A 120640-nucleotide genomic window follows, 5' to 3' on the forward strand; every position below is an offset into this window, starting at 1 on the left:
CAACAACAACAAACCTAGTACAATATAATTAATGATCGATCATATATGGATGGTACATCATTAAAGTAAACAAAGACAATGTCTTCTAGTACTGTACTATATGGCTAAAAGAGCACTTGTTTAATACGGAATAACTTTTATCTCAATTCTAACATTTTTCTTTAAGTTTTATTACATCGTGAACTCAAGGACCCTCAAGTGCCCTTATATGTCCTACAATTTAGTGGAAGAGTAAATCGTAAAATCTACCTCAACAACACTAGATTATATTATATTCTTCAAAGTTTTTGTGTAAATATGCTCACAATGGTACGAATTCATATCGCTGCCCTAAATAGGATTCAAGCAAGCAACACCGCATTCTCTAAATGTTTGCCCTTTTCAAATTCGAGGGACTACATACCTAGTTTTTTTTTTTAGAATTTTGACAGAAGAGTAAATCGCAAAATGTGTTTCAATGGTATCAAGTTTTCTAAAACTATGTGTACACTAGTGGTTGCAAAAAGACAAATTCATACGGAGTCTCTTGGTATTAGGAGTTGAGCCAAATGAAATTGTAAACGCTACTTTAGATCGGTCAACCAATTTAATTGTGCTCAAGAGCAACATTTTTTTTATAATAATTTGGTGTTGAAGAATATTCTTTTTTTAGTAATAAAGGTCAAATAGATCATCAAACTACACACAAAAGTATAATTGGATCATCCAACTTTAATTTTTTTTAAAAAAAAATTGCAATCAAGTCCTTGAACAAGGCAAAATCATGCAATTGAACCTAAAATGACATATTGGTCTGGTATCTACTGACGTGGCAGTTACCAAATTAAAAATAATAATTTTTTAAAATGTATTTTAATATTATAATAATAATAATAATAATAATAATAATAATAATAATAATAATAATAATAATAATAATAATAATAATAATAATAATAATAATAATAATACTGAAGACACCTTATTCGTCCCCAGGCTCGAAACAAAGAGGTCTCCTCGTCTCCAGCTAGACTAGCCTTCTTCGTCTCCGGACTCCGGCAAAGATGAAGAGGTGTCTATCACCGGCCTAGAGATGAAGAAAGGTTCTTCATCTCCGGTTAGAGATGAATAGTTCTTCATCTCTAGGCCTGAGACAAAAGGGAGATTTGAGGGTGTTTTTTATTTAATTTTATTTAAAATTATTAAATTAAATTTTAAAATTTATTTATTTTAATTTGGTAATCACCACGTCAGTGGATCGTTTTTTTTTTGTTCAGTGACCTAGTTATAATTTTTTTTTTTTAAAATTGGACGACCTAATAACAGTTTCGTGTATAATTGAATGACTTATTTGAGTATTATTGACTTTATTACAATGCAGAATTTATTCGTAACTACTTTCGTAACTTATCGAAATACCAAGAGTCAATACCGCCTCCAACCCACAACCTCCCTTACCCCAAGGTCATTGGCACCGGAATGACTTATTTAATTAACCCTTATTCCTTTTTATTATTATTAATTTTTTATTATTAATTTAATTAAATGGACAAAGGTGACCCATGGGGTATTAATACCCCATATAGACAAACACGCCCTTCTCCCCTTTCTAATACGTCTTTCCATATACATCCATTATTATTATTGCTACAATTTTATTCTCCATTGCTCACAACTTTCGCGTTACTACTTCACAATTTATACACTGTAAAAGCTGAGAAACCAAGCTCCACAGAAAACGAGGAGGAGGAGATCAGAAATGGCGTTGGTCGGAGAAGAAAGTAAGTTGGAGCTGAGCTTAGGGTTGCCGGGTGGCGGCGGCGGCGGAGCACCGCCGCCCGGAGCCGCAGATCATGCTACGGCGGCGGCGACGGGAAAGGGGAAAAGAGGGTTTGAAGAAACCCATCAGCATGTGGATTTGAAGCTGAAGCTTTCGTCTAAGGACTCACAGATCCATGCTTCTGATCATAATAAGGCCAACAATAAGGATGCTGACGTCACCAAGCCTCCAGCCAAGTAAGATTCCTACATTTCTTTGGTAATCAAGTTTTATCTCAAATTAAGTTTCTGGTCGGGTCGCATATGGAACGTTGTAGGTTTGAGTCTTAGTAGATCGAAACGAAAGTAGTTATAAACAGATACTGCAGTGGTTGAGTGTGTAAAGCAACTGAAAGTAGCTATAAACAAATACTGCAGTGGTTGAGTGTGTAAAGTAACTGAAAGTAGTTATAAATAGATACTGCAGTCATAAGTTTGATTCTTATCAATACTTTCTCGATTCAACTTATTACACAGAGTTTAGTAACTGAAAGTAGTTATAAATAGATACTGCAGTCATAAGTTTGATTCTTATCAATACTTTCACGATTCAACTTATTACACAGAGTAGTAGTTATAAATAGATACTGCAGTCATAAGTTTGATTCTTATCAATACTTTCACGATTCAACTTATTACACAGAGTTTTTCTATTGCAGTTTACCTTATCTTATCTTATCTTATCTGTATGATTTACGGGAAGAGATTAATGAGTTGTTGTTATTGGATGGAAATCCATCTATCAGGGCACAGGTTGTAGGTTGGCCACCAGTCCGGTCTTACCGGAGGAACATCCTGGCCGCGAACAACCACCAAAAGAGTGGCGGCGAAGACGGCAGCGACAAGGCTGCAGTGTTAGTTAAGGTTAGCATGGATGGTGCACCCTACCTTAGGAAAGTGGACCTAAGCATGTACAAGAGTTATCAAGACCTGTCTGATGCCTTGGCCAAGATGTTTGGCTCCTTCACTATTGGTACTCAATCATCTTTTACAAATAATACATACATCATCACTCATATACATACATGATATATGGATGCATGCAACATGCCAACATGCATAGATTTATTATTATTTCTTGGTATCATGCATGTACCTTATAATGGGTTCCGATACTACTAAAAATCAATGATTTCAATTTACTTTATCGACCACTCAAAAAAGTGACTAAAATTAAAGTTACTCCCTCTATCCCATTTTGTTTGTCCAGTTTATTATTAATTTATCAGAGTGTCAAACTAACTCTTTCTTCCTTGTTTATTTTCTTTAGTAATTTTTAATTATTTTAAATTTATTTTGTTTTGGGTTTAATTAATAGTACTTTTAATGTAGTTTCTAAATATATGAATTTTATATACTAACTAATACTAAACTTAATATTATGAAAAATTAGATTAAAAATAATTTTAGTCAAACTTTGTTAAATAGAACAAATGGAATAACTTTTTAACTTTTTTCACCACTTTTACTTGGTGGTCGAAAAAATGGTCAAAATGTTTGACCACCTTTACTTGGTGGTTAGAAATTCGACTAGGGGGTTTCAGTCCAAGCATAGTTACTAGCTAGCTAGTATAGCATGCAATGATGCATGGTTTTCAGGACGTTTAAGTCCATCCTATCACGCCAAAGACCTTGTGGTCAAGCGACATAGTTGTGACTCTCCAAATGAAAACTCAGAACTTTACTGGGGTCATTGACTCTTTGTGCTAGGTTAAAAAAGTAATACAAAAAAAAAGTTCCAATTTCAACGTATCTTTTATCCTTAGAGGTTAAAATTATGAAATGATGAAGTAAAGTAGAGTGGTTATGTGGATGAATGAAGGTAATTGTGAAGCGCAAGGGATGAAGGATTTCATGAACGAGAGCAAGCTGATGAACGTGTTGAACACTTCTGATTACGTTCCCACCTATGAAGACAAGGATGGTGATTGGATGCTTGTCGGCGATGTCCCATGGGAGTAAGCCTACTTCATATATTTAATTAATATATTTACCCTATTATTAATCTAATCTTATTATGCATGCATGCATGTAACATGTGTTGCTGGAAATTATAAAATTTCCGACCAGAAAGTGATCTTATATCAAGTCGAAAACAAAAAGTGGTTGGAAATAGCAACAAAAGTTTTTTCCTATACCAAAAGTGGTCGGAACAATGTTTTTGACTTAATTTAAGATATTTTCAGATGGTTGGAAATTCCATAATTTTTAATAGTTTGTATGTATATATAGCTAATCTAATATATATTGATTGTTTGTTCCATCCCAGGATGTTTGTGGAATCCTGCAAGCGCTTGCGTATTATGAAAGGAACAGAAGCTATTGGGCTTGGTAAGTGATATATAGGATCAAGTTTTTTTTTTTTTTTTTAAATGACCAGGGAAACTTGCAATCACTACCTTGAGGTATGCAAGTTCAAGTCGGTTTTGTGACTTTAACTAACAAAGGACTACAAGGAAGTAAATTAATTTAAATTGTTCATAGTTGACTGATGACTCAAACCTTCTGAGCCAAGAAGGTCAATAGGTCACTCCCACTTGGTTGGGGACTTGGGGTTGCCTTCTAATAGATGAGTTTGACAACCAGCTTGATTAGGGTGGGTGGCCGTGTACTAGTACTCTCCTCTCCTAAGAAAGGTCCGGAATTCGAATCCCTTCTCGTATGGTAACAAATCAATCTGACCAGCACTTTGTCCCTTAATTGGGTCAGGTCAGTACGAATGGAGATTAGTCTTGAGTATGATATGGGCTTAAAGGTGTCTCCTACAGTTATTAGGTCCTACTGAGGACACCTGACAACAAAAATAGATCGAGTTTGACTTGATGAAGTACATGTATACTATTATTACTCTCTTCTGATATGAATATGGTATGAAAAACAGCGCCTAGAGCCATGGAAAAATGCAAGAACAGAAGCTGAAGCGGAAGCCAACGCGCCACCACGTGCGGCGGTAGTGATGGCGGAGGTGCGGGGTGGTGGGTGGGTTGTGTTTGTAAGTTGATTATCTAGTGGCCTGGGTAATGGTATTGTACGTTATGATGATAGTGGTTTGAAGAATTGATTGATGTATGGATTAAAGGTTGTTTAATTGTGTATTTAATCAGGGAGAGAGAGAGGACAGTAAATTTAAGGTTGTGATGATGATGATGATCTAAGACTTTAGTGTTTTCCTTGTATGTTTCAGTCTCTGTTTATGGTTTGCCTAATAATAGGGTACCCACTACTGTGCCCAAAAGTATGGATAATGTGAGATAATCTAGTGGATGGGTAATTGTGTATGCAAAAACCTAACATTTTTATCATTTCTTTTTGGTTTAATTTGCTTTTCAAGAAGTGATATATATATATATATATATATATATATATATATATATATATATATATATATATATATATATAAAGGCTTGTACCAAACAATGTGCTTTTGTCTGTCTCTCATCTACAGCATTTATGTATGCAAAAAGAACTTATCACTTGACTACTATTATTGCTCCAACAGTAACATACTTTTATTAGTTTATAAGCAACTAAAATATACTGTAATATTTAAGAGCATGGAATTAATGAGTTTATTTATCCATCTAATAGTCAATCTTTGCAAATGAAAGGTAGATTCTACTTTACTGAATTGGATCAAGAATATTGCAATAAAATATTTGGGCAACATTATATTATAATCTAAAGTATAATATCCATGACAATTATTTGTATAATTATTATTTTAAATCAGTAGCAAGAATTGACCATCCTTACTGAGAAATGTAAAGTCTCATATAACAAGAATTACTATTTTTCTACTCACGTGATCTCTAATAGGGCGTTTGGTTGGAAGGAATGAATTTAGGGAGAAAGAAATTGTAATTCGGTGGGAATAAAATATGAATTCAAATTACATTGTTTGGTGGGGAGAAATAGAATTATTGAAATTGAGAAGGAAAGAAGTGGTATAAAGACTAAAATACCCTTGTATAATAATAATAGTAATAGCAACCAAGAGTAGTAATGTCATTTCATATATTTTTCTTTTCTCAAATTCATTGAACTGCAATTCATGAAGGTACCCCATGAATTGCAGTTCAACAAAAGGAGGGAATTGCAATTCCCTCCAACCAAACAACATAATTGAGGCATTTATTGAATTCCAATTCAATTACAGTTAAATTAGAGTGAACCAAACGCCGTGTAAAAGTTTTTTAAACACGTTAGCAGTAAGTTGGGATCAAATGTCCATGGAGCTGAATTAGAAAAGGTGGAAAAATGTGCACATGGGCAACTCAACTGATCATCAGAGGCGGACCCACAATGGGGACAGTGGGGGCAACTGCCCCCACCCCCCACCCCATACTATATATATTGTATGTAGGTCCTTATATAGATAATAAACATTTATATATTAAATATACCAAATTTTAAATAGAAGTTAATCTAGCTTAGATGGTAAGGCTAATTATTCCTATATGAATAGGCCAGGGTTCAAAACTTGTAAAGTTATGTTTTTTTTTTGGTAACATTGTGACTTCTTCTCTATTTTACTTTTTAATATTAATAGTGTGATGAGTAATTTATAATGTGTTTTACTTTTTAATATTAATAGTGTGATGAATAATTTATAATGTGTTTTCCATTCGAATTATTTTATCTAATTAATTATGTTTTATATTTTGTTTTAAATATTTTTTTATTGTGATGTATTTTATGTTTTCATTTTTAATTAAGGCTATGTCTCTAAGTGTTTTATTTTTTTATGTTTCAAAATATCTCGTTAATAAAATTTTCGCTCCCACTGGAAAAGATTTCTGGGTCCGTCACTGCTGATCATAGAGGTGAAAGTTGGAAAAAATGACCAGGGATCGAGTCTCATCAGTGACAGTGCGGGAGCAACCTCTCAAAGTAAGGGGCTCCTTATGCGCAATGAGCAACGATCTGTCGGTATCGGGCTCTTTTTGAAAGAAAAGGTGGAAAAACATTTAGATATGCACATAAACCTTAGGGGGCGTTTGGTTCAGGTTATATAACATAACCAAGGGAATGTGACATTCCAAAGCTCACATTCCGGTGTTTGGTTCATATTATCTTAGGGAATCTAACATTCCTAACGAATGTCATATTCCCTCCACATAGGATTTTGAAGGGAATGTGATTCTCTTCAAAATCTTAGGTAATGTAAGATAACCTTAGTTATGTTAGTTTATTATATAATATAATTATAATTATTTTTGTAATTATATTTTTTTTTTATTTATTATGTTATGTTAGCATATAAAATAATTTTGTTTCTCAAGTTCAAGATTTTAGTTAATATTTTAAAATCATGTAATTATATATGATATCGTTATCTTATTTAGTTATTTTTAATTTTTAAATTTGTTAAAATATATAAAAATATATTAAGGATATTATAGTGTGTATAAAAGATAACCCTAAACCAAACATGATTATATTACATACCCCAATTTTAACCAAACACAGGAATCTAACATTCTCAGTAATCTAACATTCCCAGCAATCACTACTGGAAATTCTGAAATTTCCGACCACCTGAAAGTGATCTTAAATCAAGTTGAAAGTCTTGTTCCGACCACTTTTGGTATCCAGAAAAACCCTTGTTGCTATTTCCGACCACTTTTTTGCTTTCAATTTGATTTAAGATCACTTTCAGGTGGTCGGAAATTCAATAATTTCCAGTAGTGAATCTAACATTCTCAGTAATCTAACATTCCCAGCAATCTAACATTTCCTAAGGTAATCTGACATTCCGTGAACCAAACGACCCTTAAAGTACTATTCCATTTAAACCATTTTTATCTGTATTATTTTACTTTTTAGTCAGTCCCAAAAAGGTGACCACTTTCTTAAAATGGAAACTCTCGAACAAAACAAGAACAATGGAACTCATTTTTGTACTAATAAAATTACATATTTTGGAATAAGCTTTCTACTTCACTTTTCACCATTCTTACATTCGAGCAAATATAATCAGTTTTTACTAATAAAATAAGTATTTCATTTATTTTTCAACTCGAACAAATTATTATTTATATGTAAGGATGAGTATGGTTGGATTCAAACCTAACAGATACTGTAACAATCGAATCAAAATAACAAGAACGATTTTAGTTACTATTCAAAATCGAAATAAAATAAAATAAGTGTTGAATTTATATTATTTAAAAATAAGAATAGAATTTACAAAAACAAATAAATAAATAAATTTTGAATCAGCGGTTCAAAATCGAACTGAACCGAACTGAACTGATTTATCATTTACCAATAGTGTTTGATCATTTTCACATTTATTCTAATTCCACATATAGGTAGATATGATTGTTTTTTGATTATGGTTCACAATTCTGGAAAATGATAAATCGGAACAAGAACCTTTTAGGAAGGTTCCAGTTTCGGTTTGAATTGTCATTTCAAAATTTATTTATTTATTTATTTTTGTAAATTATTTTTTGAGAAAATGACACTTTTTCGCCTGAATTATGTACTTATAGCATTTTCTCTCTGAGTTATTCATGTATTTTTGTAAATGTGAATACATGAATAACTCAGAGAGAAAATGTTATAAACACATAATTCAGGCAAAAAAGTGTCATTTTCTCAAGAAAATATTTTTTTTACAAAATAGTTGAATGGTGTATGACTATTGGATCGATCCATGCATCTTCTTGTTAGCAATGTGAAAGATACAATATTGGCCCTATTTGGTAAATGGCATTATCTTATAGCTATTTGCGTTAATTAGAAGGTATAACTAGTTGATAATATTAGTTTATTGTAGAAAGGTGTTCGGTAAATTAACTGTTAGCTAATAGTTGTTTGGTATAATTTTTTTTCTCGTAAAGCTAATTAAAAAAGTAATTTTGAGTAACTTTTTTAATTTTTATATTTTAAAATTACAAAAAATTAATTAATCAAACACTTATATTAATTTTTTTAACAAAATTAAACAATTAATAATAATCAAATAAATTAAAATTAACTTTAATAATTCTTAATTATTTTACCAAACAGAGTCATTCTCTTCTAAGAAAAAGAGTGTAGTAGAACGTAGAAATTTTTATTATTTTATAATTTTGTTGTAGTCATTATCTCAAAGAGAGAAAGCTATCCGCCATGTCTGATGAGGAGCACCATTTTGAGTCGAAGGCAGATGCAGGGGCATCCAAGACCTTCCCGCAGCAAGCTGGTACCATTCGAAAGAATGGCTACCTAGTCATCAAATCCCGCCCTTGCAAGGTATCCTTCTTCCTTTTATCTTTCTGTAGATATGCTTATTGACTCTGATGATCTTTCCCTCCTAATTGGTGGGGTTTTATGAATTTCTGCTCTCGATTTTCAATAGGTCTGTATCTAAATTCCAGATCTCAATGTATATGATTTGTATGTGCGCATGTGTTAATGTGTATAATCTATCTGTGAGAATTCGACCGTTAATGGAGATTGGATCATCTCATCATCGGGACTGGAATAGTCTCGATTCCATGGTAGTTTAGCACTTCAATTTGAGTCTTAGTGAATGCTTTTGGTACATATATAGTGCTGTTTTTCTCTGCGATTAGCTGTTAGGCAATAGGGGGTTATGAATTAGCTACAGGGAAATGATGGGTGACCTACTTGATTGCTAAACCTAAACTTTGGATGATAAAACTCGGTTCCGGAGTGGCAGATGGTGGGCCAGGGTGATCGAGCCACAATGTGGAAGTTTCACCTTCTTGTGGGTAGCACTGGTGTTTCCACCTAACGGGCTGCTGAGTCACCATGATTTGCTCATTTCACACTTTTGTCCGGTTGGGGTGTGGGGCCCGGTGCGAGGGATTTTGCCTTTTGTGGGCAAAATTTTATATTAATGGAATTGTTTTAGTTACTTTGGTTCTTAGCCCCTCGCATAACACTCTTGTTGAACCTACTTTCAAGAATGATCTGCCATGTTGGATGCATTGTATTTTAGATTTAACCACTAGAGCAAAGACTTATATTTAGTGAAAAGCGGTGTTTCACATTTGGTAAAAAAAAAATTGTGCAAGTATGTTTTTTGATGAAGGCTATAATTGACTGTGAATGTTGTTAGCCTAGATGTGTCAAATCAATGTATTTCAATATTAAACTTTACTTTTTTAGTTAAAAATTGTGTGTTATTGTAATGAATTTCTCAGGCTTCTGGAGCTGACAACTAGCAATATTGGTCCTTAATTTTGATCGACATTACTTCTTTTAGTTGACATTCTTAAATGAAGCGGTCATTAACCATTTTTCTTCTGCTTAACTATCATTTTCTTCCGCTTAACTATCATTTTCAAATCAAAGATGTGAATGCAGGAGAAATTTTGATATTCAAAGCTGGAAGACACTTTAATATGGCTCTAGCCCATGCTGTTATTTTTCTTAATAAAAAATATATTATAGGTTTCACTGTTTTGTTTTTGGGTAACTTGGAAAACTGTAGCTCCTTAATTTATTGGTCTACTTTTCTGCTGTGGGTTGTCTGGTTCTGTAAAAGAGGATTTTGACATTTTTGTGAATAGGTTGTTGAGGTCTCCACTTCAAAAACTGGCAAGCATGGGCATGCTAAGTGTCACTTTGTGGCAATTGATATTTTCAATGGGAAAAAGCTTGAAGATATTGTTCCTTCCTCTCACAACTGTGATGTAATTCAATCTTGGCCTTTTTCTATTTTTCATTCCTTTTTGCTTTTGTATATTGTATATTTTATGCTTAAGTTTGATTTGTCTTGTATGACTGTTTTTTTCATCAGGTTCCTCATGTTAATCGCACTGACTACCAGCTGATTGACATCTCGGAAGATGGTTTTGTAAGTTGCCTACTCAAATTCATATCTAAAAATTTTAAATAAGACAATGGGTCCTAATGTAGGGCATATCATAATTTGGAAGTCGATAAGGGTTGATGACCTTTTTTCTAACTCACTACCATTCCTCTCAACATAAATACTACATTGAATCTAAATCTCGTAATGAATGCCAAGGCAATTTTTCATTCTTTCCCCTTTTAAGTCTGGAACGGGATAGCTTTTTCTATTATTTTCTTCTTGTACTTTGAGCTCAGACTTAGAAATGTGGGAACTCTGCATTGTTTTAGGTATCTCTTCTCACTGAAAACGGGAACACCAAAGATGACCTGAGGCTTCCCACGGATGATACTCTGCTTGGCCAGGTAACTAAAACTTATTTTCTCATATGTATCAATGTTTGCTTGTAACTGCAATTGATGATAGGCATCTGCTTGTGCACAGATTAAAGGTGGATTTGATGAAGGAAAGGATCTTATTTTGACTGTTATGTCTGCAATGGGAGAAGAGCAGATCTGTACAGTGAAGGACATTGGTAAAACTAATTAAGTCGCATGGTTTCCAACTCTATCGTGCTATAGCGAAAGCTTCATCTGTTTTAAGGGATCCTTGTTCGCAGAACCTGAACCTTGTTGGTTGGACTTTAGACAAAAGTGCGGGCAACTCATGTAGTGAAGGATCTGCAGCAGCAGTGGATTGAGATTTTTACCCTTTTTGGTTATGTTTTATTTCTGTGCTTAACTGTTGCAGTTAAATTCAATCTTATGGGCATGATTCCTTTCCTTTTGAAGAAACTGGCATTATGAAAGAATCTCCTTTTATGGTTTTTGTCTCTCAGGATTCCTTTCTTTTTTAGGAAAATGGCATTATAAAAGAATCTCCTTTATGGGTTTTGTCTCTCATGTGATGGTTGTACAAGTCCTATTTAGAATAGGTCTTGTGCCTTTTATGATCATCAGATTATAATGGTTATTATATAATTTATTTAGAAGAAAGTTTTAAGATGCTTATTGACATGCACTACAATGTTTGTTTTTTGCGCTATACCGAGTGTTGTGGGGGCAAAATTGAAAAAAATATTTAATAAAAATTCAGAAGTACATAATTATATTTGGTGCAAAAAATATGGTGCCATTGATATGATTGGCTTTATTTTTAATATATAAATATACTTGAACTACTATAATAGTATAAGATATATACGATACATCAAAATAAAACTAATACAAAATATCAAATTTATCAAATTTGATTCTTGTTATAAGGTTGTTAGGAATAAGCTCTCAACTACTCATTTTGAAATTCAAATGAATGGTTGAGTTCTATTGTTAGAACCTATATATAGGTTTTTTAAGTAAAATTTTAGATATATATTTTATACAGTATTTATATTTTGACACAAATATTATTTATTTATAAGGATTACTTGAAAAAAGAACTCAAATTGAAATATTGCATAAGACTCCTATTTTTATTGGAACCGTCATGTATAATTGTATATAGTTTAAAATATATTAAATGAGTATGAAATGGGTAAGATATTATTCATTCAATATGCTTGTTGGTTCCTACAATAAATAAGAAATAAACTCCTAACATCAAGTCCGTTGTAGTTTAGTTGGTCAGGATATTCGCCTCTCACTCGTAAGACCCGGGTTCGATTCCTGTCAATGGAATTTTTTTACTAGTACAGCTTTTCTTGTTTCTGTGCAATCTGGCTTCAGCTTCTTCAACATTGATAACTTCACTGCTTAAACTATAACAGATGAGATCCACTGCTCCACAATATTGTATTGTATATACGAACAAAGAATGCTCATTGATTCCCCAGATGATAACTTGGTAGTATGAACTTTGATAGTCATTTTCACCGCTTTATTTCTCTAAGAATTAATGGAGCATAGAAACATACTCTAGTTAGGAGGCAGATTCTTAAAATCTACTATACTAATAAGAGCCCAAGAGAGTTAGGCCTATAATGGGTAGAAAAAATGGCGGTCAAATTTTTTAATCAAATGAATGGCTCAGATCGATCAGATTTTAATTTTTCCTTGAGATTTCCTAATTTATCCTTAATGAATATGATTATCCCTTAACTTTTCCGTTAAATATTATCTTTTTCGTTAGTTCTTGTTAGTTCACCGTTAACTTACTCATTGATTTTAATAAGAAAGGTCTCAGGTTCGAACCACATCCCAATCAAATTAAAGTTGGCATAATTAGTACTCTATTTTACTTTTATTAAATTATATAATTAATAATTTAGTAGTTACAACAAAAAAATAATACATATACATTTCTTTAATTTAGAATTATGTGTGTACAATGTCTTTATTCAAAAACAATTATTCATTATCAATAAATTAAATAAGATAAATAATTTCATTAGTTATATTGTCTTTATTTTTCTCCAATGTAAAAATTCTTTACATTCAAATTAATCAATTAATTATATTCACTACATTGTCTATTATCTTTTTTTTTGTGCACTATTTTTTTAATTAAATATCAATGTTATAATACAAAATAATGCTATATATTTATTTACCAAGTATTTTATTAATACCATGAAAAAATTAAAAATTAAAAAAAAATAATTAATAAAGTCAGTCATATTAACTACTTGAGGGATTTGTTGACAAAGAGAGTATTCAAATCACACAACAAATTGAAATAAGAACTATATTGCAATGTCCTTGTTTGATAATCAGCAGTTAGCTAGCGGTTAGTGTTAGCAGATATGACCAGCGAATTATATCAACGGTTGGTAAAAAGATATTTGAAAAAATTAGCCGTTTAGATTAACACGTAAAATGACCTAAGGGTATACATATATTTCATAATAATAATAATAATAATAATAATAATAATAATAATAATAATAATAATAATAATAATAATAATAATAATAATAATAATAATAATAATAAATTATTATTATTATTATTATAATAATTGTTATAAAAAATAAAAATAAAAAGTATAATTAAGTCAATCATATTAACTACTTGGGGGATTTATTAACAAAAAGATTATTCAAATCAAACAACAAATTGAAGTGGAAAATTATCTCGCAATGTCCTTGTTTGGCAATCAGCAGTTAGCTCTTCAATATTAGTATATATATTTAATATTTTATGCACTAATTTTTATTTGCTCTCCCTTATTTCCCGTATTTGGTTTCAACCATACCCATACAATTATTTTATTGACAATTATAATTAATCTTGATTATATCATCTTGCATTTGTAAACTTAGAATTACCTATTTAAATACAAAAATTCAACATTCAACTATCTATGCATGAACAATTCCAATATAATTTTAAGTTGATATATTTTATAGTACTTATTTAAAAAAAAAAAAAAAAACATTGGGCATTATCTCAATCGCGCAATGCGCTTAAAAAAACTAGTTCCAATAATAAGTGCGTAGTTCATGGTTACTTATATATTAAAAAAAATAAAATTAATACAGAGTAAATAAACTGTATAGTTCAAAAGCTTATTGATATTGATATAGATTTCAGAAGGCGTATTCAAGGAGTGGGCAGAAACAATACGGCGTCGAACGAGGTGTTACAAGCTAAGACTATCAATGCGTTGCGAATTTTGGACCGTGCGGTGACGGCTTCTGTGATGTGGATTGTTGTAGCAGGAATTGAAGCATGTGCTCCATCTCAACTAAAAAGAAATCGTAGCTTATTTAAAGATGAATGAATTTCATGTTTCAATAGTCTCATACCGTGCGATGAATCAATAAAATATCACTCTATATTTTAGTTAGTATTGACATGAAGGTAAAACCTTTGCGTTTGGTAAGACCAAATTCATATGGATAGGCGGTGGTAGCCTGGTAGGGATCGAAACTTAAAATCATTTGGGCAACTCGAGATTTATCTCGTTCATAGGATTTGGGGCAAGTTCATGAGGTTTAAGATATAGTCTAGCAAAATCAGAAAAATTGTATTATTAAAAGAGAAAAGAACAAACTTGTGAGTTTCAATTACAAAAATCATGTTCCATCTACTATAGTGTTTTCCTTGTACGTTTCAGTCTCTGTTTATGGTTTGCCTAATAATAGGGTACCCACTGTGCCCAAAAGTATGGATGTGAGATAAACTACTGGGCAATTGTGTATGTATAAACCTAACATTTTGATCAGTACTGCATTTCTTTTTTGGTTTGCTTTTTGAGAAGTGATATTAAGGCTTGTACCAAACAATGTGCTTTTGTCTGTCTCTACAGCATTTATGTATGCCACTTTAGTTGGTTCTCGTCTTCTCCAAGAACCAACATTGGTTAAGTGCCAATTATTGCATCAGAATTCAGTTTGTATTGTGAGACTATGATATAAGAACTGGGATAAAGATTTAAGTATAATATGTTTAAGTCAATTCATACAACAATGAAGATTATTGCTGGTGACAGATCATGCACTGGTTTTCAACCATAGCAGTTATTTTATCCAGATGTTTCCTCATACGAAACAAAAAAGGTAAGCGATGAAAGCTAGAGTTTTCGGGCTTTAGGGATTCAATCACCTTGAAGAGTCGATTGACTTGATCACCAAATCTGCGTTTTTCTTGGATTTCATGATTAGCTCGGCGTTGGGTCTGTCGTTGTAGTCAATCTGCAAGATGTGGTAAGCAACAAAAGACCATACGTTTTAAAAGGCACTGAATGGTTTGCGGGTTGGTTCAGATAAGGTTAGATACAAAATTACCCGCCATTTAGCAACATCAGGAGGTTTCCCTACACCATAGACAAAAAATTAAAGCAGACCTAATCAGTCCTTTTTCTTCAAGATGGAAATGAGAGTTAACAGACCTGTAGTTTTTGAGCATATACCTGTTGCTATGTGCCTCTTTAAGACTCGTTGCATTGATTTTTCAATGTCAACATCAACAAACCTTCAAAATAAATGCATTGTAACATATGATGTCAAAACAATAATCAAGCAGAAATGTTTTACTCTGATCCACTGATGCCATAAAACCTGTAAACTAGGTAACAAGGCAGTCCTTGTATACTGTGAACAGAATCAGTTTTACGTGAGGAATAGAAATTTGGGCAGGCTAAGTTTAATTTAGAGTTAATACCCAAAATAGTCCCTCGACTATGTCGTAATTACCAATTTGGTCCTCGACTATCATTCTTACCCAATTAAGTCCTCAACTATACAATTTTTACCCAATTTAGTCCTTTGTCAATTTGACTGTTTGTTGACTGTCAAAAGTGGAAATAAAGTGGTAATTTTACAAGTTTCTCCTTCCTCCTCATTTAGTAGCGCCAAACCATGTAGCAATAAGCTCCGGTTGGGTTCTAAACCTGTCAGTATTGAAGTAGTGGTTATGCATCGGATAGCCCATAAATTTGATTTCCAACGATTTTTTGACGATCGAAATCTGATCGGAGTGTATTGCTGCATGGTTTGGCGCTGCTAAATGGAGAGGAAGGAGAAATCTTGTAAAATTATAATTTTATCCCGACTTTTGGCAGTCAACAAACAGTCAAATTAATACAGAGGACTAAACTGGGTAAGAATTGTATAGTTGAGGACTAAATTGGGTAAGAATTGTATAGTTGAGGACTTAATTGAGTAAAAGTTACATAGTTGAGGACTTAATTGGGTAAGAATGGTAGTTGAGGACCAAATTGGTAATTATGACATAGTCGAGGGACCATTTTGGGTATTAACTCTTTAATTTAAATATACAAGTTCTAATGCATTTTGACTACTCCATAAAGTTTGTTTGCTGCTTTTCAACATGCATTCAAAGAGAGAGAGAGAGAGAGAGAGAGAGAGAGAGAGAGAGAGAGAGAGAGAGAGAGGGAAGGGAAGGAGAGAAACATAGCTAAGAAGAATGTCTTACCACTTTTCATCAAATATTGATGAAATATCTTTCCAGACACCCTCTTCCAACAACAAATAATTACCTTCAACTATCACCACTTTGTGACTGCAAGGCCCAAAACAATGGGTAATGCATTAATGCTGGTAATGCGAAAAAGAACTTATCACTTGACTACTATTATTGCTCCAACAGTAACATACTTTTTAAGAACCAATTAAGGCATAAGCAACTAAAATATAATAAGAGCTTGGAATGAGTTTACTTATCCATCTAATAGTCAATCTTTGCAAATGAAAGGTAGATTCTACTTTACTGAATTGAGTCAAGAATATTGCAATAAAATCTTAGGGCAACATTATAATCTAAAGTATAATTTACTTACTGAACACTGACAAAGATATCATCTTCCACTGGATCTCCGACACCATGGTCGAATGATGGAGCATATACTGATCCCTGGTGCAGAGAACATGATACCAGATACTTAATTTCCATGACAGTTTGTATGCTTATTTTAAATCAGTGACAAGAACCATCCTTACTGAGAAATGACTTACTTTATATGTAAATATGTAATGTCTCAGATAACAAGAATTGCCAAACGGCTATAGATATAAAGTCAAATATTAATGATTTAGAACTTGGTCAAATGTGATTTTCTACTCACCTGATCTCTCAGAGTTTTTAAACACGTTAGCAGTAAGTTGGGATCAAATGTCCATGGAGCTGAATTAGAAAAGGTGGAAAAATATTTAGATATGCCATAAATCTTAAAGTACTATTCCATTTATCCCATCTTATCTGTATTATTTTACTTTTTAGTGAGTCCCAAAAAGGTATCCACTTTCTTAAAATGGAAACTCCCTAACAAACAAGAACAATGGAACTCATTTTTGTACTAATAAAATTTCATATTTTGGAATAAACTTTCTACTTCACTTTTCACCATTCTTACATTCAAGCAAATATAATCAACTACTCTACTCGTAATTTGGTTGCAAAAAGCAAATGAGACATAATTCAGGACAGAGATTTTACTAGGTAATTTACTTGAAGAATAGTGTGATAAAGAGCCTAACCTCCCCTTCTGGCATGCGCTTCATCCGGATCCTATCAACCAAAGAACAGCACATATAATATAAAAAGTCCACATAGTTCTAAAGTGAAGCCTAATAAAATCTTCAGATGCATGCTTACACCTACTTGAACAAAATCTGCATGAAGTTCTGCTGTTTAAGTGTTTTGTTTGAAGGTTCTTTCTAAAGAATTATAGGAAACATATAACTCCCATCTTTTTAATGGAGCTAATGCAATAAAACGAGACTAAATCAATGGAGTGGTAGTAGAAATTCAAATTACACGAGCATAACTATTATTGCACCTTGCAAGTATTTAGCCTATCTACTATTGGTCTACAATGATTTTTGTAAACACTAGGGTCAGAACTAGGGGTTTTTTAAGATCATGTGTACCATAGATATAGCATAGTTATTACACACCAGAAAAATCAGCTATTATCAAAACCAACCTCCATTTCATCAAGCTGGCGGCGATAAAGATGGAATCCATCCATTGGAAGAACAATAGCAGTTGCAGGTGTTTCCACTTGGGAATCAAAGGAACAAGACTTCTGTGGCCACAACATATTAACTCTCCGGACAACCTCAGAAGCAAGAGTTGACTTTCCAGCACCGGGAGGACCAGCCAAACCAACAATATGCCTGCACATTTATGCAGATTATTTGCTACAGAGAAACTTTGTGTTTACAAGCTTGCCAATGCTAAAATAAAACGAGAAGTCTAAATTACCGACACTTACAGAGCCTAAGTCTTTATAATGAAAGAGAAGTCTATTTCATGGTGAACAATAAAATCCTATCACCTCGAGGTGAGAAGCAGCATTTACAAGATTGAAGAAGGTATAACTTACTTTAAATTGGGATTTGATGCGGCTGCAGCTGTAGGAACAAGGTGCTCTGCCAAGGCATCATATATGTCATCCATGCACCTAAAAAAACATGAAAGAATCATATATAACAGATTTGAAGTATATTAAGAAAAAAATTAATAATAGTTAATAACACACAGAAATAAATTTATTGTCATTTTTTTACAATTAAAAAAAAAAAAAAAAGAATATCTGTAATATTGCATTGACAAACTGTAAAGAAAATTTTATATGCTAAAATAGGAAAAGGTAAACATTATTTACAAAGCTCAAGGAAATGTTCAAACTAGAAGAGAAATGAAGCCAACATACTCAGCATCCATGACTGGAATTTGTTTCCTTTGGCAACATACCTGAAAAGATGAATGTCAACATAGAATATAAATATATATATAATTTATTTATTTATATATTGGCAGTTATAAAATGGTAAAGAATCAGAGATCAAATAATAATAATTACAACAACAGTAAATAAATAAATAAAATTCACAAAATGAAAGAGAAACACTGTTAGATTGTATCTTAGGTTACCAACTTGTCATAGTAAGATAATTATACTAGCCTGCATTGATAAGCTAGCATATGGACGGTATGGTATCTATTAGAAGCATATTACACATAATTAAGGAAAGCTCTCAGGTGATCATTAATACAACAATTGTATTACTAATAATATTGTCTCATTCCTAATTTTGTTGGTTTAGTCAATTCCACCTCGCCAGCACAGGTGATATTCGTATAAACATAATCTGCAGCTAATTCCAATTACAAACAGGCACAGATCGCAAGAGAAAACGCAAACTGAACCTGCGAATGATTTCCCTTCGGAATTGAAAGTACCGAAGGTCTGATAGCTCTTTTGATCCGCAAAAACGAAGCATAACATTGGTTCGACGCAGGAAACTTCACTCTTCTGAGCAGCAGCAACGTCTCTGCAAAATCGAATGCGAGGTAACATGATTACACATTCCTACGAGTCAATGCACGTATAGTAAAGCATAAAGAGATAGAAACGACGGAGGTGTTAAGTGCGGAACGGCTATAAGATCAGAAATCTATGATTCCATATCGATTTGGCGATGATAAAATTAATGATGCAGTAGCTGAAACACAATTAGAAAGCCGTGATGCAAGCTCGGAATCACACCTGAGGGCGCACGGTGGAGTGTTGCGGACCTCGTTGATAAGGACGTTGAGAACTCCATTTCCACTCCCTGGAATTGAGCAGAGCAATTGCAATTAATTGAATATGCGTAAGCTTTTCAACAGAATGATAAACATTGTAACAATTGTTATGCCATGGACCTGGGTCCGTCTTGCAAGGTGGACTCGCGTCAAAAACTTTTTTTTTTTTTTAAATGCTTCCTTGCCCGTTTGTCTTTAGAATTGATCAAAAGTGCTGTTTTTTTATTTTTTTTCTAAAAATCATAAAGAGTTAGGAAGAAGACAAATAGGAAAATATAACTTGGATAGAGGGAAGAAGAGGAAATAAAAAATAAAAAAAAAAAAAAAAAAAAGGGTGAACTCACTATCCATGTAAGCAGGCAACTATCCGGAAAAAATGGATGGTAACATGTTATCATATGAAATTGCATATATTTTGGGTGTTTAATGACCTAATTGTACTTTTCGTTCAGTGTGACCTAATTACACTTTCAGGTTACGTGTAGTGACCAATTTAGACCTTATTCTGAGAAATTTATTAAAAAATGGGCTTGTCCTAAGAATAATACAACTTAGATTCCTTTTTTTAATAACCCAAGTTTAACTTCACCATGACCCCGCACGGTAAGACTCATGAGAAGTGCATCGAGTCAATCTAATTTCAGAACTCAACAATCAATTGTATACTTTTGTGCATTCAAATTCTCAATGTTCATAACAAGAATGGAGAAAGGAAAACCTACCATTAAACTACATACTTCTGTGCATCCAAGTCACTAAAGTTCACGGCAAAAATGGAGAAAGGAAAACTCACAATAATTACCTAAGATTGAGAGGATATGCATTGTGTAAATCTCGCTCTTGACCAAAAATGTATTGGTAAAATTCAAATCTGCAACATTTTTACACAAATTATATTATATCCACTCGATCACCCCTTTCGAAGCACAATTTTTTATTCTTCAACTAGAACACTGAACATTCACGTGCATAGTTCTTAATCTGAAATCTTTTAGTCCTATTTCTTTAAATCAACCAAATCTTATCCAAAATATCTTAACCTCAGACATGAACTTTGATGCAACAGGAAAAATTATTAAAAGAAATGAAAATGAGAAAAAAGTGGCATTATTCATTATGAAAAGGAATATGAAATACAAGAAAACAGATTTTAATAAGTTATTTATTAACGGGAGAGGAGACAACAGTACAAGGCAAGGCAATGGCCTTTGAATCTTTAATCAGTTCCCTATCTGAATATTGCAGTTTGGTTTATTTAATTAAAAAAAAAATTACAATGATCAGGCAAACATACGTTAGCCTCAGATCGCTCAGATATTTTAGGCCAAGTTTGGGAAAGGGATACAACTACGGCTATTACAGCCTATAAATAATAATAACAACAATGCATGGGGACTGGGGCATATTAGGCTAAGTATCTACAAGCACAGCACACCTGCTTCTTGAAATCTTCCTCTTTTTCTTCTCACCGTCCGATGGCTGCAGATATATAACAAGAGATGTATAAATGTATCATAAATCACAGGGCTTCATGGAGGAAAAACTATTTGATTATAGGGTAAATGACTGAAATGGAAAGGAAAGAAAATGCAATGACAAAAATAGAAAACTTTTTTAAAATGGATAATATTGAGAAAAACTCATTTGAGACGGTGTTTCTTGTATTTTAGCAGGAAAAAAAAAACACATTTTCATTTTTTAAGAAACGCATTTGCAACTTGCGTTTAGCAGGGAAAAAAAAACACATTTTCAATTTTTAAGAAACACATTTGCAACTTGCGTTTTTTGACAAGAAACACGTCCCAAATAAGTTTTTCCCAATATTGTCCATTTTTAAATCCTATTTTTGTCATTGCATTTTCTTTCCTTCCCATTTCAGTCATTTACCTTTGATTATACAGCTTATCTAGTTATCTCTATTACCTGTGGGGTGAACAAGTGAGGTACTTGTATCCTTTTGGAGCCATCAGGTAGGCGTTTGCAAGGAATATTGTTTTCCACTGCCATGAAATCACTGCTGCATACCTGAATGAAATGACAAAACAGTTACTAGAGCTTTTTTATTTGGATGACAAGAGAAACCCGCAACCACTGCCTAAAAGTGTGCACCAAGTAAACCTTGCCTTGTGACTCTAAGAAAGCCAATAAACTACTCTAACTGGAAGTCAAATTTAGAACCTTTTTGTTACCAAGCCAGTAGCCTAACCAACTTATGTGAAGTTGAACCCTACCAGAGCTTTTTAAAAAAAAACAGTGTTGAGCTCTCTATGTAAACTGTTCTTAGTTTGTTGTAGTTTTTGCACTGTAATTTGGGTTTCAAAAGACGTGTCTACTAATCTTAACAGTGTTACAGGCATGATATGGAAGGATAATGTCGAGCTGCTGCAAGGTAAAGGAAAATTTAAAATTTTAAGATCTTATATAGGGTACCTGATTTTGAATGGTCTCAACCAGCATCTCATGGCAACCCGATGCGTGAACATTTTCCAAATTGGCACATTGAAGTAACAATCTCTCTAAAAGATGCCACAGAAACATATGGAGCTTTAGATACTAGACATAATATCACATTTCAACTGGCTTATAGAGAAAGAACTTAAGAAAGGCATCAAAGAGTACCTGGTTGCAAATTACTGCAAGAATTTAGGTTTAGGTCATTAAGTTCTGGGCAATTCAAGTATAATGCCTGCATAAAAATTTGAAATAATCAGGTGAAAATCACATTTGAAATTGAGAAGATTTGCTTCAAAATGTTGATTGTAATGCTCACATCTAAACCAGAGCAACCCCATAAGCTTAGTTTCTTCAACCTGTTGTGTTTAATAATCAACTTTTGATATACAAGGTGCTGTCTGCTGTTGGGCATTTTCTGTACATCATGATCACCATTTGCCTCAGGGTTTTCGCTGTCTGGATTTGGATCACATATGGTCATTCCACAGTCCATGATCTCTAGATTAGGTAATTGAGCTGCGGCAAATTGGATTCCACCTAACGAATCAAAGATGTCAGACTCCATTTCAAATGAATGTGCAATAGATTGCAAAAGGAGAATTATAGGCATTTTGAATATTACTTGAAGTGATATTTGGACAAAGTGCAAGGAGAAGTTTGGACAAATTCTCTGGAAAAACATTGCATATCATTCCAATGCCACTGTCACTTATGCTAGACCTGAAACAAGAGAGAAAGTTACAATCAAAACGAGTCATTCTTAGAAACAAAATATCACAGAATATTACTAGTAGCATTTAAACTAAATTAGACTTTATACAAATGAACCAAATGTATCATCCAGGCTCCTGTCAGTCTTTATTTTTTTACTAATCAAGGTTTCATCAGGACAATTACCATAAAATGTCAGGACTAGGTAAGTAGGTAGCACACAACTCACCCACTAAGATCAAGTAGCTCAAGGCTTGAGTAGCTTGAAGCAATAGCTGCAACAGATGCATCAGTTATTTCAGACCCCATTACAAGAGAAAGCATCCGCAACCCCCTACAGATCAAAGTAACCATGCTCATTTATTAAACTCCTTGTCAAATTAGAAAAGGACAAATATCTGTTGCAGACGAGGAACTTTGTAGTTATATCCAAAACCAAGTGGCATTCAGACCTCAAATTTGCTGCTGTTAGTGCAAGTACAACAGCATGTGAAAGACGAGCAGAAGCAATGTGAATGGTTTGTAGTCTGGGGCAGCCTCTTCCAAGGCCCTCCACCACGGCAGAAAGGTCAGTGCTATCATTCTCCTCAGGAGAAAAATCTAGTGAAATTTCCTTCAGACTAGGGCAGTTGAACACCTGTGCAAATAAGGGAAAAATCATTATAAGGTTGTGATTAGGCTGTTAGTGAACATGCAACTTTGAAACACATACCGTCTTAGAGAGACAACGGAGTCCTGAAAGCCAAAGGGTAGAAAGCTTAGTTGAACAAAGACTGAAACCACCAAGATTAGAGCACCCTTCCATCTTGAGATTGGTAAGGCATTTTCTATCAGAAACAAAATGTCCTAGTTCTTCCCTGCATGAGGAATTATAAATCAAGCCTCATTCATTTTTGCAACCCTAACACAAGACCCACCGAAACTTTGAATCCAAACATATCATGTTACTTAATGTGATCAGACCACCAAAGCAATCCATTAGACAATACTGTAAGAGAAATGCATTGTGTACTACAGGGAAGAAAAAAATAGACATGAACCAGATGGCAAAAAATTTATTGCAATGAGGTAGTATCAGTACAAATTCACAATGAAGCTTATATCTCACAAACAGAACAACACAATATCAAACAGTTTGTGATCATTGAAAGCCATGTATATGAACTTAACAATATGATTAGAGCCTAATTCATAATGAAGTTTAGATCTTTCACATAACAACACAAAATCAAACAGTTATTGATTAAAGCTAAAAGATATGTTTCAACAGTTCCAGATCTGCACAAAACAGAATATATCTAAATAAAAATGACAATAAAAGTCAAGATCAAAAGCATACCCAGTAATCCGATTTACTGAGGTATTGGATGAAAAGATCTCCAAGGATTCCAGATTAGGGCAAGAAAAAGCAATGCAGGCCAGCATCGTAGCATCAACATCACTGCAAGACCAAAAGAGAAAAATATAACAAACAGATCAGCTTCCAGTTCCAGTATGTCGTATACTTCCGTTCTTCTAAATAATGATCACGTTAAGATGTTTATTATGGGTTTCAGTATGGATAATTTCATCGTCGCGTTGATCTAGTGTGATTTTGTTACGGATTTCCTTGTAATTAAGTTTATATCTTCAATCAAACAAATTAATCCATTTTTAATCGACTTCGATCGGTTGATTGGATAAAGTTTTAGATCCGACCCGTCTGCCATTGATGAACCTAACCTTTCCATTCTAAGAGAAAGTCTTACGAGCCCAGGGCACTTCTGCAGCAACGATCTGACGTGTCCAATCTGAGCCTTAGCTGGAACTCTAAGTCTGAGCTCCTCCGCCGCTCTCCACAGCCGCCTAGCCGTATCCCTCCATCCCCTACACACACTCGCCGCGGATAACAACGCCGGCGGAGGCAACCTCCTGAGCACCTCCCAGGCGCAAGCGAAAGGCAAATTCCCGGACCCACCTAGATCCAAAAACTCAAAGTCCTCCTCCTCCTCGTCAGATCCAGGCGATTCACTGACATCAACGTCGTCAAACGACAGAGCTCGCCGGAGCCGGGAGCCAGGCTGGCTGGACGGAGGGGGAGGCAGCAGCTGCGGGAGGGCGGAAGAGAGAGGGGACGGCGAGGCGGAGGAGGTGGCGTCGCTGAGAGCCGTAACATCGGAGGTGGGAGTAGTATAATCCTTAGGGAGATGGCAAACGTGGCCTTTCTTCGGAAGACCGCATCGGCCGCAGTTATAGTTCCCCCGCTTCTTGCCGCCGCGCTTGGGCAAGGCGACGTCGGAGGTGGGCGTGGCGGGGTGCGGGAGGTGGCCGTGCATTTGGGGGTTTTGGGCGGAGGAAGTTGAAACGTGTTGGGGGAGGTGGAAGAGTGATTAGATTTGGGACGAAAATAAAGAGCGCGGAAGTGGTGGGTAAGGCGCGGGAGTTTTGATGGTTTGGCGCCTTGGCGCCTATGCTTTTTAAAATAAAAAATATTCTAATGTGGATAAATGGAGCGTGGTTGACTAATCGGCTAGGGTTTTTCCTGTGTGCCGGCTAATTGCTCATTCGATGGATACTTTATGATTTGTTTTCGGTGATAAGGTGGAAGAGTTCATGTAGTCTAAGATATAGTCATACAAAGTTGAAAGGATTTGAATATTGAATTTATGTGGTTAAAGATATAGTCTAGCAAAATCAAAAAATTCGGATTATCAAAGTTATTTATGTTTCTACAATACTTAATTTATGTAACTAAATTAAATACTTTATATATGTGTATATTTATTTTAAGAAATTTGAAAAAATAAATAAATATGGTGTGATTTAAAATATTGCAATTAGAGTTTTTAATTATATATTAATTTTATTTGTAAGAAATAATTAAAGAAGTAAAACTTTTTTGAAATGTGAACATCAGTTCACGATATAACTAGTAAATAGTAAAAGGAAAATCATCAAATAAATTATACGAGGCTATAAGTTAAGGGAGTTGTACAATTGATTCGTTGAGTTCCATCTTTTAAATTGGTAAAGATATTAATGATTTTGTCAAGATCGAGTTCACCGCCCCCGAGCGGTCGTGGGAAGTTCCGCCCCGAGCGGTGACTTGCGTTCCTCCTTCCTTTATGGGTTACCATATTTACTTATTCACACATTCCTTTTCTTCCAACCATGATCTTTGTCTTCATATCCCAACAAGGCTTGCGTTAACCTTCTTTCTTTACCACTCTCTTTGACCAAGACTTATCGATAAAGATGGGTATCGGGGTCCCATCACGAGTTCCTCACTTTATTTTGTCGTCTTTGACAAATAGATAATATATAAACACCCCTACCTTCCAAACATATTGACACTTTTGATTTGATTATCCTCTCTCCTTGATAGCATGGTTCCTACCGCATTCCATGCACGTGGTTCGTCATGCCAACTTAGCTCCCACACATATCCTGCAAGAAAAACAAACATATTTTTTGTCGGCTTCCCTTCATGCAGGTCCATCCAATTGCTCAAAGCCAACCTTCAACATTTCAACCTAACTAGATGGAAGCATATACACACTCTCTCACACACTCAATTTTTCTTAGCAAACAATAGAAAGTGATTTTAATCGTGACTACAAAAAATAACACGAATAGTCATAATTTTTTCATAGTAAGAAACCTTGTGATGATAAATTGTACATATACAATTTTCTTTTTGGTGGTATCTATTAGCATTGATTTAAACTTTAATTTATTACTCATTATAATAAATCCTCTTCAATTACTTGTAAGAAACATCCACATTATAATTAAAAACAAAAAACAAAAAAAATCCACATTCTCAAAACCTTCTTCAAAACTTCTCAACACAAATCTATGACATTTAAAGACTCAATTTCTTAATTTCTTGCTATATATGTAGGGATAATCATAGAGCGGACAAATCAACATCTAATATGTAAAATGTGATTTTGAAATTTTCCACTCGCATCCACTAAAAGCAAGGATCCAATGCAATCTTATGGTCATTCCACTATGTCGCATTGAATGTGAATTATTAAGGGATTTTTCCCTCTCGTTCTCTTCGCGAGCTTTGTCTTCTCCGAGTGTGAATGTTTCTTTTTTGCTTTCTCTGGCCGTCTCTCCAAAGTGATCATGGAGGGCTCCAGGGCGTCAACATCTGCTGCTCATATCTCCATGGCAGATCTTGATGAGGATGGTGTTGTGCATCAAATTGCAAATTTGTCGCTAGGTTCATCCAACGATGATCATGTTTTTTTGGCTGTAGGTCGGCTGGTATCTAATAAATCCACCAAGTTTACCTATTTTAGGGACACAATGGCGTCAGTCTGGATGTCGGCGATGGGCATGAATGTACAGGAACTCGAGGGTCATCATTATCTCTTCCGATTTTATCATGAAGGTGATCTTGAACATATCATCGAGAATGGCCCTTGGGCCTTTGAGCATAGTCTCTTAGTTCTCAAATGCATATCTCCCCGCGGAGGATCCCACTACGGTTATGCTAGACGACGCATCCTTTTGGATCCAGATCCATGGACTACCAACGGGCCGAGGATTCGTTCTGAGGCTATTCTAGAAGCCATTAGTGGGTTCATTGGTAAAATGGAAAAGGCTGATGAAAGGAACTTTGATGGTGGTCCCCGTACTTTCTTCCGGGTCCGTGTAAGTATTGATGTGAATAAGCCACTTAGAAAGGGAATGAAATTGAGAAAGGATGATGGGATCTGGGTACCGATGGAATTTAAATATGAACACTTTCCGATGTTTTGTTTTGTGTGTGGTGTTATGGGGCATGGCAATCGGTTTTGCCCCAAAGTCAAACTACGCATCTGGGATCCAAAGAAATATAAGTCATTTGGTCCAAATCTCCGTGCAAGGGGTAGAAGGGGTTCATCATCGGTTGGCACAAAATAGATAGCAGGGGCTTCGTTTTGAGGCTATTCTAGAAGCCATTAGTGGGTTCATTGGTAAAATAGAAAAGGCTGATGAAAGGAATTTTGATGGTGGTCTCCGTACTTTCTTCCGGGTCCGTGTAAGTATTGATGTGAATAAGCCACTTAGAAAGGGAATGAAATTGAGAAAGGATGATGGGATCTGGGTACCGATGGAATTTAAATATGAACGCTTTCCGATGTTATGTTTTGTGTGTGGTGTTATGGGGCATGGCAATCGGTTTTGCCCCAAAGTCAAACTACGCATCTGGGATCCAAAGCAATATAAGCCGTTTGGTCCAAATCTCCGTGCAAGGGGTAGAAGGGGTTCATCATTGGTTGGCACAAAATAGATAGCGTCGGAGACAACGGTGGAACGAAAGGCTTGAGCTACGCCGGGGTTGCGTCCGGCGGAAGTGGCTATAGATGGAAAAGATTCTTCCACAAGTAACGTCAATTCTCTTTCCTTACCTGGAAGGCTACTTGACGTAATGCATGGTCATTCTGAGAAATTTAAGGAAACAGTCAATCCCCTCTTTAATATTTCAACTGACACAGACGTTAATGAGGCTGAACGCGGTTTAGTCGTTTATGATAAAAAAAAAAAAAAACAAAAAAAAAAAACGATGACGAACGGGGGCTAATGATAGTGCCATTGATGAAGAGTCCATGGATACGAGCAAGGCCATTCAAAAAACTTGCAACTGGCGGGTATTGGTGGATCCCAATCTCGCCCTTCGCAATGAGTATCATTAGCTGGAATTGTCGGGGGTTGGGGAGTCCTCGAACAGTTCATGAACTGTTGGGCCTAGTGTCTTAGCAACATCCCTTATTTGTTTTCTTAATGGAGACAAAGTCGAAGAAGGAGAAGGTGGAGTTTGTTCGTGCAAGAATGGGATTCGATTGCTAACAAATCCATTCAAGCTCAACTTAAGTAAAAATTTGACCCAGTTTGAATCAAACTTTTACGGGATAGTTCACCTTGTTTGTATCTTTAGTTTTGATCGAATTGGTATTATCTAACAAAATAATACTGTAATACGATAAATTGTATTTTTAGTCTTTGCAAAGTGTTAATTTTAATTATTAAATGATTAAATCAATCACTTTATTAAGTGATAATTTTACTCTTTTAGTCATTAAATCAATTACTTTATTAAGTAAGATATCAAGGCTAAATTTATAGCACATATCATTGAATGGCCAAAAATAAAAATTTCCCTAATAATAATAATAATAATTTTATTTTCGAAAAAAAAATAAAAAAATTCCGATTTGCAAAATACCCCTCGAACTCCAACCGCAACCATCGCCCACTTCCTCCCGCCTGCAAAACTGTCGACTCTCACTTCACCGCCATTTTAGTACACGATCGTTTCCTGAGTTTTGGTGTGGAGTGAGGGCTGCTTTGCTATTCAACTACACAGACAGAGATTCCTAAAGGTTTGTATGCATCTTCACCCATTGTTCTATGTTCTCTTGCTTACCTGTGTTCATTCATGCATGTTCACCCATTAGCTAGGCATCTATTTCTAGAGCTCAAAAGGTTAGGGTTTGTATGTCTGTCAACAAGTATTGACGTCTATTTTTACCAAAATATATGTTACTGTAACAATTACTGTTTGATATTAGAATCGGGCAGCACCAGAGACCCGAAATTTATTTGTGCTGGTGAGATATAGGTTGTGGTTTTTGTTTTACAAGCAACGTAATGTGGGGTGTTCATCTTTATGTTTGGCAGTGAACTTGTGTGGTTGATGTTATGATGTGTTGTTGGTAATTTCTTTTCAAATTTCCACACTCGAATGGTTATTAATTAAAACAGTGATTTGTGGTGCTTTGACATGTAATGAGTCTCTTCTGATTGCAATGGGAAGGCGGTGAAAGGTGAATTCACATTTTTCTTTTGAGTGATGAGGAAATTGTAGCCATTACGAGGGTGTATACGAGACCATAGTCAGCTAAACCAGCCTAGTTTGGCCATAGCTGACCGGCTCAAACCAAGAAGACTAATAGGTCGTTCTCGTTGAGAATCAAACTTGTAACGTTGTAGCTACCAAGTCAACAATCTGACTAACTTGGCTGGGGTTACCCCAATGTGAATTCGCATTTTTGGGGTTATATTTGCAATGGGTAATGGTAGTAGCAATGTTTGCAGCAGGAAATGCAATAGGAAGATCATTAACTAGAATGCTTTATGTAATGGATGCGAGGATGATATGATATATTTCATAAGAACGAGGTTATATTTGATAAGCAAACATTTGATGTAATATGCAAAGTGTTTATACATGTGCTACCTGGCTCCGGGAATTATTTCCAGATCCAATGGTCTTTTGAGTCCTGTCAAGGTGCCATGCTGTGTATTCCAGCGTCAAAGTTGATTGATTTTATTGTTTGTTATTAAAGAACTATGCACATTTTAAGAATGTTTATTCGTTCTTTAAATATGGCTCATAACACTCATGACTGTGTTTACAACTTTTTTGTTGCTATATATACAACTGTCATGACTCAGGATGGAGATTGATAAGTCCACACGTCCTTCACGATTGCGTGGAAGAGGAAGAAACAAATGCCGTTGGAGTGACGAAGAATCTAGAGCATTGGTTGAGGCATTGCACGAATTGGCATTTGACCCTTTGTGGAGAACTAAGTGTGGGTTCAAATATGGTTATACGGCTGAGTTGCACAAGCGAATTCTCATTAAGCTGCCTACTTTCTCAAAGCAAGCTGATCCTCATATCGATTCAAAGTTAAAGTGGTTGAGGACCAAATTCCATGCCATAAATGAAATGTGTAACCAAAGTGGATGCAGTTGGAATCATGCAAAGACGGAAATAAAATGTGGGAGACAATGGTACGAGAATTGGGTCAAGGTATGGTGCTCGATCGAGTTCTTTAATTGTGCAAGCGCATTTCTTGTGTTTATTAATGAATGTTTTTCGTCAGACACACAAGCATGCTATGGGCCTTTGGGGGATGAAATTCCCTTACTTGGAAGCTTTAGAAGCAGTTTATGGAAAAGGCAGGGTTACTAGCCAAAAAACGAAAGGACTTGAAGATGCTATTCAGCATTTGAAAACCGAGGAAACAACTGCAGCTATTAATTTGGAAGATGGTGGAGAAAACTCTGAGACACAATCCTCTAAAACGAATTCAAAAAGCAGTCTTTCAAGAAAGCAAAAGAAGTTAACTCCACTAGGAAGGAACGATGTTGCGAAGAGAATGAGGGAATCCGCTACGTCCCTAACAATCGATTCTCAATTCGAAGGTGTAAGTAAAAAGTTTGGCCTTCTTATTGACAGTCTTGATTCTATTGCCTCAGCTTTGGCAAACGAGGATGAAAGGGAAGAATTGCGGGAGAAGAAAGCTAATAATGTGGTTGAAGAGCTCATGAAACTTGGCCTTCCCGATGGAGATATGTTTCGCGCCGCTGACCTATTGTCTGCAGATTACCCCAAATTGAATGTGTTCTCTCAACTCTCACTTGACCAAAAGAGGCACTATGTGGTTGATATGTTGTATCCCTCTTCCTTCCTTGCCCCTGGTTCTGCCCATTAGTACAGTGTAGTGTTGCTATTTGTTGAACTTATTAATGTTCAATGATTATTTAGTTTTCTTGACAGACTTTTCTTAGTTTATAGTATTCTGAACATGTATTTATGAATTAATGACCGTTTTGATCCCTCGTCTATGCTGTAATTATTAAATTGATTCTCGACTATTAATTTTGACCAAATAAATCCTTAACTATTGATTTTGTAATCGATTTGTTCTTTTGTAATTACCAAATTGGTCATCAGTCAATTTGACGGAAGACCAAATCAGTTATAAAATCATAGTGGTCTATGCTCCGATCGTGTGATGAACTTAGACTTGTGCTAAGTTTGGAGTTGTACATATGTATCTGTTTTTCAAGACTTTTAACTTTAGTATTTCCCTTAGACTTTTGCTAAGTTTGGAATTGTACTTTATAGCTGTTTTTAAAGACTTGTCTTTTTAGTATTTCCCTTGTGCTTACCTATAGGAGTGCACAATGCTTGTTCAAAATTCGACGTCGAATTAGTCAGAATCTAATGTGAATTATTAAATATTTCAGACTATTATGGTATCAACAAATAGAATGTAAAATCACATTTGTCTAAAATTTTATATTAAATCCGATTATTTGAGCATCCCACTAGTAGTTTTTGGTGGGGTTTTGAGAAAACATAGTTTAGGTGGATGAGAGAAAGTGCAGAGAGAGAAAAAAAAAACTTTATGCCTGGGTATAAATTTTACAAACCGAAATCTGAACGGGTGGGCGGTTCACAAAACCGAACCGCTCGAACCCGTCCTATGCATAGGGCTATACAAAATGAGTGTTACAACAATGGCTCATAATCTATATATCAACCAATTATTCAAGTTTAGCAGAAGTACTAAAGCTGCTATCTTCTAGGCTTAGTGCAACAGGATGCATCAGCCGCAGTCCTTTCCCTACAAAATGTATTTCTTAGAAAACCTTCTAGCCGTTGGAATGCCAATGAAAACGCACCTGTGCGAGAACAAGGAACAGTTAAGCCCGCAAGGGCTTAGCTCAATGGTTTAGTAGACAATATTTGGGAGTAGAAGAAAAGGAACAGTTAAAAAGTATACAACTTGAGTAAAAGACTAATATTAGATCTTTCATGAACTCAAATTCTGAATTAGGAAGTACAGTAAAAAACCTGAGCTTGTTGAACTGTCTTTCTTCTGCAACGATCCTCTCACTAAAAGTGTCCCTGGTATCTGCTGAAAGACCTACAAGTACACGATCCATAAGAAAACTAAACAGAAAGAGCAGCGTTTGCTCAAAGAATTCACGGGGACTATTACCGAAACACGAAAGTGCAGGTCGTTTATTTGACTACTGGAACAATCCAACTCGTTTGGATAGTCAGGATCGTTTACATTGTGTGTCTCCTCAAGTGACTTCAAAATGACATCACAATGCTCCTTGGGGAACATTATCTGTTAAACAAGCATTGTGATTCAGCTAGGACAATACGATTATTCAGCATAAAGAAAATTAATGGAACATACATCAACATCGAATGAGGCTGCATTTAATTTACAAGATGCGCCATTGGTACTGAAAAAGGACTCTACTGATTGCAGCAAATCGAAGGCACTGTGCAGGCGTTGAAGTCCCTGAAACAAGAGTTCAAACTGCAATATGAGATCTCATATCGATAGCAGTTACACAAACATACAGAAACATGAAAAACTACTAAAGTATACTGATGTATGTAGGCTAGTTTACATTGAATGGATTGCTGATGCAGAATCTGAAGAAAAGATACAATACCTCAAGCATGAAAGACAAATTACTCTTCTCAGCAATCTGGTGGGGTTTTGTCTTCTTGGCGGGAGGCACAAAAGACCAAGCAAGTCCCCATCGACATGTCTGGCCTTGAACAAACTCAGTTGTCTTCACAACTGTTGCTCCAACCTCCCAAAGTTTTGATACCAGCACTTTCATGTTTGCTTTTCTTCCAATCATAGACGTGTACCACCTACAAAGATGCGGAGTGAGTAATAAACAAATTTATTAAGTTTGCAGATAAATTAGAAATGAATTTAACCAACATATACCGAAAAGACTGCCTGAGCTGAACACTATCATCAATCATGCGGGTTATAAAAGCCTGCTCCCCTCCAGGGCAAACCATCTCTTCTGGAGTTCCAGCACAAGAAGTCTTTGGATTCTGTCCTGCTTCCTCTATCGTCTCAAAGAATGGAGGGTTGCACATGCAAAAGTCGAAATTCTCCCCTTCTTTGACAACACCCACAAGAATAGGTGGACCATGATAATTCTTACTCATATTCATTTGCACTTCATGTGGACCTGAAAGTGGTTCAATACCTACAGGTTTGGCATTACTATCATCTACATCTTGTTTACAATTGATCATTGGTCCATTAAGAACTTCATCATTTGATGAATCCTGAGTAGCAACATTTCTAATTTCGATCAATTCGGAAATATGAGGATTACTTTTGACATTTCTCTCTGCCCACTCTAATGCTACATCAGTAAAATCTGTCAAAAGTGAAGCAAAAATACACTCAAATTGCAACTTTATAAGACATAAGGCTTTGTTGAAAGTAAAGCAGAGGCAATCCAAGAACTTACCGGAACCAACAAACCTCCAACCAAGTAGAGATGCACCAAGTAGCGGGTAAATGCAATTTGCTCCAGTTCCAATATCAAAACCCTTCACAGTATTGTCATATGATTGAACTTTAGGTATAATTTCCGACGACAAAAGATCTTCTATCCAATGGATGTAATTAGATCTATTGGGAACAGTGGGGCAAAGCTGCCCATCAGGGATCCACCTACAATTTTGCATTTAAATAACATCAAACCACTCGAAATGCACAATAATAATGCAATAATTTGTGCTATATACTAGTAGTGACAACTTAAAATTCATAAAATTCAACCCAAGTCATCAAAGTGGGTATTAAAAGAGAGAACTTTCTATCCTGGCAGCTTAAACATCCATCTAAATAATACTCATAAAATTGTATTTGTCTTCATACAGGACCAAAATGTGGGAAAATTCCATTTATTTGATTGGCTGAGCATATGCATTTTGCAAAGCTATTGGCTTTAATTCCTCCAAACATCATTCAAGCAAATTATTCAGGGAAAAAAAACAGCAGAAAGTTTAATTACCAGTCCAAACCATGATCGTGGTGGAGCAAAACCCGAGTGAGCTCTCGGGTGGCATTGAAGTCAGTCCAATCTATAGAGGGGCGGCCACTGCGAGTGTAGAAAACGTAGGGTGCAAAGGATGAGTAATGAGAAGCAAGTAATCCGAAGTCCGGCGGGTTTTCAGAGTACTTGTTTCGGGGGTGAATTGTGGGTCTCTCTCCTCTCTTCCTCTTCTTGCTCGGCATTACACTGCTTACCCCTTCGATTCTCTCTGGATTTGTCTGTTAAAATTCAATTCAGCACCCACCAAGCTTCTTCTTTTGTGCCTCCGATTGGATCATATCAAAATGCTGCAATCTAAGCTATACGTAGATGAAGCTTTTGCAATGGCGTCGTATCTGGCGCCAAAATAGGGTGCGCTTGATCCGGATTTAACCGGGTCGCAACGGCGTCGTCTATGGACGTTTTACACAATGTGACCTAAGCAATATGATTTCAGTTATTCGTTTGTTCGTTAATATACTTGGGCCAGTCTACTACGGAATTCAATAGGCTTAAGGCCCAATTACTAAGGATTAAATACATCATACTGAAGGCCCACTTAATACTTGTTGGCCCAATTAAAATTTGTTTAGATAAATGAAGTTTAGTATGCGTTTGCAGGAGCGTTATGTTGTACAATTGTGTGCACGGGTGTACACGAAATTGAATTCATAATTTTTAAATTGTAGATTCATAATTTTTATATTGTATAGTTATCAAATTATGAACATATAGTTCAGTGATTTGTGAATACAGAGTTCAACAATTGTAAATATGAACATTGAAAATTATGAACATAAAATTTTGTAATTGTGAACATAGAGTTCAATAATTATAAATCTATAGTATAGAAATTATGAACTCAATTCTGTATGCATCATGCATGCTGCACACGGTTGCACAGTATAATTTGCCGCGTTTGCATTAACTTTATATTTTTCTTTTTTCCTTTTCAAGTTAATAATGCCACAAAAAAGAAATAATCTATATCTATCTATCTATCTATCTATCTATATATATATATATATATATATATATATATATATATATATATATATATATATATATATATATATATATATATATATATATATATAGAAATTAAATAAATAATAATAATAATAATAATAATAATAATGTTATTACCTTAAATAAATAAATTATTATACTTTCCCTTAAATAAATAAATTATTATACTTTCCTTTTGAATTAGTATTTTCTACCTATAAATACAAGAGCTTCTTCAATCAAAGAATCTCAGACTCATCTTTCTACTTTCTTTTTGTATGAATTTTCTACATTTTTCTAACTATATTCTCACGTACTTCAATATGTTTTGCAGTTTGGACATCATGAATAGCTTTATCAACGATATCTTCTTGAAGCTCGCCCAAGAGGTGACTCGCTTGGCCCACTACAACAAGAAGCCGATAATCACTTCCCGCGAGATCCAGGCTGGCATGAGATTGGTTCTTCCTGGCTAATTGGTAAAGCACGTTGTCTCTCTAAAAACACTAAAGCAGTCACCATATTTACAAGCTCTTAGATGAAATCATTTAAATCTATGTTTCGTTTTTATATAATCTCAATTAGGGATTAATAGATGTAAAGTAACTTGGATTTGAGTTTAATTTCATATTATTCTTCCAAAAGGTTTAATTTCATATTATAAGTATTGTTATCTACCTTCAACTATCAGTGAATCGATTAGCATTCTAAAAAAAATAAAAATAAAAATAAAAAAAATTGAATGTCTATATCTATGTGCATTTAAGATGCAACATGTGTATGATTCATTAGGCTTTGAGGCAGGAGAACACATCTGGGTACATTGGTGGATCTGTATCTCATTGCAAAAAAATATCCATACAATTAATTAATTAATATAATTACAATTATCATTATTCTAATTCAAAAAAAAAAACTAAAGAATTAATTGTAATAATGAAATTTGTTATTAATATTCTATTACTAATTGACACAGAAATCAGACTAAAAGAAAAACGAAATTAATATTAAAAATGAACTCGAATTAAAAAAATACATTTAATAAGTAAATAACTAATTTGCTAGATAGAAAATTAGGGTAAAGGAAAAAGAAAATGATTATTAAACATTGTACCAGATTGTTTTTATGATTGAAAATATTTCACTTAAAATATAATCAGTAATTATATTATTATAATTATATTAATTAGTTATGAAGGAAAAAGGAAATGAATATGAACAGAAAAAAATGAATTTTACACACGAGAATCTATTATTAATATTTTGTTACTAATAGACACAAGAATCAGGCCAAAAGAAAAAAAGATTTAATATTAAAAATTTATTGAAAATATAACACCGTTTTCCCTACGAAAAAATTAGTAACCACCACATGAAATATTAGGAAAAAATTATGAAGGAAAAAGAAATGGAAATGAATATTAACTCTTTCTATGAGTGAAAAAAGAAATGAATATTACTCATAATGAATAAATATATGAATTATTATACATAGTAGCATGGAATTAATTAGTAGGACAATTATATTAGGTAATCTAATTAATAATTTACTTTTTAAATTATATTCTCTTTTTAATAATGAATATTTTCTTAAAGTATATACACAGATTATGCTTATCAATATAGAATTAAAAGTGTATAGATGTATAATATTATTAGTATAAAATCAATTATACTTGCCTTAATAATTAATTATTAATATTATTGCCTAATAATTATGTGTTGTCACCTTTTTCGGAGTAATTATTATGGTAATTTATATACATATATATTTTTATACTTAATGTATAATATTATTGGGCACAAAATAAATATACTTACCTTAATATATATATATAGATTATTTTTAATATAATTTCCTAATTTATTAAAGGTAATTATTCTCATAATTTTTCTTTCCTTCTTTTGTGTAATTATTATAGTAATGTATTTAAATATTGGAAGAGAAAAAAAATGTTATACTTAATATGATTAATGAAATTAATATTGTAATTGCCACAATATTTGGTAATTATAAATAATATAATTAAGAAATTTGAGAAATATAAGATTTCTTCCGTAGAAATATTTGTGACAATTTCATTAAATTATAATTAATAAAATATGAAATATAATTAAAGAAATGAAATTATAAAATTAACAAAACATGAATATTTATAATTTTTTTAAAATATACATACATACACTTTTTAAATTTCTAAATATAATTTTTTAAGTATAAATCTATCAATATAAATTAAAATTAATGAAATTATATTATAATTTTCCTATATACATATTAATAAATATTATGTGTATATACAATGTGTTATACAATCATATAAGGATATGCGTCCGATTGAAGTTTATATTTGTTCATACAAAATTTAGAATTTACATTTTTATTGATTTCTAAGTACAATTCTCTTAGTTATTATTATTCATATTTTTAGAATTAATAATATATATATAATACAATTTGAAATAAATCAAAAAATTATATGAATTTTTTCTATAAATTTATCTAAATATGTACATGATTAGAGATTATATTAACCATACAAAATTTAAATTTAAATTTTGTATGTTATGAAAATAGATACTTGACCAAATATATAAAAGTCCAACTATATTAATGAAATGTCTTTTCTTTTATCAGTTTTTTATGAGAGGCTAATGGAGTGTTTGGATTGCTATAAAATATTTTAAAATAAAAATTCATACTAATAAAAAATCATTTTAAAATTTTTTTTAACCCCTCATAATATGTGTAAATCTTATATTTTAAAAAAACACAATTTGATAAATATCATAAATTAATTAGTACAATATCGTTTCTGTTTATAATAATTAAAGAAAAAATAAATAATTGAAATATGTGAACCAATTATATCACAATAAATCTTTCAAAATTAAAAAAAAAAAGAACGGAAATTAAAAATAGAACGAGAATATTTCAATAATAATATTCTACATCATCAAGTAAAAGTAAATTAAAAATGAAAAGATAATATTTCAATAATAATATTCTACATCATCAATAGTAAAGGCATATTTTAAACAATAGTAAAGGTAAATTAAAAATGGAACGGAAATATTTCAAAATAATATTCTACATCACCAATTAAAAATAAAATTGAAATTAGGTAAAAATACCATTGCATATGATATTCTAATTGATTAATTGACGGAAAATAAAAAGAATAATTGGTTGAAAATGAATATGATATTACTAATTGACTAATATTTTTACGATGATATATTTTCACCCGAGTCACCCATTCTAATGGACTGAAGATGTTAGCTATAGACAATGACGGACAAGATTATGTTGCTACTACCAATGTCGTCTACAATATGAGGTTTTAATAATGTGTAAATACAATTGGTGATATTATGTTTTTTTTTTAAATGACAAAATTGCTATATATCTACACACAAAAAAATAAAAATTTTTAAAGCAATTTGACAAAAAAAAATAATATTTTTCATACAAATGAATTAAGATAGCAATTCATTCCTATAACTGAGTTGCTAAAGAATGAGCACGTTTGCCTAATTTATAAAATACTAAACAATGATAAATAAAAGCTTCAAAGTTACAACACTGCATGCGTATATCTACACATTAGCTATTAATTTGAGCAATTATTTGTTTAAATTCAAGCAACGATAACATCAAAACATATAAATGATCCAAATTATATCTTCAATTGCACTATATAATATTTAATGTTCTAATTTAAATAATTATATATCAATCCAGATATTCTTAATATATTACAACAAATTCACGGGCGAAACCATATCTTTAATTGCACTATATAATATTTGAGTTATTACTGAAAAAAATCAGTCTTTAATCACGGTTAATTGTATGTTACTTTTTTTCGAATCACCCATCCTGATAGTCTGATAGTGTTAACTTTAGACGATGATGGATAAAATTCCGTTACTACTACCAATGTCGTCTAGCTATAAAGAGATTTTCAATAATGTATAATTTAAGCCATTGATATTATGTTTTTTTTACATACAAAAATGACAAAATTGCTATATAGCTGATCTACATAGAAAATATATCTTCTGTATAAATAACTTATATAACTGAGTTGCTAGACAACGAGCTAATTAGCCCAATTAATACAAATTATAAATACTGATATATAAAATCTCTAAAGTTGCAACACCGAATGCATATATCTACACGTTAGTTATTAATTGGGCAATTATTTATTCGAATTCAAGCATTAATAACATCAGAAAACATAATCGGTGCAACTCAATTCTTCAATTATATTATATAATATTCGATTTTATAATTTATACAATTGTATATCGATATAAATATTTTTAAAATTTTATAACAAATTCATTCCGTGCAACGCATGGGCGCAAATACTAGTATAATAATAATAGTAAAGAAGAGATGCCGCAAACAACGACCTTTAAGTGGCAAAAGGGGAAACAAATTTCCTGAAAAAGTTGAATTTTGTCTCAAAAGTAGTAGAAGAAATAACTAGGTATTATTATGGACATTATTGGTATTCAATACATAAGGGTCATAACATTATTATCACAATTACATTTGTATAATATGTGTGTGTGTTATATCAATTGTATTCAAATGTTAGAATAAAATATTAAGATTACATCGTTATCTATTTTTTTCTATTTTTCTTTTTATATTATACTATTCATCCAATTAGTTGTACGAGGAGAACGCTATGGGTTAAGGGAGTTAATCACAACAATCATAACACGTTATTAACACGATATACATCTTCGATGAAAAGTATATATATATATATATATATATATATATATATATATATATATATATATATATATATATATATATATATATATATTTTATGTTATCATTTCTAATTGTTCAAGTTACCTATATGGCTATATGGCTATATTTGCATACTTGTATTTTGTGGACTAAGTAAGTATTAGTATATCACCACAAATACATTATTATGAATCACATGACAATCAATCAAATAACTACAAAACCAAGTTCATAATACAAAATTCAACAACACAAGTTCAATAACTGCAAACTACAAGTCTATAATACAAAAATCTAACACAAGTTTTAAACACATGTCAGACGCTTGACATGTGTCTCCTTCAAACTTCTATATAAAGTGCATTAAACGCCTGGAGAAGGGACTTTTGGGACTTCACATGAGATTAGACTTAATCTCGGGAACGTCTGATCACATACTCAGTTATCCGAATCTATGTATCGTGACCGAGTACAACATACTTGTGTATTTGTCACATCAGTAGGTAACTTAATCTTGGTAAAATTAAGTGCACACAAGCCCAAAATTAATTTTATTTTTTGAGTTTAACTTTAAATTTTTATTATTTGATATAACAATTTAAACAAAATTATAATGAAATAGTTCTTTTAAAAATTAATTGTTGAATTTTGACTATTTTAAAAATAGAAAACATTTTTTTTTTAAGTATTGTTTGAATCAACAGTTCACCATTTTTGAACCAGAACTGAACCATGATCACACCTACTTACTTCCTTTTCCCCTTTTATATTTATTGTTTGCGTATGAATAGATCAAATTGAGCCTTTCGTATGGGCAAAAAAAAAAATCAATTTGGCTAGTATTTTGCCCCTTAATTGGGTTGACCCGATGCGAATAGAGATTAGTCTGAGTATGGTACGGATTTAAAGGTGTCTCTCACCGTTAGAGCCTTCTCAGGACACCTTGTGGTCTGACACAAAATATATATATATATATATATATATATATATATATATATATATATATATATATATATATAAAGTTTGCAATGTGTTATAATTTCAGTGTATCCTTGTATCAATCTTACATTCAGAATCATACAAAGGAGAAGACAAGAGAAGAAAAATTGCAGGAACTTCTCAGGGCCATCTTTCATTGATAATTGCCCTGTATCCAACCAAGGAAGTTAAGAGTAGTCATGTCTGTTAAACCATTGAATCACCGTGATTTACATCCTCCCAAATGTTCGGTCGGACGGGGTGTGGGCGGGCCTTAGTGTTGAGAATTCAACCTTTTTGGAGAGGAGAAGGAAGTTAAGGGTAGGATATATTTACAACACAATGAACATTAAGAGAGAAAATTTAGTAATTTTCAAATTCTTTTTTTAAAAAATCCTCATTATATAAGTGGTTTTTTTTTTTTTTTTTTTTTTTGTGAGGATGGAGAGAAACCTGTAATTATTATCTAAAGTTGTATACTGAATAAACTCCACTCAAGTGTTATAGCTGTCAAACCATACAAAGAAGTAAATTACACTAAAAAAATAATACTATGACCATATTTGGTAAATGACTGTTAGCTGTTAGCTGTTAGCTGATTGAGTTAATTAGAGGGTATAACTAGTTGATTGTAGAAAAATGTTTGATAAATTAGTTGTTAGCTGATAGTTATTTGATATAATTTCTTTCCTTAAAAAGTTAATTAAAAAGTTGCATTGGTTTGAGCAATTTTTTGAATTTTAGCATTTTGAAATTACAAAAAGCTAATTAATCAAACACATATTTGGAGTGAATGTGAGAGTTGAAATCCATTATTCCAAAAGGCTGAACCCCAACCAGACAGAGCATTTGGGAGGATGTAAATCATGGTGACTCAACCGAACATGAACCATAAAGGCTAGACCGGTGCGCACAAGGAGTCCCCCTCACTTTCAGAGGTTACTCTCGCACTGCCGCTGGTGAGACTCAATCCCTGGTCATTATTCCAAAATTTCACCTCTATGACCAGTTGAGCTACCCATGCGGGCTGAGAGTTGAAATCCATTGTGGTACATAAGGTGGTTAAGCCATTCCCATTTCCCACTGGATTTGACTAAGAATACGAGAGTTGAAGTGTTGAACGAACAGTTAGTTACGTCAACTCCTTCATCATAAGAATCAATTGCTTCATTTATTTTTCTTGAAAATGATTGCTGCATCCGCACAGTTCATTACACGTTCATTCCGCACTCTCTCAAATTCATATTCTCAACCCACTATTCTGCGCTCCATCGGATCATATATGCTAATACTATCCAATTGGCTCTACTTCAATCATCACATAACGAGCCTCCATTTTGATCTTAATCGGGACCACAAAAAAAAATCGACTATGATTCATTTCTTTTTTAAATTAAAGTTAGTGATATTAAGTTGAATCTGATTCTACTGGAACAAAAAAATTCTTTAAAAATCTCTTATAGGTTGCAGGACCAAAGGTTATAGGACAACAAATTTGAAACTTCGTTGAGGTTATAAGACAGTTGTACTGCCCTGATAATTTAGGTACAATGGGCTTGCACACGATTCCCAATCCCTAGGATCAAATACGGTCGTTAAATAGGTCGGTTTTGCCACCACTTCACCAACCAGGCAGCCATCATATTAACACACCAACACATATCGTGATTGATCTGAGTGACCATTTGAAGAATTTGGACCATATTATGCTATCAATGATACATGGGCCTATTTGACACTTCTTCCTAAATATTAATTTAAATTTCTCCTAAAGATGTTTGTTTACGGTTCTATTTAATCTAAAACCATAATTATTCAGATTTGGTATTGCATTGTTCATTTAATATTATTAATTTTTTTTCAATACTTTCAATTTAAATAATTCAATATCACAATGTATAGCACTTACACAATCTGTATCTTTTCACGTTCAAATTGGTACTGAGTTGGATCTTAGAGCATCACCATGAGCAGTTTTTATTTGATTTTTAGGAGTTTTGTCATGTGAAAGAGAGAAGGCATGAGAGAGAAGGTCCAGGTCTCCTTACAAGTACACGATTTTTTTGTGACCCACCGAAGAAAGAAACACCAAAACTAAGTGCAAAGGGGCACGTCTGCGGCATAGGCAACGTCCAGTTGGTGCACGCGCCAAAGGGCGCGTTAACTGCCTAGCCTTTTTTTTTTTTTTTTTTTAATGTTTGTGTGTCAGATTCCTTTTTCTTTCTTACCTTTTTCTTTTTCTTCCCTTTTTTTTCCCTCCCTCTCATCTCTAATCTCTTAATTGAATTATCAAAAAGTCGTGAAAAAACTAAAGCTGATGAGGTTGCTCTTATTGATTTGAGCAGGTCAATTATGAATAATTTAGACTGATTTATTTTTATTTGCTGGTTAGAATCGCAAAGTCAGCTTTTTCTAGTAAATCAAAAAGTTGGATTAAATATATATCAGAAAAATATGGATTACAAGTTTACAACAAAAGTGAAAAAAAAACATAGGAGGACACCAAATTAAAACTCGACAAGAATAATGAAACCAACAACAGTGTAATGCTCAAAACTCCCAAAGATAATTTCATTAAAGATTTTGGAGTAGTGAAATGATGAGACAATCATATGTCATCTCATCGAATGTAAGAGAAGCTATTCCTCAGGCATTAGCTTGCACTCCTTTACTTAGTGCTTTTCTTACCCCATCCCACCACCATCATTCTCTCTCCCCATTGGTCTTCCCATGGAATATGTGCCTTCCACAAGGAGGGAACATCATCACAACAATAAAACAATCATTCTCCACACGAAACTTTTACGGTGTTGATTACCTATGACTGATATTTTTTGTGCCGAATATAATTCCGTATGTTTTTTTTAGTTGTACTGAGTGCTATTAACTCTTATTTTCACAATACCCCGTAGCCAGTATAATAAGACATATTATGACTGATTGTACTCAGTACAAAAAGACACACATATATATGGGATTTCAATGGTGCGGATCTGGATTTGTACTTTTGCTACCAAGTACAATTAGATATTATGTTTTTTTTTTTAGTTGTATTAAGTACTGTCAACTCTTATCTCCATATAAGACATATCATGTTTAGTTGTACTCAACACAAAAGGTATTGGTGTTGATCGGTAGTATAGAAATATTTGCAAGAGAAGGGCTAAGTTGGGCCCTAACATCTTTCAATACATTTTTGACTTGATTATGCAATTTATATTTTATAATCGTATTAGAAAGCATTGTATTAGGTACTGTCAACTCTTATTTCCATATAAGACATATCACGTTTAGTTGTACTCAACACAAAAGATATTAGTGTTGATCGGCACTATAGAAATATTTGCAAGAGAGGGACTAAGTTGGGCCCTAACATCTTTCAATGCATTTTTGACTTGATTATGCGATTTAGGACCATATTTGCCAGCATTGAAAGGATCATTAGATATTGGGAATATTATGAACTCTGCATTTAAGGTATTTTTGGAGATTTTAAGGGTAAATACAAGGGAGGAGGTATATGACAGCTTGAAAATTTAAGCTTTTAAGTATATCTTTATGATGGATAAAGTGTTGAAATACTATAGTTGATTGGACATATAGATCCTCTATAGAGGAAACGTTCGCACACGCATATATACAATGTTGAAAAAGACGCTAGGCGTTCGATATTTTATTTTTTAAGAGATTATTCGCCAAAAAAAAAAAAAAAAAAAAAAAAAAAAAAAAACGGGGTTCAACCGCCTAAACGTCCGACTGCGGAAGAGGCCGATTTCGGCGTTTCTAGGCGTGATTTTTGCAACCATGCATATATATATATATATATATATATATATATATATATATATATATATATATATATAAAAGCAGGCAAGTCCCAAAAGGAATAGTTGACTGGCTAGAAGCTTGGAACATACATATATATAGATAATATAGAGTCAGGCGAGACTGGTTGAAACATGACTCTCATACTTAAAAAACTAATTCAATTCTTGACAACATCCTATTAATCGTGTCCGTCACATAAGTGCAATTTACCTTTGGTGTGTGGTAGGCTACTTTACTTTTGGCCAATCATGCAATGAAAACTATAAGGACAATTTGGTAAATGAAGCAAAAACACAAGTTGTAACAAGGAAATAGGAATGCAAGTTCTATAAAACCAAAGTCATATTTTCATCATCATGAGAACAAACATTCTTACAACCAAAAACCCAAATTTTTAACACTGAGCTCTCTAACCCTAAACCATAGAATTCACATTTTACCTTTCAAACATCTCGAAGAAAGGCGTAGGCCTATCCCTTTGAACCATATATCTTCGGCTCCCTCCCTCCCTACCTCAAAGCCTAAACTAGCAAAATATGTACAAGACAATTGAAGCCGTTAAGAAACAAAGACCATAAACCTCTTGTCATATCTTGCCCGAGACTCCCCCCCACTAGCGCATTTATGTGTTTGCCGACTGCGATGGCACCCTAGGATGGTTATGGTCTCCCTCATAAGTGACAATTAACATTGACGGGTCTTCCAAGCATCTCTCCACGTGCTTCCTCGCAGGGCAGCCTCTCATGCTACTACATTTATAGTATCCCCTGCACGAACACAATAAATATTAGCCCCCGTGGATTTAATATGCTGCAAGTACAAAGCCCATTAATGCTTTTCTCGAGTGACAAGTTATAAAATCAATCCAAGGCAGAGCATGAACATCGATGCTCTTCACTCTTCAACTTGCAACTAAGGATGCAATCAAGTAATCGAACAATCAAACTTGCATCCCGAATTCATTTTTTAATAAGTAAAAAGTCACTACTTTCTAATTATATATCGTTTTTTGGGTATACCCAGGGTTTTCACTATCGGATACAGTGACTAATCCCCTGGATTGTAGGCACCTCTTTTGGGTGAGACAGCTGGCCTGTTTCTAATTATATATCATGGTTAAGAACTTCAGATGCATATATATATATATATATACACACACATATATAGCAATACCTTGGGTGAGGAGAACCCTTGATTGGCTTCTGCCCGTACTTTCTCCAAGAATATTCGTCTTGAGGGATATCAGCTAGCTTGTTACTGATAGCGGGAACTTTAATTGACCTTTTCACCCGATGTTTCCTGTCCCAAAAGTAATTCAAGTTTTGAGTAATCTGAAATAGGAAAACAAAGAACGGAAGAAACACCGTATATACAGGCTAAAAACGAGCCCAGACCTCTTCTTGGAGCAGTGGCATCTACTGCTGCTTCCACATTTCGTGCTTCCATCCTCTCCCCGTCCAGAACACCTTTTCTTGTGCTGATACGAGCTCAGATCAGCGGAACGAGAGGCACCGATTAAATGGAAGGCATTCCCGTCCATATTTGCAACGCTCCCATCAATACTCAGAGAGGAGATGAACGAGCGAGTGGAGGACATGGTAGGGGTGCAAGTGGAGCTATCGAAATTGAGACTAATGCCACTATTGCTACGACGATAAATCATCTCCGCCTGCTGCTGTTTCAACTGCTGCTGATACCTCTGCTGATGCTGTTGTTGTTGAAGGAAGTGATAGCTTGGGATCGGAGTTTGATGGGATAGCGAAACCGGGGTTTTGCCATGTAAGTTTAACTCGAACGAAGGGGGGTTCCCCAATGCAAGACCACTCTTAACACCAGAACCCTTTTCCTGGTTTGAGGGCTCAAGAGAAATGGCAGGGAGAAGCTGCAAGGCTTTGGGGTGATCATCATCCCCTCTGAACATTGGGTTCTCCAAAAGAATGCTTGGAGGGAGAGAGGGGGTATGGATTTTCTTGACCTTTCTCACCCTTGCATGGCCCAAAGTGGAATTGAGCTTAGAAACAACCTTCTTGAACTTATGAACAGCCTCCCCAGTTTCTATGGCTAATTTGGCATACTGGTTTTGATCATGAGGCTGAGACAACAGACTAATAACCCTATGGCAACTCTCCACAGCTGCCCTGTTAGCTTCTTCAATCTCCTCCATCTCCACCCCAAATTACAAACAACTCACAAAAAGCCCTAATTCCTAAAATCTAAGACAGTCAGCACAAAAAACATTGTCAGCTCCACAAATCCATCCATGAAAACATCAACAAAACAGTAACAGGCAAGAGAAACCAAAACCCATTCTCAACAAAACAATCCCCTCTTCTTTTCTCCACACAAATTCAAGATTCAACTCAGCCAAACAAACAAAAAAGAAAAAAGAAAAAAGAGCACCTTTGAAACAGCACAGCAGGTTAAAGTTCAGATTCAGAAGGGTATGCAGAAAACAAGGAAAAAAGCTTTTTAAAAAACGAAGAACCCAGAGAAGAATCAATGGCTAAAGAGAAGATAACGGGCGAAGAGAAGACCTTTGGTTGGAACTCTGGGTGTGCCGTGAAACCCTAGATTCTTCAACCTCCATAAAAACTTGTGATGGGAGAGAAGGAAGGTGTGAAAGAGAAGACTTTGCTTCACTGGAGCAGCATTCACACACCCGAAAGAATACAAAGCTGCAATCTTTTTAATATGTTTATTATTTTCTATCGTTATATATTATTCTTCCACCATTGTTGTCTTTTTTTCTAGAGAGAGATAGGATACCAAGTAGAGAGAGAGACCACACTGGTGAACTACTAGTACTCCAATTCTCACAGAGAGAAAAACAAACAAACAAAAAATATTTGTTTATTTATTTATCAATTATTTATAATTTATTTATTTATATATTAACTATTACAGCTTATGCCAGACTAATCATAAATTGTCAGAATCATTGTTCAATAGCCACTTGAAAAAGTAAATCGTGAGTCGGTCAAGGCTTCTCGTGACTCTCAAACTTTTAGGGTAACGGTGGAATTAATTGAATTAGCCAGCAATGTTATTATTTATTTAAGGGGTAGTCAAATACACTTTGAACTTTTAAAATTTATAATTAACTACATCAACATATCAATTTAGTGCATCGAAGCTCAAAAATCAGTTAGTAACATGTGATAACATGTCACTAGAGTTCAGGTGATGCTCATACGATGTTCCGACTACTTTCGGTGAGAAATCGACGACTAACGAAGTCACTGAAACTGGAGACCAGTTGATTGTCTCCTATAATCAACTTCTCCCCGGGCCAGCTGGTTGCAAAGAAGACGATCGACTACTAATTTTTTTTTTTTGAAATAGTCAAAACATCATCAGAATCTTAGTCATTCATCAATTTTAGACTTCAATATATATTAATTTAAAATAAATGTTGATGTGTTTAATTATAACATTAAAAATGTGAGGATATAACTAACTTGTTGTATAAAATTTATGAGTATTTTTCACCCTTTTTGTTTTATTTAATTATTGCTTGGTTGGAAAATAAGACTTTGGGTAACGGAGAGAGAAGAAAAGAAAAGAAACTGAGAAGGGAAACTGCCGTCTCTGTCGCAGATTTCAAAAGGTGGGACCCATTTTGGACTTTGGTATTCCTTTCTTCTTTTTATGTATGTATTTTTATTTATTTTTTGTTGTTTGATGTAATTAATGTTTTTTCTTTTAATTGGTTCTTGATTAGTGGGATTAATCAAAGATTAATGAAATTTTTACCCAAATAAAGACCCTGCTTTTTGCGAAATCCAATGTAGGTTGTCTTGTCCTGTCCCTTATCAGAGCATCTTTGGCTCCATGATTTGTGAACTTCACTTCTTTACTGTTTTGACTCTCATCTTTAATTATATGAAACCATGTTGCACAATCCATTTCATTGTGGTTTTCCTTTTATAATAATGTATTGGGCAAACAAAAATATATTATTTTTATAGTACTTTACAACAATATATGGATCATCATAAGTTTGATTCTTGTTAAAATCATCTCAGTCCTACTCGTGGCACAATTTTTTTTAGTGTAATTTATTTCTTCTGTCTAGTTTATATAGTGACTGTAGATTTTCATCGTCACTCCAAAACAAAAATAAAAAATAAAAAATTATAGTATATATTTTAGAGAAAATTATATTTTTAATCTGTTGATTGTGATTATGGTGTAAATTCAATCATTCATTATTCACACACACAAATTTTTTAATTTTTAATGATGTAGTATATATATGCTATTTGATTAAAAGCCCTAATGATGCTATCACAATTGAATGATTAGAAGTACTCTCTTTCATATATTTTATCATAAAAGTTATTAGTTGCAAAACACCTTGTAGTCAAGTGACATAACTGTGATTGGTTCAAACCCCATAGAGGCATTGACTCTTTGTGCGTCAGTAGCTGAGTCAGTCGTATTTTTATTGTTTCTATATGCAAAATGCATGTGCTCATTAAACGCGATAAAGTGACTGACAGTGTCCACAGTCCACCTACTGTTCGTTATTTTTATTGTTTCTACATGCAATATGCATGTGCTCGCTAAACACGGTAAAGTGACTGACAGTATCCACCTACTATCCGTTATTTTATTATTTCTTTTATTTGTTTCTACATGTGCCCAGTAAACAGTTAAACACGGTAAAGTGATAGATAACACATGTTCTCGCTAAACACAGTAAAGTGACTGACAGTGTCCACCTACTGTCGGTTATTTTTATTGTTTCTTTTATTTGTTTCTGCATGTGCCCAGTAAACACGGTAAAGTGATAGATAACGTCAACCTACTATCTGTTACTTTACCGTTACTTTTATTTGTTTTAATAATATATAATAAAGATAATTTTATTTAAATTATAAATTAATGTAAAATAATTATAATTTATTTAATTTAAAATATGATTAATAAATAAAAAATAGAGTTAATACCCAAAATGGTCCATCGACTATGCCATAATTACCAATTTGGTCCTCAACTACCATTCTTACCTAATTAAGTCCTCAACTATGTAACTTTTACTCAATTAAGTCCTCAACTATACAATTCTTACCCAATTTAGTCCTCAACTATACAATTCTTACCCAATCTAGTCCTCTGTATTAATTTGACTGTTTGTTGACTATCAAAAGTCGGGATAAAATTATAATTTTACAAGATTTCTCCTTCCTCTCCATTTAGCAGCGCCAAACCATGCAGCAATACACTCCGATCATATTTCAATCGTCAAAAAATCATTGGAAATCAAATTCATGGGCTATCCGATGCATAACCACTACTTCGATACTGACAGGTTTAGAACCCAACCGGAGCTTATTGCTACATGGTTTGGCGCTGCTAAATGAGGAGGAAGGAGAAAACTTGTAAAATTACAACTTTATTTCCACTTTTGACAGTCAACAAACAGTCAAATTGACAAAGGACTAAATTGGGTAAAAATTGTATAGTTGAGGACTTAATTGGGTAAGAATGATAGTCGATGACCAAATTGATAATTACGACATAGTTGAGGGACTATTTTGGATATTAACTCTAAAAAATATTAAAAATGGTTAATAATAGCGAGTTTACAAATATTCTTGTGCAATAGCAAAACAACATATTAAAAATAGATTGATATTAAGTGATGATGCGGAATGAAAATATTTGTACCACATTATAGATGCCCTAATATCTTGAAAGAGTAAATCAAATATTTTCCATACATAGTACAATCATGATATGGTGATATATGGTATGATAACATTTTTCATAGTTTGACAAGACATTTCTTGCTAAATTCTTGCCTTTTTTATTTGGTAAAAAGTTACCTTTTATGTTTTAGCCATGCTTGGTAATTTGGGTTATGAGGATTTGCATTCTTCAAGTGTAAAGTTAAAAATATTGTTGAGTGGAGGTGAAAAATTGAAACATGATAAAAAAAAATATTCATGACAAATTTAAAACATTATTAATTGAATAACGGTTCAAACAGAAAATATACTATAAGCATGGTTGCAATAAGCGCTAATCGGGCGGTAGAGTAGCGCCTAGCGCCTAGACGACCTAGGCGGAGCCTAAGCGGCCTAGGCGGCTAACTAAAAAAAAAAAAAAGAAAAACAGTGCACATCTGTAGGTGCATATATGTCATATTTTATATATATATATATATATATATATATATATATATATATATATATATATATATATATATATATATATATATATATATATATATATATATATATATAAATGAAAAAAATTAGCAAGGTCGAGTTGGCCGGGTTAACTCGACTAACTAGACAGAAATGGACGAGTTAACTCGGCGTAATCGGCCGAGTTAGGCGCTAGGCGAGCGCCTAGAGTGGAAATCGCCACGGCCTAGGGGCGCCTAGCACCTAGGGGCCGATTAATCGGTGCCTTGGCGGGATTTTTGCAACACTGACTATAAGTCAAAATATATACAATTATACATTATAAATCACACAACATTTACATCGTTGATATAATATTCTTAAATACTTTTTATTTTTTAATTTGATCAGCTTCAAGTTCTGCTTAGATTAATTTGAATACGATGATACACATTTAATTTTGTTGGGTAGACTGTTTTGAATGAAGAATTAGTCTTTTCCGGTAAGATGTGAATAACTGAATACCGGTACAATATGAGAAAAAAAAATCATGATTTACAATATAAACTAGCCCGCTTTTATGTACTGTCTATGTAATAGGCTCAATTAAAAAAAGTATTGATAAAAATCAAACTCATAACACTCTGATATAATAATATGTTCTAACCACGGTCATTTTTGGGGTTACAACATAAACTTTAGACTTTATGTTGACTAATCCAAAAAGAAAATTGGATGTATAAAAAGCATGAGGGGTTGTTTGGACTAATCCCTTGTTTGGTAGTGAGGGATATGCTTGTGATTACATTGGGTGGACATTTAATATTAATATTTGGGTTATTGGGGATTGCAATTTTATTAATTTAATTGAATACGGAGTAATTAATTTGACCATTTTATCGTTAATCTATGGTGCTTACACCATTTTATCATTCATTAAACGTAAGAGCATCCTCAATATATAAGTTTTTAGCATAAAGTTTTTAGGTACCAAATAAGGGAGAGGAGAGAGAAAAATGTGTGAAAAAAGAATAAAGAAAAAAATAAAAAATAAAATTGAAAAAACTCTAGTCACAAATTTCATTATCTCTCTTGGTGGAACCACATTTATGACAAAATTCTCATTCTTGCAGGAGGCACTCACCCATCTCTCTCCTCTCTCCTCTACATACCCATTTTTTTCTTAATTCTTGTGTAAAATCCCCTTGTTGGGGATGCTCTAATGAAAAGAAAAAAGTTACGAGGTCGTTTACTAACTTGGAAAAATGGAGAATTTTTCAAAAAATGGAGAAATTGAGAAGTGGAAAAAATAAAAATTGGAGAAGTTGTTTACCATATATCTTCTTCCAAATGCTTACTCCATCTCCATTTTCCAATTTCATGTATATTTTTGGAGAAAGAAAATTTGGACTTCTCCAAATGGAGAGATGGAGAAAATGCGCGTGAACAGTAACCTGTCCAAGAGGTCGCGGGTTTGAATTTAAATTGTTGCTTTGCACGTCAGTTATGCTCTGCCTTTGCTTCATTATTATTATTATTATTATTATTATTATTTAATTTTCCCCTTTCTTCATCCTTATGCACACATAATAATAATAATAATAATAATAATAATAATAATAATAATAATAATAATAATAATAATAATAATAATAATAATAATAATAATATTATTATTATTATTATTATTATTATTATTATTATTATTATTATTATTATTATCATCTTTGTTGTAGAAATGTAAAAATGCTATACGGAATGATTGTATTTAATAATAATCATAAAATTAGAGAAATGAAGAATTAGAGGAATGGGGAATGAAAATTGAAAAATTGGAGAAATGGAAAACCGGAAGAATGGAGAAAGAAAACTGGAAAAATGGAAAAATGGAAAATTGGAAATGGAAAAACAGATAAACGAAGTAAACGACCCCTACATCTTTTAACAATTACGGAGTAATTATTTATTGTCATGTCAAAGAGGGAATAATATGCTTGTAGCTAAATGTATTTGGTGTGATTAGGAAAGAGAAGATGAGAGGGATGAAAAGAAAAAAAAAAATTAAACTCTGAAAAAATAATAAATAAATAAAAATTTACGCGTCCAGTTGAGCGCGAGAGTTTCGCCTCCTCATGCGAGGCAGAATGGTAGGTGTGGTTGAACTTTGATTTTTTTTTAAGGCGAATAACCCCTAAAAAAAATTAAAAAACAAACGGACGCTTATCATCTTTTTCAACACTAGTATTAAGAGGTTTGAATTCGCCTCAACTCATTACTCGAATTATTCGACCTCGAGTTCATATTAATAGTAACCGAATCAAGTTCAAACATTTATCGAATCGAATCCGAATAGTTTAACTCATTGACACCTGTAAATACCAGTGTCTCTTGTCCGGAGTAGAAACTCATATAGTCATATGTGCACCAAAAGGCTATACAATGTCTCATTATCATGTTGCATGGGATGATGAGTCCAAACTCTTCTATCTTGAAGAGGTCAAAGTAAAACTGGAGTTTTTGGTGGGTTTCAAAATATGTTGGCTTTCACCACCTTGTAACATACGTTTAGATTGAAGAAGGCAATGTCTGCATGTCATAGTCTTTGACTCAAATAGTATCATTTTGAAGTTTTAATTTAAGTAATCTTATTCAGGATGGATGGCCTGGATTCAATGATATGTCATAAGATCATTGACCACTAGTCATATAACCAATTTGCTAAATAATGCCCACTGCGGGCATTGTGTTATATAGTCAAAAATGTTTTACTTTTGTTTGAAATGTTGGGGTTATTGTTAGACTTTAGTTTATATATTATTGAGTGAGCAAAGGGTCTAATAATGATGAAAGTTAGGTTATTCGCATTTTTATAAAGGGTTGCGGTTTTGTCACGCAAGATTTTGTTTTTTTTGTTTTTTTTTTTTATAAACTAGTTGTATTGCACTCTTGCAATACATACGGATGTCATCAAGCCTCACTCTTCAAATGACAGGGCGGTGCCTCTTTTTAAAAAAAAAAAAAATTTATTATTTTGAATTGTAATGACAGGGAAAACTTATGAATAAACTAAACTAACAAAAAATTATATGTCTCTAGCAGCAATCCTTCAAAGTTTAGGAGTGCCGAATCGATCTTCAAACTAAAGCTTCTTTAGATCAGAACATGAAAATGAATTTGAATTGTACAAATATAGAAAAAAATGTGGTGAATTGATTATATGATAGTATAATCTATTTTTAAAATGAGAAAATATTTTAGAAATGTAAATAGTTTTAGTTTCTATTTCGGTAGGATTATCGATGTTACATAAGAATGAAAAGTGTGTCTTTAATTTGTCTAAGTAAAACTAGTCGGAATACTTTGCAACATCAGTACAACTTCTTAAATTTAAAAAAATTTACATTTAACATATAATAATATGCCACATTCAAGTTCCTTTGCTGTGGGCACATTCCTACTAGACTTGGTCCAAACCCCTTTTTTTGTTCCTTTTGTTTTTTAAGAGAACATATTCTTCATATATTATAGCATAGTTGAATCTAGTGGACATGTGTTAACAATGAACAAATTAAATGGACATCCCTTTTTCTTTGTGGTGCTTTCAAGATTGTGAAAAAAAAAAAAAAATCTTCTATAATATTTTACACATTTAATAAAATTATATATAAATATAATTAATTAATTTAGTGTACCAATAATATCTAATACAATTATATATAATATTTTTTTTATTATATTTGATACTATTAACACTAATATCAATAGTACTGATACAATTAAGTATATCATATGTAAGTGTACCCAGTAATATTAGCATTATTGTCAATTGACACAAAATAAACAATATAATCATAAGTTACCAAAATATCATATATAATGTACCAGATATTATTAACTAATTGACACAAAATAAAAGATATATATATATATATATATATATATAAAAGTTAACAAAATATCATACATGTTATTGTCAATACCCTCTTGGTTGAGCTCATTGCATAGGGTCTTCATAGTGCTATTTACCTTTCATTTGTGATTTTCATATCAGACTATTACGTAGAAGTAAAATTTATTTCATTCACACTCGATTGCGTATTTTCCTTTATTGTTGTTGATACACACAAATCAAAAGATATATCTATAAGTTAGCAAATTAAAAAGTTGTGAATTATGAAATCATTAAAGGCAGCTTTAATTTGGGGTAGCTAAGATAGATAATGCAGTGTGAATTAAGTAGTGTAGAAATATGATATGAAGAGTCATTTGTTTAATGATTGGGAGCAAGAAAAGAGGGAATTTCACATACTTTAATGAGGCTGGAGGCATATTGATTCAAACACTTTACCTTTGTATTGTTTTTTGGCTAAAAAGCATAAAAAAGCAACCTAGTGCCTTGGGATCCCAAGAGACAGAATATTGCTGCTCAAATGAATACAGTGCCCATAAAAGGGGAGATTATTGCTCCTTATGATATTTTTTTTTGGAGGATAAGAGAAATCTTATTACAATTTGAGAGTATATATTGGATAAATTTAATTTTAGTGTTCGAACTAGTGGTTACATTACATGATCCTTATTTTTTTGGTCTGCTCATTTTGGACAATCCACTAAAGGGTCTTAGAGTAACCTCAATAGCTCTTGATTTTTCGCGATTTTTGAAATCCCAATTAGAAAAGAGAGAGGAGAGCAACAAAAAAGGGAGAAAAAGAGAGAAAAAGAAACTGAAAAAGAGCATAAATATACGCCCAATAGGCTGGGTGCGCTTCTTGCGCTCCACGCGCAGATTCCATCCGTTGTTTTTCCTGTTCTCTCATCTGGCAGACCCCACAAAAAATCAAAAATAGCCGGAGAAAAAATCAACAAAAGAAAAAAAAAAACACTCCAAATTTATTAAAAATCAAACCTCTAGTTTTTTATTGTTTCAAAAACTATGAAAAAATCTTATTGGGGATGCTCTTAGGAGTCTACTAGTTGCATATGCAGGAGTTGTCTGACCCAGATTTTTGTAAATTTTTTATTTTATTTTGATTCTTTTCAAATCAAAATGACTAAACACTCACAAATATGTGAATTATGCACTCACGACATAACTTTTTACTTTTAGTGAGATTTAAAAATCATGTTGCCTCCGATCTATGACTAGCTTAGTTAAAGTTATTTAGCATACTCCAATGAAATCTTGATTCCTCCCATCTTTTTGAGAAAGCAAAAACACAAAAGAGAAGAAACAAGGAAAAGGAGAAGACTATGATGATGCTGGGAATTTTGTTTTGCCATTTTAAATGTCAAGCTACCATTAAAAAGGGCACCAGTTGATGAGTTAAGTTTGATTCTAGGTTGAAACTTTGCTTTTTGTTCTTTAAGGTTTGGATTTCCATATGATAAGATGCTGTTTTGTGACTTTGTGTGAAGTAGTTTGATCTCTCTCTCAAATTATTTCTTAACTAACCTACACTTTTTTCCATGTTTGGTTGGAGATAAAACTTGCATACACTGTTACACCAATCAATACACTAATTCAAAATTTCAACAAATCCCCAATAATTATCTACCTTCTTAAACCCCACATTAACAACCCTCTTTCCCAAAAGATTATAACATTAGGTAGCATGAAAACACTTATGAAACGCAAAAAAAGTTCTCTGAAGAGTTTTATACAATTTCTACTAGTTTTTCGGAAAAAATGTTTTTTAAAACATGAAAACGTTCCCCCTTGGGAGGTTTTGCCCACCGTAGTTGTAATCTTCACTAACTTAAATTCTACTTCAATGCCAAAGTTCAATCACAAAACCAAACATAGGGAGTGCAGTCTTGGCCTGAAAATCTTTCCCAAATTCATAATAGGAATACCATATGATTCTCAAACTCAGTATATAGAGATCACATCACAAGGGAAAACCAATTGGGTCTTAGGATCTTTACCCAAGACAGACAAGGCAGGCAATTGTTATATCATGGACCAGGATTCACAATGGTGAATCCTAATACAAAAATTATGTACTTTTAGTTAACACATTATGTACCTACAGGCTACAGTTAACCATTTCTGTACATGTAAATAAATAACTTGATAATTGCTGACACATAATATGATAGCTACAGGTACAGAAACTATCAACTACATCTATAAAATGTGTCAACTATAGATACAGAATCTAACTTGATAATTGCTGACACATAATATGATAGCTACAAGTACAGAAACTATCAATTGCAGTCTGCAGGTACAAAATGTGTCAACTATAAATACAGAATATGAAGGTTATTTTTGGATCAAGGTCTACAATGCAAGATAGACCCTGATTTGCCCAAGGCAGGCACAATAAGGGTGACTGCTAGTACTAGCAGGCATGAGGAATCCCACTTTTCAGCTTTCATAAGAAGCAGTACCCTCACAATGCTCATTTGAGAGGGGGATATGACTTTTCAAATTTCAAAAGAAAAAAAAGAAAAAAAAAAAAAGACTGCTCCATTATTGTGGTCACTCATGGAATTGCACTATGCAGAAATGAACAGAAGTGTGCAAATCCAAGATAAAATTTTTGAAACACAACCTACCAGCTTTAACTTGCATGTTGCTTTGGTGCTTTGACAGTACAGAATTGAAATTCATCCTTTTAGCAACAGTAATTCCAATCATGCAGGCATGCCCTTTGATTGATTAGTACGCAAAGAAGGTAAACGAGATGTACATCGAAGTTAGCAAAGCAAAAAGACAAACGCTGCATGCAACCATAACCAAACTACAAACGTCTTTTCAGGCGTTTTGTCCTTGTTGGAGAGAGACTTTATTGTTTCCGCCCCCTCCCTTTCTTGGCTGGCAGTGACCCAATCTGCTCTTTTCCACCAACTTCTGAAATATCCGCTGCAAAGAGGAAACAGGTAAATCACTAAATCATCATCATCATGGTAGAGAGAACTAATGCACGTTCATTAGCATAGAACTCGTAAAAAGAGTAAAAAGTTATACCATCAGCTCCACGAGACATCAGGGTGAAGAATATATTGTTAAACTTCTCCATTTTCTTGGCATCTTGAGCTTGGTCTGTCTTGAACTTTATACACTATAATGACAAAATTCAAAAATAAAAAAGAAGAAATCATGAAAGACTGAATGACTTAGCATCTAAAAATAGCAATTGAAAGGCACATATTATGATATCAAAATGGCGCAGAAAAAGAACCACACATGGCTTCAATTCCTTTAGGAAAAAAAAAAAAAGAAATTGGAAAAACAGGAAGCAAATGGTGTAAGTAGTATCTGGAAAGAGATTATTGGGCAAACTGTTTGTGTACCTTCATCAGAAAAAGAAATACCAATTTCAAGGTTCATCCAGTACTGTTGCCATTGCTTTATCCAACATTAGATTGTTACAATCTTTTCACATAGCTTTAGTCTTGCAATCAGATTGTTAAGGTTTGACTACTTTTATCATGCATTTGAGGATATGTAAACCAAATATCTATATCCCACTCTGTTTGTTTCATACACATGGAGTTGGTAGTAAGCTGTTAATATTAAATGAAGAAAAAAAAAAAAGACAAATATGGTTCTAAGGCAAGCAAATTTAGAAAACCACCAAGATCGCTCTGTGTTAGACCTCACTCCTAATCAACACTTCCAGTGAAGGTCATGGTGACTCTTAATCTGATGTCTTGGCAAACATATGCTTTTACTAAATTCCCTCACGGGAATTCTTGCTTGCCTCTACAAGGACCTACTTTGTGCCAGGTTCAACTAAACACATTGAATTCAGCTTACAGATTCATATTAACTGTTCCCAAGTACCTTGTGGTCTGATGGCATAACTATTACCATTCCAAACGGAAGGTCTCAGGTTCGAGTCTTATTCCAATCAAGGGTGTTGACATTATCATGTTGAGCAAATACTATGAATAGGTTAGATTGTAGTACTCAAAACAAAACCAAAAAAATAAAAAATAAAAATCATATTAACTGTTCATAGAGCATAATGTTGGCAAGTGGTAACACTTCATTTCTGTCCAAACCATGTCCCTTGTTTGTAGGGAGTAGCACATTCGGCTTCAAGTAGATGACATGATATATCTAGTAATGCTTTTAATGAGTGCAGTCAGTGCACTGAAGTTTTGGTCAACTTGGCAATGCCTAAACTGTACAGCCAACTTGGTGATTTTTTTCCACACCAACAAATATGCAGTGCAGACACAGTGCAAGGCCAACATAATCCTCAATGATAGACTGTCAAAAAGTACGAATAATTCTTCAAAAAGAACAATTTTTATTTTTTAATCAAGAAAATCAGCTCCCCCAACCCAATCACAAGCTATCAACAAGCATTGCACCTTGCCACAAGCACTCGAAGAACTCATATATGTTGCCACAAAATTACAGCATGCCAATGAATACATTATTAAAAACATCATTATAGATAGTACCAATAAAGAAAACAAATGGCCTCATTCTTAAGATCTCTGGTATGCATCAAAACAACTGAGTGAGCACACTATGAAAAACTGAAACTGTGTTGCCAACATCATAATTTGCTGTCCCAAAAACCAATCAGGCATTCAAATACCAAATTTGATGCAATAATAACCAGGAGAACAGACAAAATCCTACTTAGATACAAGGGACAGGCCATGTCTAAATACGAGTCTGCAATTTCATGTTTATGCAGTTTATAAACAAAAATAAATAATTAAAATGTTGCAAATTATGAATTGAAATATACCTACCTCTTTATTATCAGTAACTTTGAGAACCAGTTTACCATCGGAATGCCTGTATTTCATAACATACCGCGTCTGCACCAAATTTTAAATTCAGAACGAATTTTCCAGTAAAGAAAACAATGGAGATTTTAAAATACATAGCATATGCATATACATTATCAGGATTGGCGCGAAAGAGCTGTGTGGATTTTTCAACGAAATCGTCCCAAGAAATGATGTAAACCATTGCTGTAAACTCCAATCCGATACCCACTGCTTTCCCCCGCTGCGTAATTACAAGAAACAGAGAATCCTCGGACGCCGGCGACTATCTTTCGCGGTCCCGATCGACAAGTATTCGATTTTTTTGGCTTTCCTTTGTCTAGGGTTTTATTACGATTTTAAACATGTCTGACAATTGTGGTTGGTCCAGTGGTTCCCCTTGCATGCTGACTAGACATGGTTAACGTCAGTGTCATTAATCTTTATTTTTTTTTGAAAGGTGTCATTAATTTTATTTTTTTTTTAACGAAAAACGTCCTCAATCATATAATAGCCCGTAAACTCTTGTAAGGACATCTTCGATAGTGGGGTTCTTATTATAATTGTTGAAGACTTTTGTAAGTATAATTAAGAAAAAGACAAAAAATATAACAAATGCTGAACGATCAGCAACGCGCCCAGACGCGTGCACTAGGCACAATTGTAGGCTTCACGCGAGAAGCACGAGAACGAGACTAGCTTTAAAGTGTTATGAGTGTTGTGGATCCCACTATTCTGAAAAATCTCCAAATTAACAAGAAAGAACTGAGTTATTCTCTCTCTTCATTATCTCTCTACCTCCAAATTAACAAGAAAGAACTTAGTTATTCTCTCTCTTCCAAGTTAGCGTCTTTTTATTAAAAACGGTGAATAACCCCTTTAGAGCATCCTTATGAGTTGGGGATATTATGGGGAGAATGTAAGAGTAGGAAAGAGAATAATGTGGGAGGGGAGGGAAAAAAATCAAAACTAATTTTATAAAAACACTAAAAATAATAAGCATGTCATTTCTCTATTGGTTCTCTCTCTTCCATCATTAATTCTTTTTTTGGGGCAGAGTAATATCTCAACCTTTGCAGATGCTCCCACCCCATCTCTCTCTTGATTCTCTCTTTGTCACCATGGCATTTTGACCTCAAAAGTAGTGAATTCTCCCCCATTTCTTCTATGATGTAGATGCTTTTAATGGGGATGCTCTAAGATTTTATGTCATGAATTTGACTAGTGACCGATGTATAATTTGCCATTACTTTGATCGTTACTTAATTCTCTTAATTTGGGCTAAGAGTCATTGCGTTCTTTCATGTTTCAACTTTCAACCATGTTCTAACTTAGAAGTGAACTTTATTTGCTCCTTTCAATCTCCTATATTTATGGACAAAGTGCAATCTATTCTGGTTTTTTTATTTAAAAAAAAAAAAGTACCTAAAAAAGAGAGATTCAAGGAGTAGCAGAAAAACTTTCAAATTAATAGAAGCAAGAAACTAGCTTTAAAGTATTGTGAGTGTTGTGGGTCCCACTATTCTGAAAAACTTTCAAATTAATAGAAGGAACTGAGTTATTCTCTCTCTTTCAAGTTGACATCTTTTTATTAAAAATCGTGAACAACTCCTTAATGGGGATGCTCTAGGATTTTATATTTTTATGTCACGAATATGTCACGAATTTGACTAGTGACCGAGGTATAATTTGCCATTACTTCGATGGTTGCGTTTACTTTTAACTCGCTAATTTGCTAAGTAAATAACGCTTAATTCTCTTAATTTGGGCTGAGAATCATTGCATTCTTACATGTTTCGACCATGTTAGAAGTGAACTTTATTTGCTCCTTTCAATCTCCTATATTTATGGACAAAGTGCAGTATTCTGATTATTAAAAAAAAAAAAAAAAGTATGTAAAAAAGACAGATTCAAGAAGTAGCAGAAAAAATGTTTATTGATAACCCTCGTACATCATAGGCAATAACACTCAAAATTCAGGGAAAAATAAATAAATAAACCAGAATCTCTGTTTATTACTCTAGCATCTGAAAAATCATAATACAACACAGTATAAAAACAAACGCGGGGACTGACTTGTATAACCAATCTGAATTACATGAGAACTTCAGATATCAGAGTTCCCTGCCATGTGGCTGGTTGATGGTAACCAATCTGTCCCGACGCCTATTGTAGGGCAATGAGAAACACTCTATAGGGTACCTTGTTTTGAACTTGAAGAAAAGACGAGGCTAAGCAGCTGGAGCCTTACGACCATAATACAACACCATCACGAAATCCTTGGCGGATGAACCAATTGCAACTGGTACCCTTTCTGAGGAGGTCATTTGAAGCCAAGAATCGACCAAGTTATTCAGCTGCAATGTAGGTGCTATCGGCTGCCCCATACATCTGATTTCAACCTGTACAACAATCAAATAAAAGCATAGAACTTAAAACGGTAATCCTTGTACCTGTTTATCTGAATAAAGACAGGTGATCTTCTTGAGAATTGTTGCTATAACAAGTGTAGCCATTACCTCATCTTCACTTGTAAGATCCAATTTCCTCATCAGGTACTTTTGAATGAATGAAACTGGAATGTTCCCATCCCTGCCACCAAACAAGTTACGTTATGTTCCATTTCGAGGATTCCCCAAATTCCACCTCCACAAACTCCCCTCCCTTCCCACCCACACCACCCAGAATAAAAATAGCAACAACAAAAAATTTAAAAGGTCAGCTCCCGTCTGGCTGTCACCACCAGTTTTGCAATTTCCATATATTTCTTAATTCCTATTAAAATTACTTAATTTCAGACACAGTCCAAGGACCATCTTCTCTGTATTGTAGTATCTCTATTTCAGAGTGTGCAATCTAGAAGATGCTGCACCAGAAATATCACTCCATACTCTTACTGACTTAAAACTTGAACCTAGTTAATCAAGCCCCAAATGTACTATCTGCCTTAAAGTCATCCAATACTTAGTTTAAGCAGCCATATAAGACTTCGCAAAAGGATAGGGTAGGCATGATCACGTTGAGGGGCTAAGCTAGCTTTTTTCTTCTTTAATTACCCAAATACAAAAATAAAAAATAAAAAATGCAAACATCAGTCATCAATGCCTTAACTGAGTATGTCTTCCCTCAGGATTTAGACAAATCAGAGTGTAATCGATGAGAAACGAGGAATATTAAGTTTTTCCTAATTCTCATTATCAGACAACAAATATGTGAAATCTCACTCATATGAGGGAATACAGGTTTCTTGAACAATTCAAACTTAAAAGAATAATATTATTCAAAAAAGGAATTGTAAAGCCAGAACTCAAAAACAAACAAATAATCCAGATCAGAATAGCATAGAATGACTTATAAGAGCATGAAAATAGTTATTACAATTAAGTGCACAAACATTTACTTTATGAGATGCTTAAACTTTGAGAAGTCCAAATTATGCCTACTGCCTTTTTCATAAGACAATTATTTAAGTCAAATTTAGAACAAAAGCCACTCCGTATAGGTGAGTGGCAATTTTGTGAAAGCAATGCCAAAAATTTGCACATGCAAAGATCTCTTCTTTAGTGTTTTGGAAAATCTTTTGCCCTTTAGAATGTGTTACTAAAAAAAAAATCAGTGTTGCAAAAATTGGCACCGCCCGGCCGCGGACGATTAGGCCGGAATCGGCCTCCTCCGCGGCCGGGCGGCTAGGCGGAACTAGCCGAACAATTTTCAATTTTTTTTTTGTGTTAAAAAGTGGTAGAAACTTTGGCAAGGCATAACTTTTGACTCGGTTGTCCGTTTTGAACAAATTTTTTTTTCAAATCGCGTATTTTTTTGAGATCTATACACCGCAAACAGCCAAAGTCAGTTTGGCCCTCTAATTTCTCCAAAAAAAAAAATGCTTCTTTTGCTCTTAATTTTAATTTTTTATGTATTTGGATGGTTTCAACAATATTCAAAATGATTTTACAACCACTTACGTAAATAATTTGTAAGAAAAAACTAGAGGAACCTTATGTTTTACCAATGTTGAAAAAAATCGCTAGGCGCCTGGGGACCGCCTAGGAGGCTGACCGTCTACGCCTAGGCGCGATTTTTGCAACACTGTGTTTTACTATTAAATTTTAAAATTTTTAGTTTAAATTTTTTTTTTAAATAAAATTAAAAAATCGGCGCCTAGGCGCCCCCTCGGCACCTAGGGGGCGCCTAATGTGTTTTGCAACCTTGCTAAAAATAAAATAAATGGAACTGAAAAAGCACTTTTAAAAATTTACATTTAAACCTCAAAATCAAGTGTATACAAAGGGATGAATGAAGTATTTATTTTTCCTGTTCAAGCAAAACTTAGGGTGTGTTTGGTTCATGGGTTTACACACTAGGAATGGGAATCAAAATCATGGTTAGTGTTTGGTTGACAACTTTTTAAAACACAACTATGGAATTTGATTACCCCTTCAATTAAAAACCCACATTCCCTAATTTAAAAAGGTATCATTCCATCTTATTGGTAATATGATTTTTAAGTTTGGATTTGTGCTTTTAGATTTTTGTTTTGATTTTTTTTGTTCATATTGAATTATTGGTGCTTTGGATGTCATTATATTATGATCAATTGGCTTGATTTTTTTGTTTTTGCATTTTTAAAACCTTTGTTCCCATTATAGGGTCATACATAACCAAACATCAATATTGGTAATCATTCCAATTTCACCCTACTACCAAACATGCAAAATACTTTCACCAAAACCTATACCATTACCAAGTATTTGATTCCCATTCCCACGTGCAAACCAAACACGCCCTTAATATAGACAGTAACAATAGTATGAAATGACAGAGTTGAAAGGAACTCACTTGATTCTCAAGTAACTAGCAGAAATCTGGGGCAACGGTTCATCTCCATTCCTAAACCAATATGAAGAGTTATGCATTATAAGAGTGGGAAAAAATAGTTAATTGAATATACTTTGTTCCATCCAATTAAATAAATAATTCCAAGATATAAAGAGCTAAGCAGATTCTCACTGATCTTCAGAGGCCACTAATGAGAACCAAATCGGACCGATCCTTCTTTCACATTTAGTGCTAACAGCATCAAGCACAGCTTGTGGTGAAATACTCAAATTCCCAAAAGTTGGTTCCTTCTTTCGAACCCTTCGTAACTTTTTAGGCTTTTCTGATTCAGGAGGGTTAGGATCATCGTTACTCTTTTCATATTGAACTTTAAATTTCTGTCCCTGCTCTTTGACCTTAGATTTTCGGACATGTCCATCATTGTCAGAGGCATGTGGAGGTTCAGGTTTTGCAGCAGAACCTTGTGACGTAAACCTTGAAGACTTGCTCCGGTTTGCAGCTTCCACCAAACAATTTAAAGGTTTCCATAAATCAACTTTCCCATCCCACTGTTCAATGCCATTATCTGTTTCTTTAAGAGATGCAAGGCTTGATGGCTCAGCATTGGAAGTGTTCTGCATGAGGAATTATTCAGACATAAAGATGATGTTGGCAATGATAAGAGAAAACCATAAGAAAGCTCAATACAAAGGCACATGCAGTAGCATCTAGTTTGCATTCCTCTACCTGTCTTACATTCTGGGTAAATTTGTTCAGGGTCTCAGGTGAGTTAGAGCTTTCAGGTTGATCTTCAATATCAGCTTCCTCTTTCTTCATAGGTTTCTCAATAGAAAAACTGGAACCACGTAATGATTTTCTAGCGACAGATTTTGATCTTCTTCCAGTCATTCCAGATTGTGTTGACACTCTGGGGGTATTTACCACTAATGAAGAAAGTGATCGCTCCTTTCTCTTCACTGGTAACATAACTGAAGGCACAACTTCAGGTGCCATCACTTTTCGCCTCTTATATGGGAAAATCTTTGCCCTTACATCTTGCACATTATGATCTGCCCTGGAACCAATACATTCAGCTATACACTTCAGCACAATGTGATATTCCATCAATGTGAGTTTGTTGCCAATAAAAAAGAGTATGCAAGCCATAATTCATGCTAGCAAATCCATTCCAAAGAACACAAAGTCAGATAAATGGTAGTGTTATGCATAACCATAGCTTGGGATGTTCAGGTTTCAGTTTCTTTAGTCTACAAAGTATCAATGTTGATCAAGTACATAATATATATATATATATATATATATATATATATATATATATATATATATGTATGTATGTATATAAAGCTCCTAAAAATATGTGCATGCCCTTGCACAATGGAATAGTTACTTTTGCCATCACAGGTTGGGGTGGAAAACCTGTGGGTCTTTGTGACTAAAATCAGAGATCAGTTTTCATACACACATTATAATATCAACACATGAAACCTCAGACCATCAGTATGACTACAGTCTACATATCCATCATTTTCGTGAGCAAGTAGCACAATGCCTAGATAGATGTTTTATGTTTAGCACTGGGAGGGGTTAAAGTCTTGACAAGAAAGGCCATATATGATTGTTGTATATATTTATGTAAATAATGAGCAAGTGTAACAATCACTGCTCTTTCCATCCAGGCTTAGATTGTACATATAAGCAATTTCTTATTAAAGAAGAATTTGTAAATTATTTATTCACAGTAACCAAATAGGAGGGCATGAGCTGACACTATCTAAGGATTCCCAAGTATTAGAAAATGGAGGAATTTCTTCTAAGACTTCTCTTTCATTGGGGTGAAAGCAAGCAAGTACATGAAGCCCCCAGATGAAGTGAGCAAGTGAGAACTATATCAGCATTTTCTTTGAAACAATTTGCAAAGATTAGGTAACTTTTGTTAAATTAATTTTAATATGGCTCTGTCAATGAGAAATTGAAAAATCTCAGAACTTCCATCGAGTACATGAACAAGAATTTTTATGTCAAACTGAAAACTGGAAAAGGGAGAGGTGGGCAGGAGTTATAGAGCATATCTGACCTCAGTTTCTCAAGTGGGACACAGCCTAAATCAATGTTACATATTGGGCAACACTCCATCTCCTCGTCTGAGAGCTTCTTATAAATGCATCTCCTGCAAACTGGGTGAAGTTCCAAACAACAGATGATTTGAACCCAAGTATTTAATGTTAACAAAGATAAAAATTACAAATTTACTTCAACAAAATGACAAGCTAAAGCAATTAACTTGAACTAGTATTTTAAATCATATGGAAAACCAACACTGAAGTGAGAGTGAGAGTAAATGTGATTTCCACTGGGGTAGAAATGTAGAACTAATTAACGTATTCAAACAAAAAGCCTTATGAGTTTGGCACTTTGGCATGTATCGTCATCAAAACAAGTTGCAGAGTAAAAACATGCGTGTTAATAAGCTTTAATTGTAAATTTCACAGCTAAGCATCTTTCAAATATAATTATTTAAGAGTATAGCATTAATTAGATTGATGAAACAGGAAACTCTAGGCATATAGCTAGCGAAGTCAAACTATAAGTTTGTGACCTGATGCTAGAGTTCCACATCTAAAAGCATATACGCAAACAAAGAGTAGCAAAGACCAGCTACCAGATACCGAGTATCTAGATTTCTAGAAAGCAAATCCAAGCATAAACCGGGCAAGACAATGCAAAATAGAGCAAACTCGGATCGTAATCAGTCAATTCGAAATTCGAGCACACCATAACAAATCACGGAATCAATGAAATTCGAAGTACAAACGAACAGAGAGATAGGAAGAGACTTACATGTATGAAGGCATTCCGAAATGGTAGTAGCATCTCTGAAGAGCTTATTGCAAAGAGGACATGTCATGCATGCCGCAATCGTTTCTCTCCTCACTTTCACAACTTGATTCGACATCTCTCTCTGTCTGACTGACTACCTGTTCTCCGTTCTCGTTCGTCGTCTTCCAAAAACAAAGCCCCGATTCAGAACCTCCGAAACCTCAACGTGATTAGGCGGTGCATGTTAGCAACGACACATGAAACGTGAAATTTACGTCCATTCCCCGTCTCGAATCTGCATTAAAACCAAAACACAGAACTCGCGATTGTGAATTAATGCAATGGAACGCCCGGGAGGGAGAGATTCGAGTTTGAACAGACGAGAAACCTGGGAATCGGCGAGCTAAAGCGGCTCCGGCGGATTTGATTTGGGAAAAACGGAAGCTGAGCCGGCGACGGATTTGGGTCCGGCGGTGGGTGGCCGATGATCTGTGAGTATGCGTTGGATTAGGACTTGGGAGACGAAATCCACAGCGGCTTCACTCACAATGCCATGAACCCAAATAGAATTATTCGCCTTTTATATGTATTTTCGCATCTTTAGACTTTAGTAGGAGTATTTATTTTTCTTTTCCTTTTTCTTTTTTTAGTAACTAGAAGAAAATTTGAAAACCCCAAAATAAAACAGAGCCGATAACAAAATTTTAGGTGAAATTACTCTTATATACTCTCAAGTCTCAATAGTATATAATTCATGAAAATATTCTATTATTCAATAGAGAATTTTGTCAAAATACAATTAAAATAGTTAAGTTTCATGATGTATAATTTGTTCGTGATTGTACTATTAGTGTACTTATAATTTACTCGTGACAGTTCAAACTATGCTTGACAAATAATTGGTCCGTCTTTAATGTGCATTCACCACTATCCAACAAATGCCAACTGGTAAACTAAGAGCATCTCCAACTGTTGTAGTTTTTGAAAAGTTTTTGTAAGTGTGATTTAAGATAGAAAAGATGGGAGGGGAGAGAAAAAGGAAGGAAAACAAAAAGTGAAGCGTCAAAAACGCACACTGCACGCGCCCGGCTGAGCGCTGGGTCACCCTTCACACGACCAAAAGTCCAAGACTGTCAAAAAGATTTGTTGCAGTAGGTCCTCGCAGTAGGTCCCACAAGTCTGCCAAAAACCAAGGCATTACGTAAATACCCAAAATGGTCCCTCGACTATAGCTAAATTCACAAATTGGTCCTTAACTTTCAATTTCAACTAATTAAGTCCTTAACTTTACAATTTTGACACGATTTGGTCCTCCATATATTTGACCATTTGTTGATCGTGATCGACGATCTCCAGAAGAACCTTCAGCTCTCGTCGGAGCACGTGGAGGCCTCCAGGATGACGTTGCACCGGTTCGGAAACACGTCATCTTCTTCGCTCTGGTACGAACTCAACTACATTGAATCTAAAGGGAGGATGAAGAAAGGCGACCGGATTTGGTAGATTGCTTTCGGCAGTGGATTCGAATGTAACAGTGCGGTCTGGAAATGCAATCGGAACCTTAAAAAATCGATGATGGACCATGAAATGACATATATATCCTCAAAAATCACAGTCAACAAACGGTCAAATAGACAGAGGACCTAATTGTGTTAAAATTACAAAGTTAATAACTTAATTGGTTGAAATTGAAAGTTGAGGACCAATTTGTGAATTTAGCTATAGTCGAGGGACTATTTTGGGTATTTACTCAAATAAAAATTAACAACTTCAAACTAAACTAGTTAAACCTTACAGACTAACAATTTAGTGATCAAAATATTACAAGTTATAGAATACAAATTACATGTTACAACTTAAAACTTTATACAAAAGCTAAAATATAAATTTAGAAACATACAAAATTACATTTTTCAAAATTATATTGTCCATTGTTCAACTCCAACACTTTTACAAATTACAAGATTACAACTTCAAGTCTTCAAAATCAATAGTCACTCCAGTTAGCAACTCAGGGGGGGTATGGGGTTTAGGCGAGTGAGAGATATGAATCTAGCCATGTTAGGGAAACAAGGGTGGACATTTTTAAGTGACCCAGAAGCTCTAGTGACACAAGTGTTTAAGGCTCGTTACTTCTCAAAGTGTTCTTTTCTTGATGCGGGAAAGGATCAAATCCATCCTTCGTATGGTCCAGTACACGTTGGAGGATAGGAGACGGTAGTACGGTGAAAGTAAGGGGTGATCCTTGGCTCCCAGATTCCCAAAACCCTTTTGTCATGACAACTGAAATGGCTTATTTGTATGCCCCTCCTGTTCGCTCTCTTTTATGTGTTGATGAAAAGCGTTGGGATACTGATTTGATAAGGGACATTTTTGACCAACGTGATGCTCAATTAATCTTGAATTTGCCACTGTCTTATGATTATACACCAGATGTGATGTATTGGGAAGGGGAGAGCAATGGGATTTACTCTGTAAGAAGTGCCTATAGGCTAGCATTTGGTAATCTGGAACAAGACTGTCAGTGGCCATGGACTGCTGTTTGGAACTTTGACATACCACAAAAAATTAAATGCTTTTTTTTGGACCATGTGTAAGCTAAAGTTACCAACTAAAGATGCATTGCTTGTTAAACAGGTAGCTTGCAACCCATTATGCCCTCTGTGTGGAGATATGGCCGAGACAGCAATTCATCTTTTCGCAGAATGTAGCTTTGCCCATCTGTGCTGGCAAGAACTGGAAACTGGATGGCCTATGGAATCGGCTAGCTCGATTCCGCTATGGATTGAGAAGATTTAGAAAGCCTTACTGACTAGTATGGTTGAAAAGGTGGTGATTATTTGCTGGTCTATATGGGAGAATCGCAACTCAATGGTTTGGAAAACACAAGGCATGGATCCTAGAGCTATGGTGCGTATTGCTCTAGCTTTTGTGTGTGACTGGAAATTTGCCCAGCAGCGCTCTTCTACTGCTCTGGTGAATCCTCCCCCCCATTCAAACGCCATATACTACTTGGTCCCCTCCCTTGTCAGATTACTATAAATTGAAATTGATGTTGCAATGGACTTTGGACAAAGACGGATGGGATTTGGTTGGATTTTACGTGATTCGGAGGGCATTGTAAAGGGGGAAGCGATGTCTATGATGAAAGGCATATATTCGGTCAAGGAGGCTGAAGCCATTGGGGCTCGTGAAGCTTTGAGTTGGATCAAGAAGAAAGGGTGGCCTCAGGTTATTTTAGAGACTGACGCCGAAGTAATGACAAAAGCAGTGCATGAAAGACATAATCATACCCCTTTTGGAGCTATTATGAACGACATTCGCACACAGCTGCTGCATCTTCCATACGTTCGATTTGTTTTTGCAAAGAGAGATGCGAACCTTCCGGCCCATTTTCTAGCAAAGTTTGCATTATGTAATTCTGTAGAGGGGGTGCTTGAATTCTTAGACTCTATTCCTCTTTGTATTCCCCCCATGTCTCTGCTGACTATTCTGGTTTAAGAAATTAAAATCTCGTTCTTTGGTTTTAAAAAAAAAACATTCATCATCTTCTTGCTCAAAGTTAAAATACAAAGTTAAATAAATGTATTATAAGAACTTGGAAGTTAGAACCACACTATCACAGTTGGAAGTTTAAACACGACTTAGATTGCTATGTGTTCATATCAAGGTAGGATTAAGGGAAAATTGCTACTTGAGTTTTGCAATATGACCCAAAACTCATGACCAACATACCAAGCCAAAGCCCTTTGTTTCAAACAAATGGGTTGGAAGCATCATCATAGTCATTGGCAACCAAGGTTGCAGTAGGCGCTAGGCGCTAGTCGGGCGGCCGGGCAGCGCCTAGCGCCTAGGCGGTCTAGGCGGCGCCTAGGCGGATTCTAGGCGGGGCTAGGCGGGCACCAAAAAAATTAAAAAAAATAGTGACAGACTTGTAGTTCGACAATTATAATGAGGTTGTTTTCAACGTTCACTCAAATAACACATCTAAATAAATGAAATAATGATAATTTATAAGTCATAATGTCATAATAATATTAAAATCAATAATTAATGAAAGACGACATCGGTCAAAATCAGTCAAAATCAGACAAAATCGGTCAAAATTGGTCAAAAACGGTCAAAATCGGACGAAATCGGTCGACTCGGCCGAGTTGGCCGAGTTGACCGACTCGGCCGAGTTTGACCGCCTAGGCCGCCTAGCGGCCGCCCAGGCCGCCTAGCGGCCGCCCAGGCCGCCTAGGCGGCCAACCGAGTTTTGGCCGCCTATAGGCCAAAACTCCAAGGTAAGTGGCCGCCTAGCGCCTAGGCGGGCGCCTAGGCGGCTAGGCGGCCGAGTTTTACATCACTGTTGGCAACTGATGTAATATATACGAACTGTATCAACTACGAAGTACGATCTAGGGTCGGTTCCGGGTTCGGACCCTTTGCCTAGTATGCTTGTTGGTTTAAGTGCTAGAGCTCGGAATACTTGACAATGGGTCAGAGGTTCCCGAGCTGATAGCTAGCGTATAGAAGTAGCTAAAAGTCCCCTCTGACGGCAATTAATGTGGTATTTATATAGGGGAGAAGAGGGAACACGTCCCGACCCAGTGGTATATGCGGCACGTGGAGTTCATGCACGGGTTCAGGCTGGGGCCCAGGCCACGTGCTCTAATACTCCTAATCGCACTACACTCTGCCGCAGAAGCTAAGCTGGTTGGTCGGGGCACAAGTATCATACCGATGCCTACCCACGCAGCCTTCGGCAAAGCTCGGTAGGCAACATGCTCGGGAAAGTGTGAGTTTTAGGTCGGTGGGAGTCGGATCGAGCTTCGCCTGCATAGAGAGTCCGTTACCAACCATCATATAAGCACAATGATCGAGGAATAATCCCCATCAACAACAATTGCAGTTAGTAAAACTAGTAATGAGTAAAAACAAAATGAGAGTAAGTGAGATTGATATACCATATCAGATGACCATAAGATTCATGCACTCATGATTGAATGAATCAAGACAAAAGCCTTAAAAGCTCACTGAACTAATACTGATATAGTTATACTTAATGGAAACGAATCAAAGGCAATAACAATTCAATTGTTGCCAAGTTATTATCCAGTTTTCACTTTCCAGGTTGCCTTAGTGCCTCACAAACCACAATTCAGTAATGCACATTTCACACAAAATCACATATTCAAAAAACTGGAATGAAATTTAAAATAATCAAATAAATAAATATTACATGAATGGTAGGAAGGGAAGAACCAGCACTTCCTGTGGTCAACTCTGCAAATAAAAAGAAGTTAATTAAAAATAGAAACTAAGTAAACACTAACAAAGTAATAATAGAAAGTGAGAAATTGAACTATGAATAGAAATTACCTTTTTTAAGCTTTTCAACATCATCAATATTTTCCTCAATTTGTATTGGTTGATTTGGTAACCTTAATAAGTCTTGTGCACATACTAGGACTTCCACAATTTTATGAGTTAAGGAACTCTTAAATACATATAACACCCTACTACTAGTACTAAATGCACTTTCTGAGGCAAGTATGGATATAGAAAACGCTAGCACATCTCTTGCCATTTTAAAGAGATTAGGAAATCTCTCACTATTTAGCTTCCACCATCTAAGAATATCAAATTTAGCATTGTCCTCCACAATTTTCACTTAAATACACTTGAAGTTTAGTTTCTTTACTGCTTCCACCAGCCTCCATTCTTTGTCTTTTAAATTGACTTTTCAACCTAGATTGAGACTTACCAATTGTAGTATGAGATTGGACATGTTGCACAATAGGTTAGCCACCTGAAGATGATTCAGATTACACATGCACAGAGTAGGTGCTTGCATAGTCATTATACAATTCTAGCATTGCAGCTTGGACATTTTCTAAACACTGTTTCCCCTTCACTTCACCATACAAATGGACAAACTGGAAAGACATATATTCCAATCTATCTCTTGGGTCCAAAATATTGACAAAGAAGATCAAGAAGTTCATTTTTTTTAAGATCCCCCAATATTTTCAAACTTAATTTTCATTTGGGACCACATTTCCTAACAAAACAGTGAAACACAAATCAGAAATCACATAATTTAGATTTTAGAAAGCTAAAAATAGTAACAAGGTTTTTAATAATAATAATAATAAAGAATGTAAATTTATAAATTACCTTTTCACAACCAGTTTCAGCTCCAATTGTAACACCTCAAAAATTAATTCCTTAAAACTGAATTTAATTACTTAATTAAATTCTAATGGCTTTGCAATTACTTCTTAAATTTCCTTTGAGCATAGTCGAGGGACCAAAATTGACTAAATCCCTAACCTTTTAATTAAGTCAATGGGATGACTTGGTGCTTTATTGCTTGTACTCTAGCCTTTAATTCTTTCCTAACTTGCTTGTAGAAGGAAGAGGTCCTTTTGGTCTTTTCATAATCCTAACTTGAAACCCAAGATATTTCCCTAGCCTCCCATCCTAGCATTCCTCACTTAGACAAGCAGAAACACCCTTCTCTCTACACTCTAGCTTTCTCTCAAAGCTACTCTAAACCCTCCCAACCTAACCAAAGAAATCCATCATCTTCTCTATCTTGAAGGCCACCAAGTTTCCACCTTTCCTCACCTACAACCTTAGGAAGGGTAAGTTCTAGGCTTTATTGGTTTTATTACTTAGTTTTCCACCTCCTTTATCTAAGAATTCTTGTATTTGTTGGGTTTTTGGTTTGTGTTTGAAAGATCTTTTGGAGGAGGACCTTCAAGGAGGATCTTAGGAGTTGAGGGAGTGGTGATTAGGCTACAAAGGTAGCCCATGTCTTACAAAATCTATTTACACTTGCTATTTATGATTTCTTGATGTCATTGAGTGATTCTATGCATTTTCTTGTGTAAATGATGAACCCTAGGCTATCACTATATATATATATATATATATATATATATATATATATATATATATATATATATATATATATATATATATATATATATATATATATATATATATATATATATATATAAACGCTCATATGTGGTCATGTCATTAGGTGTGGTCGTGTGGTCGTATCTGTGTCGTTGAATCAGTTTAATCTAAATGCAGTGGTAATTCTGAGAATTTTCGCGCGTTTTAGTAAGTGGGGGTGTTATGGTAATTACAGTGACCATTTATAACAGGCGGGTTCTAGAATACACCAATAGTGTTGACAACATACACCAATAGTGCAATAAAACACACCACAGTGAAACACACCAATGGTGTATTCCCGTGTTATGGTAATTACAGTGGCCATTTATAGCGGTCGGGTTCCAGAATACACCAACAGTGTTGACAACATGCACCAATAGTGTAATAAAACACACAACAATGTGATTTTCCCTATTCCGGTGTTTTATGACAAGTTTACCCTTACAGTTCGCTGGGTAGTAGAATGTGCGCGAAAATACTGGAAAAAATCTTGATTAATATGATTTATTAGATCTATCTAATCTAATGGTCTATAATTGACCATATGACCACACCTAACAACATGGCCACATGTGATCACTCCTCTATATATATATATATATATATATATATATATATATATATATATATATATATATATATATATATATATATATATATATATATAGATTTTGGTTCCTGTGAGGTCAGGTCTTCCCGTGCGGTCAGTGCGACATACACCATTAGGTATGCATAAATGCACCATACAGTGTTCGATAATACACCAGAATGAAATGCCAAAAAATACACCACACAAAAAAATATACACCACACATAATGGTGTATTTTCGAGCACTGTGTGGTGCATTTATACATACCTAATGGTGTATGCCGCACTGACCGCACGGGAAGACCTGACCTCACAGGAACCTGACCCTATATATATATATATATATATATATATATATATTCGCAACGTCAACGCGTGTATGACTGAAAGGAAGTCTATGCCGTGTTATAATAACACTACCTTAAAAGCGTTATTTGCCCGATGACGATGCAGTCAAAGTAAACCGGTACATTTTCGACAGGCAACACAAGATAAACTACGTTGAGCCTACACCAGCTTAGACGTAGAAGAACCTCACTATTGCTCAGACTTTAATAGGTAAACACGAAATTATATAAATATATATAAAATATATTAGTGCTCACACGTACAAGAGTTATGAAGGAAGGAAGAAGGCTTTCTTGAGTGCATCTTGGCTGTAGAATTTGGCTGCTATTTATAGTAAATGCAAAGCCATTTCGTCCACATGTGACAAACTTAAAGCATGTAGCATGATCAAGGAAATCGAGTTATTTCCAACAAACAACCAAAAGGAATCCTAAAGATTAGGACAAAATGGAAAGCTTATTCTGACAGCCTTTGGAGAAATAATAAAACCATGGACCAACAGCCTACTTCATGAATGGATTAATACTACATTTCCAACAATCCCCCGCCCATTCAGAAAGAAGGCTATAATAAACTAATAAAAATTGTCTGAACAATACAAATGAGTTGATCTTAATGTCAGTGTTTGAGAACTTGAACTGACATGTAGTGACACTGAGTAATTTTCTTTCCAAGAGTAATGTGAATCTTGAATTCATCGGTTAAATAAATTTTGAACTCTAATGCACACACCAACTCAAAAGGCAAGTTCTACGAAAGTCAAACTCTTTGACTTCTTATGAATACCCTTAGTATTCAAGTCTGTTGTGTCTATCTCAATATAGATTTCTACCCTGTTAGAGTCTATCTCAGTATATACCACCTTTAAAGGCTTATAGAGTAGTTAAAGACATAAATCAGTTGTAAGTCTTTTCTTTCTATCATAGGCACTGTTCTTTGCAATGCAAATGACAGTTTGTGAGTAACAATGTATATGTAGTGAAGGTGTTGGACACCCCCACAACTGCACGTTTATCACACAGTTATTAACCACTCGGTTTTTTGGGATACCCCCATTATCTTTCATAAAGGGCGGTTAACCATTTTTCACTCATGTCAAGGATCTCATTAGGTTTACCTTAAAAGCGTTATTTGCCCAGTGACGGTGCAGTCAAAGTAAACCGGTACGCTTTCGACAGGCAACACGGGATAAACTACTTTGAGCCTACACCAGCTTAGACGTAGACGAACCTCACTATTGCTCAGACTTTAGGCAGATACGAAATTTTATATATATATATATATATATATATATATATATATATATATATATATATATATATATATATATATATATATATATATATATATATATATAGGGATGCAATCAGGTGCGAATAAGTGCTCAGGAGGGAAATGCGAACGAATCAGCGCGCGACACGTGTCCAGATCTAATAACTTAAAAAAAACGCGGTGGCATTTTCGTAAATAATTGAACATCGAAGTGCAAGTAAAATCAATTACAAGTGCACCTACTTTCACATATAAGTGCATGTAATTTTGCCTGGTTAGCATTCACTTTCCGCAAACATTCATGCATCTGGGTGTGCTTATAATTATATGTGCAACTATTTATAACTATAGGTGCAACTACTTATAACTATAGGTGCACCTACTTTCACCTATAAGTGCATGTAATTTTGCCTTGTTAACATTCATTGATTTGAGTTCAGCGGGTAGTAATACCCCTGAAAACCACTCGCAAACATTCATACACCTAGGTGCAACTACTTATAACTATGTGTGCAACTACTTAGAACTATAGGTGCAACTACTTAGAACTATAGGTGCAACTAAGTATTGATGCTCAGTGTAAATTTTTACTTGCACCTATAATACATTTTACATGCACTTGTAATACATTTTACTTGCACTTCGATGTTCAATTATTTACGAAAATGCCACCGCGTTTTTAAAAAAAATCAGTGTTTCTCATCCATTAGATCTAGACACGTGGACGAACAGAATTCATTCCTATTTCGCGCCTGGGCGAAGCATTCGCACCTGAGTGCGATTCTCTATATATATATATATATATATATATATATATATATATATATATATATATATATATATATACTAGTATGATACCCATGCGATGCACAAAATGAATATTGTTCATCTTATTGTATAATTGTGTGAAAAATTTAAGAGATGATGTAATATATAAAAAGTTGGAACAGAAATATAAAATGGAAAATAGAAACAATAAAGAAATTACTTTAACATACAATATAGAAAAATAAGAGTGACAGAATTACAAATTATTGAAAACTTCATGGTATACCACGTTGGTTGTTGATGTAATACAGGAACTTGAGTTCTTGGTAATCAATATTTTAAGACCATCTGGGATGTTAACTCGAGAAGCAGCCACGTACAACTGACCATGCACAAAAACTGATTTTTTTAAGTAACAATCCTACGTGTGGCAATGTTTGACCTTGAGTTTTGTTAATAGTCATTGCATATGATAACATCAATGGGAATTGTCTTCGTTGAAGCTTGAATGGCAACCTGGTATCAGATGGTGACATTGACATTCTGTGGATCAACATTTTTGTTCCTTTGTTAGCACCATCCATTAACTCGACTTCAATTACACGGTCTGTTAACTTGGTGATTACCAACCGCGTACCATTACACAATTCAACTGAATGATCAACAATTCTTAACAACATGACTAGTGAGCCAATTTTTAAAGTTAATGAATGGTTTGGTACACCTGAAGCTCTAATGCCGTTCAAAAATTCCGGTGTGTGTACATCACCCAGTATTCCAACGTCTTCATCGGCTTTGCACATTGTGTCACAACTAAAATATGTTCTACTTTCAGCCGTATGCAACTCACTCATATGTTGTACATTTTTGCACGATAAAACTGAATGAGTAAAACAACTGGATTAGGGTTGTCATAGTTGACATGCTGTAATAGTTGATCAACATATTGCTCCCAAAGTGTGAAAGGTAAACGTCTCTCTCTAAAAAGAGAAAAAAAACAAAAAGATTGTTATAAGGCGTACACACATTAAGAAACACATATAATCCATGATTAAGTGTAAAGTTGATTAATATAACATGACTTACTCATGATCCTGAACAACAAAGTGGATGAACTTGGTCTCCCGTCCATTAATTATGGTTGTACGTGGAGATTCAATCGAGACAACATAACCAACCAAATCTATAGAGATTTATCATCATAACAATAACAACTATATTATATATATATATATATATATATATATATATATATATATATATATATATATATATATATATATGTGTGTGTTGGAAAAAATAGCTTAAAATGGCATGTTAAGTGACTATTTTGTGGTACAATTATCAGTGGGGTCCCCTTCCGATTTGGGTCGGGTTAAAGTGGATTCGGATTCTTCGTAGTGAGACGAAGAGATCGATATATTGTACGCTCAAAACGGATAATGGGTGAATGAGATATTGATTCTCAAAGTAGACCCATTTGAGTTGGAAAATGAAGGGAAAAAGTGAGTTTTTGTCCCACATTGCTTTGGAATGAAGATTTTCCCCCCTTATATACAAGAGCTCTTTTGAAGCTTGTAGAATTGTATAGCATAGAGGCTTTCTTGCGCGGGGGGGGGGGGGGGGGGGTGCAAATCAAATTCCAACTAGCAGAGATTGAAGAACGCTTGATTCAAGCCCGAGCTCGTGTGAATCGGCACCTGCGGGTACGAATGTCGTTCGGAAATTGGCTAAAGTTATGCCAAACTTCGGAATAAATTTTCCAAGAAGGTGGAATGGGTGCCCTTAAGTGCCTAATTAAAAGCTATTAAATCCTTCACCCCTATATAAAGAGGAGTTGGGCAGTAGAGTTTTACACACAGAATTACACAACACGAAAGTATATTTTTCCAGCTTCAAAAATCTCTACTTCTACTCCTTCTTAGCCATACTGTGTTCATAGCCTGTCTTGCTCGCCGGATTCCTTGTTTGAATGCTCAAACATTGAATCACTAGCAAGTTTTATCCTGGGAAACCTAGGCCACAACGCTCCTACCATCTTTGGGAGGTGACAAATAAGGTTTTAAGGAAAGAGTGCTCACTTGACTCTTGCAAAAACCCAACACCAAACACTAGCCTTTTTTGTCTCCATCTTTCCTTCCCTATTCTTTCCAGAAAAATAATAATCTTATTTTTGATTATTATTTGTGTTTTCTACCAACGGCACCAACAATATATATATATATATATATATATATATATATATATATATATATATATATATATATATATATATATATATATATATATATATATATATATATATATATATATATGTATTATACTTGAAATGATAAATGAAATGAGGACCGTAAATTAGTATTACCAAATAGTTCGGAAGCATTAATTTGGGTAGGACCAAGTTGATCAAAAGCTTTCAACATGTATGTCATGTTTGGAAAGTCGTTGTTGTTATACTGAAAGACTTTTGTAGAATGCATGAACAGGATCTTGTATTTGTGGTGCGTAGTTTTGTATCTCATGTCATTTGTTGCAACGATAAAGTTTTTAATAGAGTATAAATGACCCTCAAAAAAAGATTTTTTTAAATTCATCAGCTTGAGCCTTTTTATTGTTACATGTATACGCGTACCCTAAATTATCAAAACGTAAAAATTTAATGAAAATCTATATTATAATAGAATATGAAATACATGAATTGAATATGTGTCATATACCAAACATATTAGCATGTGAATTATAAAACTAAAATTAAGAAAAATATATATTTGTATTGAATATATTATGAAATAATATATATATATATATACACACACACACACACACACACACACACACACACACACACACACGAAAAGATAATCTATATGTATCTATACTAAAAGTGACGAATATACCTCAGAATCATGAAACACACATATCGCCCAATTCGTGGAGGTAGCGGTGATTTGGTTAAGTAGATTGAAGGTGGGAGCCATATTGAAAAGTTTAGCGTATGAAAAGTACAGGAAGAAGATTGAAAATGAATGAGAAGCAAAGTCAATTAAATACTAAATACTAATACTAATAGCTATTGCATAATTCCCGTGCATAGTAACAGATGAATAATAATTCCCATGCATATTAAATACCATGAATTACACGTGCATAGTAATTATATAATAATAATTTGTTAAGGCAAATATGATGCATGATTCCGCGTTTCTGTATGTGAATAATTCGTTTTGTAAGGCTAATTCATTAGTATAGTATTAGTATTAGTATAGTATTATTATTATTATTATTATTATTATTATTATTATTATTATTATAATAAATAGTAATAGTAATTATAGTAATAATAATTGGCTAATAGGATGATTCTGCGTTTCTGTGTTGTTATTAAGGTTGATTATACGTTTTGTATTAAGGATTGATTAAATTAAGGTTGATTTAATTTAAATAATTTAATTAAAGATGATTGAATTTAATTTCGGATGATTTAATTTAATTAAGGATGGTTAATTGTAATACGAAATATATAGGCTGATTTAATTTAAATGATTTAATTAAGGATGATTTAATTTAATTAACGATGATCTAATTTAATTAAAAAAATTATTTTTAATACTAAATATATAGGCTGATTTAATTTAATTAAGGATCGGATGATCATTTGTAAAACTAAATATATATAGGGTGATTTAATTTAATTAAAATACTATACTATAATAACGAATTATTATTACTATAATAATAATAATAATAATAATAATAATAATAATAATAACCAATATTATATTCTTCTTTTACTCAACATGTTAAATTACATGAATTACATGAATTTATTTATAAATTGGCTAATTCATTATTATTATTATTATTATTATTATTATTATTATTATTATTATTATAGTAAAAAGTAATTATAGTAATAATATTTCGTTAAGGCTAATAGGATGCATGATTCCGCGTTTCTGTATGTGAAAAATTCGTTCTGTATGTGAATTATTATTACTATAATAATTACTATAATATATATATATATATATATATATATATATATATAATAATAATAATAATAATAATAATAATAGTAACTAATATTATATTTTTCTTTTATTCAACATGTTAAATTACATGAATCTATTAATAAATTAATATGAATACGATAAATGTTTTCACATTTGGAGGAAAAAATTTTGGGAATTACATGAATCTATTTATAAATTAATATGAATACAATAAATGTTTTCACATTTGGAGGGAAAAATTTTGGTACAATTAGGTGCGACGGTGCGACGGTGCGACCATATCAGCATCGTCCATTCTGCTTAATCTAACGGCAACGACTAATTTCTTAAGATTTAAAGATTTAAGCGCGTCCTAGTAAGTGGGGGGTGTTATGGTAATTGTAGTAGTCATTTATATCGGTCGCTTGTTAGTATACACTAACAGTGTTAACAAAAGACACCAATAGTGTTAGAAAAAAGCACCACAATGAAATGCATAAATACACCAAAAAACACACAACACACCTAAAAAATACACCATATAACTCACCACCCCAATGATATATTTCTGAACACTGTGTGATGCTTTTATTCATACCTAGTGGTGCGTTCTGGTGATTCGTATCTAATTTGTGCATGTTTTTTTGGTGTGCATTTTCTAACATGGATGGTGTATATTTGTATAACTATTAGTGCAGTCGCACTGACCGCTCGGGAAGACACCACAGTAAGGTTAATAATGCACCAATAACGAATATAAAACACACAACACTATGATTTGATCTATTATGGTACCCAATGACGACTTTAACCTTACAGTTCGCATAGTGTGAGAACGCACGCGAAAATATCGAAAAAGCCTTAATGAATGTGATTCGTTGGATTTATCTAATCTAATGGCCTACAATTAACCGCACCACCGCACCTAAGTGCACTGCCGCACTTAAACCTTCCTCTATATATATATATATATATATATATATATATATATATATTAGTGCTCACACGTATCGGAGTTATGAAGGAAGGAAGAAGGCTTTCTTGAGTGCAGGTAGAATTTGGTTGCTATTTATAGTAAATGCAAAGCCATTTCGTCTACATGTGACGAACACAAAGCCAGGAGCATGATGAAGGAAATCCACTTATTTCCAACAAACAACCAAAAGGAATCCTAAAGATTAGGACAAAATGGAAAACTTATTCGGAAAGCCTTTCGAGAAATAATAAAACCATGGACCAATAGCGTACTTCATGAATGGATTAATACTACATTTCCAACAAAATATATATATAATTTTGGGTATTCGGAGAGGTCGGGTGACCTTTACCCTAACTTATCCGTAATTCATTCAAGCGTGTAAAACATACTTCCGGGTCAATTTTCAAGCTTCGGTTTTGGATACCCAACTTGTGACCTTGTTCGGTTCTCGATTCGGGCGAGTAAATCGGATAGGGCGGGTTTTGCACACTCCTAATTTTGTATATGTTTGTTTTAATGTTGGTGTATGCAATATGAGTTGATAACGATAACATGCAAAGATAGCTGCTTTTTACTCATACATTAACAAATGTATTTTCAACAAACCAAAAAAATCATGGGTGACCATTGATCCTTTCATTCGTGAGCCCGGCACAAGCGTCGTCAAAATCCTAGTCAATAAAATCGGTAGAAATAATTAAAATACCTGCAGCTTATCAAGAATATCCTGAGAGATATATATATACACTGGTTTATGAACAGCCTAGCGTACGGACGAATTCTTTTGTTGCATTCTAGTTGATTCCTCATCTGTTATGAATACAGTGTACTTGGTATTGAACATGTATGGTTTAATTTCACGAATTGATGCTAACCAAATGATATAATAAGACTCGAGTGTGTCCCGAAATGGGTGACCATAGCATGACGTTTACACATGAAAGTCACGAGTTCGTTTAATTATTGCAAATTAAACTCTCTGATCTTTTGATTGAGTTTGTAGTACGGGATCTTCTGAATTCAGTTGACCTTTCTTGTGTGATTTGCACGCCCAATATACACCATTGAGTAGTAACTGCATATTTCTCACCCCACCAAAAAAGAAGAAGAAGAGATTCATGCATGAATGGAGGGAGTCAATTGGCCACATGAATTGGCACATATGATGTGTGATCACAAAGTGTATTGAGAAACTAATCCATCATCAACTAAATCAAATTTTACGATTTCAGTTATATTATGTGACAATAACTAGACCATTTATTATTGTTTAGAGCTATTTGCAAGATACTAACACATGTAAGTATAGTTAGAGTCATGTTTTTGCATGTGTTTTTATCATGCATGTACTATATTAGATTTTGACAAGTGTATGTTATGAATTTGTGTTTTATATCAATTATGATTTTGATTGATAAGTGTTATAAATTTAATGGACGAGTGTAATTAAAATCGGGTGATCTTTGAGAAAACAATATTTGTGACTAAAATGTTTTAATATGCTCTATATACTACTACTATGCATATTTTCTTGAAGGTGTTCATCTTCAATCACATTCAAATCAATAGTTTGGTGCTCAAACGATGTCGGATTTTCGTGATTCTTGATTCTATAGACTCCTCAGTTAAGGTAGAATCATATTCAACAAAGACAATGGATTTTGGTTGAAAGGAATTTCGTAAAAAGCCTTAAAACCCCAAATTGCTCTAAAAAATTGGTTTAAATGACCATTTACACTTCTAAACACAATATCTCCCCAACGGATCATCGTTACGACCCGAATGAATACTCTCCAGAAAGCTTATGAAATTTCCTACAAGATGAAAAAAATTTCATCAAAATCCATTAAGTCTACAGCAAGTTATGGCCGGAGAAATTGAGCACAAAAACACAACTCTAAGCTACCAAAAACAGCACATCTAAAATGACCTCCAACTAAAGGCTTGGTCACTCCGCATCCATAGCCGTCGATAAGATCTAATCCAACGGCGGAAATTCAAAATTTGTAAATGACATGGATCCGCTCCACGACCCGTAAGCCAATCAGAGACGAGCTTCTGGATATGAGCTCTTCATTCTCTTACTATTTAAATCCGATAATTTTTCACATCGAACCTGCAAAATCAATCACTGATCTCTATCTTTCTGTGCCATTTGGGATTCCATCGATCTCATCTCCCCCTATCCCTAACCCTAATCTGCGATTTCAGCTTTTCAGCTCCGAAAATGGCCACCGAGGAACCGGTTGTCGTGATCGAGACTACAATTGAGGCGGCGGAGCAGCAGATCGAGGCTGAGCCAGTCAAGGAGGAGCCGGAGAATCTTCCGGCGAAGTCAACCAAGTCGAAGAAAGCGAAGGAGCCTAAGGCGAAGAAGCCGGCTGCTCCCAGGAAGAGGAACCCTCCTGCTCACCCGCCTTACTTTGAGGTACGGATTTTTCTGGTTGTTTATTCCTAATTTCATAGCTATTTTTATCGCATTTTAGTTTGTTGATCGAATTTAAGTCTGATTCGGTTTCGATTTTGTGGTTTTGAAGATGGTCCAGGAGGCGATCGTCACTCTGAAGGAGAGGACTGGATCGAGTCAGTACGCTATTCAGAAGTTCATCGAGGAGAAGCAGAAGACGCTCCCGTCGAATTTCAGGAAGCTGTTGCTGTTCCATTTGAAGAAGTTTGTGGCCGCCGATAAGCTCGTGAAGGTGAAGAACTCGTACAAGCTGCCGTCGGCTCGCTCTTCTGCTCCCAAGCCCGCTGTAACAGCTCCGGCCAAGAAGTCGTCTACGGTCAGCAAGGCCAAGGCGACCAAGGAGAAGAAAGCGGCTGCGAAGCCCAAACCTAAGCCCAAGCCCGCTGCCAAGCCCAAAGCTGCAGCCAAGACCAAGCCCAAGCCCAAACCCAAGCCCGCTGCTAAGGCTAAGCCCGCTTCCAAGCCTGCTGCCAAGACCAAAGCCGTGGCCAAGCCCAAGCCCAAGTCACCTGCTAAGACCAAGGCTGCCGCACCAAAGCCCAAGCTGAAGGAGAAGCCGGCTAAGGTGGCCAGGACCGCCACTCGGTCCAACCCGGGAAGGAAGGCCGCCGCTCCTAAGGCGGCGCCGAAGAAGGCAACCCCGGTGAAGAAGGCTCCGGCGAAGAGTGTGAAGACTAAGACCGTCAAGTCTCCGGCGAAGAAAGCAGCCGCAAAGAGGGGAAGGAAGTGAAGAAACAGGGAAGCCTTAGTGAACTGAGATAGCTTTTTGTACGTAGGTGTAAGCTTGTAAATTCACTGCCTGCAGTTGGTTTACCCTTATTTTACTATATCATCTGAATATATATATAGAGAGGGAAGGGACTGTGATGAATGCCTTCTCATTTCTCCATTTTCCTCCTTGGAAACAAATTTCTTTCGTTTCTATGCTATATGTCAAGAAGAATTCTTCTTTTCTTAGTGATTCATATTTGGTCTTATTCATTTGCAGCATGGTTCATTTTACTGCACAAATCATTCGCTTGAATGTTTCTTAATTAATGGCTTCCATAGTTCCCTTCAGATGCCCTCTGATCATTCTGACAATAACCATGTTCTCATAAGTTTAACCTAACCATTATTGCAAAGTCATTGCAGCACAGCTTTTATCAGTTAGAGAGAGCTTCAAGGGGAGATGGGGCAGATATATCTCCAGTAAAGATGATCCCTTGGAGGAAAATGCTTGTGCTTCATGTACTTATAATTCTAGATTTCAACAATTAGTTGCTTAGAAAAATCGAAATTAGCTTCACCCTGGGGATAGAAGTGAAGTGCTGCAGTTGTTTCCACTACTTTGTTGAGCAGCCTTCTCCTTGCAGCAGGTAATTTGAAGTACTAATTGATAGAAGAAAAAAGATCAAAGTTTGTTGATAGTGAAAGATAATCTATTTATTTTTAGTTGTAAGCTTTTCTGGTGGATTTCCCTGATTACTTTGAGATTGTAATTGTTTTAATGAGCATTCTATATCCTTACTGTTGCCCCGTTCTAGCATTGATTTAATGATAATACATTAGCTTGTCTAATTGTTAGCTGAGTTTATATAGTTGCAAGAACACATTGAAGAGACTCCAGTATTCAAGAGCTTGTTGATCAAATCAAGTTTCAAGTGAAGAATGATGAGCACAACTATATGTTTAATTGTTAAAGTTTGGGAATTTGATATTCCTTTTCTAAGCTAAACTGTCCTCCATTTTCATCCATTTTTTACAATTGAGTGATCAACCCTTCTCAGCCAACTTGTTAATGAATTCCAGAGAGTCTATCTTAAGGAGGACTAGCCTTACATGGTTGAAGAATGTTTTATGTATTTCAGTATTTGTATCATTGCTCTTTCGATTTTCTTTTCAGTGTCGCTTTAAATTAATAACTTTCTGTATTCCTTGAATTTCCTTATCAGATGCAGAAATGATCTTTCTTAACCAATTGGTAATCATGTAGAGAACTCATATTTATACAGTGAGAGATTCTGTGAATGATGGTTATGCTAAGATCAGCTGTTCTTCATTTTGGAGTTTGTATGCTATACTTGCTAAGAGTTTCTTAGCTTGCCGATAATTGCAATCTTTAAAATGTGTGTATATATTGCCTTCCTTTTTATGCCTAGTCACATAAATTTTTCTTAGTGGCATCCATTTAGGTACACAATCTGATTATTTATGTCATCAACTAACCATTATCGGAAAGTCATTGCACCACTACTTTAAGTGGCCTTTTAGATATAGAGAGCTATTAGCTTATACAGAGTAGTTTTGACTATGCAGGGGATTATGAAAATATATAACTCAGTGAAGCCATCTTTAAACCTGTGCCACAGTTCCATTCATGCTTGTAGAGCAGGTTAGTTGATGACTTGATATGATTTGGATGATGGCCCGAATTGTTTAGACGTATTTCACTGGACAGTTGTGTAGCAGCATTCCTTTCTAGTATTTTGGCATACTTAATTCATTGAAACTACAACATTTTTGAGTCATTGCCCCAACTTCTGGGACATTAAGTCATTAAGGGAGTTGGAAACCTGATGGAATTTCTTGAATTGAAATATGCTGTAATAGAACACCAGAAAATGTATTTGGATTTGCAAAAGATTTTTTTGAACTGGTGATCATACTTGTCCAACATGCATCTTTTTTTGGTATATTCTTACCAGTAAATGGTAGAAGTATATATGTAGTGCTTCACATGTTGTCTGTATTAAGTTTCTTAAATCAAGCTTAAGAAGCCGTTATGTTACACTCTGTCATTTGACATTATCTAAAATTAACAGTTTTACCAATATACACAGTGACTAGGATATGCTTGGTGGGTGTTTTGCCTATGTTACAAGGGAAAGAGTTCTCATATGCTTTCCTAGTTTCATGAGCAATTGTTCTTGGTTAGGACTTGACCATGATTGAACTAAAGGTGAAAATACTTCTGCAATACATCCAATAATGCGATACTACTGAATTTAAATTGACAATTATAAAATGAAAAATGACTTCATCTTGGGGGTGGATAGAATTTCTGCAGATGGTCCCTCTAATTTGTATTTTTGCTGCCTTCTCTTCACAGGTGATTTATATGCAGATTCATGGCTGACAAGGAAAGCATGCTTTTGGGAGCGAAAACTGCTCTGATTAGATTCGGTAAACTTTTCTGTTAGATTCCCCGATTTAGTAAATACTTTCTATTTATTGTTGTTTTTTAATGCAACTATTCATCAAACCATGAAATGATTCTTATTATCAAATTCTGATGGCATCATCAGCTATAGAGTGAGATATTTAGTAATATAGTAATGATCATTTATTTACTAAATCAAGAAGGCTTAGATCCATTAAGTGGATTCAAGGATGGAAATTAACATTTCTTAACCATAGCCTTTGAAGTCCAGTCTCATTTATTTTCTTTTCCCTTTTGTGTCTTCTTACATCTTTGTTGTTGTTCCCATTTCCAGTGTCTATAGGAGCAAATATGTTTGTGAATATCCATAACAGCTGTGTTAAATATTCATCAACTAAAGTGTCCATTGCCTTTGTAACAAATGTTCATCATTGTTTTGTTCATTACCCTTGAAGCAAATGCCATTCATTGTCTTTGAAGTAAATGTTTCTCAAAACTTGTGAATTCATCAATGTAACATGCAGCTATATTATCCACAGAGAAATTACCGAAATGGTCATTTGACTATAGTGATTTCACCACTTCGGTTATCAACTTCTAACTTTGTCCAATAATGTTATGAATTATCGAATTTGTACCTATTCTAGTCCTCTAGAGGTGTATTGTTTCGTCTGCAGAGCTGAAACAGGTACAAATTTGATGGTCAAGAACATTATTAGATAAATTGGATACTAAAGTCGTGAAATCATTATACCGGTGGACCATTTCAATAATTTACTCAGGATTCTTAGCATACCAATTGGCTAGTAGGCAAACATCCAGAGAATTATAGTTGAAGGACCATTTCAATAATTTACTGAGCATTCTTAGTATGCCAATTGGCTAGTAGGGAAAACATACAGAGAATTATAGGCCGAGGGACCATTTCAATAATTTCTCGGGATCCATCGTAGTAGGCAAAATATGCAGAGAATTATTTCTGTTTTATGGTCTGTCTTAGTTACTTCAAGACAGCCTTAATAACTGAATTTAGAGCAGTTTGCATCTACAAATGGTACAACTATCTTCATTGCAGGCTGATGTGTATGAAATCTGGGGATTGAGGGATGAGGACAGACAGAAGCACAGAAAAGCATGCATGAAAATCCTAAAATGTACGAGAAAACATCATCATAACTGAGGGGATGTGTGTTTTTTGTCATCTTTTCAAAGTGTGGGTTTTCAGTTTTTGTGAAACTGTGCAGGTCTGTTGAGGCTATATTGCCATATTTTCCATCATGGTGACTAAAGTGGGGTGTCCTTGTGATCCATTGCACAGATTCTCAGGACACCAAAGCCTTGTAGTTGGGTTGGCAAAAATTTTATCACTGTTTTGGTAAGCAATAATCATGTTCATCAAATGCCATATTATTGTTCAATTAAAGGCTATGTAATGTGCAGTGTGTGTCATTAAAGTTGTGAGGTCTAGCTTTTTTGTGACAATCCCTCGTGACTTTGATGCCCAGGCTAACACCTGTCTTGTCTTCTCCCCTTTGGTCTTATCATTTGTGGGATGGCAAAGTCAAAAACATTGTGGAATTATTACATACTAAAGAGCCATTTCACACTATGAAGTGAAAAAGGCTTATGCTCATGACTACATGATTTTGAGTCATAATATTTTGCTCTCGGGACATAGCTTAATTAGTTGACTGATTCAACGAAAAATAACGTTTTGTTTGTTATTAGTCATAGCTCGTAGTTCATAGGGTGTAATACTTTGAGAAACTTGTGAACGGTTTAAAATATATTCTGTGATTTAATCTCTTTCAACAAGATTTCAGGGTAAAGACAAATGACTAAATGAGGGCTTTCAGAGTTGGAGTTTAATCCTGAGTAAAGGCAGCATTCATAAATTGTAACCATTACTATGAGATGTAGGTTAAGCGAAGTGGAGGTTCACTATATGGTGAATTATCGAGAAAAATCACCTGATGCGTTAGTCAACATAAGTATTTAATTATTTTCTTTTTAATTTTAAATTTAGAACGATCACCATAGAACATCAAACAAGAAAATTTTCGGATCACTCCTTTTGTCCCTCCAAAGAACAACACTCTAATAAGAAATTCATATTTAACTTTCAATTAATTTAACATCAAATTACTATTGTAGTTTCATACATGGACAACTATTGCTTCATTTGCAAATACATGAATGTAATGTATCCCTACCTCTTTGACAGTACTCCAATATAATTCTCTCTGAAACTCAATTGTTGGGTATCTTTTTCTATTCTCTTATGAACAAAAAGACAACAAGAAGCAACTGGAAATCAAGAAAATACAACAATTATAATGCATTTCTATTTATATTTCTTATACCAAAATTTCTTTTTTGTCTAAAACCCAATCAATTCAAAATTTTTGGATGACAAGGAAACCTGCAACCATTACCATACATTGAGATAATTTAGTGCCTGTAAATCAAATTTGTGACCTTTTAATACGAGAATAATGCTTCATTCACTCTGTCTCAGTGTTTGTGTAAACCACACCGTGGAGGTAAACCAGACCCGTGGATGACGAACTCGATCAAGAGAGTGGATGTTGACATATTGACAAGATTGGAAGTTGTAACCAATCATGCTTTACCAACTCAGGTCACCATTTTTAGAGCAAATTAGAGAAAAAAAATTTGAAGCTTAGAGATCGAAGAACATAATTGACCATTAAAACGATGCCAATAGGTAAATATACGAATAAACAAAACAAAGAACTCACCGGCGGAGGAGGGTTCTCTATCTATTGTAGTTCAAAGAGTCAATATCTCACTTGGAGTTCGTTTCTGTGACCTTCCCTCACTGAGAGCCACAAAATGCTTGGCGTGTGTGAGTGTATATATTTGCTGCAAGAATACATAAAAATGGATAAACTAACATAACAGGCGGCATAGTCTCCGATATGATCCGGTGAAGTTGAGGGGAATGAAGCCTGGTCCGAAATCGTTCAATTCACACCATGAAGTGATGCAATAATGCATGCAAGTTCAGATCCATTCCCATGAAAGATTTCGAACCAGACAACATTCCCCTCAACTCATATTTATATATATACACACACACCTAGCTAGCTTGAGAAGAGAGGGAAGAGAGTTTAGCTCTTGGACAAGGCTTATATATATACACATACTATACAGAAAGAGAGAGAGAGAAAGAGGAATCTATAATATGTTAAAAGATTGGAGTTGGCATAATTTTTAATTTTTTGGTACATCGAAAAAGAAAGAATAACTTGTTGGGCATAAGACCTTACATCCTGATTCACAGATAGTAGATGAGTAAATTACGATGACTTATCAATCTATTAAGTGCGAGGATCCGTAAGTTAATAAGTAGATAAATACTTAAAGCAACATCGTTCAGAATATAATTAATTTGACGGGGGATGGGGGTGGGGGTGGTAAGATTAGCCCTTTTGCTTTACGTAAGGATGAGGTTTGATATTCTCTATTCTTTATTCTTATATTATATTCCACATGAAATGGAGTCCATGTTTTACACCATTCCTCCTTGCATGCTTTTCACACCTCGTCATACCGTTAATACCCAACTTCTATTTAATTTCCTTTTTTTTTTTTTTACAAAATTAATGACAATGGGAAAATTTGCGGCCATTATATGGGGAGGGGTGTGTAAGGATTTGTGTAATAGTCTATAAATAACACAAGAAAAATATATCATTTTAAAAAAATTTTGTGTGACGGGCTTGACCTACTGATAAAGTATTAAAAATAAGTGATCGAACTCATAACTTTTTAATACGAGAATCATGTTCTAATCCCTTAGTCACCTCTTTTGGAGTTTATTTGCACTTTTTTTTTTTTAATTAATGATGATGGGAATTGAAAACCTTCTCCCAAAAGGTTGAATCCCCAACCCCAATGACCACTTTTTAATGCGGGAATCATGCTTTAATCACTTAGTCGTCTCTTTTGTGGGTTATTTCGACTTTTTTTTTTTTAAATTAGGGTGACTCAATGGCTCAGTCGACAAAGACAAATGTGTCGGCGCGCACAAGGAATTTGCCTACTTTGGACATAATCTTCACACTGCTGTTGCCGAGGTTCGAACCTTGGGATTGGTCTCTTCTCCAAATACCACATACTGAACCAGTGAGCTAAGCCCGTGCAAGCATGATGATGATGATGGGAAACCCCTGCAGCCTCTATATATACAGGCCGGGTGTGTAAGGATCTGCGTAATAGTTTACAAATAACACGAGAAATATATCACATTAAGAAATTTCTGTACCACGAGCTTGATCTACTGATAAAGTATATTAACAATAAGTAAACTCATAAAATTTTAATACGAGAATCATGCTTTAACCACTTACTCACATCTTTTTTTGGGGGTTTATTTCCACTTTTTTTCCTAGCTTCAATGTGATCTTCGAGGATTATGTCTTTCTTTATTTTACTATAACTATGTAAACATTGCTACGTACTCCATTGTTTTCACGTTGTAAACTTGAACCTTCATCATGCTTTAATACAATAATCATATTTTTTTTAATGTTATTATAAGTATCTATGCGTGTAATGCATGGAAGCAAAGCTTATATATGCCTTGATATATAGCCATATAGGTCTAGATATATTGTATCAACATTAATGTTACGTTTATCATGGCAAAAATTATAACTGACTTTGGTTATATATTCTTTTTATTTTTTTTGAAAAAATTACACATTTCGTCCCTAAATTATAAGGTAATCCTTATGATTCGTTCCTACTTAGCTTGTTGGTCGTACTCACTTCTTGTTCCTAAGTTATAACTTATAACTGACATTGTAAATTTCGTCCTTTTCTAACAAACATTAAGGACGAAATTTGCAACATCAGTTATACCTTAGGGATGAGAAGTAAGCACAACCTATTAGAAACAAAGGAAGAAATTTACAACGTCAGTTATAACTTATGGACGAGAAGTGAACACGATTAAGTATGAACGAATTCTACAATTACTCTATAACTTAGGAACAAATTTTGCATTTTTTTTGGGTAAATCTTAAAGATTGATGATTGAGCTTAGAACTTTTACCTAAAATGACTACAAAATTTTTAGTGAGGTAATCCTCTTATATGCATGTGACTAGATTTGTATAATAAATTGATATGTCAACCTAATGAGAATAGATGTAAAATAATACTCCGTAAATACACATCTTTACTATTCATTCCATAACAATTTTAAAAAAAATAATAATAATAACCCCAACCCCGAGAGCTCTTCATTGTCCTGTCCTTAAGACCTTGCACGAGTAACCACAATAGATCCAACTTCAAATTGTATTATCGATAGAGCTAGATTCTTTACTTTGGTCTTTCTAGTGCGGTTTACCTTTCTTGTATGGTTTGTAAGTTATTACATAAAAATAAGGTTTATTCTGTGTATATACACTTTATTTCAAGTAATAATGCAGAATTTCTTTCGTCATTCCAAAAAAAAAAAAAAAAAAAAAAAAAGATTTGGACATGAGAAGAAGTCATGGATGACATAAATAAAGCTAATGAATTGAAATTAAATTAAAGTAGGCTTTTTGAAGGTTGACCTCATAATATAGAAAAGATAGATTAGATAGACGTTATGGAAATTGCAATTATTCCCACAAGCTAAGCTACGTAAAGGATATGTCTTTTGCTTCCCACTGCGGTAAAGGACGGTCCAACTTCATAAAAACCTCATCTATTAATATTATATTGGATGCCAAATTAAAGGGGCTATCATATCTATTCTTGATTTTAAGGTCGTGTCAATGACATATGTGTTTAAGTGTAAAGAAAGAATCTATTCTAAAATAATTTTAATAGGAAGAATTATTTAAATTTGAATGTTGTTAAAATCAAGTGTTTATTATTGAACTAAAAGTTATACTTGTTGCATAGTAAATAGTGTCACATTTTGAATGTACACTGATTACTGGATACTTGACTTAGCTTGGCCTTTTCGGCTAACCTTCGCCAATAATCCCTAATGCCAAACTTGATGCCGATATGGCTTCTTTGACTTGCTATGATACTAATTGTCAAGATCTATCTCTTACTACTACAACAAAAATAATAACTAGTGTGTGCTAAATGTATAACTATACTTCTTTATAGTTGCTTAGCAACCAACATAATATTTTGAATACACACTAATGGGGAATATACTCCGAGTATACCATTCCCTCGTATTGTACACTTGCTTGATATTCGGTTGAGTCACCGAGAGAAGTCATTCTCGACCTAAACCGACCACAATCTCGGCCTACCCGACCTACAACTATGAGCCGAGCTGACTAAGAACTACAGTGAGCTGCACACCTTGGAGACCAACCCCGACCAGTTCATGTTGGGGCGATCACCCTAGTCCGGACCACTTGAGGGTTTGGACCTGGTTTGCAGGCTTCAATTCATTCCCATTCTAATGGACGCTCAGAATCTCAATACACGTGGCTGATAAGACGCTATTCCCGAACTCGTCTACTGCATGCACGACACGTGTTGGACATGCTGGGAGCCCAGCATGTGCCTCCTTTTCCTTACCTAAATATTGGCGATGAGGGGAGACTTTTGGGCACTGCTATACTTAGCCCTATTTAGCTTGGAACCCTCTGACCTTACGTCATCATATCGCCCGAGCTTAAGACTTAAACCAACAAGCAGACTAGTGAAGGATCCACTTACAATCCGACCACAGTACGTGTACATGTTTGTGGGAACCACCGTATTTATCATATCACACACCAACGACAGAATGACAATCTTTGTGCTCCAAACTTTCTTCCTGCAAGTACCACTCCATAACTTCGTGTAAAGTTGATATGGACAAAATATCACATGCATTATTCAATATTATTTATCTATGTCAATATTCTTCTCTTTTGTTTATATATATATATATATATATATATATATATATATATATATATATATATATATATATATATATATATATATATATATATGTATGTATGTATGTATGTATGTATGTATGTATGTATGTATTATAATAACCTAAGATATTGCCACTTTACAACATTGTATATATAAAATTTTCCATATATATATATGGCACTAAATTGATACGATGCCAAGCTTATATGTGAAGCTTAATTAGAGCAGACTGCAAGCAGGACTACACAAAAGAATAATTGCACATTTGCACAAGTCTCTTTAATACTTGATTCACATTTTAGTAAATATAAATAATTGGCTTCCCGTTTAGTATACCAATTATAAATAAATAAAAAATAAAAAATAAAAAATAAAAAATTAATACTATTGACTTTGATACAATATCCGTTCATAACTACACATACATATAAAGTTAATTTGTTATAAAATTAATTCGTTAAATATAAAGTATACTCACAAGACTACTGTTACACACGTACATATATATATATATATATATATATATATATATATATAAACACTAAAAAGTAAAATAATTAGTAAAGGAAAAAAGAATTTTCAGTTTCGAGTCTTGCTTATATGTATAGAATTATATATTTATATTATACATATTTTCCTCCTACTCTCCGACGCAAGAACTACACACCCATTAGTGTTAGGGAGCATTTCATTCTCTTAATTTTCGTTTCTTTTCCTTTTCTCAGAAGCATTGAATATGTGACGAGAGTATTACTCTTTTTAAAGTACACAAATTATATTGTGGACTAGATTTTGGTAGACCCTAATTCAAAATAACACCGTTTCATATTAAATTTTTAACAGCATAACTAGTGGATAATGTTTAATAACATTCATCATGTATCGTGTTTATAATATTTGTTCTCTATGTTCATAAACTTAATCCTTGATATACATAAACACTCATCATATCTTTTCCATTCACTCTGTAATAGGTTTACAATGTTCTTACGAGAAAAAATAGGTTTACAATGAACATTATATATAGAACTAGAGTGTGAATGACAGTTACCATTCTACCTTGCAATCGTTATGCGTTGGACCCGTGTCCAGCATGCATGCTGGACACGGGTAACAGTGTCGTTAGGCACTGTTATCTCCTTTTTTTTCTTTTTTTTTTTTAATTTCAGACCGCTTTGTTATAAGAGTATATGTTCATAATTTTATTACTATATGTTAATAACTGTACATTCATAACTCCATAACTGTATGTTCATAACTCTATAACTGTACATTCATAACTCCATAACTGTACATACATAACTCCATAAGTGTATATTCATAACTCCATAATTGTACGTTCATAATTTTCGAAACTCTATGTTCACAATTTTAGAGCTCTATGTTCATAATTTTATCACTATATGTTCATAATTGTAAGTTCATAATGTCAGAGCTCTTTGTTCATAATTCGATCAATAACTGTACATTCATAATTCCATAATTGTAGATTCATAATCTCATAACTGTAGATTCATAATCTCATAACTGTAGATTCATAACTCCATAACTGTAGATTCATAACTCTATAACTGTACATTCATAACTCTATAACTGTACATTCATAATCTTCGAAGCTGTATATTCACAATTTTAAAGCTCCATGGTCATAATTTTATCACTATGTGTTCATAATTGTAAGTTCATAATGTTAGAGTTCTGTGTTCATAATTTCATAACGGCATAACTGTACATTCATAATCCAAAAAAAAAAAATAACGCCGTTAACGGTAATACACGCGCGATTTTTTTTTTTTTAAACTAAATGACGCGTTTTTTTTTTTTTTTTTTTGAAAAACGACGTCGTTTTGGGCCTGTGTCCACAATTACGAGTCTAGGGCATAATTTGCCTTCTACCTTGAAACAACATCATTTTAGACTAATGTCCACCTTGAAATATGGACACTGATCCACGATAGAGTTAATTCTATTTTTGGTCCTAAATTTATAGAGATAAAATGGTGAGCTGAGGCTAGGGTGTTGGGGGTGGATGGGGGTGGTGGTGTAGCGGCGGTGACTGTTCTTTCGCTAGAGTTTGTCGACATAGTTTCGGGAAGGAGAGAGAGATAGAGATCACCTAGCTAACTGATACCAAATGAGTGAAACTGATTGTCGTTAATTCAAACTGAGATAAGTTACAGAGATACAAAAGGATTAGAGTCCTATCTAACTGCCCTATACAGTAGCTATCAGTTACATGACTAATTCAATTATAATAATAATACAAGCTAAGTATAATAAATGAATAGGAAATATAACATTACTAACATGGTCCTCTATCAACAAAATCGTTAAAATTTTGTTAAATTGAATGACATTTTGATCTTTTTAATACAAAGTGCGTTGACCCGTTATATTTGTTATGTTTATTTTTTTGAAAAAAAAAATCATAATTGAAGAGCGAAATATCTTTGTATTTAACAAAATGTCAACAATTTTTTTGATAAAGGACCAAAAGAGATCATGTCATAATAATACTAAGATCAAAAATAAATGTTCTGATAAAAAGGACTAAAAATGAATTGCCACCCATTGGATAAAAAATGGAATTAACTCATATAACGATTGCTTAAAAGTATTTTGAACCTTTCCATGTGAAAATTAGTTGCGTGATTGGCTGTGTAATTAAAGCTGGATGTTAGGAGTTGAAAATGTTGAAACTTTAAAACCAGCAGAGCTCATTGATTTGTCAAACAAACCAAACTTTCAGACTTGCCTCTTGTAGTCGAAGAGGAAAAACCCACGAAAAATTAGACTAAATCAAGAAATGTCATCATAGTCGAAGACTAAATTGGAAATTAACTCTTTCGTGAACAGATATATGACGAACGAACGAAAGCTGCCCAGCAAATTTCAACATTCTAAGGAGAAATATGCATGCACTGCAACAACACATGGATGCATAATCAATCAATTAAAGCAGAGGGAATCAAAGTGTAGACAGAAATAAAGGTTCATCCAATTACAAGACCCTAAAGTCACATAATGTCTTTTGTAATACTTTCAGGCCTATGTTTCTTATAAATCTGAAAAGTAAAACAGAATAAAACACTTTTCACAAGTTGTCATGTTTCTTCTTCTCCCATTATCTTCTCTTTGACTTCACAGCTTAGTTGGTTCAGTTGGTTATTTAGTTCAGACCGTAAATAGTAAAACATGACCTAATAGCATGATAGCAGTAAGAACTAAAAGCATTGAAGGAGAGAATCTGACTAAACAAGTATAATGCATCTAAAACGCTATTCTCACTGCTGTGCCAAGTAAATTACAAGAATTGATTGTGTAAATCGTGCGCTATAAGTTTATTTAATCATCAAGATGGTAAAAATACAACCCACAATATTGAGCACCCTTCCCTGAAACTAAAATATTGTCTCAACTTACCATTCATCTCCAATCTTGAGCTGTGTTTTTGTGGTGAGGAGTAAGGCGATAGTAATCATATGTTGATGACTATAGCAAATATAACCAATCTACCATCATAACGTCTGTTCATGACAGTGAAGAAACGATGGCCATCTTTGACTGAGTAGGTAAGAGCTTGGGTAGAATTTCAGAGACCGCCCTTTGCAGGGGAACTACGTTAAGCTGTTGGCTGTTCTGGTCTATGAGTGATCTTGAGAGTAAATTTACTTCTAAGGTTCCTACACTATCACTAAGTAACTCCTCCCATAACTTTTCATCCTCGTTAATATCTGATCTTCTCATGAGTTCCTTCACTTGCTCTAGGGTCGCGACATTTCTACCAGCACCACAACCCATAGCAGTTGCACCGCCCACTGCATTTGCCAGGGTTAGAGTATATACCAATGGCACATTGTGTATAAAACCAAATGCAACGGCAGCCACAAAGCTGTCTCCACACCCAACAGTGTCAATAACATTCACCTGTTCAAAGTATTAGTTCACGGAATAAGGTGAGTCACTTTGTTGGATAGAAATGCATAATGGATGGATGGGATTAATAAGCAATTCTTCTATGAAATATATGTATGTATTGTTCACTTCACTGTCAAAGCAAATAATCAAAAAATGTATTCCAAATAAAAATTCAATTTCCCTCTCCAACAAAAGTGATACCTTGAATCCAGGGGCACAAGTTATACTTGATTTGGTGATCAAAATTGAACCCTTTGCACCCATCTTAACAATCACCCACTTAAGACGGGCTCCTTTCTTTAGCAACTCTTGCCCTGCCATAATTGGATTTTCAATGCCAGTCAACGATCCTGCCTGGTAATACAAATTGTCAATGAGACTAAGAATATAGGAATACAAAGAAAAGAATTTTAGTTAAATCCATTTTGGAGCTACTTTTCTTTAGTGATTTTGGTTTCTCTACCCTTAGATGGAGAGCGTTTTGCAACACTGTGGAAGAAGACTACAAGATACTGCTACTACTAGCAATACTACATGCTAAGCAACTCCCTAGAATGAGAGAGTTCTAAATGAAGTATAAAGATAAAAGGACACAACAGAATTAAAGCAGTTGAAATGTATCTTATGGGGTGTATTATCAGATAGCTGTTCAGAAGATGCAAGTGAACCAAAATTCATACATGTGAATGTAAACTATTAGAAGTGGTGAGTTAACCTCTTCAGAAGTCAAAAGAAGCACATCACTCATCTTGAAGAATTTGTCAGCTGCTCTCTGTTCTTCAGGTCTTCCTGAAACAAGGGTCAGCCTTGGACCAGGGTCAAAAAAGATAGATGTTTCAGCTTCAACCGCAAAATCCAAAGCAGATTCAAGCAGGCTAGGAGAGAGCTCATCAAAGTCATAACCATTGCAGAATAGGATTTTTGATCGTTTTATAGACATCTTTACTTCAGCAGACAACTTAGTCATCCAACTGTATTCAGGATCCTCACTAAAATCTGCTCGACTGAAAAGAAGTAACTGTCACCCTTGTAACATAAAACAAGCAAAAGAATGAAGAAAGCTAAGCATTGCATCTTTTCTGGTACTGCATAGGTTGGCACACATAGAGAGAAATATTGGGGATGGAGAAAGCAATCACCTGCAAAAACCATGTCTTTGTAAAGGATCCACCAGGACCCAGCAAAGCAGAGTTTCGTAGGCAGCACTGGAGCTATCAACGTCATCACTCGGTTCATTCATCCCAACCATACTGATTCCTTCACTATGAAGCACATCTGAGAGGAAACGTCCATAGACATCATTGCCAACATGACCAATTGTAGTACAGCAAAGCCCAAGTCTCGCTGCTGCTATTGCTACATTGCTGTTGCCACCAGCTTCCCAGTATTCCTGCAGCACAGTGCAGACCAAAAAGTCAAGATGCTGAAATACTGTCGGTGTAAGGGCTGTTGGTGGACAGAAGCAAGAGAAGCACAAATGTATCCCTTCAATTGCTGCCCAAAGGGAAAATGAAAACGGCAAGACTATAAAGATATTCGAGACAATCTTATGGCTCACATCAGGATTTTGCAAGTTTGCAGTTAAAGATTAGAACGGAGGAACAGAAAGTGGATTGAGACCACTACTTCAGGGCATCTATCTCAGTTGATAAATTGTTCAAGAATCATATTTATTCGCCGTTAATGCCCAAGAATTAGTCAAATATTGCTACACCGGATGATTAACTTCCATTACAACTTTCTGAAAACAGATGATTTAGTAGCCATTTGATACCTAATGTTTAGAATTCAATATAGGGGTTCCAGTTTGCAATAAAATGGCACCCTTTCAGATTTCTCAACAAGATTTAATGGAAAACACAAACACACACACACACACACACACACACACAATGGTCTATTAATGAACTCTGTTTCAAGGCGCATTTGCAGAAATGTCAGCCTGAATTTCAAGCAGCCTAAAAATTCTAAAGGACAAGATAGCTACAATGGTTTCAGACGAGAACCAGACAAGAGAAAGAAATTTATAGCAAAATCGAGCAGAAATGCAAAGAGGGCTCAAACCTTATCCGGTGGAGTTTTGGACAGCTCATCCATGTAAGCCTTGCGCTGGTCACGGGGCTTGGGGGGCAGTTTAGGGACATTGAGCACAATATCAACGCAGAGGTTCCCGAGCGTCGCGACATCTATGTCCTTAACCCCGACCGCCCTGAGGCGGCGGTCTTCGCCGGAGCCGTTGGAACGCCGGAGCTTTGTTGCCGGAATTTCTATCCCCCGGCTATTGAGAACCGAACAACGAGCCCTACTTCTATTGAGCGAGACGGAACGAATTACAGGCAGTCTAGGGTTTTGAGCAGAGGTCGGGTGTGAGAAAAGGCCATTTGGTGGAACTAGCGTCGATTTCCCGGTTATAGCTTGATGATGCATTCAGGTAACAAAAACCACAAATCACAATCTCAAATTCAACAGAGTAACAGTGGAGAAGAGAATGGCGGTGTTATCACGATTGTGAAATGCGCAATCTCTTACGAATCTGAGAATCTTGGAATGGAATTGATTCAATTGAATGGAAGGTTCATAACTTCTTAGGAATAACCGTAGTCATTCCACTATCCACTCCAATGAATAACGGGAATCATACCAATCCAATACTATTTATAAGAGTTCGTAATAAAAAATTGTCCGATTCTAGACTATTGAATCAAGTCATCAATTTCCAACATTTACTATCGAATATATGCCATGTAATACTATTAAAATTTTAAACAGTTACAAACTTACAATCAAATCAAGTCATAATTATTACAATTTTTAACATTTATTCATTCAACTCGATTGCAATTCGTTGAACACAAAATATACATTCAATACTTAATTTTATGTGTTGGGTATCGTACAAAAAAATTCATTTTCTCATTTCTCATTTCTCATTTGATACTCAATCAATGTGAATCATATTTTTCAATATGAATGGGACCCATAAGTACAAGAATGAGAGTTGCCCTTTCAGCGTTTCTTCAAAAACTCTTATAGAACCAAAAAACGATGACACACGATCAAAACGAACACAATCATAAAAACAAAGCATAATTAAAAAGTTCATGAGTAAAATATGTCATCGTCTACACAAATAACAATCGATTCAAAGACATTCCGTCACATAACTATAGGGACAAGACAACATAACCACCAATGATTACATTTCTTCCTCCTAAGACACTTCCCATATTTTTTCACTATAAATACCTCTCCTCTTTCCCACCATTCCATCCACTTCAATTCACAACTTAAACTCTACTATGGAAATCAGTCTGATATTTTTTATAGATCTATTTGTTGTTTAAGAGTAGAAGCAAAAGTCGTTGTAGTATAGTGGTGAGTATTCCCGCCTGTCACGCGGGTGACCCGGGTTCGATCCCCGGCAACGGCGAATTTTTGTTTCTCATTTTTTATTTTGTGTTTAAGGATGAACGAAAATATAAAAAAATGGTAATCCGACCTGCCGGATTCGAACCAGCGACCTAAGGATTACGGCACTCACTACAGTCCTCCGCTCTACCAACTGAGCTAAGGTCGGTTTTGTTGAAAACTCTCGAACTGGTTAGTATTTAATTGTTTTGATCATAACATTTTCGACCTTAAAGTTGCATTAAGAGTTCGCTGAACATTGTCCATCAAAGGCATAAACCAAAGGAGACAAGCAAATGGGATGTTGTTTCTGTGTGTAATGCACCAACACCAACATTATATAATCAAGCTGAAAGTGCACTATATAATGATGGGTTATACTGACCCGGGTAGCCCAATTCGAATAATCTAATAATTAAGAGATAACGTATAAAGGTAGACGCAATAAACGCAAAGACAAGAATGTTGGTCACAAAGACAAAATTGTATTAAGACTTGTGTAATGTTATTACAAGAGAGTGAATGATGATGTCATAATAAGACAAAATTATTTGGACCCCAAGGTGCGGAGCATAGGGCCCGGCCCTTGGAGCTCCTAGGTTGGTCGAGTCCGCTCCACCTGGTTGATTTGCTCCGGGTCCATTTATGATACATCCATCACTAGTCAGTAGTCCCTCACTCTCTGAGCTATGAGAAATCGTAAGTGAAAGAGAGTATTTTTGCTCTACGGCCTTGATCAACGGTGCTATCCCCTTCTACATGCCTCATGTTTGCTCCTTAGCTATTTTATTATGCAAAAAAAGTATACATTGCTCGACATCGACATGAACGTGCCATTGACTTTGGTCGCCTTTGGGGTGCTCCATACGAGTGTTCCATACTTTACCGCGGCCAGGCTCTAAGAGGCTAAGAGCTTGAGCTTCTCACTTTTCTTGCCCCGACCTCAAAGGTCTTGGTTCCTATCCTTTGCCGGGTCGGGGTTGTAAACAACTGAGTGTGTAAGTATAACATATTCAGTTATAAGTATTACAATATTTATCGAGTTAATACCTAAAATTAATTTCAATTCACAGTTCTTATCATCATCATACCTTAATTTGAAGAGGAGAACTGCGAATTAGGATTGATCTTAGGTCTTAAATTCCTTTTTTAATGCTTAAATTGGATTTCGACATGGTTTAAACGGATGGATGACCGTCGTGATAAATTTTGGTACTAAAATAATAATCATAAATGAAAATTGGTACTAAAATAATAGTCATAGATAAAAATTGATAGAAATTAAACATGTGAATCAAAACTGTCATTTTGCTAATACTCATGTAATCAAAATTGGTATTTGCTTTATGGAAGTGTTATCCTAAAGAATGTTAAGGTAGTGGTAGAATTGGAAGGTGGGAGGTTTCACTAAACACTAGATTCCTGTCGAAACAAACAAGGACTCTGAAATTCAGTTGTTTTCAACGGTCAGTCATTTTCTGGAACGAAGGACGTCTTTGTAAATTTTCACTCATTTCTTCATTTTATCCGCTTTCTCTCCTTCGAGCAATCACGTCGACGATGAATCGCTGATCATTCCTCCGTCTCCATTGATCCTCCCTCTGCTCCTCCACCGGCTGCGCGGCGGACCAAGGTTTCAACTTCCTTCGTCTTTTCTCACATTTCTCACTTTTTTTTTTGGGAAGAATAAATCGGAATTGTATGACATTGCCACGAAGAACCCATTTTTGTTGTTTTGATGCATTGATATTCATGTCTTGCATTCGTTTCCTTTAGGGGAAGCCATTTAAACCCATAATCTTATTGTAGATTGTAGATTGTGTTGCATTTTGTTGATGTGTATGATTGCTTATTGACCTTTTTGAGATGAACGAAATTAGGGCTTGTGCGTGTCTTTTGTGTGTGTAATTTGTGGGTTCATGATTGTGAGGCATTTTAAGAACTGGGATGATTTTCGTTTAGGTTAAAGCTTGTTTGTTTGATTATGAAGTCGTTGACTTTGAAATTCAAGTTTGTCTGTGGGTTTTTCTTCTAATAGTTTGGTGATTTGCAGTGATTGAGCCATTTGGGGGATTTGCAAAGAGTGGATTCTTTGAGGCCATTAAGTCATTGAGATTCCCGGAAATGCTAATGTGATTTGTGAAATGGCAGCCGCAGGGATTTCATCTGCTAGACAGAGGAACCCGCGGGGTTATATGGCACTGTTGTCTTCTGCTGCTTGTGAATGGTTTTTGATGTTTTTGCTGTTTGTGGATGCAGCATTGTCATATTTGCTCACTAAATTTGCACGTTACTGTGAATTGCAAACGCCTTGTCTACTATGCTCGAGGCTCGATCATGTATTTGGGAACAAGAAACCCGGATATTATCAGAGTCTACTTTGCAGCAACCATAGAGAGGAGATATCATCCCTAGTTCACTGTTATATTCATGGCAATCTTGCTGATGTTCGTGGAATGTGTGAAGAGTGCTTTGTGTCACTTGCTGCGGAGAATAGGTTAACAATGAATAAATCATGGATGGATATGTATATGAAAAAGAATCCTCTAGCCAGTTCTTCGGGGCCATGGAGATGTTCTTGTTGTAACAAGTCATGGAAAGCTCGCTCCAGTGCTCAGAAATTGGTCCAGTTAACTCCTGTTGGGTGTGGAGCTTCTACAGCTAGTGTCAAGCCTCATCTGCCTCGCACACCAGATCATAGTTGGTTCAACCGGCAGGATAGCTTCAAGAAGATTAGAGATCAACTTTCTGGGCCAAAGTCACCTTGTTCTCCGGGGAAAATTGGTGTTGACCGTCTGTCAAATGTAGGGTATACAGAGCTGAAGTTCTCTTCTGATTCTGAGTCGGAAGTGGCCTCTGATGATGAGGATGGATATTATGGACTTTGTGGAACAAATTATTCCAATTCTAGAAATGGCGGTCATCCTGCCAAAATGTTCGTGCAGAAATCATCGACCCATGGTGTAGCTCTAGGGAAGACTCGTCGCCAATCTGCTGAACCTGACCAATTTGATTTGGACCAGTCAATGCAGCTCAATGCCAACAAGGACAGCGTTCTGATTTCACACATAAAGCATGGCTTGGGGGAACGTGATTGGGAACCATTTAGTCCAAAACCCCATTCTCCTATAATGCCAAAGGTTATGCCATTAGATGACACGCCACAATTGTCAGGAGTCTCTGAAGTTCCTTATGCATCACGAGAGATTTCTAAGCCCAATATTTCCCACTTTCATATGTCTGGTCCTTCTTTACTGTCAGACTTAACCAACTTGCCTTCTTCACCCACTACTGTGAAAATACCGGAAGGTTGTAAGCTACCATTTTCTCCTTGATGTTGTATTATTTGTATTTCTATTATATGCATTTATGTGCTTATCTCCAAATTCAACTAATACTTGTAGAGGGAGTTAATACCATCTAGAGTCCTCCGAGTACAGTGGTTTTGCCACATTTAGTCCTACACTTTCAAATTCACTATTCATGGTCCTTCGACTTTCAAGTTGTTACGATCTATGGTCCAAGTTAACCACCCATGGTCCTTCAACTATCAAATTTTAACCACCCATGGTCCTTCCAAGAGGACTGCAACTGGTTAAATTTTGAAAGTTGAAGGACCATGGGTGGTTAACTTGGACTACGGATGGTAACAATTTGAAAGTCGAAGGACCATGGGCGGTCAATTTAAAAGTTTTGGACTAAACGTGGCAAAACCACTATACTCGGAGGACCCTAGATGGTATTAACTCCTTGTAGAGGTTTCTTATGAGAATTAGCTAAATCCTACTTCCCTTTCATCTGACTGCTTTGTTTGTAAATGTTTTGGCAACAGTGAATATGACTGACAGCAATCACAAAGGACATAATTCAGTGATCAATGATACCACAGTAACAACTGGTAATTCAGATGATCGTGCTTCGGTAACACCAAACCATATGAATCTAGTTGATGCTTCAGCTATGAGTTATAGAGACGGTGAAATATATCACATGCCTGCAGAACAATCCGGGTCCTCCTCTGGTTCACCAAGAATGGCAGAAGATGCAAAATCATTACTTCAAACATCTGCTCCCGAGATGGATTTTTTGAAAAATAGGAGGGCATATGGTCATCACGATGACATTCAAAGAAGCGATGGTTCTAGTTTTGATGGAAAACATGTGCTTCAAAAGACAACCTCATTGGAGAAAAGTGAGTGTGGTTCTGAATGTATGGATGTATTTATTCTGAGTGATATAGAAGACGAGAGTATGGTTGATAGATTGAAACGGCAGGTTGAACATGATCAGAAGGCGTTGAAAAATCTATACAAGGAATTAGAGGAAGAACGAAATGCTGCTGCTAGTGCTGCAAATGAGGCAATGGCTATGATCACTAGATTGCAAGAGGAGAAGGCCACACTTCATATGGAGGCATCGCAGCACTTAAGAATGATGGAGGAGCAAGCGGAATATGACATGGAGGCATTGGAGAGGGCTAATGATATGCTTGCTGAAAAGGATAAAGAAACACAAGATTTGGAAGCTCAGTTAGAACAATATAGGAAAATGTATCGTGAAGGGTCAGTTGTATCAGACTTGCAGAAGGACGAGATAGGGTCAAAAGGCATAGTTGAGAATCATAGTGTAGCTCAGGTAGAAAATAATCGCATTCAGTTTTGTGATTTGAAAGCAGACAAGAAATCCTCGGTATTAAACTTCAAGAATGAGAAAATCTACACTTCACCTTGATCACTTAATATGTAACTAAGCAACCCACACCTTTTCTTTCTACGTACAGTTTTTTTCCAATTATCATCTTTGCTTTCAAACACTGATTTTATTCCCCTGATGATTTGGCTTTGAAGGTTTGATGATGAAATGCCAAGAAACGTGAGTGGAAATGAGGGTGGTCAAGGTTGTCTTCTCACCGAAACCCAAAATGAAGTAGATGAAGACATAATGCACGAGGTTCGTGAAACTTCAAACACGTTCATTCACTGGACAAGGAATTGCTTCAAGTAAGTTTGGATTTAGACATGACAGATCGAGTTTTCTTTGTCATTCAACAGTTTTGTTAGAACTTAGAACCCCTCCAGTGACCCTGCAATTGGATTACAATGTAATCGATTTTTACTGTTATTCTCAGTCCTGATTCCTGATTGCAGGTTCTTTTCTTCTTTCTTGTTCTTTTGTGTAAATACAGATCAGATGGACTTTTGCATGAGCTCCAAATTAATATTGTCTTTCTCTGCTAAATGAAACCCCTTGTTTTGCTTATTCCATATCGCATTACTATAAGACTAATTTAGGTTTAGTTCGAATCACATCTGCAGAGTTTGATTTTTAGTCGGAAAAAGCTTCTTTTTTTTTTTTTTTTTTTTTTTTTTGCAATGTATTTGGAATAGCCTGATGTGTAAGAGATAGTAAAGCACATGCATGATTACACTTTTGTATGAAGTGGGAAATCTTTTTTTGGTTTTGGATTGTAAAGTATACCACAAAGGTATATGCACTGAAAGCTAGTGAGCTATCACATCAATATATCATGCATGCAGGTAGGGTCAAAATAAACATGTTGCTTTACTATGTGTTATTGACACATAACTAATTTTGGACTAAGGTCTACAATGCAAGGTGAGCTCTGATTCATTGTATAATTTGTCCAGACATTTGGGGTCCGTTTACTAACAGAAAACTGTTCTCTGTTTTCATTTTCTAATTTTTCAGTTTTCATTCTCTGTTTTCTGTTTAGAAAACTTGTTTATTAACATAAAACTGTTCTCTGTTTTCTGTTTTCTAATTTTTTAGTTTTCACCTAAAATTTAGTTTATTGAGTTCAATCAAAATCTAAAACATTATATAGAGTTTAATTCTTAATTTTGATAATGTAAATAATGTCTAACTTTAAAGTGTAAGCAAATAAATTATGTTTAAATAAGTAAGGTAAGTAGAAAAGATAGAAGATAGTGATAAGTAAAATAAGATGATAATGAATGTAATCATAGTAATGTGGTTATAGTGACATATAACTAAATAGATGATAGATGATTCTGTTTTCTATTTTGAAAACAGTTTTTAAGTGTGTTTCAGTTTTCCGGAAATTTTCAGAAATTATTTTCAATTTTGAAAATGGAAACTGTGTTAGTAAATATGTTTTCTGTTTTCTATTTTCCAGTTTCCGGAAATTTTCAGAAATTTCCAGTTAGTAAATGGCCCCTTGATATCTCTATCACTATAAAATTAATTCAACATTGACTTATATATGTTTTGTCTAAATTATTTAGTAAATTGGATTGTTTGGCCCAACAATCCAATCTTTTAAAGGAAGGGGCAAAATAATTCAACTCGAGACACATGTCACATCAAGGCATGCACAACATGCATATACCACCTCTTGTATGGTGTAGTTGATGATGAGAGCGATGTGTTAAGTTGAATAGTACGTCATGAACTTAGACACGAGTTCTTATCTTATTGATTTAAGTTACATGCACTAAAAAAATCTCGACACATAAATAAAGAGTCTCAAAGAGTGAACTACTAAACACATCCGAAATCCTAATAGACAACCTACCAAAACTTTACTGAACACATCCAAAATCTCAAAGAGTGGACTAATCTTCTTGAACATGTCAAGAAAAGATCATGTTAGGGCATCCCAATAGGGGGATTTTTCTTGATTTTTGCAAAAACTTTTGCCACATGGAGGAGAGAGAGAGTGGAGAGAGAAGGCTAGAACTCCTCCTGCAAAGATCCAAGATTTTGCAGAAAAGTGGGACCCACAGCAGAAATGGACTTTCACACTTGCCTCGCGTGAAAGCCAAAATTGCGCCTAGTGGGCGCGTAAACAACACCGTTTTCTTTTCTTTCGAAATCAGCTTTGGTTTTTTTTTTTTTCTTTTTTCATCTTCCCTCTTTTATTCTCTTTCCTAATCACACTTACGAAAACTTCTCAAAAACCACACAAAAAATCCACTACTGAGGATGCCCCCCAATACCCTTCTTTTTCATGTGATCCGCTTCTTAAGCTGTTATTTATTCTATAATATAAGTAAGAATTAAACATTAACCTCTGAAACGCAATATGATTAGTGATTGTATTAGTTTCATTATGCAGGATGGAGTATGAAAAAGTATTGTTTAATTATGATTATTTGGACAGATTTTTAATGATTTTATTACGATGAATTAACAACTTCTTTATCACATATAATTGCGTGCGCCATAATTAATTACTTTGACCGACATAAACTGATATGGCCTCTAGTTATGGAAATGTGGGCGACGGCCGGTCGGTGTAATGCGGCCAACTTTTGGGATAAACCTAACGCAGGTTTCACGTGCTACCAATTTTGCCTACTTTGAAGATGAGATAATATTGCTTTTATTTTTTTTTTTAATAATGAAAAAAATTCATAGTTACTATATGAATATATGTATATGGATTTAAAATTTATTATTATATAATAATTGTAAACAACATAATTACAGATAAGATGTAATCATATTTTACTCAATTAATTAGTTAATCTTTTCAAAAAAAATTTAAAAAAAATCATGAGTTGAAACTATAGCCATGGCTGCTTTCGTTTCAGAGAGACGGAAACAATCAATTGGGTTCCTTAGTTGAAAAAATTTCTAATATGTACATTATATTTATAGATAATTACTAATTCATTTATATTGCACCACTAATAATTAATTATAATATGTAAAAAAAAAAAAAAAAAAAACATAAGCCATTCCTATAAAACATAAAAGTTGATTAATAGCAACACCCTTATCAAAATATCTATCAAATCACAAAAAGTGCATTAATTATTGCATGCAAAGCAACACAATTACCTTTATTAATTGGTTGAAGTTAAAGTTGCTGGCTATGAGAAAATGACCAGCATACACCGATACACGTGAAGATGAGTCATTTAATGTACAGCTCCATGCATGCATGCATAGATAAAATAATAATAATAATAATAATAATAATAATAATAATAATAATAATAATAATAATAATAATAATAATAACTCAATCTTCGTCACCCGTTATCACAATGACACATGGCCTATTGGACAAAGTTTTAAGTTTAATTCCTTGAGAAAGATGTATATATTGGCTGAACAAGTCACTTTGATAATTTAGGTTGATTTACCTCCTTGTTATTCTTTTTTACTGACTAGGGTAATAAGGCGAGTTTCACTCAAAGTAAACATTCGAGTTGACAACAATATAACCGTCAAGTAAGAAATATTCTAATAATTTTTTTTCAAAAATAATTTTTTTTTCTAGGGATAAGATTTTAATTAACTTTAATAATTAAGCATATAGGTGGCTAAAAAGCAAGCACATACATGGAACTACATATATAGTAATTACTATGTGATAAATTTACTCTTAGAAAGTAAAACTTCTGTCATATATTCACAATTTATTGAGGGAAAGAAAAGAAAATGAACAAAAAGAGTAGTCTGTGAGTATATTTATTTTTTGAATCAATAAAGTATGTTACCGTAATATCATATCAAATTTAAAAATAAAAATAAAAAATGAGAATACATATAATATTATGTCTAATTGAGATATGCTTCAAAACTTGATTTAAAAAAAAAAAAAAAAAAAAAAAAAAAAAAAAAAAAAAAAAAAAAAAGGCAGGACCACAAGATTAGAACATGTGACCATTTAAAGGTAAAATGGGCAAACGACTGCAAGTCTGCAAACCAATATATAAGTAGGAGGAAAAATTCTTCACGTGCAGATAATGCTTATTCAAAATTGATTCATCATCAATTTTTATTAAAAATGTCAATTCTATGTACTTGGATTTGATGGATAATTGACAATTAAAAAAAATATAAATGTTTAACTTTTTATACTCTAATGTTAAAAGTTATCATTATTCATTAGTAATAAAAACATAACTTTTGTTATAGTTACTTGTATACGGGCATCGCCATTAAGGGGGTTGTGTACAAATTTTAAGAAAGATAATATGATTTGGAAGAAAGAAAGTGAAGAGAGAGAAAAGTTGAGTGTGACCTGCAAAGATGAGGATTTTGATAGTGAGTGACCGGGTCCCGCCAACAAAGAGGAGAATTGCGCCTCAGGACTCTCGCGCCTAAATATTTTTTTTTTGTTTTTTTTTTAATGTTCAAATTTTAGTTCTTTTTTTTTTTTTTTCTCTCTCATTTTCTCTTTCCTAATAACACCGGTAAAACCCTCTCAAAATCTTCATACTATTGATGATGCTCTAACTAGCAACATAACATGTATCAAGTTGTTCGGAATAATATGCGAATATGTCTTCATAGTATATGACACATAGGTGGTTGTATAGTCATAACCGGTGCAATCTGACACAGTACTAACTAGCATCTTAGAGTTTTCCAAACTAAAAATGAAACAGTTTATGAGAATCCCTATTTAAGTGAACATGTTTTTAGAGAACAAAACAAAGGTGTTGTTCGATCTTTTGGCAAACTTATATGATCCATCATATCGGGCGCATGCAAGTGGGGGTTGCCTTTGCTTGAAGTATTGTCGGTTCCACTTCACTATATTCTTGAAGAACACTATCCTCCCTCAACATTATTAGACCGAGGTAGGTTTCTGTCGTCTCTAACAATTAGTCTTTCTTTTGTCAAGGTAGTGCCCCTCGTATTCATAAATAAACAAATATGGTCTGAGCAGTTCACTTAATACTTACTTCCAGTCAGATTGGAGTACAGTTTAGGTTTGGAACGAATTTTTTATGTGTAGAAGTGTACAATTTTGATGTATTAAATTAAATTGGGCAATTCAATCATTTCTTGCAATGATGGGGTGAGAATAAGGTTTTGACTCAAAAAGTGAAACAAATTAACACAGCAAAAGGCTATAAATACCAGTCCCTGTAATCTCATACACTGCACCCAAAAGCTGAGAAGAAAAAATGGCAGAGATCTCAATAATCTCACCATTAATCCTCTTCACCACCTTCCTAGCATTCCCATTATTGCTCTTTCTCCTCACCATCAACTTGAAGAAAACTCTCAACAATCTCTTCCCTCCAAACTCCACCAAGATCCCCAGAGCCTACCCAATCATCGGCTCCTTCTTCTCCATCCTCGCCAACCAGCGCCGCCGCGTGCAGTGGATCGCGGAGGTGATAAACAGCACCGGAAACCTAACGTTCGTCCTCCACCGCCCTCTGGGCTACGTCCAAGTCTTCACCGCTAACCCTTCCAACGTGGAACACATGCTCAAAACCCACTTCCATGTCTACCAGAAAGGGGAGATCTCCAAGAGAGCCCTAGCGGATTTGATGGGTCAGGGGATTTTTAACACCGATGGGCCGACATGGAAGTTTCAGAGGCAATTGGCGAGCTACGAGTTTAATATGAGGTCTCTGCGTAAATTCGTGGAGATCGTCGTGGATACGGAGCTCACGGAACGCCTGGTTCCGATTCTCGCCGCCGCCGCCGCAGGCGGCGGCGGCGGCGGCGTTCTTGATCTTCAGGACATTCTTCAGAGGTTCGCGTTTGACAACATTTGTAAAATCGCGTTCGGGTATGACCCGGAATATCTGTTGCCGTGTCTCCCGGAGGCGAAATTCGCGGTGGCGTTTGAGGAATCTGTGCGGATTAGTAGCGAGAGGTTTAACTCTATTGTCCCGTTGTTTTGGAAAATTAAACGGATTTTGAACGTCGGGTCGGAGAAGAAGCTCCGGGAAGTCGTCGGCGAGGTCCGGGAATTCGCGAGAAAAATGATTAGAGAGAAGAAGGAGGAAATTGGGGAGAAACCCAAATCGTCGGTTGATTCTCTTGACTTATTGTCCCGGTTCTTGACTTCCGGCCACTCCGACGAGAATTTCATTACTGATATCGTGATAAGCTTTATTCTCGCCGGCCGGGACACCACCTCCGCCGCATTATCCTGGTTTTTCTGGCTAGCTTTCAAGCACCCGAGAGTGGAAGAGGAGATCGTGAGAGAAGTCTTCACGGCGGCGAAATGCGAAACGCCGGTGTACGATGAGGTGAAAGAGATGGTGTACACCCACGCGTCACTCTGCGAGACTATGCGGCTGTACCCGCCGGTGCCGGTGGACACAAAAGCGGCGACTCAGGACGACGTTTTGCCGGACGGGACTCCGGTGAAGAAGGGGACAAGGGTGAGCTACCACCCCTATGCAATGGGGAGGGTGGAGAAGGTTTGGGGGGCGGATTGGCGGCTGTTCCGCCCCGAGCGGTGGCTGGACCGGGACGCGGTGACCGGAAAATATACGTTCGTGGGTAAAGACCCGTTTACGTATCCGGTGTTTCAAGCCGGGCCGAGGGTTTGTTTGGGAAAAGAGATGGCTTTCTTGCAAATGAAGAGAGTGGTGGCGGGTGTTCTCAGGCGGTTCACGGTGGTTCCGGCGACGGGAGAGGCGTTTCAGCCGGTTTACACGGCGGACTTGACGTCCAAAATGATGGGTGGGTTTCCGGTTAGGATTGTGGAGAGGCCAGCTGCTGATGACACCACTTAATTACCACCATGATGTATTCTTAGCTTGGATTGTCGTTTCATTTGTTAAGTTTGATTATCATATATCTATCAATATCATATTGCATTGTAATATTTCTATCTTATTTTTCTTCCCTTAATTATGCATGCTTAATTAACTTAATTAATACTATATGACTCATTCATTATTGTTCCCAAATCGTTGAATCCCCAACTCCAAGGGCCCCACGACCCAACAGAACATTTGGGAGAATGTAAATATATTATGATAACTCAGCTGAACACAGAGGCTAGCTAGACCTTTGATTATTGCGCACAGGGAGCCCCTTCACTTTGAGAGGTTGCTCTGATCTCACACTATCGCTGGTGAGACTTGATCTCAGGTCTTTGTTCCAATTATTTAGCACCTCTATAATTACAAAACTCATTACCTAATTTAAATAAGGTATCATTTCATTAGTTCAGACGACTTATCCCTGACTCCTCATTCCGTCGCCTCCTCACTCGTTTCTTCTCATTTTATCGACTTCCCCATTGCATTAATTACCTACATATTCACTTCAATTATCACAGATTTTTTTGTTTTTATATTTTTAAAATTTTTATTCCGATTATAGGGTTATATATCACCAAACATTAATATTGGTAATCATTTTAATTTCATCGTACTACCAAATTAAACATGCAAAATACATACATTCACCAAATTCTATCTATCTATTCCAATTACTGAGTATTTAATTCTAATTCTGATTCTAATTTCCATGTTTAAGCTAAACACACCTTAAGGGGCCGTTTGGTTCACGGAATGTTAGATTACCTTAGGGAATGTAAGATTACCTTAGGGAATGTTAGATTGCTGGGAATGTTAGATTACTGGGAATGTTAGATTCCCGTGTTTGGTTAAAATTGAGGTATGTAATATTATCATGTTTGGTTTAGGGTTATCTTTATATATATATATATATATATATATATATATATATATATATATATATATATATATATATATATATATATATATATATATATATATATCTAATATCCTTAACATATTTTCATATATTTTAATAAATTTAATCATTAAATTAAATAAATAAGATAACGGTATCATATTAATAATAATAATAAGCTAACATAAAATATATATCTTTAAATAATTAGAATTAAAATGACAAAATTCATAAATATGCAAGGTTATCTTACATTACCTAACAAAATGAAGGGAATCACATTCCCTTCAAAATCCTATGTGGAGGGAATGTTACATTCCCTGGGAATGTTATATTCCCTCAGAGAAAATGAACCAAACATAGGAATGTAAGCTCGGGAATGTCACATTCCCTTGGTTATATAATATAACCTGAACCAAACGCCCCCTAAGGGTAATCTTAAATATGTTTTGGCTTGATGTTATTAACAAAACAAAACTAGGAAGAGACTAGAAACTTTAGTCGACAGTAGTGGAATGAATTGGGACCGCAGGTGCAAATATGTCATGTAAAGACGAGGTGTACTATAGATGATGAATTATTCTTAGCATGTATATATGTGGTCGATGAAAGTTAGGGACCAAAAGATTTGATATGTTGAGCATTCATGCATGCATGTTCTTCTTAGCCCTGTCCTAATGTGCTCTAGCTTTTTTGGTACCACATCGCTATCTGAATCCTAGTGAAATGTTGTAGTTCAAATCTTCACGTGATGACTCAAAATAATTCAATTGGAACATAACTAGCTAGAACATTTTATTAATTATACCACAATATATATTAATTTATTGACCAAAGTTTAAATTTTATATTGTATTTGTTTAATATATAACATATTCATAATATATGTTCATCAATGAGTAAGTTAACAGTAATAAATAGTTAACGGATCGGAATATTTCGTTATTAAAATTTACAGTTACGGAATTCTTTAATTTTGGCGAGTTTAATTATTTTCTTCATAAGTGTGGAACATATAAGTTGGTCATGGCGGCGTATGTGAACTTTATCCTGGGTGACAAAGATGACAATGTAAAAGAGCATCTGCAGCTCAGCTCGATGGATATATATTGCCAATGAATGATAGATGGAAAACATACACTCAGGTGGTGTGCAAGACTTTTCAACCAAAGTCAGTATTGACTACGCTTGATCAATTCTTCAATGATATTAAAGAATCGTTAAATTCATATAACGAATTCAGCTTCAATTTTGTGAAACAGTCTGCGAATCAATTAAGTTCTTTGTAGCATTGCTATGGAAGTTGTTTCTATGTTTGACCGTAAGAAATGGTATACCATTCCATCGATCTTATTTGTAATCGCTTCATCTTATGATTAAATGAATGAGTTTCTTTATTTAAAAAAAAAATAAAATTAGTCATACTATATATATAACATTCAAAGTTGAGCATCAAATATTACAAATAAGGAACCTTGAAAATCGTTTTCTAAGAACAAATCTAGGTTAAATTTGTTTTTCTTTTATTTTCGTTTAATTAATCTTCTATTGATTATTTAAAACATGACTATATTTTAATTATGCTTTTACATTATGAGGAATGATTTAGGTCATTATGGTATTAATAATTTTTGTATGTATTTTTATAATGGTAAAAATTTTACATTACTTTATAAATATTGTGCTATTATTTTTTTATCGGACAAAGTTGTTCTTACTTTATAATAGGTTCAGGTGCGGCGTCACCAATAATTAAGCAACTATATACCATCAACGTTAGAAAATGCATCACAAAAATACACACAAATTAGGTACGCATCACCAAAAACATACCATTAGGTGTGAGTAAACGCATCATACAGTGTTCGGATCGAAAATACACCATTAGCGGTGGTGAGTTATATGATGTATTTTTTGGGGTGTGTTGTGTATTTTTTGATGTTTTTTTTGCATTTCATTATGGTGTGTTTCCATTACACTGTTGGTGCCTTTCGTTAACACGATTGGTGTATTATGGAACCCCGTCGCACTTGAATTTTTCATATATATATATATATATATATATATATATATATATATATATATATATGAGTGGGTTAGTTATGGATGGAGTAAGCAAGGTTGGGTCGATTTCAATGACATGTAAAGTGTCGACCACCATTAAACTTTGGATTTGGTGTGGGACCCACGACCACGATTTCACATTTTCGGCTCCGTCAATGTGGTCGTACGACGGCCTCACCGACTAATAAACTAACATTCAAACCAAATTATCTTGTGATCTAGTGATACCATATTAGTTTTAATTGAGAAGTTATTAATTTAAGATTCAGTGAGAATAATATTGACTTTTTGTGATTTAATATTTTGAAAAAATAATTATGAACAGATATTATCTTGTAACAGAGTCGATAGTACCCAAAACAAAACACAAAAAATTGCAATAACTAATACTTCGCATAGTGGCAATTTGCATGCCCACCGCCGCTAAGCAAATTATAAATTTTCTTTGTCCAACCAAAAATTTGGCAACATGCATCTATTCAATATTTTCTTTATTATAGTTATTCCCTAGACATAAGGATGACAACGGACAAAATAAGATTTTTTTTATTCTCATTTCAGCGGTGAGTTTTTTAATTTCTATCTAAATTCTTTAAATTACTAAACTTAAATATTAGTCTAATAATTAAACCTTTACAGGGCGTTTGGTTGGAGGAATTTTAAATTCACTTCCCACTTAATTCCCACCTAATTCCAAATGCCATTAAATTCCATTGTTTGGTTGGAGGGAATTGCAATTCCATGGAATTGCAATTCCCCCATTTTCATGGAATTAAAATCTCATGTCCCCCCGTGATTTTAATTCCTAGGAAAAAAAGATAGTGATGATTCAAAATTACTCTTTCCTTTTTTAACCTAAAATTAATGTCTAACAACAATAATGGACATTTTTGACTTTATACTACTTATTCCCTTTCAATTCCCATGTATACCAAACATTGGAATTGAAATTCTCAGTAATTTTATTCTTGTCAACCAAACACTGGAATTTAAATTCCCACTTTATTCCCAGTAATTCAACTCCCATGGAATTACAATTCCTTTCCCACATAATTTCCCCCTTCTAACCAAACGCCGTGTTAATTCATCTTAATTTCATATATAGGGAAGAAATCATATGTGAATGAGCTTCCATGTAAAAAATGAGGTGAGATCTGAATCGTTGATCTAATCTAAATCAACCGCTCAGAATGAAAGAAAATTTTTTTAAAAAAAAAAAAATTGCTTCAAGCCGTTGTGTTTCAGACTTTCAGGAGGACTAACCTTATAGTTTATTCATTCATTATCACATCTTTTTGTTTGTAATTAAGGAAAATGGCAGGTAGCATGATGACTTCTCTTCCCCAGTTTAATGGCCTCAAAGCCATCATAACCCCATGCGAGGAGTTTGGTCAGTTCCCTTTCTTTTATACACTCTATATCTTTCAACCTTAATATATATTGTAAAACTTTAAAGTAGTGGTCTCTTTTTAATTTGTAAGATTATTGGTGTTGTTTAGCTCAAATTGTTGTAATTTGTTGCAGTGAAAAATATGCACTTAAAGAAAGAAAATTGTACACTCGAAGAAAGAAAATAATGTACCCAAAGACAAAGAGCATTTGAACTTAATTGCACAAAATTACTATAATGTCCCTGTATTTTTTTTTTTTTTTAAAAACTCTTCATTCTAGACTGTTGATTTGAACTAGATCAATGACTGAGATTTAATTTCATTTCTTATCTGAGAGCTCTTTCGCATTTGATGCATTATGTGTGTGTGTGTCTATATATATATGTGTGTGTGTGTGTGTTAGGGACAGGATAGGGGGAGTATCCTCATCCCGGTGGAGAATATATACAACTCCTTGTCTCTATCCTTGCCCCTATTGGAGTACTGGGGATCGGGATCCCCATGAAATCAAAGAGAGATTGTTATCCTGGTCTATCATTCATCAATTACTACATATTGAAAAGTTAATAAAGCTAAGAATATGTGGCGTTTATTACTCTAAATAAAATGAGACTTTGTCATTTTTTGCAAATACACATCTTTTCTATATATAAAAATACCAATGTCCCATCACTATCAAATTGACTTGAATTCAATCTAAATTGTGTCTATAGAGTTTACCTTAACTCAATAAAAAGTATGGTTATATTTTCGACAGTTTAGAATTTTGTTGAATTAGCTTTAGGAAAATATTGGGTTAGAACAATATGTGGGCAATGGTCTAGACTCTAGAGTGGAAATGTTGTTACCAAAGATTGGGTATACGATTAACTTTGGACCTTAACAAAAACAAAAGGCCTACTTGAAGCCTCTTAAGTCTCAACTGTTATATGGGCTCAGAGTATGAGCCAACCCACATCACTCCATTATCTTAATGGGCTTTCATAAATATGGGGGCAATTTATATCCTACGCCACAGCGCGCGTTGCACTGTGCGCCCAGATGCAAAATGACGTCGTTTTATTTTATTTTATTTTTTTTTTTGAAATTTCCCACCCCAGTGTACGGCAGTTATTTTTTCTTTAAAAAAAAATCCCTGTTCAAAAATGTACATAATGTTATACTAGAATACACATAATTGTATACATGAATGTACATAATTATATAACAAAATATACATACTCTTTTTAAAAGATAATACACATAATCTAACATAATACATAATAAACATAAACTTTTAACATAATACACATCAACTCTTAACATAATACACACAAATTTTCTTATTCGGATGTACATAATTGTATAAAAAGAATGTACATAATTGTATAAAAAATGTACATAACTGTATAAACAAATATACATAATTGTATGAACAAATATACATAATTGTGTGAACAAATATACATAATCACAGCAACTTCCTACCGCGCCTCCCAAAACGATGTCGTTTTGGGAGGCGCGCGGCGCACAGTGCTACGCGCGCCGTGGTATAGGGTATAACGATTGAAATATGGGTGCATAAGGAAAATTATTATTTAGACTCAGGTCCACTTTGCAATGTGGATCTGGGTCTAAAGATACGTATTAAATATTTACAATTTATCTTTTAAAAGTTCACAATTTATGATAATCATGTATTGTATTCACAAATTTCAAAACTTAGAAACACAATTTATATTCTAGAAGTTTATAATTCCAATACTAAAATACACAATTTAAGAACAAGGCCCTAGTCCATGGTATAATAGCCGGGTACATAATTTGCAAAATATAAGTAAATAAATTAAATGTACATTATTTTCAAAAAAAAAAAATTAAATGTACATTAAATACATATATAAATCAAGGTTCACAATGGAGATCTTGTATAGTCTACGATATAATTAATGATTGATTGATGGGATATGGCTTCAACCTAACGGATCAACATTCAACAATGAGGTTATTTTGTATACCAAAATGTATAAATATTAAGCACCCTCAATCTCTATTCAAATGTGTGCATATAAATCACAATAAAAAGACTCTTGTCAAGCAATAATAAAGTATGAGAATTATGTTTCATCCACTTGACTATCCTTTATGGTGATTTATAACATTATAATTGTTGAATGTTAAAACTCATAACAACTAAATTATACCATTTAATACTATGTACTTGGGTGTAAAGACAAAATCCATCATTCTAAGGACTCGACAACTGCCACAAGTAGGTATGACTATGGTTTGATTCTGATTCGAAATCGCTGATTCACGGTTCTAGAAAATGATAAATCAGAATATGAATCTTTTAGTAAGGTTCTGGTTCCAGTTCCGATTTAAACCACCGATTCGAACCTTTTTTTTTTTTTTTTTTTTTGTAAATTTTAAATTTTAAAACTTTTAAAATAGTTCAAATTCAATAATAATTATTATTATTTTGTCTTCGAAATCGGAAT

At 34.5% G+C, this 120640-nt stretch overlaps 12 protein-coding genes, 5 long non-coding RNA genes and 2 other non-coding genes across 29 annotated transcripts; 10 read left to right on the top strand and 9 right to left on the bottom strand.

Moving 5' to 3' along the window:
- Positions 1-1692: 1692 nt before the first annotated feature.
- On the top strand, positions 1693-5099 carry LOC109173824 (auxin-responsive protein IAA16-like). Its single transcript, XM_019323139.1, has 5 exons — positions 1693-1995; positions 2544-2770; positions 3620-3755; positions 4067-4128; positions 4679-5099. Exons 1-5 carry the CDS (start codon positions 1739-1741, stop codon positions 4714-4716), a joined length of 720 nt encoding a protein of 239 aa, XP_019178684.1. The 5' UTR covers positions 1693-1738; the 3' UTR covers positions 4717-5099.
- A 3767-nt stretch (positions 5100-8866) lies between these two features.
- On the top strand, positions 8867-11420 carry LOC109173823 (eukaryotic translation initiation factor 5A-4). Its single transcript, XM_019323138.1, has 5 exons — positions 8867-9039; positions 10326-10448; positions 10556-10612; positions 10900-10974; positions 11054-11420. Exons 1-5 carry the CDS (start codon positions 8917-8919, stop codon positions 11156-11158), a joined length of 483 nt encoding a protein of 160 aa, XP_019178683.1. The 5' UTR covers positions 8867-8916; the 3' UTR covers positions 11159-11420.
- A 3541-nt stretch (positions 11421-14961) lies between these two features.
- Positions 14962-19678, bottom strand: LOC109173822 (putative uridine kinase C227.14). Of its 2 annotated transcripts, XM_019323136.1 has the most exons (12): positions 19565-19678; positions 19225-19349; positions 18728-18768; positions 18398-18475; positions 17996-18188; positions 17547-17577; positions 17135-17193; positions 16850-16923; positions 16486-16572; positions 15461-15522; positions 15336-15364; positions 14962-15242 (listed from the first exon to the last, which is right to left on the bottom strand). In XM_019323136.1, exons 1-12 carry the CDS (start codon positions 19620-19622, stop codon positions 15150-15152), a joined length of 930 nt encoding a protein of 309 aa, XP_019178681.1. In that variant the 5' UTR covers positions 19623-19678; the 3' UTR covers positions 14962-15149. The 2 variants fall into 2 exon arrangements, with proteins under 2 accessions (XP_019178681.1, XP_019178682.1); XM_019323137.1 differs by lacking the exons at positions 14962-15242; positions 15336-15364; positions 15461-15522 and adding an exon at positions 16350-16427 and having other exon boundaries at positions 16471-16572.
- Positions 19679-20748: 1070 nt separating this feature from the next.
- On the bottom strand, positions 20749-25186 carry LOC109173452 (F-box/LRR-repeat protein 17-like). Its single transcript, XM_019322683.1, has 11 exons — positions 24490-25186; positions 24107-24208; positions 23480-23624; positions 23220-23404; positions 22997-23101; positions 22679-22776; positions 22373-22593; positions 22222-22288; positions 22033-22118; positions 21526-21627; positions 20749-21081 (listed from the first exon to the last, which is right to left on the bottom strand). The coding sequence occupies exons 1-11, from the start codon at positions 25080-25082 to the stop codon at positions 21013-21015; spliced, it is 1773 nt and encodes a 590-aa protein (XP_019178228.1). The 5' UTR covers positions 25083-25186; the 3' UTR covers positions 20749-21012.
- Positions 25187-31961: 6775 nt separating this feature from the next.
- Positions 31962-34880, bottom strand: LOC109173465 (methyltransferase-like protein 16). The gene is made up of 8 exons (XM_019322700.1): positions 34393-34880; positions 33844-34049; positions 33303-33750; positions 33016-33223; positions 32751-32858; positions 32544-32678; positions 32396-32468; positions 31962-32223 (listed from the first exon to the last, which is right to left on the bottom strand). Exons 1-8 carry the CDS (start codon positions 34614-34616, stop codon positions 32117-32119), a joined length of 1509 nt encoding a protein of 502 aa, XP_019178245.1. The 5' UTR covers positions 34617-34880; the 3' UTR covers positions 31962-32116.
- Positions 34881-45331: 10451 nt separating this feature from the next.
- Positions 45332-47821, bottom strand: LOC109173833 (probable WRKY transcription factor 21). Of its 3 annotated transcripts, none has more exons than XM_019323149.1 (4): positions 47539-47821; positions 46399-47217; positions 46178-46303; positions 45332-45771 (listed from the first exon to the last, which is right to left on the bottom strand). In XM_019323149.1, the coding sequence occupies exons 2-4, from the start codon at positions 47166-47168 to the stop codon at positions 45627-45629; spliced, it is 1041 nt and encodes a 346-aa protein (XP_019178694.1). In that variant the 5' UTR covers positions 47169-47217; positions 47539-47821; the 3' UTR covers positions 45332-45626. The 3 variants fall into 3 exon arrangements, with proteins under 3 accessions (XP_019178694.1, XP_019178695.1, XP_019178696.1); XM_019323151.1 differs by lacking the exon at positions 45332-45771 and adding an exon at positions 45850-45942 and having other exon boundaries at positions 46147-46303; XM_019323150.1 differs by having other exon boundaries at positions 46399-47775.
- A 5626-nt stretch (positions 47822-53447) lies between these two features.
- LOC109173459 lies at positions 53448-59065 on the top strand. Its single transcript, XR_002052915.1, has 3 exons — positions 53448-53459; positions 58670-58765; positions 58906-59065. It is a non-coding gene; the product is annotated as an uncharacterized LOC109173459 (long non-coding RNA).
- Positions 57595-60270, bottom strand: LOC109173458 (signal recognition particle 9 kDa protein-like). Its single transcript, XM_019322690.1, has 4 exons — positions 60011-60270; positions 59860-59928; positions 58112-58205; positions 57595-58006 (listed from the first exon to the last, which is right to left on the bottom strand). Exons 1-4 carry the CDS (start codon positions 60080-60082, stop codon positions 57930-57932), a joined length of 312 nt encoding a protein of 103 aa, XP_019178235.1. The 5' UTR covers positions 60083-60270; the 3' UTR covers positions 57595-57929.
- A 1525-nt stretch (positions 60271-61795) lies between these two features.
- Positions 61796-68104, bottom strand: LOC109173727 (E3 ubiquitin protein ligase DRIP2-like). 4 transcript variants are annotated; one of them, XM_019323020.1, is made up of 9 exons: positions 67919-68103; positions 67552-67825; positions 66788-66887; positions 65440-65767; positions 64885-65327; positions 64714-64764; positions 62397-62469; positions 62082-62279; positions 61796-61990 (listed from the first exon to the last, which is right to left on the bottom strand). In XM_019323020.1, exons 2-8 carry the CDS (start codon positions 67664-67666, stop codon positions 62109-62111), a joined length of 1281 nt encoding a protein of 426 aa, XP_019178565.1. In that variant the 5' UTR covers positions 67667-67825; positions 67919-68103; the 3' UTR covers positions 61796-61990; positions 62082-62108. The 4 variants fall into 4 exon arrangements, with proteins under 4 accessions (XP_019178565.1, XP_019178564.1, XP_019178566.1 ...); XM_019323019.1 differs by having other exon boundaries at positions 61796-61985; positions 62077-62279; XM_019323021.1 differs by having other exon boundaries at positions 61796-62279; positions 65449-65767; positions 67919-68104.
- Positions 68105-73305: 5201 nt separating this feature from the next.
- On the bottom strand, positions 73306-79331 carry LOC109173733. The gene is made up of 3 exons (XR_002052954.1): positions 79322-79331; positions 77285-77290; positions 73306-73576 (listed from the first exon to the last, which is right to left on the bottom strand). It is a non-coding gene; the product is annotated as an uncharacterized LOC109173733 (long non-coding RNA).
- On the top strand, positions 78706-85880 carry LOC109173730. Its single transcript, XR_002052950.1, has 2 exons — positions 78706-78744; positions 85749-85880. It is a non-coding gene; the product is annotated as an uncharacterized LOC109173730 (long non-coding RNA).
- On the top strand, positions 84539-85861 carry LOC109173728 (histone H1-like). Of its 2 annotated transcripts, XM_019323023.1 has the most exons (3): positions 84539-84860; positions 84970-85185; positions 85273-85861. In XM_019323023.1, the coding sequence occupies exons 1-3, from the start codon at positions 84660-84662 to the stop codon at positions 85627-85629; spliced, it is 774 nt and encodes a 257-aa protein (XP_019178568.1). In that variant the 5' UTR covers positions 84539-84659; the 3' UTR covers positions 85630-85861. The 2 variants fall into 2 exon arrangements, with proteins under 2 accessions (XP_019178568.1, XP_019178567.1); XM_019323022.1 differs by having other exon boundaries at positions 84540-84860; positions 84970-85861.
- A 123-nt stretch (positions 85881-86003) lies between the features above and the next one.
- On the top strand, positions 86004-90000 carry LOC109173731. 2 transcript variants are annotated; one of them, XR_002052952.1, is made up of 4 exons: positions 86004-87273; positions 87991-88064; positions 89080-89195; positions 89286-90000. It is a non-coding gene; the product is annotated as an uncharacterized LOC109173731 (long non-coding RNA). The 2 variants fall into 2 exon arrangements; XR_002052951.1 differs by lacking the exon at positions 86004-87273 and having other exon boundaries at positions 87631-88064.
- An 85-nt stretch (positions 90001-90085) lies between these two features.
- On the top strand, positions 90086-90707 carry LOC109173732. Its single transcript, XR_002052953.1, has 2 exons — positions 90086-90622; positions 90654-90707. It is a non-coding gene; the product is annotated as an uncharacterized LOC109173732 (long non-coding RNA).
- Positions 90708-98210: 7503 nt separating this feature from the next.
- On the bottom strand, positions 98211-101515 carry LOC109173880 (fructokinase-1). Its single transcript, XM_019323220.1, has 5 exons — positions 100945-101515; positions 100020-100270; positions 99596-99884; positions 99082-99234; positions 98211-98889 (listed from the first exon to the last, which is right to left on the bottom strand). Exons 1-5 carry the CDS (start codon positions 101305-101307, stop codon positions 98494-98496), a joined length of 1452 nt encoding a protein of 483 aa, XP_019178765.1. The 5' UTR covers positions 101308-101515; the 3' UTR covers positions 98211-98493.
- Positions 101516-102238: 723 nt separating this feature from the next.
- TRNAD-GUC lies at positions 102239-102310 on the top strand. Its single transcript has one exon. It is a non-coding gene; the product is annotated as a tRNA-Asp (tRNA).
- A 63-nt stretch (positions 102311-102373) lies between these two features.
- TRNAY-GUA lies at positions 102374-102457 on the bottom strand. The gene is given in 2 exon segments: positions 102374-102409; positions 102421-102457. It is a non-coding gene; the product is annotated as a tRNA-Tyr (tRNA).
- A 1238-nt stretch (positions 102458-103695) lies between these two features.
- On the top strand, positions 103696-107552 carry LOC109173467 (probable myosin-binding protein 4). Of its 3 annotated transcripts, none has more exons than XM_019322702.1 (4): positions 103696-103921; positions 104342-105600; positions 106121-107030; positions 107136-107552. In XM_019322702.1, exons 2-3 carry the CDS (start codon positions 104433-104435, stop codon positions 107017-107019), a joined length of 2067 nt encoding a protein of 688 aa, XP_019178247.1. In that variant the 5' UTR covers positions 103696-103921; positions 104342-104432; the 3' UTR covers positions 107020-107030; positions 107136-107552. The 3 variants fall into 3 exon arrangements, with proteins under 3 accessions (XP_019178247.1, XP_019178249.1, XP_019178248.1); XM_019322704.1 differs by having other exon boundaries at positions 106121-106923; XM_019322703.1 differs by having other exon boundaries at positions 104342-105597.
- Positions 107553-112152: 4600 nt separating this feature from the next.
- Positions 112153-115291, top strand: LOC109173444 (cytochrome P450 94A2-like). Its single transcript, XM_019322674.1, has 2 exons — positions 112153-113787; positions 115275-115291. The coding sequence occupies exon 1, from the start codon at positions 112200-112202 to the stop codon at positions 113772-113774; it is 1575 nt and encodes a 524-aa protein (XP_019178219.1). The 5' UTR covers positions 112153-112199; the 3' UTR covers positions 113775-113787; positions 115275-115291.
- The last annotated feature ends 5349 nt before the right edge of the window (positions 115292-120640 follow it).

Source organism: Ipomoea nil, unplaced genomic scaffold, assembly GCF_001879475.1.
Source record: "Ipomoea nil cultivar Tokyo-kokei standard unplaced genomic scaffold, Asagao_1.1 scaffold0482, whole genome shotgun sequence".
Classification (NCBI taxonomy): Eukaryota; Viridiplantae; Streptophyta; class Magnoliopsida; order Solanales; family Convolvulaceae; genus Ipomoea; species Ipomoea nil.

Coding starts and splice junctions, on each gene's coding strand:
- LOC109173824 (XM_019323139.1), top strand. CDS start 1,739: ATGGCGTTGGTCGGAGAAGAAAGTAAGTTGGAGCTGAGCTTAGGGTTG. Junction 1,996..2,543: donor GTCACCAAGCCTCCAGCCAA/GTAAGATTCCTA, acceptor TCCATCTATCAG/GGCACAGGTTGTAGGTTGGC. Junction 3,756..4,066: donor GTCGGCGATGTCCCATGGGA/GTAAGCCTACTT, acceptor GTTCCATCCCAG/GATGTTTGTGGAATCCTGCA.
- LOC109173823 (XM_019323138.1), top strand. CDS start 8,917: ATGTCTGATGAGGAGCACCATTTTGAGTCGAAGGCAGATGCAGGGGCA. Junction 10,613..10,899: donor ACATCTCGGAAGATGGTTTT/GTAAGTTGCCTA, acceptor GCATTGTTTTAG/GTATCTCTTCTCACTGAAAA. Junction 10,975..11,053: donor ATGATACTCTGCTTGGCCAG/GTAACTAAAACT, acceptor GCTTGTGCACAG/ATTAAAGGTGGATTTGATGA.
- LOC109173822 (XM_019323136.1), bottom strand. CDS start 19,622: ATGGAGTTCTCAACGTCCTTATCAACGAGGTCCGCAACACTCCACCGT. Junction 18,189..18,397: donor GCATCAAATCCCAATTTAAA/GTAAGTTATACC, acceptor ATAAATGTGCAG/GCATATTGTTGGTTTGGCTG. Junction 15,243..15,335: donor CTGATGTTGCTAAATGGCGG/GTAATTTTGTAT, acceptor CACATCTTGCAG/ATTGACTACAACGACAGACC.
- LOC109173452 (XM_019322683.1), bottom strand. CDS start 25,082: ATGCACGGCCACCTCCCGCACCCCGCCACGCCCACCTCCGACGTCGCC. Junction 22,594..22,678: donor TTGTCCAAATATCACTTCAA/GTAATATTCAAA, acceptor TTGATTCGTTAG/GTGGAATCCAATTTGCCGCA. Junction 22,289..22,372: donor GGGGTTGCTCTGGTTTAGAT/GTGAGCATTACA, acceptor ATTTTTATGCAG/GCATTATACTTGAATTGCCC.
- LOC109173465 (XM_019322700.1), bottom strand. CDS start 34,616: ATGCCGAGCAAGAAGAGGAAGAGAGGAGAGAGACCCACAATTCACCCC. Junction 33,224..33,302: donor CAGCTCAGGCAGTCTTTTCG/GTATATGTTGGT, acceptor GCATCTTTGTAG/GTGGTACACGTCTATGATTG. Junction 32,679..32,750: donor CAGCCTCATTCGATGTTGAT/GTATGTTCCATT, acceptor CTTGTTTAACAG/ATAATGTTCCCCAAGGAGCA.
- LOC109173833 (XM_019323149.1), bottom strand. CDS start 47,168: ATGGAGGAGATTGAAGAAGCTAACAGGGCAGCTGTGGAGAGTTGCCAT. Junction 46,304..46,398: donor TGCCACTGCTCCAAGAAGAG/GTCTGGGCTCGT, acceptor CTTTTGGGACAG/GAAACATCGGGTGAAAAGGT. Junction 45,772..46,177: donor AAGGGTTCTCCTCACCCAAG/GTATTGCTATAT, acceptor GTGTTCGTGCAG/GGGATACTATAAATGTAGTA.
- LOC109173458 (XM_019322690.1), bottom strand. CDS start 60,082: ATGGTTTACATCATTTCTTGGGACGATTTCGTTGAAAAATCCACACAG. Junction 58,206..59,859: donor AAGTTACTGATAATAAAGAG/GTAGGTATATTT, acceptor TTGTCATTATAG/TGTATAAAGTTCAAGACAGA. Junction 58,007..58,111: donor GATGTCTCGTGGAGCTGATG/GTATAACTTTTT, acceptor TCCTCTTTGCAG/CGGATATTTCAGAAGTTGGT.
- LOC109173727 (XM_019323020.1), bottom strand. CDS start 67,666: ATGTCGAATCAAGTTGTGAAAGTGAGGAGAGAAACGATTGCGGCATGC. Junction 65,328..65,439: donor TTACCCAGAATGTAAGACAG/GTAGAGGAATGC, acceptor TTCCTCATGCAG/AACACTTCCAATGCTGAGCC. Junction 64,765..64,884: donor TTAGTGGCCTCTGAAGATCA/GTGAGAATCTGC, acceptor ATATTGGTTTAG/GAATGGAGATGAACCGTTGC.
- LOC109173728 (XM_019323022.1), top strand. CDS start 84,660: ATGGCCACCGAGGAACCGGTTGTCGTGATCGAGACTACAATTGAGGCG. Junction 84,861..84,969: donor CTCACCCGCCTTACTTTGAG/GTACGGATTTTT, acceptor GTGGTTTTGAAG/ATGGTCCAGGAGGCGATCGT.
- LOC109173880 (XM_019323220.1), bottom strand. CDS start 101,307: ATGCATCATCAAGCTATAACCGGGAAATCGACGCTAGTTCCACCAAAT. Junction 100,271..100,944: donor CCAAAACTCCACCGGATAAG/GTTTGAGCCCTC, acceptor ACTGTGCTGCAG/GAATACTGGGAAGCTGGTGG. Junction 98,890..99,081: donor CTTGTGCCCCTGGATTCAAG/GTATCACTTTTG, acceptor TACTTTGAACAG/GTGAATGTTATTGACACTGT.
- LOC109173467 (XM_019322702.1), top strand. CDS start 104,433: ATGGCAGCCGCAGGGATTTCATCTGCTAGACAGAGGAACCCGCGGGGT. Junction 105,601..106,120: donor TGTGAAAATACCGGAAGGTT/GTAAGCTACCAT, acceptor TTTTGGCAACAG/TGAATATGACTGACAGCAAT.
- LOC109173444 (XM_019322674.1), top strand. CDS start 112,200: ATGGCAGAGATCTCAATAATCTCACCATTAATCCTCTTCACCACCTTC.